The sequence below is a fragment of the Phaethon aethereus genome, assembly GCF_964289735.1.
Source record: "Phaethon aethereus genome assembly, chromosome: 17".
Taxonomy (NCBI): domain Eukaryota; kingdom Metazoa; phylum Chordata; class Aves; order Phaethontiformes; family Phaethontidae; genus Phaethon; species Phaethon aethereus.
The window spans coordinates 81,388-225,566 of record NC_138593.1 but is presented as its reverse complement, the minus strand read 5'-3'; the positions used below and the strand labels follow the sequence as shown (position 1 = coordinate 225,566).

At 41.3% G+C, this 144,179-nt stretch overlaps 3 protein-coding genes across 3 annotated transcripts; 1 reads left to right on the top strand and 2 right to left on the bottom strand.

Annotated features, from left to right (window-relative positions):
- Positions 1–34,048: 34,048 nt before the first annotated feature.
- Positions 34,049–73,144, top strand: ZNRF3 (zinc and ring finger 3; the record flags this gene model as incomplete). The annotated part of the gene is made up of 8 exons (XM_082007649.1): positions 34,049–34,239; positions 61,247–61,321; positions 64,772–64,903; positions 65,852–65,962; positions 67,180–67,347; positions 69,386–69,488; positions 70,301–72,046; positions 73,101–73,144. Exons 1-8 carry the CDS (start codon positions 34,114–34,116, stop codon positions 73,142–73,144), a joined length of 2,505 nt encoding a protein of 834 aa, XP_081863775.1. The 5' UTR covers positions 34,049–34,113.
- Positions 73,145–84,124: 10,980 nt separating this feature from the next.
- On the bottom strand, positions 84,125–114,168 carry KREMEN1 (kringle containing transmembrane protein 1; the record flags this gene model as incomplete). Its single annotated transcript, XM_082007673.1, has 9 exons — positions 113,429–114,168; positions 103,222–103,384; positions 99,204–99,295; positions 92,541–92,665; positions 91,912–92,065; positions 88,126–88,458; positions 87,358–87,519; positions 85,272–85,356; positions 84,125–84,287 (listed from the first exon to the last, which is right to left on the bottom strand). The coding sequence occupies exons 1-9, from the start codon at positions 113,505–113,507 to the stop codon at positions 84,125–84,127; spliced, it is 1,356 nt and encodes a 451-aa protein (XP_081863799.1). The 5' UTR covers positions 113,508–114,168.
- A 3,684-nt stretch (positions 114,169–117,852) lies between these two features.
- On the bottom strand, positions 117,853–142,321 carry SUSD2 (sushi domain containing 2; the record flags this gene model as incomplete). Its single annotated transcript, XM_082007672.1, is given in 16 exon segments — positions 117,853–117,934; positions 120,527–120,617; positions 126,250–126,432; positions 126,873–127,145; positions 128,239–128,487; positions 130,161–130,316; positions 131,871–131,901; positions 131,905–132,014; positions 132,234–132,502; positions 133,440–133,525; positions 134,771–134,972; positions 136,458–136,632; positions 136,873–137,040; positions 138,214–138,365; positions 139,729–139,933; positions 142,255–142,321. Coding segments are annotated over 16 exon segments (2,499 nt in total).
- Between the last annotated feature and the right edge of the window lie 1,858 nt (positions 142,322–144,179).

Sequence of the window (144,179 nt, the reverse complement as noted above, 5' to 3'; positions counted from 1 at the left end):
ACCACCAAGCTGAGAGCATATCTCTGAAGCACAATCTCAAAGAGATGTTGATTTTTTTTTTCCATAGAGTAAGCCATGCTAGGAGTGCTCACAGAAGGAAACAAAACTGGTATATAGTGCTTCAGTTCTCAAGGAAGTTCTTCTCTGAGGTGTTCAGTATGTTGACAACATGGTGACAAATATTCAGGTAAGCACCACAACTCCATGTTTGATCATCGCTTTCTGTGGGATAGGTGGAGGTTAGCTTGTTGTGTGTGCACACACCAACTCCTTACTCCCTTGCTCTGCTCTTAGGGATATAAAACTCTGAATAAATGTCCAGTATGTAGGGTTTTCAGCATGTCATAGAATCTTTGGGTTGAAAGGGACCTTTTAAGGTCATCTAGTCCAACCCCTCTGCAATGAGCAGGGACATCTTCAACTAGACCAGGTTGCTTAGAGAACCGCCCAACCTGACCTGGAATGTCCTTGGTTTCAGTCTCTTAAAACCCTCTGGTGGTGGTGCAGACACTTATGTACTGAATTTAAGTCTGCTGACAACAGGCTTTCTTTTTTAAATCAACTTTAGCACATCACTTTGAAAGACACAAAATCACTATTCTGTTTTAGGCTGTCTTGTCTGCCTTGCTGTAGTGGAGAGCATCAGTATTTTTGTCATATTCAAAAACTTTCGAGAGCATCTTCCGAGGCACAGGCTGAAGGAACTTCTGTTAGCCAGAGATTGTATGGTTTATAGAATCTTGAAAGAGTCTTTATGTAAATACTCAAAGATTAGTTCACATGCTGACCTAAGAACTAGGGTACATCTTTAGGGTATGAACTATTATGTTTCAGCCTTGAAAAACTTTTTTCATGCTGATTAACAGGAATGCAGGTGTAATACCATATCACAGATGTGTCTTTAGCTTCCTTGGTGGTGCTTCCAGACTGACTTTCAGTCAAAGTGGTAATCAAGAACGTTCTAAATATTAAAATCTTCCTTCCTGTTGACCTTTGTATTGCAACACAGAGGGTCTGATCAGACCATGTATCTGTGCTATTTGAATCTTCACTCAAGCTACCATTGTCTGCTGATGTCAACTGAAACTTCATACTCCAAAATACCTCCTAAAGAAGTGTGTCTGTTTGTCCTTAGCAAGTGCCAGCTGCTTCCCTTCATTGTGTGCTTTGTGGAAGAATCTAGGCGTGAGGTAAATATAATGAAATTATTTCTATCCTACCATTACTCAATAATTCAACAACTGTATTTTGAAGTTCTGTCAGTTGATTAAGCCACTTATCAGGGGAGGTTGACAATAATTTTTCTAAAACAGAGTAGCCCCTATCTTCTGTGAACTACAAAAGTCAGATTTTTAATTTTTTGTTCATAATAGAGCAATTTTGCTTCCTCTTTGCTTTCTGATTTTACTTAGATTTCACTGCTTGTATTTGCAATCTTTTCCTGTATTTGAGGACTAGGATTTTGACATGTGATCATCTTGTGTTCCTTTAATACAAAGAGCTGAAGTTCTGAGATTTCTGAGAAGGAGAATCTGTGTTTTTTCATATGTTGGCTTCTAATTTTTTTATACAAATGTTGCAGGTAGCTAGGAGTTGGTGTTGTTATCTCACACTTTCTCCAAGAAAAGTGATACATGCTTTGTTAGGTAATATTTGCAGTCAGTTTTTATTGTGGGACAGTCTCCCAGGCTCCAACTGTGAAGATGTACTTGTATTTTCAGTGAGAAGTAATGAAACTACAGCTGACTGTGCATTATCTGCTGTACCTTTTCCATCTCTGTTCAGAGTGTAGTCATTGAGCCAAAGTTTTAATTTTGAACTGAGCAGAAAGTTGATCCTTGGTGCTGCCTTCTGCCTACTGCTGCAGTGATTCTACAGGATGTATCTTGATGAGTTTAAACAGTAGTTCAAGTATCTGAAGTGCAAAAATGGGTGAAGTATTAAAATATCACGACGCTTCTCTCTTGTGCTTTCCTTGTTGCAAAGTGCAAAGCTATGCATTTTGTATTGCCGGCTAGAGCAACTCCAGCACTATCCTCCATCTCTGAATTTCATTGCAGCCCCAGGGGAAGCTGCACCTCTGTGGCTCTCTCACAGCTGCTGGACTTTGATGGGGACATGCCTGCGCTCTTTCCACTGGCCTCCCTTGGCAACCAGTCCTTTGAAGATGACCTCTTGCTGTTTGCCTGTTGTCTCTTGTGTTGGATTATAGATGAGAGGTTGGCATGAGAGGAGGGGGATGGGATGGTGTGTTGTGCGTTTTAAGCCTCATTTCTTTCTGCGTTCTCAACTTTTTTTTTCTCTGTGGCTTTTACCTCTCTATATGGATAAAATGTTGTCTTGCATATGGAAAGTGGTTTCTGGCAGAAATGCAGTTTCTGCTTGGCATTTGTATATAGGACAAAGGAAGTTTGATTAGTTTTGTGGTGAGGACATTGCATTCTTCCTGTAACAAACTACTTGCATGATTTCCCTTCCCCCATCCTTCTTTTTGAGGACAATATTGTTCTTACTTATAGGGCAGCCTTTCCCTGTGTGCATGTTCTGTGTTCCTCTTCCCTCCCTCTGGCCCAAGTGAATGCCACCCTCTTGGAGACAGCACAAAATATATCACCTTGTTAATGAAGGCTATGGTGTCAAATGGAAATGGCACTAGAGCCCTGCGGCTGGCTTGCGTTTTGCGCGGACACTGCCTACTTTTGGAAATCCAAACAACCAAGCTTTGCTAAATACTGACAAAATCCTTTATGAGAGTCTTATAGGGAAACGGTAGCTGTAGGGTAAGAAGTAAGGTATTACCAAGGATCAAATGTAGCATAGGAATGAATGTCCAATTTTCACTACTGTCTAAGGTGAACAGGTGAGGTGTTTTAGTACAGAGCATTGTAACTGTGTTTACACGCTTTTACAGATTTTACCATCTCCTTTCTCACTTTTTTCCTCAATGGTGAAATCACTTTAATCTGCCTGTGTCAGCACTCAATCTACCTGAGGTTTCACTTTAATAAAGTCCAGGCATGGAGAGGAGAATGGCATTTGACATTACTGTTGAATATTGATGAATGAAGTCAGGAGTTACACATATTACAGGGTATTTTACAGCAAACATGAAGAAAATAACTTGAATGTGCCTGAGTATGCAGTTGGAATGCCTCAGTGCAGTATACCAACCAAATTAGAAGAATAGGATGTGGGAGGTATCTCTGATCTCTGCACGTGACTAGTTCATCCTTATCTGGAATACTGGTATTTAATCGGATCTCCTAGTATTCTCTTCGGAAAAGAAAGCAAACCCAGCCTCTCTTCTTTCACCCCAGCTAGAAACAGTAAATAAAGATGTAAGCTAGTAAAAGTAATAGATTATTCTCTTGGAAATAGGAGACTTCATGAGACAAGGACAGGGATAAGTTTGTGTTGCCTCTGCTACTTCTCTAAAGGAAATCCAACATTGATGTGTCTTTTCTCAGTACCTACCTTCTTCATGTAATTTGTTTATTCTTATACAACCTGGGCAGAAGTAGGCCATGCAGGCCATAACTCTGTGCTTTGTATTCCAGGAGCTATTAATGTGTTTTTTCTAACGTGTAGTCTAATCCATTTTGGCAATTGCTGTATACCTGCTTTCCTCTGAAACAAAAGTATGATATTTACTGGATTTCATTTTGTAGTCTTCCTTCAGCCTCTGCGAGAACATTTCCCTACCCCTCCTTGTATGGGCAAGCTTACACTAGCTACATCTGTTGCATCAGGACTGACAATTACATTTGTCTTTCTGTCAGGACAGATGTGCTTGGACCTTGGGTAGCAGATAGTATAACTGGTCTTGGGTGTGAAGTGTCTAGTATGGGAGATTGCGATACTTGCAAAGCCTTCCAAGTGTTTTGACCAGAATATAGGCTGATATGCAGAAGGATTTTGCTTCTGGGCAGGCAGGTAGAATGTGCGGATGAATAACTAAATAATGTTGGAGTTTAACTAATTTTTTTTTGACTGAAGCAAGATGAAACCAACCAGCAGGCTTGCTGTAGAAAAGCCAAGACATCCTGAACAAGCATGTCTAGCTTTAGCCTCCCTTGACACATGGACAGACTGAGAAAGGAGAGAGAAGGAAAGGAGGGATTGTGCAGACCAAAATATTTATCGAGGTGCTTTGCGGCATAAGCAATCCCCTACATTGTGCTTAGAGGAAGATTGTGGCTATGTTCTGGCTTTGTAGATAAACTCCATTTTGATCATGGTACTATGTAACAACCTTGCTCTAGTGCGTTTTCAGGTGTACATGGAGTATTCCTCTGGAACAGTCTCTTCATCGCTACAATGCAGGCTTTGAAGCAGCTCTCCTTGTATGAGTGACACTTAAACTGCTGCTGTAAATATAATGAACTATATTAACAACTAGTGAAACGGCAAATCCTTTTTTTCCAGTTACCTCTCTAGTCCATAGATGAGCTGAAAGCCTCTCCCAAATCAAAACAACCATAGCCTCTAAAGAAATTCTTAGCATCTTTAGATCAAATCACCACGTATATATTTCAGGAGTTCTTTGCCATTGTGGCAATTAACCTGCCTTATTCCACACGTCTGGAGAAGATGTAATTCTTGGAGCTGACTTCAGTGTTTACCTCTGTTGGCACATACCACCAGAAACATACATCGTGGGTGATAGGATTGCTGGGTAATGCCAGATGGCACCACCAAAATGTGCAGATCACAAATGGATAATAAAATACAAAACGTTTTTCCTTTTAGGTTTTACCCCCACCAAACTCCCTATTTCATCTTTCCCTGTTCCCCAGAAGTCTGGCTGGCAAAAGCTACAGTAGACTGAAATTTCACACAAATGGTTTTCCTTCATTTCATAGTGTAACTTGTCTATTTTAAGTGAGTTAATTTTTGTCTATGCATAGGATCATGGAATGGTTTGGGCTGGAAGAGACCTTAAAGATGATCTAGTTCCAGCACCCTTGCTGTGGGCAGGGACACCTTCCACTAGATAAGGTTGCTCAAAGCCCCATCTGACCTGGCCTTGAACACTTCCAGGGAGGGGGCATCCACAGCTGTTCCAGTGTCTCATCACCGTCACAGTCAAGAATTTCTAATCTATGTCTACGGTCTTTCAGTTTAAAACCGTTACCCCTCGTCCTGTCACTACACTCCCTGATAAAAAGTGTCTCCCCATCTTTCCTGTAGGGACACTTGAAGTACTGGAAGGCCTTAAAGGTATAAGGCCTATAAGGTCTCCCTGGAGCCTTCTCTTCTCCAGGCTAAACAACCCCAACTCTCTCATACGAGCCTGTCCTCGTATGGGAGGGGCTCCAGCCCCCTGATCATCTTCGTGGCCCTCCTCTGGACCTGCTCACTCAGGTCCATGTCTGTCTTACGCTGGGGGCCCCAGAGCTGAACACCGTACTCCAGGTGCGGTCTCACGAGAGCAGAGTAGACGGGGAGAATCACCTCCCTCGACCTGCTGGCCATGCTTCTTTCGATGCAGCCCAGGGTGCGATTGGCTTTCTGGGCTGCGAACGCACACTGGGGCTCATATTCAGTTTTTCATCCACCAATACCCCCAAGTCCTTCTCCGCAGGGCTGCTCTCAATCCACTCATCACGCAGCCTGTATCCATGTCTGGGACTGGTCCAGCCCCAGTGCAGGACCTTAGCACTTGGCTGTGTTGAACTTCAGGAGGTTCGCACGGGCCCACCTCTTTAGCCTGTCAAGGTCCCTCTGGGCGGCATCCCTTCCCTCTAGAGTATCAGCCACCCCACTCAGCTTGGTGTCATCCGGAAACTTGCTGAGGGTGCACTCAATCCCACTGTCCATGTCCCCGACAAAGATGTTAAATAATACTGGTCCCAGCACGGACCCCTGAGGGGCACCACTTGTCACTGGTCTCCACCTGGACATGGAGCTGTTGACCGCAACTCTTTGAGCGCGACCATCCAGCCAATTCCTTATCCACTCAGTGGTCCACCCGTCACATCCATGTGTCTCCATTTCAGAGACAAGGATGTTGTGCGGGACAGTATCAAATGCTTTGCACAAGTCCAGGTAGATGATGTCAGTTGCATGTAATAGTTGTTCAAGTCCTGTTGTATGCATGTTGTTTTGATGCGTTGCATCTCTCGAGGTTACTTTGTTTCTCTGTTTAAAATTTAATGGATGCCTTGGAAAACGTATTTGTGCTATTTTTAGCTCATCTTTCTGTTCTTCTTCCCTACCCTTCTCCATTCATCTAAGACGCTTGCCCACAACTCTGAATGCAAGCAAAACAGCTATGCTTGTTAGCAGCTTACTGCAAAATACACCAAATAATACCTTCTCTTGCCAGGGGTCCTAGAGGACCCTGGAGAAGCAAGTCAGCTCTTAAACACCATGTAGCATCAAGAACTTCCTGGAAATCCTGGGTCTAGACCAGATTACGTCAGAAAAATGAACAGTACTGTCCTGGTTTCAGCCAGGATAGAGCTGGTTTTCCTCACAGAAGCTAGTGTGAGACTGTGTTTTGGATTTGGGATGAGGAACTGTTGATAATGTGCTGATGTTTTGGGTTGTTGCTGAGCCGTCAAGGACAGTCCAGCTTCTTGTGCTGGCCTGCCAGCGAGCAGGCTGGGGGTGCACGGGGAGCTGGGAGGGGACACAGCCGGGACAGCTGACCCAGACTGGCCAAAGAGATATTCCCTACCATACGACGTCATGCCCAGTACATAAACTGGAGTTGGCCGGGGGGGCGGAAATCGCTGCTCGGGGACGGGCTGTCGATCACGGGGTGGTGAGCAATTTCTGTATTGGGCATCACTTGTTCTTATACATTCCTTTGTTGGTATTATCATTATTGTTCCCTTCTTTCTTTCTGTCCTATTAAACCGTGTTTATCTCAACCCACGAGGTTTTTCCTAATTCTCTCCCCCGTCCCGCTGTGGGAGGGAGAGTGAGCGAGCGGCTGCGTGGTGCTTAGTTGCCGGCTGGGGCTAAACCACGACAGTCCTTTTTGGCGCCCAACGTGGGGCTCGAGGCTTGAGATAATAACGGTTGCAGGTCACAATATCAGTTTGAGTTGCATCATGCTCTCGTCTTTGCTGTACATGTTAAGGATCGGTGTTGGTTTCTGCGGGCTGCTGTACTCTGCAATGATTAGTAATGTCTCGCCTGTGAATTTTGTTTTTAGAGCACTGACCTTGAGCTTAATGTGGTATCATCTGAGCTCTGTACTAAAGCCGTTACTGTATTTTGGCTACAGTCTTGTGGAGACGATTAGCAATTATACTTCTGCCTCTGAAAGGTTTTTTATGGAGGAAATGCAGAATGGTACCTTTGATACCCTCTATCATAACATTTCCTCCTTCATCACAATAATTTTTCAGTATTTTGAACACCCTTGGCTGGTTAAAATACCTCTATTGCTACTTCTGGGGAACATGGTTTCAGTTTTGTCTAAGGTTGGCAAGCAATTTAAGAATATCACCCGGAGATCTGCCCCAAGGCTGGATAGTTATGAATGGCAGGGTGTGTGGAACAGCATGGGCAAATGCCTGGGGCGGTGGGCACCTCCGGTGTTTTGGAGCTTCACTCCCGAACAAGTGCAGAATCCTGATAAACTAGCAGAATATCTGGAAGAAGTATGCTGTCAGCCTGGCAGCTCCAAGGAGACACAAATCATTGCCATGTGCTGGGGCCTGGCCCATGCCTACCGAACCCTATTTAACACTGTGCAAAGGGGAGAGGGGCTCTCTGGGTCTGATGGCAATGTGGCAGGCACTGTGACTACTCCAACGTCTGTAGCAGGCACTGTCACTACTCCAACTGAAAAGGAGATATTGGCGGCATATGAAGGAGTTCGAGCTGCCTCAGAAGTGATTGGTACTGAAGCACAGCTCCTCCTGGCACCCCGACTGCCGGTGCTGGGCTGGATGTTCAAAGGGAGGGTCCCCTCTACGCATCATGCGACTGATGCTACGTGGAGTAAGTGGGTCGCACTTATTACACAGCGGGCTCGAATAGGAAATCTTAATCGCCCGGGAATCTTGGAAGTGATCATGGACTGGCCAGAAGGCAAAGATTTTGGAATATCACCGGAAGAGGAGGTGGCGCGTGCTGAAGAGGCTCCACCATATAATGAACTGCCAGAGAACGAAAGGCAATATGCCCTGTTTACTGATGGGTCCTGTCGTATTGTAGGCAAACATCGAAGGTGGAAAGCTGCTGTATGGAGCCCTATACGACGAGTTGCAGAAGTGGCTGAAGGACAAGGTGAATCAAGTCAGTTTGCGGAGGTGAAAGCCATCCAGCTGGCTTTAGATATTGCTGAACGAGAAAAATGGCCAGTACTCTATCTTTATACTGACTCATGGATGGTAACAAATGCTCTATGGGGGTGGCTGCAGCAATGGAAGCAGAGCAACTGGCAACGCAGAGGCAAGCCCATCTGGGCTGCTGAATTGTGGCAAGATATTGCTGCCCGACTAGAGAATCTCGTCATAAAAGTACGTCACGTAGATGCTCACGTACCCAAGAGTCGGGCCACCGAAGAACATCAAAACAACCATCAGGTGGATCAGGCTGCTAAGATTGAAGTGGCTCAGGTGGATCTGGACTGGCAACATAAGGGTGAATTATTTATAGCTCGGTGGGCCCATGACACCTCAGGCCATCAGGGAAGAGATGCAACATATAGATGGGCTCGGGATCGAGGGGTGGACCTGACCATGGATGCTATTGCCCAGGTTATCCATGAATGTGAAACGTGTGCTGCGATCAAACAAGCCAAGCGGTTAAAGCCTCTCTGGTATGAAGGACGATGGTTGAAATATAAATATGGGGAGGCCTGGCAGATTGACTATATCACACTTCCACAAACTCGCCAAGGCAAGCGCTATGTGCTTACCATGGTGGAAGCAACCACCGGATGGCTGGAAACATACCCTGTGCCCCATGCCACCGCCCGGAACACTATCCTGGGCCTTGAAAAGCAAGTCTTATGGCGACATGGCACCCCCGAAAGAATTGAGTCAGACAATGGGACTCATTTCCGAAACAACCTCATAGACACCTGGGCCAAAGAGCACGGCATTGAGTGGGTGTATCATATCCCCTATCATGCACCAGCTTCCGGAAAAATTGAACGATACAACGGACTGTTAAAGACTACACTGAGAGCAATGGGTGATGGGACATTCAAAAATTGGGATAAACATTTAGCCAAAGCCACCTGGTTAGTCAACACTAGGGGATCTACTAATAGAGCCGGCCCTGCCCAATCAAAACTTCTACGTACTGTAGAAGGGGATAAAGTCCCTGTGGTGCATGTGAGAAACATGCTGGGGAAGACAGTCTGGGTTACTCCTGCATTAGGAAAAGGCAAACCCATTCGTGGGATTGCCTTTGCCCAGGGACCTGGGTGCACTTGGTGGGTAATGCGGAAGGATGGGGAAGTCCGATGTGTACCTCAAGGAGACTTGATTTTGGGTGAAAACAGTCAATGATTTGAATTGTATTATGTTAATTGTTCAGAATGACATTACTACTATGGCTGCTATCTACCATATCAATGGTATTATAGTAAGAATCACCCAGACTGATGAAGAATGAGCTTCACTGAAACCAAGCAACGTGCAGCAGTGATGAAACCAGAACTGGCTTCAGCAGCTTGCGCCCAACAAATCCCTCGAGATCGACATCTTCGACCTGCAGATCATGGACATGGACCGTGCCAGATGACAATCCAACACCACATACCATCTCCCCTGCCCTGAGAGACTGCTATGATGGATGAAGCCCAGAGTCATGGACTGACTGAACTCCATAGACATTTTAAGTGATGGCCCATGGACTAAGAGAGTGATATCTGTGTGTATATATTAAAGGACAGGAAGAGTAATAATGAATAATTGGAATGTATTGAAAAGTATAGGACCTGAGCATGACGTAAATGGTATGGAATAAGGGGTGGATACTGTCCTGGTTTCAGCCAGGATAGAGCTGGTTTTCCTCACAGAAGCTAGTGTGAGACTGTGTTTTGGATTTGGGATGAGGAACTGTTGATAATGTGCTGATGTTTTGGGTTGTTGCTGAGCCGTCAAGGACAGTCCAGCTTCTTGTGCTGGCCTGCCAGCGAGCAGGCTGGGGGTGCACGGGGAGCTGGGAGGGGACACAGCCGGGACAGCTGACCCAGACTGGCCAAAGAGATATTCCCTACCATACGACGTCATGCCCAGTACATAAACTGGAGTTGGCCGGGGGGGCGGAAATCGCTGCTCGGGGACGGGCTGTCGATCACGGGGTGGTGAGCAATTTCTGTATTGGGCATCACTTGTTCTTATACATTCCTTTGTTGGTATTATCATTATTGTTCCCTTCTTTCTTTCTGTCCTATTAAACCGTGTTTATCTCAACCCACGAGGTTTTTCCTAATTCTCTCCCCCGTCCCGCTGTGGGAGGGAGAGTGAGCGAGCGGCTGCGTGGTGCTTAGTTGCCGGCTGGGGCTAAACCACGACAAGTACTGAGTTTGGAAATCAGTCACAAATCAGTCTACACTTATAAAGAACATTTACTATTGGTCTGGAGACTTACAATACTGTGAAATTTTAGGTCAGCATGTGATCTGTCAATCTGGTTGCTAAACTTTTTTGCTAACGTACAATCTGCAAATGAGTAGCTCAGAGATTTTTCAGAGAGCTGTGTGCTTTTGTAAAAGAAAATAATACCTTCTCTGGTGGGCGCACATGTGTGTGTTTTCTTTTAATTCCCTCCTAATACTCTTGGAATTTTCATCCCAGCCAAATTCATTCCTTTTCTAAGTGTGCATCGTGTGCGCTTTTGGCAAGGGAATGCAAATGGAAATTTCTTTTAGGGTTCCTAATGTGAACAGTTTCAATCAACTGGGGGTTTTTTGGCTGTTGAATACTTGCATTCATTCTTTGTGGGCCCCAAACACTCCCTAGGGTCGAACAAACAGACCCCATTATGTTGTACAACATTTGTCAGGGTCTCTTCATACTTCCTACTCCGTTTTCTGATAGAAAATTTACTTGCAAAGTATTTGTAACTCCGTATGAGGCCTTTAACTTAAGCCGAGGAGATTATATGGCACTGACCTGATACTTGCAGTTTTAAGTCCCCACTTGAGTGCTATGCAGTTGTTCATAAGATTTAAGGTAATCCTATTTTTCCTAACAAGTTATGATTATGTCTACAGTTCTGGCCATTAGTGCATTTTTGGGGTCTATCTTGTTCTATATAGGGCCAGAACTCTTTTGTTTTACTATATAGCTACTGGCAGCCTTCATCTGCCAAAGTAATCTATGAAGGTATCATTTTACTCCTAATTTTCCCTGCAGTTTGCCCTGTCCTTGGTGGCATTGTGCCTGCATCTTTTGCCGGCATCTTTCCACCCATTTAAAGAGAAAAAACCCACAACTATAAACACGACTTTGTTCCTCTTTGCTCTGTCAATACTGTGGTAGGAGAATTCAGTGTAATCTAAGCACTTAAATTCTTGAGAGAAGAAATCTGCCCTCAAATTATCTCGGTATGCACATCTTTTAATGGAGTTTTGCTTTTGAGACCCTTTGAAGGAAGGAGCGGCCAGCTTTCTCTTTGAATGGGCTGGGAGCTTCCCTTGCAAAGTGTTTGGAATAATTAGGGTTCATCTGCTTTGTTGCAGTAGATTGCTCAGCTGCATAGTGTGGGCAGTACACTTGATCTCTGCCTGTGCAGTGAATCTGATGCAGATGTGCTGAATTTACAGTTTTGTACACATCTGTTACTGTGCATATGCTGTGGGTATCTGTAGTCTCTCTCTAGCTTGGGGCAATTGTAGCAGGAGGATGTCTGAGAGCACACTGCTACCGCCAGGTATGTCTTTCAGCTGGCAGTTTTCTTCCCCTCCTGAGGGATTTGAAGCTGGGCCATGGCACAGGTGAATTGCTCACAAGCACTTCTCATACCCTGTGAGTCACAGGTTGGGTATCCCTGTGTCAAAGATGTACGGGAATGGTGGTAGTTCTTGCTTCAGGTCATGAGTGTGCTGATCAACTAGATCAGTGCCAAGGTCTGGCTCCCTAGTTAACAAAACCCACTCTGGCTGCTCTTCAAAGTTTACTGCTTCTTTTCACGGGATCTGGTGGACTGCGTATAGTACTGGCCTGTCTGCATCGTAGAATTTTACTGGCCTTTTCTGCGTGGTGGATGTGTTCAACTGCATATCTCTGTTTTTACATTTAATTACAGCTTAGACTGGATTTCTCATCATTCCTTTTGGCATACTTCCTGGAGTAAAGTGGACTGTGAGAGGATTTCAGGAATGCTTGATGCTCTTGCTATAGAGAAGTTCAGTGGAAGCCACTTGTGGGTTCAATACTAACCGCTGGGTCGAACCGCACAGTCACAACTGATAGCCAAGAAAAGCACACTGCTGAAATGCTCAGGTCCTATAATGTTACATTTTGTGGTGATTTGGTTTTTGGCAGGATGTTCTTCTTCAAAACAGAAAAAAAAAGTCCGAAAGTGAAAAAAAACCCTGTGTTTTATGGAGTTTTGTACTTGTGCCGGAGGCCGAACGTTCCTCTCTGCACAGCAATGCTGCGTGGTCTAGAGGAGCACAGGGTGATGAGGAAATGCTTCCGGCTTTCACCTTTTTTAAAAAGGCTGCTATGTTCCAGCTGCAGCTAGCATAAAAACCTCATGTTTTGTCAGGCTGCAGAGACAATAGCAGCTCCTAACTTTTTATAGAAAAAACTACTCTTTAGTTCTTGAAAGATTTTTTTTTTCACCATTTGTATGGTTTTGGATTGCTTGTCTGTAATGGCACGTTCTACTGATGCTTTTTTCCAAAAAGCACTGATACAGAAAAGCTACAGCCTGAGCCTTTTCTTTCTAGTGGGGTTTTAGTAATCCTGGGTTGGAATATTGTAGTCAAGAACCTTAAATCACTTTTTTGGCAACAGGTTGCTCTGCCAATACAGAAGAGTAAACGGAGATGGAAAAGTTGAGTTCTTCATTCCACTGTATTTCTAAGTAATAGGAACAAATACAGTCTTATGGTGATGCAGTTGTATTAGTAGCTGCATTATGTTGAAGATCAAAATCCCAGCAGTGGCAATAATCAGTGGGAAATCTCTGGCAGCTGAGATAAATCTGTCCTGGAGAAGGAGTGCAAAGTAAATTTGTAGTCTTTAAGAAGCAGTTTCTCTTTTAATATTTAAGAATGTAAAGTTTCAGAGGAAATGCAAAAAAATGAGTGTTGCTAACACTAACTTGACTGTTTTGCAGCCTTCTGGGTCTCATATTGATTATTTTAATATGTAAGCTCTACTGAAATACTTTATACAACTAGTCCAGTCAGTGCTCTCGCTAGAGAGTGTTAGCCAGGTTATCTTGCCTTTGCTCTAAAAAGGCTTGCTTTGTGCCCTGATGGAAACCTTTCTAGGTAACAACTTTTTTCCTCTCTGCCCATTTTTTGGCCCTGTTCCTTGTCACATGTGAATTTTTTCTCACATGAATAAAGTGGAGACTTTTTTTTTAAAGTAATGGCAGTACGTAGCAAAGGCTCAGTTAGGTTTGATCTTGTCACTGAAATAAACTGAAGACAGAAGCAGTTCTGCTAGTGAGCTCTAGATTTTCTTCCTTTAGGTGCTCATCTTAGGTGATTTGGGCTCCATCGGGTAAATTCCAAATTCCCATATTTTCTGTTGCCAGAAGAAAGTAGGCTTGAGAGACAACAGACAGGTTAGGTGTTTTTCAGTGAAGTTAATGAACGCATGGGTAATTGTTCCATGTCATAGAGCTGTCAAATCTGTAGTTCCTGCTGGGACAAAGCACAGACTTTATTGCACAGGACTGGGCCAGTTTCTAGGCTGTCTTGGTGCAAAGCAGTGTATGTAATGAGCTGAGCTCTCATCATTGCTCGAAGAAAAAATTTCCACTTTTTCTCTCTGAATATGAGCTAGCACTGTGGGTTTTTTTGTTTTGTTTTGTTTTTTCCTTTTGTTAGTTGTCACTTATGAGTGGAAGAGTGAATAGCTTTGTTCTGACTTGTACTGCTATAGTGGAAATACATCTCACTTAACATCCTTCACTTGTTTTCTAATGTTTTTTGAGTGGGAAGCTGGTAACTTGCCACAAGTTCTTACTTCATTTCTACTTCAAGGATCACTACATGCATGATATTCCATAGATTCTTCATCTGAGGGCACTGAAAGATTCAGATTAGAGCCAAATACTAAACAAAGTGATGTTATGTAAAACCAAGTAATTTGGGGCAACCTGATTTGGAAGAAAGGTCTTCTTCAGAGGGCTTTAGTTCTGTAGGAATAGGAACAAGGACAGAGTGAATGCATTGTCCTAACTATGTTTGCTCAGGCAATAGTTTTTCATACACCTTCATAAAGTCTGTCTTTTTGGCAAGCCAGTATTCCAGAGTGTGTATATATTTGCTTTTGTTGATGTGTCTGATTCTGTTAGGGTTTCCCTTGCTTTTGGGCTGTCGGAAACATTTTTGATGCTGATGAATAATTGTTGGCAATCTTAAACACACATCTTGTACATCCAAGACTATAGATGAGGAAAATTAGAGCAGAGATTAGCTGTTCTGTTAGGTGCAGAAAGAAGCTGTCTTATATACCCAATACAGTAATTTGCTGTTGATGCTAAGAAAAGATTATCAGTCCAGCGAAAGGTAAAATCTAGAGCAGAATCCTCCAAGGAAACTTGAAGTCCATCACTTTTATTCCAGAGTTCTTGTATGTGTCCTGTGGAAGTAAGCTTTGCAGATAACATACACTCAGATTTGGAAAGTTATTTCAGTTCATTGTGACAGCCGTATCAATGGTGTGAATGAACCAAGCCTATTGTTCTCCCACCCCCCATCCTGCAATACATGTGAAGAGCTGTACAGAATGGGACAGTTGGTTTGCAGTCCAGTATGTGGTCTGAAATTGGCTAGCACCAGCCAGCTTGGAGGAAGGTGCAGACACCAGATAGTGGCAATTCTGTTCTCTGAGATTTTCTTTTCCCTACCTTTACAATTTGGTTGTTGTTGAAGCTGATTTTAATATTTAAAACTTTCTTACTCAGTCTCACTCCTGCCCCTGTCACTTTTATGATTTTTTTATTTACTCCTTCCTGTTGACAGTGAATGGGGGTTGAAGCCCTGCAAAAAATTGGAAATTTTTGCCCAACTGAGTATTACTTCTATATGCTGTTTAGTCTGGTAGTCCAACACGTACAACTTTAATACAAAAAAAAATATATTTAATGGGATGCTTATTCATAAAACAGTTGCATGTATAGTTGGCTGTGTATATTGAACAATTTTAGGTACCTGACAACAGCTTGCTGAAGTTGCAGCATGGCAAGTCTGTAACTTTTGCAAATTCTTTTTACCTTGATTTGGAGGATGGAACTTAGAATCAAAGAATTATAGAAAAGTCTAGGCTGAAAGGGATTTCTGGAGATCATCTGATCCAGATTTCCATAGAAAGCACATCCTTAGCATCCTTGTTATCTAGGGTCTTGTCAAGCCGAATCTTGAGTATTTCCAGTGGGGGATGTTCCACCACTTCTCCAGCCAACCTCTTCTATTGTTTAATTGTTCTTACAGTGAAGAATTTTTTCCATATAGCCAAACAGAATTTTCCGTGAAGTATCCTTGTGCCTGTTGCCTCTTGTCTGGTCATCATGCACCCTCATGAAAAGACTACCTCTGTTTTCTCTATAGCTGCATTTAGCAGAGCCTGTTGCAATAGGACAAGGGGTAATGCTTTTAAACTGAAAGAGGGGAGATTTAGACTAGAAATAAGGAAGAAATTTTTCACAATGAAGGTGGTGAAACACTGGCACAGGTTGCCCAGAGAGGTGGTAGATGCCCCATCCCTGGAAACATTCCAGGTCAGGCTGGACGGGGCTCTGAGCAACTTGGTCTATTTGAAGATGTCCCTGCTCATTATAGGGGGGGTTGGACTAGATGACCTTTAAAGGTCCCTTCCAACCCAAACTATTCTATGATGCTATGGTTGTATGTGTAAGACTGATTAGATGTCCCTGAGCCTTCACTTCTCCAGGCTGAATGAATGTAATTCTTTTCAGCCTTTTTCATATGTCAAGTTCTCCAGCCCTTTTATCATCTTGGTGGCCTGGCTGGACCTTTCCCAATCAAAACTGGACACATTATTCCAGGTGTGGTCTAACAAATGCCAAGTACAGTGGAGTAATCGCATTCCTTGATCTGCTGGCTATACAGGTGCTCCAGGTGCAGCCTCAGCTGTTGACTCACGTTCAGTTTGCTGTCCATCAGAATCCCCATGACTTTTTCAGCAGAGCTGCACTGCAGCCAGTCAGACCATATGCAGCCTATACTGCTGCTCAGTATTACTCTATCCCGCATGTAGGAATTAAAATTTACCTTGATTAAACCTAATGCAATTTTTGGTGGCCCAGTCTTCCAGCCTGCCACAGTGACTGTGTCTTGTGGCCCTTCCTCCTGTCATATCTACTATTTCTCCCAGTTTGTTGTCATCTGCAAACTTCACTAAGAGTGCATTCGATCCTCTAATCTGGGTTGTTTATAATGCTATTGAGTAGTATCAGACCTAGTATTGACTCTGGAGGAGCTCCACTTATAACCAGCTGACACTTCAACTTTCAGCTTAACATTAAGCACCACTCATTGAGTTAACTGCAGATTTTGAGCCAGTTTAGCCATTTTTCCACCATCTTGTGGTCCAGCTGTCTAGTCTGTATCTTAGCAGCTTGTCAGCAAGGTTGTTGAAGGAGACTAATGTCAAATGCTTCACTAAAGTCAAGGCAGATGACATCCACAGCTCTCCTCTCATCCACAAAGGAAGTTGCTTCATCAGAAAAGGTATTGAGATTGGTCAAGCATGATTTATCCTTGGTAAATCCAAACTGGCTTTTTCAGTCACCATTTTGTCCTTCATGTACCTGGAAATACCTTCCATAAGGACCTGTTCCATAATTTTCTCAGGCACTGAAGTGAGGCTGACTGCTCTGGGGTTTCCCAGATCTGTCTTTTTGCATTTTTGCAGATAAGTGTAGTATTTGCCCTTTTTCCAGTCATCAGGGGCCTTCCCCTGATCTCCGTGACCTTTGAAAGATAATAGAGAATGGCTCTGCAGTTACGACAGCCAACTCTCATAGGACACTTGGATGCATCCTCTCAGATCCCATAGACACCTGCATGTGTGGTTTGCATTGATGATCCCTAACTCGACCCTCCTTTACTATGAACTGTTTGTTGCTTGCTTTGTTACTGCTTTGTGACAACCCCAGTCAGTAGCAGACGTGTATTGCTTGTAAGTCTTCTTGCTGTCAATGTACTTACTAGTCTTGAAATCTGTTGCCAGTTTGAGCTCCAGCTTAATGCTTTCCTAACTAAATCTCTGCATTTCTAAGCAATATTTCTATATTCATCTTTGGGACTATGCCCCTTTTCCCATCCTTCCTTTCCACCCAATTTCTGGAGTTTCTAGTAACAAAATACTGCGTTGTCTCTGAATCAGACGCGCTCTGTCCTCCAGTACTTTAATGGTGAATGAAGAAGTTGTTGTTTGTTTGAAATCTGTATGATTACTTATTTTTATTGCATTTTGGAGAAAAAAGAATCACAGAATCACAGAATCATTAAGGTTGGAAAAGACCTTTAAGAACATCAAGTCCAACCACCACTCAACACCGCCATGCCCACTAAACCATATCCTGAAGTGCCACATCTATGCGTTTTTTGAATACTACCAGTGATGGTGACTCCACCACCTCCCTGGGCAGCCTGTTCCAATGCTTGACCACTCTCTCAGTAAAGAAATTTTTCCCAGTATCCGATCTAAACCACCCCTGGCGCAACTTGAAGCTTTTTCCCCTTGTCCTATCACTAGTTACTTGGGAGAAGAGACCAACCCCCACCTCACCACAACCCCCTTTCAGGTAGTTGTAGAGAGCGATGAGGTCTCCCCTCAGCCTCCTCTTCTCCAGACTGAACAATCCCCGCTCCTTCAGCCGTTCCTCATCAGGCTTGTGCTCCAGACCCCTCACCAGCTCCATTGCCCTTCTCTGGACACGCTCCAGCACCTCAACATCCTTCTTGTAGTGAGGGGCCCAAAACTGAACACAGGATTCGAGGTGCGGCCTCACCAGTGCCGAATCCAGGGGCACGATCCCTGCCCTACTCTTGCTGGCCACACTATTGCTGATACAGGCCAGGATGCTGTTGGCCTTCTTGGCCACCTTGGCACACTGCCAGCTCATGTTCAGCCGGCTGTCAACCAGCACCCGCAGGTCCTTTTCCGCCGGACAACTCTCCAGCCACTCCTCCCCAAGTCTGTAGCGTTGTGTGGAGTTGTTGTGACCCAAGTGCAGGACCCAGCACTTGGCCTTATTAAACCTCATACAGTTGGCCTCAGCCCATCGATCCAGCCTGTCCCGCTCCCTCTGCAGAGCCTTCCTACCCCCCAGAAGGTCAACACTCCCACCCAAGATATACACTCAGTCCATTTTTTGTGTTTAGGAAGACTGGTTTGACAGGGGAGTGATTTACTACAGAAGTCCCAGCAGAAGCGTACTAATATTTTTCCTCCTCCCCTGTAAAACACTTATATTGGTTGCCTTATTTCACTTGAGCCATGATATACTCCAGACTTTGGATCAGTGCCTTAGAAGAAGCTTCCATGGGGGATGGAGTTGGAGGAAGGAAATGGGACTTAGAGCTTGGAAGTGGTGGCTGAACACCAAGGGGCCGGGTAACTAAAAGTATCTGAAGTTACCTGGTTCTGCTTCTGTACACCTGGGGGATGCTAGGAAGGGAGCTCACATCCCTTCATTTACCAGATGCTGCTTCCACATATGCGTAGTTTGCGGGAAGGCTTTGGTAAGAAACTGCATTTCCCTGGTGATAGACTTCCCATTCAGGTTGGGTTTTGTTTGTTTGTTTGTTTTTTGTTTTGTTTGTTTGTTTGTTTTGGGTTTTTTTAACACTGCAAAACTTCATAAATTTTGCTTCAAAAGCCTGTCTGGTAAAGGAATGTGAATTTGTGTGGAGGTAGATGAATCCAAGCCAAATGCATTCCGGGTGGGAAAGCTGTACAGTGTATCTGTTTTTTCAGGCCTTAGAGTTATAAGGAATTCAAGTCTTCACAAAAAGACTCAATAGTTCTGCTCCATTTTAGAGGCTTGTGCAGTGTAGTGTTTTGAATTTGCTTATTACTGCAACTATTTGAAACTACTGATAATTTCCCCCGTCATAGAAAAGAATTAGTTTTATTGTTGCCTTTGTAGTTTGTCCACAATATCTTTTCTTTAGTGTGTCTAAAGTGAAACATACCTGTGATCCAGAAACCTCCTGGATCCTCCCTGGGCCTGAATTTTTGTCTAGATATTTTCATTCAGCTTTACACTTACGTGTCCTGTGATCTGTTTAGGCTTTAAAGTGGAAGGAGACCTTAACCTGTGTCACGTCCTGGCCCTCGTGCCCCAGACCCTTGGCTTTCTCTTCTAAGGGGTACAGAGGGCCCAATATGTCGACCAGACCCAACTCACAGGGAAGTCTGCTGCCTCCCTGGGGCCTGGGTGAGAGACTTCACCAGGAAACTCCCTGGTCTGGTTCGGCCCACTGATTACTACCCGCTGTTGGTCATGCAGGTTGGCAACGACGAGGTTGCGCTAAGAAGCCCAAAGGCAGTCAAAAAGGACTTGAGAGCACTGGGGCGACTGGTCAATGGAGCGGGAGCGCAGGTAGTGTTTTCGTCAATCCCTTCAGTGACGGGGAAGAACGCTGAAAGGAACAGGAAAGCACACCTGATCAACACGTGGCTCAGGGGCTGGTGCCGTCGTCAGAATTTTGGGTTTTTTGACCACGGGGCGGTTTACACGGCACCGGGCCTCCTCGCAGCTGATGGAGTGCAACTGACGCCAAGGGGCAAAAGGATTCTTGCTCATGAGCTGGCAGGCCTCATTGAGAGGGCTTTAAACTAGATTTGGAGGGGGGAGGGGCTAAAACCGGGCTCACTAGAGTTGAACCTAGGGGTAGGTTCAACGTGCCAGAGTTGAAATCGATAGCCCAGCTCAGGTGCATCTACACCAATGCACGCAGCATGGGCACCGAACAGGAGGAGCTGGAAGCCATTGTGCAGCGCGACAGCTATGACGTAGTTGCCATCACAGAAACATGGTGGGATGCTCCTCATGACTGGAGTGCTGCAATGGATGGCTATAAGCTCTTCCGAAGGGATAGGCAGGGAAGGAGAGGCGGTGGGGTGGCTCTGTATGTTAGGGAGTGTTTTGATTGCATAGAAATCGAAGATTGTGAAGAGTAGAGTGCTTGTGGGTAAGGATGAGGGGGAAGGCCAATGAGGCAGACATCCTGCTGGGAGTCTGTTACAGACCACCCAACCAGGATGAAGAGACGGATGAGACATTCTATAAGCGACTGGCGGAGGTCTCGCATTCGCTGGCCCTTGTTCTTGTGGGGGACTTCAACCTACCAGACATCTGCTGGAAGTATAACATGGCAGAGAGGAAACAGTCTAGGAGGTTCCTGGAGTGTGTGGAGGATAACTTCCTGACACAGCTGGTGAGTGAGCCCACCAGGGGAAGTGCCTTACTGGACCTGCTGTTTACAAACAGAGAAGGACTGGTGAGAGATGTGGTGGTCGGAGGCCGTCTTGGGCTTAGCGACCACGACATGATAGAATTCTCGGTTGTGAGGGAAGTAAGGAGAGGGGTCAGCAAAACTGCTACCATGGACTTCCGGAGGGCAGACTTTGGCCTGTTCAGGTCACTGGTTGAGAGAGTCCCTTGGGAGACAGTCCTGAAGGACAAAGGGGTCCAGGAAGGCTGGACAGTCTTCAAGAAGGAAATCTTAAAGGCGCAGGAGCAGGCAGTCCCCATGTGCCGTACGAAGAGCTGGCGGGGAAGGCGACCGGCCTGGCTGAACAGGGAGATTTTGCTGGGACTCAGGGAAAAGAGGAGAGTTTATCACCTCTGGAAGAAGGGCCAGGCAACTCACGAAGAGTACAAGGATCTCGTTAGGTCAAGCAGGGACAAAATTAGAAAGGCAAAAGCCCAGCTAGAGCTCAGTCTGGCCACAGTCGTAAAGGATAATAAAAAATGTTTTTACAAATATATTAACAACAAAAAGAGAGGCAAGGAGAATCTCCATCCCCTACTGGATATGGCGGGGAACATAGGACGAGGATAAGGCTGAGGTACTTAATGCCTTCTTCGCCTCAGTCTTTAAGAGCCAGTCCAGGTATCCACAGGGTATTCAGCTGGAAGATGGGGATGGAGAGCACAATGTACTCCTCATAATCCAGGAGGAAGCAGTCAAGGACATGCTAAACCACCTGGACACCCACAAGTCTATGGGGCCTGATGGGATCCACCCGAGAGTACTGAGAGAGCTGGCGGAGGAGCTTGCCAAGCCACTCTCCATCATTTATCAGCAGTTCTGGTTAACAGGGGAGGTCCCAGAAGACTGGAGGCTTACCAATGTGACGCCCGTCTACAAGAAAGGCCAGAAGGAGAATCCTGGGAACTACAGGCCTGTCAGCCTGACCTCTGTACCAGGGAAGATTATGGAGCGGTTGGTCTTGAGAGTGCTCACAGGGCACCTGCAGGACAACCAAGGGATCAGGCCCAGCCAGCATGGGTTCATGAAAGGCAGGTCCTGCTTGACCAACCTGATCTCCTTCTATGACCAAGTGACCCGCCTAGTGGATGAGGGAAAGACTGTGGACGTTGTCTACCTGGACTTTAGTAAAGCCTTTGACAGCGTCTCCCACAGCATTCTCCTGGAGAAACTGACGGCTCGTGGCTTAGACGGGTTTACTTTTCGCTGGGTGAGGAACTGGCTGGATGGCGGAGCCCAGAGAGTTGTGGTGAACGGCGTTAAATCCGGCTGGCGGCCAGTCACAAGCAGTGTTCCCCAGGGCTCGGTTCTGGGGCCGGTCTTACTCAATATCTTTATTGATGATCTGGATGAGGGAATTGAGTGCTCCCTCAGTAAGTTTGCAGATGACACCAAGTTGAGTGGGAGTGTTGATCTGCTGGAGGGTAGGAGGGCTCTGCAGAGGGATCTGGACAGGCTGGATCGATGGGCAGAGGCCAACTGTATGAGGTTTAATAAGGCCAAGTGCAGGGTCCTGCACTTTGGCCACAACAACCCCATGCAACGCTACAGGCTTGGGGAGGAGTGGCTGGAGAGCAGCCCGGCGGAAAGGGACCTGGGGGTGCTGGTTGACAGCCGGCTGAACATGAGCCGGCAGTGTGCCCAGGTGGCCAAGAAGGCCAACAGTGTCCTGGCCTGTATCAGGAATAGTGTGGCCAGCAGGAGTAGGGAAGTGATTGTGCCCCTGTACTCGGCCCTGGTGAGGCCGCACCTTGAATCCTGTGTTCAGTTTTGGGCCCCTCACTACAAGAAGGATGTTGAGGTGCTGGAGCGTGTCCAGAGAAGGGCAACGAAGCTGGTGAGGGGTCTGGAGCACAAGTCTTATGAGGAGCGACTGAGGGAACTGGGGTTGTTTAGTCTGGAGAAGAGGAGGCTGAGAGGAGACCTTATCGCTCTCTGCAACTACCTGAAAGGGGGTTGTGGCGACGAGGGTGTTGCTCTCTTCTCCCAAGTGACTAGTGATAGGACAAGAGGAAATGGCCTGAAGTTGCGCCAGGGGAGGTTTAGATTGGATATTAGGAAAAATTTCTTCACTGAGAGGGTGGTCAGGCATTGGAACAGGCTGCCCAGGGAGGTGGTGGAGTCGCCATCACTGGAAGTGTTCAAAAAACGTGTGGATGTGGCGCTTCAGGACATGGTTTAGGGGACATGGTGGTGCTGGATTAATGGTTGGACGTGATGATCTTAAAGGTCCTTTTCAACCTAGTGATTCTGTGATTCTGTGAGTCTATGTCATGGGGCTCGACATGAATGTAGGATGGAGAGGTGCTTATCCAGCTTGTTTGAAAAAGTCAGCGTACCTTCACTTTCTTTGTCTTCCAGAAGAGACAAAGAAGTCAGTGCCTTTTCTTTCAACTTTGTCTTGATTTGTAAAGTGGTGCCTCCAGCACGTATCTGCTGCAGTTCAGAGTTCAGAGAACGCGCTTGTCCCATTCCTCTGTAGCTGATTTATCCCTTGAGAAGCACGGAGGAGCATGTTACCTGTGTTTGCCATACTGTCCCTATCTGTCACACCATAGCCACCTACGGACCGTGCAGGGGAGGGGATTCTCTGGCCTCCTGTATGTGAGGGGACAGGGAAGTGTTTAAACTGGAAGGGAGGTATTTTTAATGATTTCTTACAGCAAGATTGACACTTGGAACTGGCACTGAAGTTGGAATTTGCAGAGCTTGACTTCCCAACTGGAGCTCAACTTTACTAGTGAGCTTGGCAGAACGTGACTTTTCAAGTGAAATAACCAAGGAAATAGGGTATTGGCAAGATAGGAGTCGGGGATCTTTATAACCTTTTTAAGTTTCCTGGGATATAGAAAGACCCCCTGGGAAATGACTCTCTTCTCTACTCAGTTCCTTCCTGATCTTTTATTAAAATAATATATTGATCTCCGTAGAATTTCTTTGGCTTTAAAACAGAATAAGCAAACAAATGGATTGTGTGTGTAGGTTGGTAAGTACGAAAGTGAGCTTTGATAGTCAAATGATGTTGGTAGAGGAGGGGGTCAGAGCTACTGTTTCTCTTTGAAAATTGTAACTTTTGACTTGTAACTTTGGTACATATTTAAGGGAGCATAGCCCATAGAGACCCTTCAGCAAGGTTTCAATTTCCTCTTTTCCTAGCACGCTAATGCACTGCATGTGTCTTCTGCCTACTGGAGAACCTGCTACAGAATTGTGTCCAATGTTTAAGGTGCAGTTAAGTGCTAGAGCTGCATTTTTTTTTTCATGTTAAACCAAACAAAACCACCACTTTCTATCCAGCTTGAAAAACTCCATCGAACATTGAAATTCCACACTATTATTCCAGTTCTATACGTTGCTTTCTGGAAGTTCATGCTGGAAAAAATCCTTTCTATTTCAGCATGGGTTTTATTTTTGATTTTATGTTGATTTCAGTGAGTCCTCATGCCACAGTACCATCTTCCTTTCTAACACTTTTCTAGCCACGCAGTGAAGTCCGGTCAGACAGCTGATCCTATTGGTGTTTATTGCACAAGCATCTACCCAAGATGGAGAGTAAGAAAACCACTGCTTTGTCTGTGAATGAGGGTTAATTCACTTGTAAACCAGAGATGAGAATGTGACAGGCACTTGCACTGTGTGAGTCCTGTTGTAAGCACCATCTGCCCCAGTGGATGGTGGTCTGCTGCATCTAGGCACCTAATCAGTAGAAGGAACACCAGTGTTTTAAGCTTGAATTCTTAAATTCATTAGCTCATGTTGCACTTTTAGTTGATATCCCTGTTTTGGAAAATTGCAATATATTCTGTCTTGTCATGATCTACTGAGACTACTACAATGTAAGCCTGTGGAATATGAGCAGAATCTACGAACAGCTTCTGGCTCTGGCTTCATGTAGTGGAGTGCTTTTGTGGACAGAAAGTTTTGTTTCAATGCAGCCTATGTCTTACTGGCTTTGCTGTTGACTCTCTGGATTTTTCTGTATCTTAAATACATGTTTTTCAGGATTGGGCTACCGCATTGACACTTCTGATATGCACCTTAAACATAGCATTGCTTTTTATTGAGAATGCAGACAAAAACCTGCCATGCCTGCCTTCTCATCCTCTCTTTTATGGTCTTGGGGGGTAGGTCCCCAGGGCCCTTCTGTGTTATTCTGTGGTCTTAGATGGTCTAGAATTTGTACTAGCTTTGCTACTACAAAAGCATGTTTCACTATTCTCTGCTCCTGGCATGGATCTGTGAGCCATTTTAAAATCTCTGTTTTGCTACTTTTGCCCTTTCGTCTCCTGCTTGGTAAATTTTCACTTCTGTGAGTAAATCGGTTCTGTATGCTTGGAGGGATGTTAGCTGTCCAGAGGATGGGATGTGGGTGCTCAAGGTAATGTCAGTCCCTCACCCAATCCCTGCCCCTACAGCAGTGTCACTTCTGGTTACTGTTGCAAAACCGTGAGATGTTGTTATACCTGGGTTATGCAAATCTTTCTGTCAAATACACAGCTAAACAAAGGGGAAAATACTTCAAATTTGTATTTCAAAATGTGCTGGTACATCAGAGGCAAGAAACCTTAAAAGAATAGAGATGCTTACCAGGGTCAGATGTAACTTTAGTTTGGACAGGCAATATCGACTCTGGTTCTGCTAGCATATACTTTAGAATTTTACAATACATACTCCTTCATGGCCATAAGGAAGTCATACTTCAGTTTTTTTTAAGAGGATGCCTTGGTACCGTGGCCTTTGTTTCATGAACTGGGAACTATAAGTAATGCTTCTCTGCATATTAACCTTCTGCCGCAGAAAATGCGAAAGCCCTTATAGCAGTGTTACCAACTGATGTTCCAGATCAATGCGGAGAGTTACTTAGGGCCCTCTGACATATATGAAAATCTTCACCTGTCTTCACAGAGGTACGTTTGTTCATCGTATGCTGAATTACCAATAAAAGTCAGCCACAGATACTGTTTGGTGCACATCGCGTGTGAGTAGATATGACTGCCTTTTGTGATACGCTCAGTGGAATAATGAGAATAAGCAAAAGGTGAATAGGTATCTCGGAGAGTTACAAAATCTGAGAGACACTTTGTTTTTAAAAAAAATAATAATCAGGTCAACCTCAAATATTGGGTGAAAACCCAAAAATTAACGAAAAATATCTATGCCTTGTATCTCGTCCCTTATTATTTGTCAGGAGATAAAACACCTGATTAATCATAGGGGATTAAGCACAGAGGGAAACATTGGCAGCTCAATTTGGAGAAAGACTAAAATTTAACTAAGAAAAGAATGGGAAGAGTAAGCAGGTAATTTTAGTGAAGAGGTTCTTGGTTTAATTTGATTATTACTGATCTTGTGTTGCTGTGACCAGACCACACATTCTAAACTTCTTATGTGCCATGCTATGTTTCTGTACTGCCATATTGCAGGAAGCCTTTCAAGAGGGGAGCAGAGGTCATGCCACTAAAGCTACAGAGCTGCTCAGTGAAGGCATGCATATAACAGGGGCAATCTTTTAGCTGTTTTTTGCCCAAAGGGTGGAGGAGAAAGAATGATGTTTTGTGGCTTGTGGGATTTAAAGATTTGAATTTATAATTAATTCAACCAGAAGAAGTTTTGGGAAGGTAATGCTGAGGCTCAAAGGAATGTTATTGAAGTTTTTAAGACTGCCCAGGTCTTGTTATCCAGACCTGGCTTGTATCTATTAGAAATGATGTCTTGACAGGAAAGGGGAAGAGTTGGGATCTCTTAGGGCTGTGTTGTTTTATTTTCAGTGGAACTGAAATGAGGGAATCTGTTTACATTGTTGACATGCTCCGTCCCTCAGCAAACTACTGGAACTATGTAAGACACAGAAATGCTATCCTGGTTTTATCCAGGCTAGCACAGGCCCCAAAGCAATATAATGGGATCACCCTGATGTGTGTGGGCATGACTGTCCTGCTTCCACAGCCAAGCCAAGAAATATTTGGTGGCATGATATACCATGTGGATTTAATTGGTTGAAGGTTGAATCTCACTTGTGATTTTCACACAATGTGAATGTGCCCTTTGTCTTTTTTCTTTTTTTTTTTTTTTTGTTTAGGCCCTTCGGGATCCTTAATTGTAGTGTGAATTGAAAAAAAAAAAAAACCCAACCCTATGAATGGACCACATGAAGCTATCTTTTCTGTCAGCCATTGGTGTGTCAATATGAAGTGTGAATGAAATACTGTTGGCTGGGTTATGAAGTCAGAGAGAAATCTATGCAGAGAAGAGATTCCTGGGCGGAAATCGCATGCACAGAGTGGCACACCACGAACATGATTCTAACAATGCTGGTCGGAAAGGTTACTATAGGGCTTAGTGTGTTCAGGGAGAAGGAAGTTGCAGTAGTTAAGATGGAAATTGATGAGTCAATGTATGAAGAAGAGATGTGCATTCTGTGTGGAAACAAACACGATAAGGGATTATTGGACGTGTTGTAAAAATGTTGTGCAAAAACTCAAATGTTTTTTTGAGGTGGGGGAAGCGAATGTCTTCTCTTGGCAGATGGAGTAGGGACAGAATTTTGAGGAAGGTGATCAGATTGCCATTGGTGATTTATCCATGAGGCATGAGATCAGGACAAGGTTGATGGAGAAGCTGGTTTGAGTGGAGGTTTAAATGATCTGCATTAAAAACCTGAAATCTGAACAATGTAAACAGATGAGAGCATTCAGAGAGAAGATGAGAAGAGTGTTGTCACAGAAATCCACGAGGAGCCCAGAGAAAGAGGTGCTGGAGGTGGAGACAGAGGTCATACTCCCAAGTTCTGGTCATGATAACATTAGTAAATTAGTAGATTGTACAACCTGCCATTGACTTTATAATGCCATTTTATTAATAGAGCTGACACTGGGTAGTTGAATATGAGTTCCCTCGATGTGTTAAAGGTTACAAAGAGCTGATGACCAATATGTCTGACTTATCCCTTAACTGAGTATTTGTGTTGGTCCTGTAGATCTTCAGATGCCCTGGAACAAATAGGCTAGGAACATAGCTTTGCAATGCACATGTTTTTAATTGAACAGTGCAATTCTTTTGTCAGTTGTCCCTTCCTGAAACATACAAACTTTGAGGGAGTATTGCTGGCATAATATAATTTGTTTCGTTAATTACTCTGGTGAGATTCCAGTGTGATGCAACAAAATCCTCGGGAGTTTGTAGCCTGCAGATGTACCTAGTAAGTTCTCTACATTTGCCAGTAGAGAGCCTGCGGCACCCTATTAGTTTTGCTTACTGTGTACACTGGGTTTTGCATTTGGGTTTGAGGTTTCTCATGCGCAAGATCATTTTGCCGCTGTGTGGTGGTTTGATAAATTTCAGTCTTCTCCCTGCTTCAGTCTTCTATGCACTGGTAGGAAATGTAAGGTAGATATTCTGTGCCTGGGTTGTTGGACTACAAAATGGAAGCCACTTGCTGTGGTCACGTTTGTCCCTGAACAGCAATGGTAGTAGCCAGCATGGCCATGCTGGAGGAGAATTCTTCTGTGACAGCTGTTTGGTTTTGTTTGCTAGCCTGAGCACAGCTTTCTTCTAGTACCTACTTCATAGTACAACCTTGTTATAGTTTGTGAGTAAAAGTGTGTGTTCTAAGTGGATTTAATTCATGGGTTTGGAGAAGAATTTGAAAATTTCTTTCCCTCAGGGTGAATACAACTCTGTGAATGGCATGAGTCCTGTACTAAGATGAGTTCCTGCTAATTTTTTTTACCTTTATTGACAAAGTTGCCAGGGGTTCCTTTTTTAGGTTCTTGCATCAGGATAGAGTCCAGAAACTTCCTAGGAAACACAGTTCTTTGGACTAGGTTCAGGAGACAGGGGATGTTGGTATTTGGAAAAGGAGTTTCAGAATGCTGTATAGTGGTCAGTGAATGCTGAGCAGAAGTCACCTCTTGCCAGAAAAATAATTACGGTTCTTCATTCTTACCTGTTCAGTAGTTCGGCTTCATATTCCACACTGAATTTGAAGTCTTATGCAGCTTTTCAAAGAGACAGCTCGTTTAGTTACACATATTGGTCTTGGTTTTAGTGTGTGTTCCAAAATTCAGTCTCTGGATTTCAAACGCAGTACCTGGTACCTACTGCATGATGCACCTGCCTCAGATGGTACTAGCTAATATTGTCATGCATATTTTGTCATTCTTAATGCATGCAGTTTCTCAGAGTCTTATTTCTAGGCTGATCTGGTAAAGTGAGATGAGAGGGTTTTCCTCTAAGGTTTTCCTCTAGTCTTTGGACAACATATACCTCTGCTGGAAGGGAGAACATACTAGATATGCTGTATATTTCTACCTTCTTCTGATTGGAAGGTAGGAGTTCTGCAAAGCCACACTACAGGAGTGGCCATCCTTTACGATATTGGAAGCTGCATATCAATTTTTTTGTACAACAGGAGGCAGAGTCATGCAGTTCTGTCATGAAGATCCATAGAGACAATGAATGTGATTAACGGTTTGTCAGAAAGAGATGAGTGCCTTTTCAGGTGTCTCATTATTCCATTTGGGTTGAAGCTAGAGTCAAAATGATCTGGTAATTTCAGCCTCAGCAGCTTCTGCTGGCTTCTGGTCTGCTGGAGGCAGGAGTCAAATGATGGGGCAGTCTCCATTTCAGCAAAACTCTGCTGTTGGCTTATGATATGAACCTGGAATGAGACTTACAGGAGCCATAGGCTGGTTGGTACTTTATTGTGTCCCTGATTGCTTTTTATTTTTGCTGCCATTCATACAATCATAGAATATTAGGATCAAACTCCCTATTTCATCTTTCCCTGTTCCCCAGAAGTCTGGCTGGCAAAAGCTACAGTAGACTGAAATTTCACACAAATGGTTTTCCTTCATTTCATAGTGTAACTTGTCTATTTTAAGTGAGTTAATTTTTGTCTATGCATAGGATCATGGAATGGTTTGGGCTGGAAGAGACCTTAAAGATGATCTAGTTCCAGCACCCTTGCTGTGGGCAGGGACACCTTCCACTAGATAAGGTTGCTCAAAGCCCCATCTGACCTGGCCTTGAACACTTCCAGGGAGGGGGCATCCACAGCTGTTCCAGTGTCTCATCACCGTCACAGTCAAGAATTTCTAATCTATGTCTACGGTCTTTCAGTTTAAAACCGTTACCCCTCGTCCTGTCACTACACTCCCTGATAAAAAGTGTCTCCCCATCTTTCCTGTAGGGACACTTGAAGTACTGGAAGGCCTTAAAGGTATAAGGCCTATAAGGTCTCCCTGGAGCCTTCTCTTCTCCAGGCTAAACAACCCCAACTCTCTCATACGAGCCTGTCCTCGTATGGGAGGGGCTCCAGCCCCCTGATCATCTTCGTGGCCCTCCTCTGGACCTGCTCACTCAGGTCCATGTCTGTCTTACGCTGGGGGCCCCAGAGCTGAACACCGTACTCCAGGTGCGGTCTCACGAGAGCAGAGTAGACGGGGAGAATCACCTCCCTCGACCTGCTGGCCATGCTTCTTTCGATGCAGCCCAGGGTGCGATTGGCTTTCTGGGCTGCGAACGCACACTGGGGCTCATATTCAGTTTTTCATCCACCAATACCCCCAAGTCCTTCTCCGCAGGGCTGCTCTCAATCCACTCATCACGCAGCCTGTATCCATGTCTGGGACTGGTCCAGCCCCAGTGCAGGACCTTAGCACTTGGCTGTGTTGAACTTCAGGAGGTTCGCACGGGCCCACCTCTTTAGCCTGTCAAGGTCCCTCTGGGCGGCATCCCTTCCCTCTAGAGTATCAGCCACCCCACTCAGCTTGGTGTCATCCGGAAACTTGCTGAGGGTGCACTCAATCCCACTGTCCATGTCCCCGACAAAGATGTTAAATAATACTGGTCCCAGCACGGACCCCTGAGGGGCACCACTTGTCACTGGTCTCCACCTGGACATGGAGCTGTTGACCGCAACTCTTTGAGCGCGACCATCCAGCCAATTCCTTATCCACTCAGTGGTCCACCCGTCACATCCATGTGTCTCCATTTCAGAGACAAGGATGTTGTGTGGGACAGTATCAAATGCTTTGCACAAGTCCAGGTAGATGATGTCAGTTGCTCTTCCCTTTTCCACCAATGCTGTAACCCTGACATAGAAGGCCACTAAATTTGTCAAGCAAGATTTGCCTTTAGTGAAGCCATGTTGGCTGTCACCAATCACCTCTCTGTTTTCCATATGCCTTATCATAATTTTGAGGAGGATTTGCTCCATGATCTTGCCAGGCACATACTGCGTGGCCTGCAGCTCCCCAGGACTTCCTTTTTTCCCCTTTTTAAAAAGAGAGTTATGTTTCCCCCATGTTATGTTTCCCCATCTTCTTCTCTGACTAGTTCTCATGTTTGTTTCTTCTGGGCATGCCTCTTATTACAGGAAAGGGAATTTATTCTGGGCGTTTGCACTCTTTCCATCAGGGTCTAACCATGAAGTTCACCTGAGTCCTATAAACAGTAGTTTGCTGATAGCTACTTTTGGAGTGCTAAATCCTGTGCCTTGCCCTTCTCTTCCCAAAATGCATCAAGTTAATATTCGTATCATGGTTGAAAACCCTTTTTTATTTTCCTGTTTAGTAAAGTCTAAAAGCATAAGGAATTGTTAGCTGTGGCATCCTAAAGGTCTAGTAAAGCTTTTTGTTTAAGCGATTTATAGGTTCTTGATAGAAGTATAGAGGTTATTTGAGTTTTGAGGGCTCTGCTGCTTCCAGGCCTATGATTTTTGTCTACTAAACTGTGCATAGGTCCTTTTCCAGGCCACCTAGCTTTTTGAAGAAGACAGGAGTGTTCAGAAACGCAGCTTTGATTTTGCTAATATGCTACATAGAATACATGTCCTGTGTATGAAGGTGAGATGCTTGAGCTAGGGTATGCCAAGTGCTTGACCGTTTAAAATTCCTGACTGTCTTGAAAACCATATTCAGAGCCCTTTAATATTCTAACTGCAAATGTTTAACTTTCTTTGGAATTGTTATTTATAGGTTTTTTTGCCTCTATATAGGAAGGATGTCTTCTCAGGTGTTTGGGGCATTGTTATCAGAGACAGGGTGTCGGCCAGTGTTGTCGTTGAGAAGGGGACAAAATCACCAATTTCTTTTTTAAGTAAGGAACCACAAGCTTTATAAAAGGAAGAGAAGAGGCTCTTTCAACTTTGCACTTACCCTGATTTCCAGGAAGGTAACTGCAGAATGTGCTTGGTGACTATGATCTAAAGGGCTATTCACACTTGGAAGCTGTTGTGGAATAACAGTATTCTGGAGGAAGGTGGCTGTGGAAAGAATTTGCTGTTCCTCTGTTCCTCTTGGCCTTCTTCCAAGACGTTTTCTGGACTAAAGTGGGTAGAGACAGTATTTTTTGTATGGTGGGGGAAAAAAAGATCAAGACTTTTCATCTTGTGACAGTATATAGAAAGATTCTAAGCTGTTCATATGGTGATTTGTAACACTATAATGTCTTATCCTGGCAGACAGAAAAAGGACAAAAGGGTGGAAGTTTTCTTTTAATCATCAGGACTTTTTTGAGGTGATAGAGTTACATAGTAAAATGGTCCTCCTCTCTTGGTTTACTGTTTGTCTGCTCTGTAACACTAACCCACTTAAAATTTGTGCGGATCTTTTTGAAGTTATTTTAAACTCTCAGCAATGTATACAGATTTTGTAACCTTGGATAAAAGCACCTGAGTTGTGGTTTCAGTTTTGCCCTTTCAGGCATGTGGGAAGTGCCACAGCACATTTCGAGGATTTTGAACTAGAAACTTCTTAGGTATGGGTTATGGTTTCAAAGCTCAATTGATACAGCGTGTGTCAGGGGAATTACATAAAGGGAATGGTTCTCTGGTTCTTTAGGTGTGTAATATAGATTAAAGCTTTGTGCTTACTTAAAGTATGCCATGGACTCCTTTTGGAGTTAATTACGTTGGAATATATGCCCTGGCAATTTTGGAGAGAGCACTCTCTGGCTGACTCCCTTCCCTGTTTTTATGTCTATGCTGAATACATGGATATAGATGCCAGCAATAGATATCCATCAGATGCTGAGTTTAAGGAGTGGTTCATCTTCCAGTGATAGTACCTGTCCCAGGCTTTTAAACAGAGTAAGTTGAACTGCTCATCCATGAGACTGTAGACAGCTCAGTAGTATGTAATAGTAACTCATAAAAAAAAAAAAGAAGGATGAATTAAGAGTTGGGCAGAGTTATTCAGAAAGTCAGGGCCCCACAAGAATAATAGAAACAGTATTGAATCACTTGCAAAATGAAAGTCAAGGTAGAAGACATAGAAGAAAAGGATAAAACAAGAAACTGGTGATGCAGAAGAGATGGCACGATTAGTGACCATTACATGGTGCTACTTTGCATGGAGTAGTGAGATATATATGTAAATTATTGAGCAGTAAATTATTGTAAACTAATCTCCTCCTATTATAATCAGCTACTAGAAAACAAAATTGTCATGATGTTAATACCAGTTTGTGGTTCTCTTAGCTAGTTTGGCAAAGGTGAGATTTAAGGAAAGGCATGAAGCTGGATAAAGTACAGACTTTTTTTGCAAAGAACTTTTTCTGCATGTATGTTAAAGCCTGGACAACTCTTAGGCAATGGTCTGTGAAAATCTGAGATTTTAGTTGAGGAAAAAAGAGAACAAGGAGAACACAGTAAATAGTGTAAGTTCACACCCCAGTTTAATACACAAAGATATTATCCTAATGACGGACAGCAAACTTGGAAAAGACAAAGAAAGTTAAAAAAATTGATGCATAGGAAGCTCGTTGCTATAATAAAACAAGAGTAACTATGTAGCATTGGAAGGAGGAGGAAGAGGTTCAATATCTGAAACTAAAGCAAATATGTATTGTTGCCTTGTGTAAGAAGCACAAATACCTAAAAGGAGACTGAAGTTTTTCACTTCATTGATACATCCCCCTCATTTGGGTTAAGAAAAAGCTAGAGACTGTTCCACAATAGTTAGGAGTTTCCTGTAGCTTACTTTGAACTACATGATAGGGATGTTGCAAAGGATGACAGACAGTTAATATTGTGCAAATACTAAAAAAGAAAGTGATAATGCTTCTCAAACATTGGTTCTGGATATTATGACTTATAAAGCTTTTACGAATGACTCTGCAAAACAGTTTGTATTATTTCTGTCAGTTTGCAAGGAAAGGTGGTTTGCAATACGAGGTGGAGCTTTGTATTTAATTATTTTATATCTAAGAAAAGGACTTATATCACATTTAATTATGAGCCTTAAATGATGTTGCATAAGCAAGATGACAGTGAGCTCACGGAACATTGCAGGATTTTGTACTCTTCATGCTTCAGAAACGTACTGAATTCTTCATATGTGCAGTCTTATGTTTCAGTTTTTCTGATGTACCTTAATAAATAAAAGTGTATTTGTTATAAACTAAGGTATTCAAAAGCAATCTGTAAGTTTTTGGATTTGTACTGATTGGCTAAATGTTTCTTTCTGATTCTATTTCAGATGCATCCACTCGGGCTGTGTAACAGCAATGATGAGGAAGACTTATATGAATATGGCTGGGTAGGAGTGGTGAAACTGGAACAGCCAGAGTTGGAGCCTAAGCCGTGTCTCACTGTCCTAGGAAAGGTAAGGGAGTAGTTTGGGTAAATGCTGCATGTAACTGTTTCTTGGAAGGGTTAGTTCCCTTCTGAGGAAAATCAGCAAGAAATAAAACAAGAGAAAACTCTCTTTACTCCATGAAATATCCCCATTTTGCCTTTTTTTCACACCAGATGCTTCAGGGAAAGATAACATCATAACTCAGTTGATAGAGATGGTGATGGGGAGCTGAATGCTCACATTCCCTTTTTTGACATCTGTAGGCACCTAACAAAGACTTCTGCAAAAATGGATGTTTAGCAGAAGCAGTATTGGAGTAGAAATAGGGTGAACTGCAAGTGTGATAGTAACTCGGATCAAAGGAAGCTTCTTATCAAAAGCAGTCAAAATGAAAGCATTTTATTGGTTTTCCTTATGTACAATTTTCTCAGAAGACATACATTAATTTCCTTTTTGGAAATTAATTTGGAAGAGGAGTCTTCAACACTAGAAGAGATTTCTGTGCTTTAATTGCAGGATAGATACCTCTAATAACAAGTGAATCTTATTGTATTGGTTGAAGAAAGAAAAAATTGCATCTTGCTGGAATCTCCCTGTGGAATACAGCCTCTGGAATCTAAATTCCATGCAAAACATTTCCCTTTTTTTAATGGGGTGAAGTCAGCTACCAGATATGTTAAAAAGGAATGCAGAAAGTTGTCCTTTTTTTTGTTCTCAGCCTAGAAGTTGTGAGGATTGAGGTTATTATATGTTGACATTTGAAGTCTAGAGTAGTTGGAAGCGTGTGAAAGAGCATAGGCCACAGGTTTTACCAATAACTGAGTAGCTGAAAGCACATAAACTCTCTGGGGTTCATCCTAAAATCCAGCTGGCTCAAGTTGCTGAGACTTTGGTAGGACAGTGTTGGTGACTCCAGGTGGGCAGTAAGTATGTAGTATATCAGGCAGAAAATAAAATCCCAGGTTGACGTTTTGTAGGTAAAACCTGTCTCTGTCTATTTATAAACAAAACTTATAAAACCCCCACATGTCAAAGGAAATGGGAAACCATCTGCTTGTCTAAAATTTGCTGCAGGTTTAGCTTGTGGTACATCGTGAGAAACATCTCTTTAAGAAGTGACTGCCCTTTCTATTGAATTTCAGCATAATGGAACTTTTTTTCCTAACTTGGAATACTGTTTTTGTTTCACAGAAATTCCAGCTGATGTTTCTTTGCTCTTAGGAGGATAAAATCTGAGGATAAGGTCTCATGAGGATGGGAATTAGAGCAGATTGGGTACTGAAAGATGCATAGTAATCTCTAAGTAAACTCCAGGACTAAGTTGAGCCTTGTGGAAAGCCATTTAGGGAAGGAACCTGTTCAGTCGCATCTGTCAGGCTCTTGAAAAGCATGTGAGGAAGTAGGTGTGTGAAATGGATGAAGGTGGAAACCATAGATATCCTACACAAACAATGTTATAAACATTTGCTGACATGGTGGCATTGCTTGCCTCACCCACTGCCACATAGCCAAATCCTGCGGTGTCCCCTATACTCCCCATGTGCGTGAACCCACATCGGTCTCAAGAATGAGTACAACGTCAGTATCTGCTGATCCTAGCCTCCTGTGTTTTGGCCTGCTGAACAGCAGAGCCTGGCTTTGCTTCAGGAGCTCTGTAGCTTCTACTTCCATGCATAATGGTGGTGATGTGACTCCTGCATACTGCTTTGGGTCTGCCCCAGAGAGCTGGAGAACAATGTTTCTTGTGTGTCAGTTTAGGTGCAGTAATTTTAACAGGTGAAAAAAGACTGGCCAAGGTTCTAGGCAATACTTGCTTGTCAGTAACCATAATGTCAGTAACTGTAATGCAGCTCCTAGTTCTGTGGTTTTTTGTTGCCATTTATCCTTCTTTTCCTGAAATACTTGTTCCCTATTTCATGCTTGCTGCTGTAGTTTCACCTCTCCGTCTTTTCTCTGCAACTCTTCTGTTCAGTCCTCCCTATGCTCAAGTTATGTCCTGATTTAGAAGGACTTCTCAGAATTCTTGAAACACTGTTGAGTGCAGATAGCAGCAGGAGCATCAGCCATGACCTTCTTGCAGGTCTGTCAATTAAGTCAGCCTGGTTATCTTAGCAGTGGGAACAAATTGCATTGCGATTGTCTGGGTCTCTGAGAAGTTCAGTTTCCATGGAATTTGGTGCAAATGGCTACATGAGTATTCAGTTTGGTCTGTAAACTGTTTTGCCTGGGTAAGTATCAAACCTTGCATGTGTATGTGTGTCCTCTTCTGGTTTTTAGGATTTGGCAGCTGTTTGACTTAAAACAAAACATGAAAGGCAGAGGTGGGGGGGAGGGAGAGGCGGGAGGAGAGGGGGAGGAGGAGAGGAGAGGAGAGGAGAAAGGACAAGGGAGGGAGAGAGAGGAGGGTAGAGGAAAAATGGAATGAAAAGGAAAAAGAAAAGGCAAGGCAAGGAAAGGAGGGGGAAAGGAAAAGAGAAGGGAAAGGAAAAGAGAAGGGAAAGGAAAAATGAAAGGGAAAGAAAATGGATAATAAAATAAAGCAGGGAAGGGTGGCCTTGAACAGGGAAAGGAAATGCAATTTATTCCATTTAGAAAAGGAGGAAGAAATCAAGGAGTGCAAACCTACTGTTTGTTCTGCATTTAGTTTGATTTATCCTGCCTCCAAGGTTGTTTGTCCTGCACTATTTGATCTTCCAGAAGAGCACTGTGTTTGCCTTTCTGTAGACTTGTGGCAAGCCCTTGCTTTTCCAAAATTCTATAAAGTTAGCCTGCCCAACTGCGACATCTATTGCGGAGATAATGTGGTTGTTACAAGATGCAGGGCTGATGGAACATTTCAGAAACGTACTGGCCTCTTGGATACATGAAGTGTTGAATTTCAGCTTTGTTGGTGTTGCTGATATCCAGATATTACAGAAGTGAGATAAATGGCAAAGCAACCCCCTTTTTACACGCACATCTGCATGAATGACTCGGGTGGGTAACAGTAAGACTTCACTGAACGCGAATATTCTTATCTCCTTAAAAGATGTAGTAGAGTGCATAAAATTGACTAAATATAGGGCATTTGAACTTCTAGACCGCAAGAATTCTGCTTTGTCTAGTGAAGTCTGACTGTGTGATCAATTATACCTCCTGCTGGAAGCATATATCATATAACCTTTTCAGTTCTCATTTATTTCCTGATGCTGGAATTGCCATTGGGATGTTGTAGTATTTATTCTTAGATCTTAATTCCATTAGAAGCCATTCTATGAAATGAAAGCCAAATCTTCTATGTTGGGAAAGTGATGTGGTTGGATCAATTTGATCTATTGATTTGATAGTAGGACTGAAGTTGGTGTCAGGAAGGTGAGAGAAGTTAAGGACTTGCTTTCTTTTAAAACTGTCATGGGCATAGTTGAAAGTCTGTCTCAACAATTTAGGACAAAATAAAGATGACTGCCAGGGCAGTTGTCTGTGTATGCATTTCCCTTTCCAGCTTATGGCACATGTGGGCAATTCTGTTTCATTTGGATGCTTTTCACTGAGAAAGCAAGTTTGGATGTCCTCATCTTTGGTATGAACTAAGAGGATACACATGGAGGGTTATTCTGGCTCAGCTGATAATTACCTATTCCATCTTTTCTACCTACATAAGTAATGGATAACCTTGTCACCTTAAGCCTATCATGAATGAATGTGTTTAAAACTCAGACTAACTCAAACCATAAAAGAATTTTTAAGTCCTATTTTAAGGTAGCCAATTTAAACTTGTTTCACTAAAACTGGTGAACATTTGTGTTAAGTAATATAGTAGCAGAAGCAAAAAGGTTATTGCCTGTGTCTCTATGGTGGAATGCATGCATATGCAAAGAAATAAATTATGAAATTTTGTTTATTTTAATGATAAAGAAAAAGAAAGAAAATAGAGATGATATTGTGTGAAGTTTGGAATATTGTGAAGTAGAATGCAGAGACTACTTAAAAGCTGTTTGTAGAACTAAATTCCATGACAACACAAATCTGGTACAAAGATGTATGGTTTTATTCTTCTTCTTGTTTTTGGTTGTTGTGGCCTTTTTTTGATTTGGGGTGTTTTGGTTTTTGGGGGTTTTTTGTTTTGTTTTGTTTTGGGGTTTTTTGGTTTGTTTTTTTTTGTTTGGGGTTTTTTTTTTTTTTTTTTTTCAGTAAAACCCTGGACTGTATTTTCAGAAGCTTCACTCCACTTGTTTATCCATGTGCTAAATGGGGTTGGTAACTGTGCAGAATTTGTATAGAAGAGTCTGGTTCCATATAGATTTTTAAAATTGCTCCTCCTTCTTAGTCAGATTTACATGGTGTAGTGGAAATGAAAGAGTTTTAAAAAAAATGTATCTTCTGTTAGAGTGCCCGTGAAAACTGGACCCTGATTAGGAAGGGGGTGTGTGTGGCAGCTGTGATTTAACATTGCCTTTGATCATAGTGCAGCCCTGTTTGAGGCAATGCTGCATGCAGGCAAAGCAAAGGCCTGGGTTTTACTGATCTCATGAGCTCCTGAATAGGGCTAGAAGGGGAATGACAGAGGAAGAAGAAAGCTTTGGAAATGAAAAGGAAACCCCGTGAACCCGGCCAGCATTATTGGCTGGATTTGCCTACCAGGGAGCCGCTCAGTTTCTGCCAGGCTAATTCTGCTCCAGCTTCTCTTCCCCACACCCCCGACCCCACCTCCCCCTCTCTCCTTCCTTCTTTCAGACTTTTTTTGTTTTTGAGGCATGGCTGTAGTCACTTGGTTCTCAGGCTGGGAACCCACTGAGCTGTTGCCATGGTCACTGGGAAGCTCTTCGTGCCATGTGCTTCAAAGGGAACCTTTCCCCTTGTGGAATTCCTGCCTTCTCTGCATACAGCACAATGAGGCTCCTTCTCTTTGCCTGCCAGCACACGTGCTGCAGCAGCGTAGCTTTGCTCTGGAGCAAGGGAGAAGCAGTGTTGCCTACAATACCTGTTTGTTGCCTAAGGTACCTGTTTCTTGCATGCCCGTATCCACTGTGCTGTGACGGCAGTAGCTGCATATGTCCTGCACGTTCCAATATGCAGCCCCCCTGTTCTTCCCCCACCCCAGTCATTTTTGAAGCAAATGACATCTGTCAAGACAGTGAAATACAACCCAGCAATGCCATTGTTTTTTTTATTTCAGTGCAGGACAGTGAGAAAATGATGAAGATTTGCTTAAAAGTAGCACTTCCCTTTCTGCAGGCTTGAGAAGGATTTTGTCCTTGTTTCTCTTCCAGCAGCTGCTGAAGGGACTCTTCTGTATTAGTAGGATGTGTGTATTTGAGGATGTGCATCTGAGTAGAACCTAACAAAGAGAGGATGTCTCTGCTACTACAGCTTCCTGTTTTCTTCAGATCAAAGGAGTCTGTAATATGAGGAAATTCCTAATAGTTATTCCAGTATCCATTCACTTATTTTCTCTCTTTTAAGAGTTTATTTACAAAAACATTTACACAAATATGAACTAGAAGAATCTCTTGTTTTGCCACATCATCATTATGATTATACTACTTAAGTTGAGACCAAAATCATCATAACTCGAGTCTTCATTAAACAGTCTCACGGTGATTCCTAACCTTTTGTCTAACAATTTAGTTTAAATGTGAAGATTCTTATAAGGTATTTGAATGAGAAAACATGGGGCTGTGTTGGTAGTTTAGTTCCTCAATGAAGACAGATCTGTTCTAAGACTTGAGGAGCAAGAGGGCCTGTGGGGAGTCAATTTTAATCCTCTTCTTTTGGAGTTACTGAAAGTAATAAAAAAAGAAAGGCAAATTAAACAAAATCAACTTACACCTTTATGTTAATAGCCTAAATTAAGCATACAGTTATATGTACAAATTAGAATTGCAGTGACTGTATAAGCATACCTTTTGTTTCTGTATAACATTAATAATTTTATACACAGTTTACAGAATCACAGAATCACTAGGTTGGAAAGAACCTTCAAGATCATCAAGTCCAACCATTAATCCAGCGCCACCGTGTCCCCTAAACCATGTCCTGAAGCACCACATCCACACATTTTTTGAACACTTCCAGAGATGGTGAATCCACCACCTCCCTGGGCAGCCTGTACCAATGCTTGACCACTCTCTCAGTAAAGAAATTTTTCCTAATATCCAATCTGAACCTCCCCTGGCACAACTTGAGGCCATTTCCTCTCGTCCTATCGCTAGTTACTTGGGAGAAGAGGCCAACACCCTCGTCGCCACAACCCCCTTTCAGGTAGCTGTAGAGAGCGATAAGGTCTCCCCTCAGCCGCCTCTTCTCCAGACTGAACACCCCCAGTTCCCTCAGCCGCTCCTCATCAGACTTGTGCTTCAGACCCCTCACCAGCTTCGTTGCCCTTCTTTGGACACGCTCCAGCACCTCAACATCCTTCTTGTAGTGAGAGGCCCAAAACTGAACTTAGTTTTTCAGTTGAACTGAAATTAGTTTAGGTAATTTCCTGTAGAAATTGATTCAGTTCAGTTGTAGAAATGCATATGGAATTTAGACAAATGGTCTTTTATGCTAAACTTATTTAGAAATTAGGACTGAGCTACGCAGTACATTAAGAGCTGAAGTTAGTGAGCGCCATGTCTAAAACCATTGATCAATGTTTCCAGAACTTTACTTGTTTGGATACTTTCAACTGGTAGTGACAGTTTCAGTAACGAACCCTGTGATGGGTCTTGTGTCACTTGCAGTAGAAGATACTGTCACTTTAGGAGAACTTCTTACATCCATTGAAGTAGCTGACATTCAAATTGTGGTACCTATTCCACAGTTTGGGTACCTTTGCTTCCTTCTGCTTGTCAGCCCATATTTCTTCTTTGTAAACAGCATCTAGAAAGCATTTGGAATTCATTTCGAGGCAGTAGTCTCAAAATTTATGGCAAAATTTAATTGGTCTGGCTGAAAACTAATGGTACGGGTGACTTATAAGCTGGTTAGTTTGTTGGTTGGTTTGTTTGTTTGTTTGACTGTGTGGCTACATGAAGGTTTGTGTTGGCAGCGTACTGAACAAGTAAGAGGAGGAGGGTAAAGGGACTGCTCTTTATGATGGCAATGCTGGCCTAAATGCATGTCAAACTACAGATTGAGAAAAGTTGTTCAGCAGTAGAAACTTAATATTGGTTGTTTTGAACTCTCAGACATTCTGTGTTAAGAAGGAGGTTGTTAGGAAGCAGAAGAGAAGTTTCTTGAATGAGACTAGACTTCTTTGGCTGTGGACTAGTTGATAGATCTACATTGCACATGCCAAACATGCCAAAACTCTGATCAAAACACAAAGTTGTTTATCAATCCCACTGTTTTGTAATGAAAAAAAGAGTATGCATTTTGAGGGGGAAAAACAGCAGCCTGGCTAGTCTTAAAGACGCTGACCTTCTGAATCAGTCATGTTCTTTAAGAGTCTCCATTAACTTTGCATTTAAATTTTTCATTTCGATGGTCTGTTGTCAGCACTGCCTGAAATTAGAGGTCACTGTGAAAAGAAGTAGTATATATAATTGTAAACCCTGCCATGCATGTGTTTTTCTTACTGTATTTGTTCTAAAAAATATACTGAGAGAGAGAATTAGCATTTGCCTGAAGCACGAAAGAACGTTAAGTGCTATAATACCGTACTGATTGTATATTGTTATAGAATCATAGAATAATAGTTTGTGTTGGAAGGGACCTTTCAAGGCCATCTAGTCCAACTACCTTGCAATGAGCAGGGACATCTTCGACTAGATCAGGTTGCTCAGAGCCTCGTCCAGCCTGACCTGGAATGTTTCCAGGGATGGGGCATCTACCACCTCTCTAGGCAACCCGTTCCAGTGTTTTACCACCCTCATTGTGAAGAAGTTCTTCCTTATATCTAGTCTAAATCTACCCTGTTTTAGTTTAAAGCCATTACCCCGTGTCCTATCAATACAGGCCCTGCTAAAAAGCCTGTCCCCATCTTATAAGCCCCCTTTAAGTACTGGAAGGCTGCAATAAGGTCTTCCCAGAGCCTCCTCTTCTCCAGCCTGAACAACCCCAACTCTCTCAGCCTTTCTTCATAGGAGAGTGTTCCATCCCTCTGATCATTTTCGTGGACCTCCTCTGGCCCTGCTCCAACAGGGGTTAACATCCTTTTTAAACAACCATAAAACTTCTTAAAAAAAATATATTTGAAGTGATACGGTTACTTGTGCAAATATTTTTGGTGTCATTTATCGTTTGACGTTCTTGTTTCTTACTTCTTACTTCCCCAGTGCTAGCAGTGTGATCAGACCTCTACAGCATACAAACATAACGATTTCTGGAGTTGTAACAAAATTGCGTAGATGATGGGATGATAAGTGTTTTTTCAGGAAGAAGCTGGATTTTCATAATGAAAGACAGAAATAGTCCGTCCTCATAATCTTCCTGATAGGGACAAGTGTATATTTTTGACAGTCCCGCCCCCATCCCCCAATCACATAAAGTAAAATGCTTTTTCCAAAAGCTCAGTGTATTTCTGCTTCCCATCTCCTTGCCTCTTCTTCCATACCCCACAGACCATACTTTAACAACAAGCCTATTTTAACAGATTAAAAAAGGGATTTGAATGGGAAAGAAAAAGGAAGTAATGTTGAATATGAGAGTGTTTGGCTGCAGAGAACATGGGGATGCAGAATGAAGCAGCAGCAGTCTCATCACTGTAGTTGAAGTCTTGAGTTCATATGTACCTTTCTCATGTCTTTCCTCTAAATCCTCTCATTCCATGACTACTTTCCACCTTAATTTCAGCGGTCTCTTTGAGGAGAGAAGGGAAAGGTTGAGCACAGGTAAGAGAACAGACAAGCAAGCCAATTAAATTCTGGAGACAGAGGAAAGGTTTGTGTTGTGTATGGATCATACAGTGAAAGGTGTAAAAGGAAAGAAAAGAGCTGGATCAAAGCCAAAGAAGAGATTGCTCAAAGGAATGGATGAACAAGGGCTGAATCAGGTTATGCAGTTCAGAAGAAGTAGATCTATCAGGTTTTAATTCATGGCTGGTGGTGGGCCCTTTCCATTGGCAACCAGTGCCAGCACTCTGTTATTGTATTATTTTACTAACTTCCTTTCTGTGTTCACTGCACAGTTATGAAAAGCAACAGCTATTCATGAAGAAAGGCCGTCTTTTATGTTTCTCCCTCTGGGCACTCCTTAGATTTGCTATTGTTGGATTGATTACTTTAAATAAATGTCTACTTTTAGAGTTGAGTCCTTAGCAGTCCCCACCAACATCTTCGCTCCTTTCCAACCAACTGTGGAACACAGCTGCTTCTCCCTTAAGCTAAAGAAGCAGCTGTTGTTGCACAACATGTGTTACTGGAGTCTTTGGTCAGTCAGAACTCCCAGAGAAATTAATGGAAGTCCAGGCTGAGTAAAGACTAAGGAACATTTTTTTAAGATATGCCCCACATACAAATAATAGTAATATATAAATGTTTTATGTCTCTTAAGTTTTTGGACCTTCATGATTCTATGTGCCTTGTGAGCCTCTCAAACATTGAGAGATATTTTTATTTTACATGCAGAATCTACTTCTCTAACAGGAGAAATGCACAATGGCAGACATGTTGGAAGAGCTAGAGAAATGGACTTTGAAGCAGAAAAGTGAGTGGGCAAGTAAGTGCAGCTATATTGGAGTATAGAAATGAGCACAAAAGAAGGCTGTCAAGCAGAATCAGATAAATGGTTCGGAACGTGAAGAAAATAAGGAGCAGATATGGAGGCAGGGAATGGAATTATTTAGGACTTCAGAGATGAGTGACACGCCTAATTTTGGTGCATGAAGAGACAGAAGGCTTTGAAAGAAATTGGAGAACTGGGGAATGTAACCCGAGCTGCATCGGAGGGACTCTGATATTCAGAGTAAAAGATGGGCAGATACAATCAGCAGTGGTAGAAAACAGTGGATCATAAGAAATTGCAGACATAAAGTGGGAACATTTTGCAATGTTTTTCACAGGATTGAAAGGGAGGAAAGAGAAAAACTTAGTATAATTCAAATTGTGCTTCATATCCTACTCCTTGGAGGTACTTTGCTAGAAGCTGGTTTTCTGCTCTAAACATTTTGTCTTCATGATGGCCAGGTGGATATTATCTAGAGGTGCCTGTTTGGATGACATGATGATTTAATGTTTGTACTAAATTCAGGGAACCAACTCCAAATGAGGCAAGTGATCATACTGTGAACTCAAAATGAGTATGAAGTGGGCTTTTTGGTCAATGTAGGGAGCACTGACCAAGCCATTTGCAATTCCGGCATGTTATTTCTTGAAGATTAGAGCTGCACATATTTGTGGTATGAATTCTCTAGACAAATTAGGTATATATTATCAACATTTGCATAGCTGTTGCCTTAGAATTGCTCAATAAGGATATGAAACTCTCACCAAAACTATTAAAAATATCAAGAGCATGTATGTATTCTAGTGCACTAATGTATCAGTTGCTGACACCATTGGTGTTTTGTTCAATTGGTAAGCCAAGAGAATACATCACAGCCATTTAATTTTTCAGAATGCTCAAACAACTTGGTCAGCTTTGGGTAGGAAAAAAAGATGGACCTTTGCCCCGAGGATACAAATTGTGAGCTTTTAAGAGGTGTGTGGAGAGGCATTTGCAAAGAGCACCGAATGCATAGACTCTTGAGTCCATGAACAGTGTTGAAACTCCCAGAGGGTCCCTTCAGCTGACTGTAAGGGACTAATGAGCCAGCCTGGCTGTTTATGGGCTGTGGTTAACCTCTTGCAAGTTAGGATTTCCTGTCGCCAGCAATGAGCTGTGACCGCCAGCACCACAGTGTTAATGATGAGGTAGGGGCTGATGAATGGCTGGACTCCAGACAGCAGCCTTCACTGGCAAAGAATCAAGTGGCTAGAGGGGGAAAAACATTGATGTCTACAAGAGAAATAATGCAAACTCCAGAACGTATAATTCCCATGTTTAAAAAAAGAAAGGGAGAAAGAAACTGGGGACAAATTCAAACCAAGTGAAGCTTTTATCTCTGCATTCTGAATAGAAGATTGTTCTTCAGCAAAACTGGCTGCAAAAGCCAGGCCAGTTAAAACAATATGCAGGCTGCTTGCCTCCAAGTAACCAGAAATTGTTGGCTCAGAGTAGCCTGCTCTGAGGAGCCAACCTGCTGGGAGACGTTATCCAAGCAACGGCCTGAATGTAATTCCTCCCGCTGTGGAATGGCTCTTTGGCAAGTGAAGACCCTAATTAGAGATGGAAGGGTTTCTATTTTGTTTTTCTTTAATCCTTACCCTGAGGCCTCTGCAATACAGCCATGTCTCTGCTTGTGTGGAGAGAAGTTTCCAGTTTCCCTTTGTAACAAAAATCCTCTACCTTTTTTATTCACTCCCCCCCCCCCCTTTTTTTTTTTAATAAGAAGAATCAACAAACTAAGAACAAGGGCCCACCACAGTTTGGGACCTTGAAACTAATCTAATCCAAAACCAAGGTTCACTGTTTGAGAGAAAGTCCATGTCATCTTACATTAGCCAGCCCATGGAAAGTTGCTAGATGAACTGGAATACTGGCCCACCATGCATCTTTTTACTACTGAACTTACTACCCAAGCTGATTCTTCTAGTAGAGAGGGAGAGGAAGACAGAGAGGGGGACGGGGAGGGGAAGGGAGAAGGAGAGGGAGTATCTCACTGGATCAATAGTATTCTGCTGGATACCAAGGCAATTTTACACACCTTTGTTCATTCAGAAAAATTAAGTCCATGACTGGGGGTTACATGCATATTCTGTAGCCTTGGATGCAGATGCTCATCCCTGACAGAGTGGCCAGAACCTCCAGGGGAATGTGCAACAGCATTTTAACTCTAATATGTGTAGAAGTGAAAATACATGTGCTGCTTTACAACTCACCTTGGTATATATGATGCCTGTCTGAACATACTCTGACAGACTGCATGCAGGCATGTAATAACCCTGCAAAGAGCACTGCACTTTCTGTCACTGTTGAGACTTGGATCTACTGTTTCATCACCTCAGATGACAACCGTGTTATCTCTAAAATGTCCTTGTTTACACTAGATACCAACCTATGGATGAAGGTCAGCTACTTGAGGATGAGGCTAAGCAAGAGAGATGATACTAAGCAGAAGACACTGTGAATTTTCATTCCTGTCGGTTTATTATATTTGAAAATAGGTATATACCCAAAATTGGCCCGAATCACTCACGATTGTTCCTGCTTAGTTACACTTCTCAGCACCTTTGGTGGGATGTGGTCATATTCATATCTTGCCTTACGTTCCAGGTAGAGAATAACAGTATGATATTAATGAGCACAAAGCTCTTCAGCCTCTCAAATAATTTTTGGTTAATTTAGATGTGTCAGTGTATCTTGGATAGACTACTGCAAATGCCTCAGACCTATTCTGTGCTCTTTACATTATTTCACACAGGCTGAATCTGTTTGAAATCTCTCCTAAAATATTTGAATATTTACCTAAAGCTGTGAGTTGGGAACCATGGCCCAAAACTGTTGTTTTGTTGAAAAGAACTTTCTGGTGAGGCTTGTCTTTCGGGAGGATTGAACTTCCTCATTGAATTGACAGATTGGATGGAATTCCTGCAGGACCTAAAAAGTTTTGCCATCTCCCGTTCTAAATGCAAAACATAATTCTTATAAATATTTGTTTTCCCTTTTGATATATATACATACCAATTTATAATTTTAAGGTAGTATTCTATTAGAGCACATGCCTTGTGTATCTGAGATAGGAGGAACTTTGGTACATTCTAACTATTTACACAGCTTGGGTCCTATAGGTATGGTTTCTTACAGTGGTCTAAGTCAATAGTTCCTTTAATTTACAACTCCTCCAACACGTTTCCATATCTCCATTTTTTAATGACTTCTCTCAGCACCACAAGCATGCTTGTAGGTATGTTTACATAATTATTTTAGGTCTAGTTTGCTGTTTCTAGTTCATCTACTTTCAGTACATCTTCAGTGCAAAGATAAAGTTAAGAATTATCTGGGTTGGCTGTAGTGGTATTTTATTCTATATGATTCTTTAGTACATAATTTCCAAAATATACTCATCTTGTGACCATTATATTTTGGAGATAACTGTATATAGGAATTCTGTTGCCCAGAAAAAGTTTGGAGGGTTACAAAATGTAGCAGCATTACTGTATAACACCATCAGCTTCTTGCTGGGTGTGCTAGGTTCTCTGTGAATATGTTACTTAGTTCAAGCCATCAGTCCTCTCCTGTGCTCTCTTTCAGTGGACACCCTTCTCTCTGTGACTGTGCCTTCTCGTAGCAACAAGTCTGCTGGCCCGCAGAATGGTCTGTGATAGAAGGTTTTGGGCCATGGAGTCCCATGACTCTCAAATGTATCACAAGAGATTTGCAACCAGCAGCCTTTGGTGTGTTCAGGAGTAAATAAATGTCTTTTTCATGTTGTTTTCACTTGGTCTAGTCTCAGAACTGATCGCAAATGTTTCTCCCTAACCCCAGAAAAGAGAGATACTTTTGTTTTTTTCTTCCTCGTCTTAAGTATCTGAGAGCCTCTCAGATAGTGGTATGGATCACATTGGTATATATTGTTGATGTGATTATGTACTGCATGAAGAGGTATTTTTCTTAAACTAGAAGTACATAGTTTTTTAAGTTTTTAATTTTTTTCACAGAGAAGTACATTTGGTTTTAATTGTGATTATATTTTTAAATTTAGAAATACTGCTTTGCATTTTCTATTTCTATACTTCTTAATTGATAAAGTAACTGTTGTAATGCCATAGAATGCAGTATCTATAGGGCACATGTATAAAACATAACCCAGTGCCAGAGGTGTTGAGCATTCCATTCAGGAAGGGGTTTTATGCTGGTGTGATACTCGAGGATTTGACTATCTTGTTTTGATATTCTACTTTTGCTTTCAGAGAGAAATCTGAAAGTTATTTTTTTGTTATCTCAGAAACGTTTTGAAATGGCATCCTGCTTATTCTTGGCTTAATTTACTTTCTGGAATTACTGGGGAATTGTACATTAACAGAGCTGAGGCATCAGTTGGTTAATTTGTAACTTCTGCTAACTTTGCAAAGTAGATGATGTCCTTTTCTCCTTCCTCCTCTGCCCTGCAGAATTGGTCTGTGACCTGGCTTTCTAGCTCCAGTGGTGGTTCAAGTCGCAAGGTATTTTTGGTGATTGACTATTAGCAGTGCAGGAGAGAGGCAGGGGATGCCTGTATTGTTCAGATGTTGTTGTCTGTATTCTCTGGAGCTCTGAGAGAAAAAGAGGTTTTGTAATTTGACATAATGCTGTGGAGTTGGTGCAACATTCTCAATGATAAGCAGAGTGCAGCAGACTGGTTCGCTGGAGTGTCTTTGCCTGTGGCTGATGTTCCATGCTTTTACAAGTACAATTGTGAGTCTGCACTAGAAACGGGTTTTATTCTGCTAATGAGATAACATAATATTTTCTTTTCCCCAACAGTAGCTGCTGCTAACTGAATATATTATGGATAGTCAAATGTCAATAGGAAACACACATCCTTGCTTACTTTAGGAGGTAGTATTCCAGATGTATTTTCAAAATAATCTGAATAGTAATATCCACTGTAGTTGATGTTTTAGCAGCCAATATAGTGGTGTTCTTAAACATACCGACAGATTTTGATGAGCTGTTTTTTGTTGGATGGTTTTTGGGTTTTTTTTCCCTTTCACTCCTCCTTCATGGGATGTCTCTTTTGTGCTCAGTTATGAGGAGGAGCATGTAAAGTATTCCAGTGAAGAGTAGTTTCCTTTTTGCAGTAGAAAGAATAGTGCTGCAAAGCCTGCTGTGTTGTGATATGGAACCAAGATGGAAAGAACTTTCTGAAATCCATGAGTGTCTTGGTCCTGATAGGAGATTACACTTGGCTTGAAGAGAGAACTTTTATCCCGAGCAGAAGTCACAATCATATAAAAAAACAGGTTTGGATTTTATCGCCTAGCTTCATGTGATGCCATTTCCGTCATGTTGAAAACGTAATGCTGCCATCCATAGAATGGGGATGCAGTTCATATCCACTGCTCAGTTTAATAGGGTTCTTTAAGGTATACCTCTCTTTTGAAGAAGTTAAGGTCTCTGAGAGCATCAGGGTCAGAACAGCATTCAGCTGACTGAAATGGCAAACTGGCAGTGGCAACATCTGCTTCTACAGACCTGCAGATTCATCGTGCATTTTACGTAAGAACCAGTGGTCTCTTTCTCATCTATAGATCTTCCTGGGTTTGTCCATACCTACCTGAAGACTCCTTAAAACTCAAGTCTCTGAAGAAATTAAATGCTGATAATGTAGGCTCCTTATGCCTATTTCAGGACAAAGTTGTCCTCTGCTAATAGAACAAAATAAATGAGGACAAGTCTGCAGAAGGCAACTAGAAAAGCCGCTATACTAGAACCTGGTACTGCATTTTCTGTATCATAGCTCTGGTAATATTGTCTACATCTTTGTGGTCTCATTTGATGTTGATATGGAGAAAACAGTTGGTTTGTGAGTGCTGTAAATTATGGCAACAGATTTTGCTACTTTGAGTCTGCTCAGGAGAACACCATGACCACTGAATTGCTATATTCATCATTTATTTTGGTTAAATATTACAGATGGAAACCTCATCCCCTCAGCTGTTGTTCCCTAGCAGTCAAGGTTGTTGAAATCCTTGACCTGCCTTTCCAGAGCAATAAAGCAAGACACTGGACCTTTTCACTGAAAATCATGTTCCTTGGATTCACAGAGTATGCAAGTTTGCTTGCTACTCGGTGTTGCTTACATGTTACCAATAGGCTATGTGAGAGGCTGACTGCTTATTTCAGAGGACCAAAGACAGCTGATGAAAGAAATAGCTGTTAAAAAGAATCTACTTCACGCCACATGCATAATCCCATTCTTTTGGCAGATTAATGACCACTAACTCCACAATGTGGAGAGTTCTGACATGGAATATTGTATCTGATGGGCTATGTTAAATAGAAAATATGCCTCAAGTTCAATGATTTTTAGTTCATAGAGAAATCAAGGGGGAAAACCTCAAAAACTGACAGAGGGAATGCAAGTTTGGTCAGGCTGGCTCAGTTCTCAGCTAAATAAGGATGTATTAACCAATTTTCTTGACTACTCTGTTCAACAATCTCTGCACAGAGTTCAAGCAACCCAATTATCATATATTCTGCCTCCAAAAGCAGGAGATGTGTTGAAAAAAAAAAAATCAGAAAAAGGCAAAGGAGAAGGAAAGTGAAGAGGAAAAAGCCATGGTTATACCTGTTGGAGCTGTGCTGTTTCAGTTCTGACTGAAAGCGGTGTTTTGCTTTTGGGATCCATAGGGCTATCTTCTGCATAATATATCCTTACACTTCTGCTTCCTGTCTTGTTCATTTTGGAGGATCACCTAATAGTAAATGCTGGCAACTGATGGAATAGACTTGGGATACTTTGGTAAAAGCAGTTTACTGTCATCTGTACTGGTTACCACCTAAACCATTGCCCACTCTCCCCCTCCCTGTCTTTATCATTTTCTTAACCCAGAGAATAAATCAACTCCCTCACGTACCCCATACCATAGTTATAATTAATATTTGTTATTTACAGTGCACTAAGTTTCAAGAAGAGAATTCCTGTAGTTGGATGAATGTTCCAACTAATCCAGGAGGCTAGTCCAGAAAGACAGACAAGTAGTTCTTAATGTGAACATAGTGTTAGAACAGCAGGATATATCTGTGGGCTTACACAGATATACAGCCAATACTTTTAAAACATCTTTTTCTCCCTTTAGTCCATCAGTTTTATCTAGGATGTTAACGTAAATAATAAATAAAAAAGTATATTTATAAATAGTAATATGGCTCTACCAATAGCCATTTTTAACAGAAGGTATTAAGTTACTTAATAAATGTGTAATGCATTTCTATGTTGATGTAAATAACAGAGCTAAAAGTGATTAATGGAACTTTGATTTCCCCAACTATGGTTCCAAGCCTCAGTCCTTCTCTCATCTTGAATTTATTAAGTCTCTGCAACCCATTAGATTAGAGTGTCGTGTCCCCATATGTGAATTGTATATTGTGAGGGAATTCTAACTGACAAAGAAGTAAATGTAATGAATAAAGGCTAATGTTGTTGGTATGATTTTTCTTTTAAACAGGGACCTGGTTAAGCAGTTTTTCTTCTTGTGGTGGTTTCTGCACTGTTGCATAGTAACTGACATATTAATTTGAGTGAGGCCATACTGAAAAAACAGAGGAAGAGATGCTTGCAATGTTCGTATCTGCAAGCATGTAAGGTCCTTCTAGATGTCAGCAAGTGGCTGACCTTCTTAATATTTTGATTGTTGCTGTCCTACCTGATTTGAATGAATGAAAGGAAGCAGTGCACCTGTTTAATAATCATCTGCTCCCTTGGGTTGAAAGTTTGTTTCATCAAGGAAGTTGTTGCTTCCTTGTTGTATTAATCTGGCCCACAAGAAGGGAGTTGCAGAACTCTTCAAATCTTTCTGGTGTTCTTTGAGGTAGTAACTAAAATTTCCTCAGGCCTGGAGATGTGAAGAGATACTTTCCTCACACTTCTCATATGCGTTTCCTCTCATCCTTTCTAGATTACAGGGATTACATTTTAATCTGAGACAGCATTTAATGTGCATCTTATTGGTAATGGTTATCAACAGTGGGTTCACAACAAGTAGGTGCCTAAAATACTACACTCTAAAATACCTTTTCCTCAGCCTTCTCCGTGAGCTATGCCAATCTCTGTGCAAATTAAAACACCACAGAAACATAGATGAAACCATTATTATGTATTTGCAGTAAAAATCCTTTTGAAATATGTAATAAACACACAGTATCCTTCTGTTTACATTTTTCTTTGAGTATAAAGTAGCCAAATGTATTCTTCAGCAGAGGGCTTCTGATAAAGTCCAAGGTTGGTAATGTATGAGGAATTGAGAAAGGGCAAATTCAAAGGTGGGTTTTGTATCCCTCATCATTTTAGTTACTTTAGAAGTGTCTACATCCAATATTCAACTAAAGAAGATAGTCAAATATCTACCAGGTGTTTGAATGAAGCCTAGCAAATGGCGGATCTCTTTTTAATGCTCATTTACAAAGAAAAACTTAAGGTGTCATTTGAAAAGATTCCTAAATTAGCCAAAACTCTTTTAACAATAGTTACAGTCAAAGTGCATATTCTGTATATTTTATGATATAGACAAGTACAAATGTTTGCTGGTTATTTCAACAGCATTCTTCATGAGTTTGCCTTCATCTGCTGTTGTCATCTTCTCCCCTACTGAACAGATGACTCAATCCAAGTGATAATCTTAAATAATAAAGTCTTCTGTAAAGGGGTAGCAAAATAAACAATCCAAAAGAAACAGACCCTTTTGCGTTTTCTCTACAGTCTCTTAGTTATGATGTCAGTGAGCACTACTAGACTCCCACCAGCCCCAACTTGCATGTACCTAGGAAGTTGGGGGTATGTTTCAGGCTACATATTCCTTTCTCTCTGCACCAGGGATACCTTTTGTCCATCCTTTGACAGTACTATTTCATCCTAAGAGATTCAGTTTCATTATATAGCTCTGGACTTGGTGCATTTAGGGCAGAGTCATTCATTGCTTTCTTGCATTTTGTTCTGGTCTACTTGTTTCGATAAATCTGTAGATTGAACAAGGACTGCAAGATTGACAAGGCAATAATACAAGGAGTATCAGGGAGCATGTGAGAGAGAGGGACTACTAGAATTGTATGCTACCTTCCCTCAGACAGACCCAACAAGCAGACAGGACGCATGATATGGAGGATACCCTATACTCGCTCCACCTGGGTGAACACAGTGACTTGAGGCATAGGGGGCAATGGCAACAAGTTCCTGCCTGGTGCAGCAGGCACATCTCCTCTGTGACTTCCCCACCTTCCCAGCTGCCCTCGCATAATAGGTATGAAGCTCTGCAAGTGGAACCGCACATTAACAAGGATGATGGTTCATCTAGCTTGGAGGTGTTGCCGAGGTTAAACCGGCCTACACCCTGCATCAAAACTGCTTCCATAAAGAAAAAAAAAAACGTCATTGTCACAGGAGACTCCCTTCTGAAGGGAACAGAAGGCCCAACATGCAGACTGGACCCACTTCTTAGGGAAGTGTGCTGCCTCCCTGGTGTCCAGGTTAAAGATGCAAAGAGAAAGCTTCCTACCCTGGTACAGCCCTCAGATTATTATCTATTATTGATTTTTCAGGTAGGCAGCAATGAAGTTGCAATAAGAAGTCTGACAGCAATCAAGGGAGACTTCACAGCCTTAGCATGACTGGTTAAGGGATCAGGAGCACAAGTAGTGTGTTCAGGAAGAAGTAGTGTGCACAAGAGAAGCCGGAAGCCATTGTGCAGCAGGAAAGATATGATATAGCTGTCATCACAGAAACATGGTGGGATGACTCGCACAAACGGAGTGCTGCAATGGATGGCTATAAACTCTTCAGAAAGGATAGGCAAGAAAGGAGAGGCAGTGGGGTAGCCCTGTATGTTAGGGAGAATTTTGATTGTCTAGAGCTTAAAGGTGGTGACAATATGGTTGAGTGTTTATGGGTAAGAATCAGGGGGAAGGCCAACAAGGCAGATATCATGGTGAGAGTCTGTTATAGACCACCCAACCAAGATGAAGAGGCAGACGAAATACTCTATAAGCAGCTGAGAGAAGTCTCACAATTGCTATCCCTTGTTCCCGTGGGGGACTTCAACTTACCAGATGTCTGCTGGAAATACGATACAGCAGAGAGAAAACAGTCTAGGAGGTTCCTGGAGTGTGTGGAAGATAACTTCCTGACACAGCTGGTGAGTGAGCCAACTAGGGAAGACACCGCACTGGACCTGTTGTTTGTGAACAGAGGAGGACTTGTGGGTGATGTGATGGTTGGAGGCTGTCTTGGGCATAGTGATCACAAAATGATAGCATTTTCAATTCTTGGGGAAGTAAGGAAGAGGGGGCAAGAAGAACTGCTACCTTGGAATTCCAGAGGGCAGACTTTGGCCTGTTTAGGAGACTGGTTGACAGAGTCCCTTGGGAAGCAGTCCTGAAAGGCAAAGGAGTCCAAGAAGGCTGGACATTCTTCAAGAAGGAAATCTTAAAGGTGCAGGACCAGGCTGTTGTCCATGTGCCAAAAGATGAGCTGGCAGGGAAGAAGACTGGCCTGGCTGAACAGAGAGCTTTGTCTGGAAGTCAGCGAAAAAAAGGAGAGTTTATGACTTTTGGGAGAAGGGGCAGGCCACTCAGGAGGACTACAAGGATGTTGTGAGGTCATGCAGGAAGAAAATTAGAAGGGCCAAAGTCCAACTAGAACTCAAGCTGGCTACTGCCCTAAAAGACAATAAAAAATGTTTATATAAATACATTAGCAACAAAAGGAGGGCTAAGGAGAATCTCCATCCTTTATTGGATGTGTGGGGAAACATGGTGACAAAGGATGAAGAAAAGGCTGAGGTACTTAATGCCACCTTTACCTCAGTCTTTAATAGTAAGACAAGTTGTTCTCCAGGTACCCCGCCCCCTGTACTGGAAGACAGGAATGGGGAGCCATGTGAAGCCCCCATAATCCAAGGGGAAATGGTTAGCGACCTGCTACACCGCTTAGATGCACGTAGGTCTATGGGGCCAGATGGGATCCACCCAAGGGTACTGAGGGAGCTGGCAGAAGTGCTCAGCAAGCCTCTTTCAATCATTTATCAGCAGTCCTGGCTAACTGGGGAGGTCCCAGTTGACTGGAAGTTAGCAAATGTGATGCCCATGTACAAGAAGGGCTAGAAGGAGGATCCGGGGAACTACAGGATTGTCAGTCTGACCTCAGTGCCAGGGAAGGTTATGGAGCAGATCATCTTGCGGCATCGTACTTGCCATCACACAGCATGTACAGGACAACCAGGTGATCAGGCCCAGTCAGCATGTGTTTTTGAAAGGCTTGACTCCTGCTTGACTAACCTGAGCTTCTTCTGTGACAAAGTGACCTGCTTAGTGGATGAGGGAGAAGCTGTGGATGTTGTCTACCTGGACTTCAGTAAAGCCTTCAACACTGTTTCCCACAGCATTCTGCTGGATAAACTGGCTGCTACAGGCTTGGGGAAGAATGTCTGCCAAGCTGCCTGGTGGAAAAGGACGTGGGGGTGTTGGTCAACAGATGGCTGAATATGAGCCAGGAGTATGCCCAGGTGGCCAAGAAGGCCAGTAGCATCCTGGCTGGTATCAGAAATAGTGTGGCCAGCAGGGCTAGGGAAGTGATCGTGCCCCTGTACTTGGCACTGGTGAGGCTGCATCCTGAATACTGTGTGCACTTTTGGGCCTCTCACTACAGGAAAGACACTGAGGTGCTGGAGTGTGTCCAAAGAAGGGCAGCGAAGCTGGTGAAGGGTCTAGAGCACAAGTCTTATGAGGAGCAGCTGAGGGAACTGGGGTTGTTTAGCCTAGAGAAAAGGAGGCTGAGGGGAGACCTTATCACTTCTCTACAACTCTCTGAAAGGAGGTTGTGGTGAGGTGGGTGTCAGTCTCTTCCCCTAAGTAACAGGCGATAAGACAAGAGGAAATGGCCTGAAGTTGCGCCAGGGCAGGTTTAGATTGAGTATTAGGAAAAATTTCTTCACCAAAGGAGTAGTCAAGCACTAGGACAGGCTGCTCAGGGAGGTCGTTGAGTCACCATCCCTGGAGGTATTTAAAAGACGTGTAGATGCTTAGGGACTTGGTTTAGTTGGTGGACTTGGCAGTGCTAGGTTAACGGTTGGACTTGATGATCTTAAAAGGTCTTTTTCAACCTAAATGATTCTATGATTCTTCTGGACATGCTGCAGTATGAGGTCTAGTAGGTTTAAAGAGAACCCCTAGGCACTTGTCTGTCTTGCTCTTCTTATTTTGAGCCTATTCACACTAGCTATTATGTTTAGTTTTGTAGTATCATTAATGCACAAGACTAGATTTTTGAAGCTTGGTTTTTTTGGCTTTCTAAAGGGAAACACTACTAACTTGCTTGATTGTTCCATGCCTGGCTTATGATCAACTGAAATGTCTTTGAACCGCTTTTAAGCTGTTGTATGCTACATCAGAGACAGAAGAAAAAACACAATAGAAACTGCTGTGAAGGCTTGAAAATGCTAATTTTAAATGGCACTAATATTAAAAAAAAAACAGCTGGCAGTTACTTTTAACTCTGTAACCAACAAGAATATGGATTTATATGTAGTTCTGAGCTAAGCTGATTTTGCATGTACTTTCAGGGGGTAAAAAATCACAAAACTTGAAACCAATACACAAAAACGTTAGCTCAAATGGAGTCTGAACCTGTATACAAGTAAAATCAGTATACAAGAAAAGGCTAGAATGGATACTGGAATACAGCTTCTAGCATTTGCTGCTATGGTAGTTGCAGTCCATTGCTGCAGAATGTTCAGTGCAATTATGGACTGAAATTCTCTGCACTTCATTTACTGCTTTTGTTACTCCAGATTGCTAGGATAAATTTTAAATACAAACATTTTTCCTCATCAGGTGGTTTGCTCTGCCTGTATCACCACTCCATGATGTTATCATGCTGTAAATGGGCCTCTTCCTTTTTCTTTGCCCTTTCAGCAACTCTAAAGATTTATTCTTCCCCTCTAATTGTGCAGTATGGGCTACTTCTGCATGGCCAGTCTGTTATCTACATCCAATGAAAATTCTTGTGTTGCTCTGTCTTCTCTTTGGCCCCTGTGCTTCTGGCAATATTGTAGCTGCATTTATTGGGGCACTCAGAAATTCGTCTGTGAAAGGAATTTGCAAAAGTTACGACTGCTCACAAGGTCTCAAAACAAAAACAAGATTTTTTTCCTCCTTCTGTAAGTGTCCAGACCCATGAGGGCCTTTCCACTGCATTGTAATCAGTATTGATGGGGCTGAAAGATGGGGTTAATACATGGAAAAGGAAACTTAACCTAATCAGAGCTATTTCAGTTCATACAATGAGCAATATGAGATTCAGGCTGTGATTATCTTACAGTTTCTTCATCTAGGGAACACACAGTCAGGGAGCTGGTTAGAACTCATAGGAAAAGAGGACTGCCATGTGAACAGCATGAACCTTCTTCATATTGCAGGGATTACCACATATGATCATGACAAGAGGTGCATACAGGAGGACTCCTTGGTTTTTTAACAAATTTACCCATTTGGAACTTCATTTCTTAAAAATGAAAGAAGAAACTGAGATTTCTTTTTTTCAGCTGTGTACTCCCAGAATTTTGTTAGGTCTCCCTTGCTGACCAGCTGTGTTCTACCAGAAATAGTTTGAGTTGGTTTTTTTTTTTTAAGTAAGGCAGTTCCCAGCCACAGCACTTAGCATAGCAGCATAGGTTGCAAGTGGAAACCATTGTTATTTTTACACTACCATTACATATAACACAAAGGGGAAATGCCAACAACAGTCAATTGCCCCCTGTAACAAAAAGTATCTCCCTTCCACAAAAATTACAATGATTTCAGACAGTGAGTTAAGGTTGTGTTTATCAAATAAGATGCCAGGTGACTTGTCTCTATTCTATAAATACCCATTTATATCTAACCTGTATTTTGTGTTTTATTATGTTTGTACTTAAGGACAAAAGAATTTCTGAATTGCCAATACAGGGCTTGCTGAAGATTGTTATTATTTTCAGTCCTGCTTCTAAGACCAAGGCAGGCTTAGTACTCTCTACATCATTGTTTTTGCACAATAGAGCCCTGTGTTCCTGCATGCCAGGCAGTTAGCTGCAGATCTACACGGAACATGTATAACTTCCCTGGAGCTCCACTCCAGATGTGGGAGCACGTTACACAAAAAGTAAAACTTACGATGGTGGTGCTTGCAAACAGTGGTCATGTAGAGTGAACAGGTCAGTCCATTGCTCTCTACTAGCGTAGTAGCAGAGTCTGAATGCAAAGACTGGGAGGTTGTCACAATGAACAGAGTGATCATTTAAATTACTAAAAGTGCAGTTATCAAGTTTTTGTCTTGTTTTTTATTACTCTTTACAAAAAAAGAATAATACTGCTATGTAGTGATAGTCATTTATTTTAAACCACACAAGACAAACACTGTCAGAAAGGGATATGCCTGGCACCTTTATTGCTTTCTGCCAATTGCATGGGAGTTGAATTGAGGAAATGCCTGTTTGTTTGCCATGGGCATTGTAAAGGTAAAGCATGTACCAGTACAACGTTATTTTCTTCCCCTCATCCAAAGTGTGTCTTTATTTTTGGTCTAGGTTTTGTCGACTTTGCTTAGAAACATGATTTAGGAGCAGTCTTTAAATGCTGAATATCCCAAAAGGAAAAAGTAACATGCCTATTATAGACTGGCATTAAGTGGGACTCAGGTTGCTGTGTTATTTTGAGCTGTCCTGATTACTGAGTAGTGGGCAGGATATTTTCAAAGACATTTTGGTTTTAATTATCCTACATTTTTGGGGGGGGTGAGGGTAGTGGCAGCCAGGCTTTACAGAGAGCCGACCGGTTTTCTGAGGCGGGCAGCGGGGCCGCCAGCCGCAGGTGCGCTCCGGGCCCTCGGCTGCCATCTTGGACTGAAGGGAAGAAGTTGAATACCAGACGAAAAAAAAGCGTCTGCGCCTAGGCCCCAGCCTGCTCGCCGTCGGCTGCTCCTCAACAAAGTGCAGTGGTTTTAAAAACGAGCTCGAGGACGGGAGGAGGAGGAAGGGGGGAGCGGCGAGGAGCGGCAGGCTCTGGTGTGTTTGCGGCTGCTCTCTGATCTCTTGCCAGCAAAACCTGGAAGGTCAGGCGGGCTGCCGCCAAGCCGCGGAGCCGGAGCTCCGGGAGCGCTGGAGCGGGCTCCGCGGAGCGCGCCTCCGCGGCACCCACCTCCCCTGCCGTCTGTCGTTCCCGCGCAGCGTGCTCGGGAGCTGGAGCGTCGCCTCATAACCGGCGTCCGCTACCGAGGTCCCGTTGTGCGAGCAAGTCTCTTTAGCACTTGGGATCTTGCACACGGCTAGGCTCCCTAGTGATTCCGGTGAGACACGGAGAGCGAACGCATCATCTCTTTCTTTGGGATCAGGATTTAAACCTGGCAGGGGAAAAAAATCCGTGTTTCCCAGTTCGCCCAGTGCCTGCCGAGTACCCCTCACCCCCTTAAGCAGGACGTCATTTCCGGGGATGGGGCGCTGATGGGGGGTGTTTTCGGGCGGGCCTGCGCGCCGCGGTGGGGTGGTTTGTGTTCGGCTGCGCCTCGGCTCGTGCTTCGAGGCAGGGCTGAGCTGAGCGCTTGTGAGCCCTGTGCTGGGGTGGCACAGGAAGGGGCATGGCGAGGGTGCAGAAGGGCCACGGGCGGCGTGAGAATTACCGGTGGAAGAGGGCTCAAGCCTTCCTTTGCTTGGGGTCTGGCACAAACTGCTGCTTGTAGTTGGCCGGAATTAAACTACTTCAGCAAGTTTGCAGAAGGGGGGGAGTACAATTTTTTAACTCAGTTGCTACTTTTCATCTCAATATCTGATTTGCAATACAAAGTAAGGACTACAGGTTACAGCTCGGTTGTGGAGACTTAATGAATTGCTGTGCTGTATACTGCTCATTCAGTGTGTTCACAAAATACAGGTTTTTTTTCTGAAACAACCTTCAAAATCTCTTTAAAAATACCTTCAGACATCAAAATGCCTTGCTTGTTGACTGACCATCCTGAAAGAACAATCTAAATGGCCTGAACAGTTCTACAAGCACTGCATGTCTGTAAAAGGTGCCTTCTAGGGAAACCTGGCTGAGCTTTCACCTCAGGCCACTGCAATAGAGAATGTGTAGTAGATTCCTTTTAACTTTTCCTCCCCAACAGCTATTAGTGATTAGCCAGGTGTGCTGACTTCAAAGGGGACAAATACCTGCTGGGCTGAGAACAAGACCCCGTTTGGGAGTTGGTTTCCCTCATGCATTGCCTGATGGACTTGGTTGATTTAAAATAAAACTAACATACAAGAATAGAGGAAAGAAAGTGACCTGTTGGTGTTCAAACTAACACCTCTGTACTGGCCAACATCCTTCTTGGAAAAGGAGGAGGGAAAAAAAAAAGGTACTTCATAATTTATCACTTTTGTATGTTTCTTTTATATGTCAATTTAAGTTCAGGTTCCACTTACAAAGAGCCAGTGTCCTGTTGTTTAGTACTGTGATGGTGATAGCTGTCATCTCTTGGAGAAATCGTTACTTGCATTCTGCATCCAACAAAGGCAGTAACAGTTTTGAAAAGTTTCTGGGAATGTTTGCTATACGGAGCCATTGAGCAACATTTGAACAGAACGTACAGAGGCACAGTGGCAGAAACTGGTAAAAATACCCTGTTTGAGCCTTGGCGGTTAAAATACTGTTTTCTCTATTCCAGAGGATATTAATACGTTCTAATATCTCCCCTGTGCTGTTGCTAACTCCAGGTTTGGACCCCATGTTTGATGAAAAGCCGTGCACTTAAATAGGTCTGTTCTTATCTGCATATGAAGCATTGAATGCAACAGTTCTGACATCTAATGGTCAGAAAGAGCAGTGTTCTCTGGGGCACATTTTGCAAGGATTGTGGTATACTAGTTTGTCATGACTATGAGAATGATGCTGAAAAGGTGCAAAGAACCTTTTCAGTGCACCTTTATTTTCTGCACTAGTGAGCTTGTCTCTCCACCCCAAATTACAGGGAAGGTTGTTTTTAATGGTGCTTCCAAGTAACATGGAGAAAAAGAACATGATGTAATTTTTAAAAATTCTTAGATTTAAAGTCCTTAGAGGGTCTAAATCACATTTCAATTCTTTTAAAAGTTGAAGGAGGTGTTTGAGAAGGAAGGGGTAGAGAGACTGTAGAAGCTATAGTGAAGTTTAACTACATTCCCTGCTGATTTGGGAACTCCTGTGTTTGTAATTACTCTGTCATTTGTTTTAACTACACAGAAACACAAAATGTTAAGTTTGCTATCTGGAGATGCGGAGAGGGAGTTATTTTTGAGGTAAGAAGTCATCTTTTGGGGTGGGACTGAGGATGCTGTCTTTCTTATTGCAGGCAAAACGAGCAGTACAGCGAGGAGCCACAGCGGTCATCTTTGATGTTTCTGAAAACCCAGATGCCATTGATCAGGTATGAAGAAGGGAGCCTAGTTTTATTACAGCCTCTGTTGGGTTCTTTTGGAGTTACTGAGGCAAGACTTGAGAGCATACAGGTCTCAGAGTACACCTGCCTTAAGACATGCAGCTACTGACTCTGAGTAACATGGTGCTTTGGTTTTCCTGGTCATCTTCTGTCAGGCAAGAAGTAATGGAGGTGTTGAGAGTCTGGTAGAAAGAGAAAAGTATTGGGAGTTACATTTTTCTTTTAGCTTTTGCTACAATACAGAATCCAGCTCTGGGACTGAGGTTTTGCGAAAGGATGGAGGCAAATGTTTTGTGGCCTATTATCTAGTCAAGAAAGTTTTATTTGCCCAGCTCTGTGTACGAAACACAGGGTGTTTGGCCCTATCCAGCTTGTGATCAATAGTATTGTTGAGCAGCAGCTATTTTTGAGATTGCAAAATGGCTTTCAAACCTGGTTGTAAACAAGATTCTTAAAGAAGTTATAAACATTTCTTTCTTGCTTGCAGCTGATGATTTCTGGCCTACATATTTTGTTGACAAGCACGGTTCTTCTTTTTTTGGGGTCTCAGTACAACTTACATCTTTTCGTTTCAAGTGTGTGAGATAATAGCTGTGGGAAATGCTTTGACAAGATCCTTCCAGCCAATTCTGAGTTATTTGAGTAGAGAGAAGAAACATAACAAGCACAAAATAGTGTGCGTTTGGTTTAGTTTTGTCTTGAAACAAAACTGCTGTTTCTGCTACAGCAGAAATAAGTGAAGCTGAATGTTTTTAAGTGCAGCCTGAATTTCTTGGGGAAAAGAGAGACCATCAATGTTTACATTTAAAAAACTGACTTTAATTCTGAAATGAACATCTATTAGACGAAGGAATGTAGACCCTATGCAATGGATGCTTTGAGAACTGTGTTCTGCGTGTGCATCAAGGCTACAGCCTTGACCTTGCAAACATTCTCAGGGATTTTTTTTTCCCTTTTATACACAGAAAAAATATCTGCACGAAGATGTAATCTGTCTTTTTCCAATTTTTTCTCTGTATTACAGCTTCCAGTTACTTTCAGCCACCCTGCTCTGAACTTGTGAAGTTGAGTTACTGCCTCATGCTCTCTTCCCTCTACCAGAAGCAGCTGTCCTTCCTTGATTCTTGATAATAAACTGTGTGCAACTGTCCCCAATAGCTGGGAAACTAGTCTAGTGGATGATTGAATATTTTGGGTGTACCAATAAAATGGAAGGAGGTTAGTGGCTTAGTGCAGTACCTGACAAAGTAGGCTCTGTTAGAGCACAGAGCAGCAGCCTATACGAACACTCACAAACAGGAGAGGAATGACTAGACCTAGCTTTCATACCCTAAACATGAGTTACTTGATTGGCTCCCTTCTCATGCTGCTCTGGACACTTGTATTTCATGCATTTTGATTCTCAGCCAAAGTCTTCAGAACCCGTGGCATCAGGGGATACGAATTAATTTTTCTTTAAAATAAATACCATTTTGGCACTCATAATGGAATTGTGGAAAACAACGTCAGGTGCATAACAATGGAGGAAAAACCATGAGTTAATCTGGGGTATCTTTGATTCAAATGGAAGTATCCTAAGATACTAAGGGGAGCTGTTTAGGAAGCTTTCCCAGGTATGCTTGTTACCAAGCAACAGAACAACTAAGGGAGAGTGCTTCGAAAGGGAGGAGTTGAGTATTGCGAGAGGCGATCCTGCCTGCCAGTCAATGAACAGAAATAGGAAGCAGGCCTGACCCAGAGAAGAATTGTCTTCGGACAATTTGGTAGCAGAATTGTTAACAAATGAAAGGGCTTCACATACAGATTTTGTGGGTTTTATTCCCATTGATCTGCATGTCTTCTGCTGTAGACTAAGAATGAAACTTTTATTTTTAGAAAGGCTCTATGAAGTCTGATTTGTTTCTTAGTTTTACTTTTGCATAGTTTGAAGAGGAGTAACAGCACCCAGAGCATCCTGTTTAGCAAGAGTCTGGCAGTGTGCAAAAGTTGCTGAGGAAATCAGGTGAATTCTTTCTTAGACAAGAAAGCTTGAGAGAGAATATGTGTCTGGGAATGTACGGACAGTGATTGGATTTGGCCTTAGGCCAGCAAGTCTTGTAGACACATAGGATCCCTGGGTTGGATTCAAGTACTTCAGATAGTTTTTAGCTCTTCAGAAAACAGCTGTCTTAAAAATAGTTTGATCAGTGTTCTCAGAAGCCCAATCAAATACTTGGAAGAATCTTTTTTAAAAAGTCTCAGTGAAATCTGTCACCATCATCTGGAGAGATTGAGTACTTTGTAAGCAGGATGATAGACCAGTCAGTTGGTAATTTCTACATGTTTTAGCCAGAAACATCAGGTAGATATCAACAATGTAGATATGGTATCTCTGCCATATGCTGTTCTTGTTCAATTTTTTCACACTCCTGTCATCTCACTCCTTTCCCCTGTACTGTTTCCATCTGCTTGTCAGTGCCTTGCTTATTTTGTATCAACCAGCCTCTATAGTAGGATTTTTCTTGTGGGTTGGAGTAAGCTATATGAATTTATCATGTTGGTGCCATTTTGTAACAGAACAAGTCTCTTGTCTTGTTATTCCCCTCTCTGCTATATAGTTTAGCAGATTGTTTTTCTGGATTTAGTGGCCAGAAAATTTGTCTCCACATTGAAGGTTTTCATCATCTGACTGGATAAAGCCCTGGGCAGCCTGGTCTGATGTCATAGCTGACCCTGTCTTGACTAGGAGGTTGGACTTGTGGGGTGCCTTCCCACCTGCATTATTTTCTGATTCTGTGATTTGGCCTTTCAAAAAAATGTTGCTGGACCTGGAAGGAAGTTTCAGGGTGACTTAAGCTATCTATTCATAAGCTTTTCTCTTTGAGGCCCCCATCCTGCAATCGATAGCTCTAGTGGTTGCTAGGACCCAAATAACTGTTTGAACGAGTTTGCTGAGTTAAACAGCAGAAATTTCAGACTTTAGTAATTGGCTAGGTACAAAGAGCCTGAAAGACAGGACGCTGACATGAGATTGTTCAGAAAGATGAAGAAATTTGAATAATATAACTATAAAGTTGAAATAACAAAAGTTTCAGAAAATGTAACAAGGCCAATTTTTTTGGAGTGTGCAGATTTTTATTCTTCGTTATGAGGTTTAACTTATTACAGTATTAATATATGCACTGGCACATAATGCAGTTAAGTTAAAGCTGCTGTTCAAAAATGACATTTGCTTATCCTTAATCTTAGTTTTGGTAAGGAGAAAAAAAGCAGCTTAAGTCAAAAGTTTAATTCAGGTTTAACTCTGTGGAATACTTAAGTGAAGGTCTATGCTAGAAGAGAACAATTGGTGCTTGAATCAGTTCCACATTCATATTCCTTTACTCTTATCTCCATTGTCCAAAAGAGAGGTAGTTTTCCTGAAATGTGACTTTTGAGTAGCTTTCTTTTTTGTTCTAGCTGAACCAGGGTTCAGAAGACCCTCTGAAGAGACCAGTGGTGTATGTGAAGGGTGCTGATGCTGTCAAGCTAATGAACATAGTTAACAAGCAGAAAGTGGCACGAGCAAGGATTCAGCATCGCCCCCCACGGGTGAGATTTTAAGAAACTTTATGTAGGTATTACAGTGCTGTTACTTCATGCAGTGCTTGCTAACTGCACTGAGTGTGAAGAGGTTTTGATGCTCCCCATGAGCATTAATACATGCAAAATTCTGTTGACCTAAATCAATTGAGCAGCTGCACTGTGGACGAGCAGCTACACTAGATGTAAGTATAGAATCCACAATGTGGCATCTGCTGTCTTTCATAAGGATTCTTTTGAATATATAAATGGCTAAAAAGTTGATGTAATAGAAGTTTTCATTTTTCTTAGTTAAATAACTTACTTATTACATATTTCTGGTAGTTCAGATTTGTAAGGTAGTTTGCCCTGTGTTAATTAATAATTCTGTGTGGTATTTTAAGCATGGGTTAATTATTTGATATCTGATACTTTTAATTGTAATATAAAACAGTTTTTCTAGAGGTTTTTTTAAACACTCTCTACATGTAGCTTACAGAAGAACAACAAAGCTAACAGTCATCCATGTCCCAGTTACCACTTAGCTTTTGTTGTATTTTTATGGAATTCTTCTGCTAAGAAATGTATTTGAGAAACGGGCCATTTGCTGAAAAATCAAATGCTGATTTTCACTTATTTAAGTATACAAGCAAACCAATAAATCATGAAAATTTGTGTTAGTGTGATTCACTCAGCTAAAAAAAAAATGGGTTTTGTGGGATAGGTTCAGAGATGCCTAAATCCAACATCTCATGACTGGCATTCTGTGTATTTCCTTCACTTGCTGTGCCATCTGAAAGTGAGGTTTTGTCTCATAGAATCCTAGCTAATGAACAGAACAGTGTGTACTTTGACTTTTGCCGTTGTGACTGTGTGCATTTGACAATGACCTCTGAGAAAGTAGGGAAGAGAAAAGAACAATAGACATGAGTACGATTTAAAGAAAGGAAAAATAATATTTTTGCTTTAATTTTTAAGCAACCTACCGAGTACTTTGATATGGGAATTTTCCTGGCCTTCTTTGTGGTTGTGTCTCTTGTTTGCCTCATTCTTCTTGTCAAGATCAAACTGAAGCAGCGACGTAGTCAGGTAAGAGCAATAATGGGATATTAACTGAATGCTGAAAGTTAGTTTCTTTTACTTTGTCCTAGAACTTGCTCACTACGTTTGGAAATGCCGGACACTGACTTGTAATAGCTATCTTTGTGGAAGGGGTTTTATGCATGGGTGTAGGCCTTTGGAAGAAATTGGAGATGTCTTTAAAGGAGACCTACATTGACCTGTGATGTTCGCTCAGTTAAATCCTGAAATGAAACAAGTATGGAAGCAGTCCATTTAGCCATTGGGAAGGAAGAACCTTTCTGCTTGTTCAGAGGTTGATACTTAGTAGCACTGGTATACTTCTAAAGAAGTCCAAGCTCTTGTTGCTGCATTGTGGAGAGAATATCAGGATTGAAAATAAATTGAAACTCTTCAATAGAATAACATCTATTGATTCTGAATGGGAGAGATTTGCAATGTAAAAAGTCTGGTTAGGAGAAATTCTAGGTGAGGTACTTAGAGTTTGTCCTGTCAGACATGAAAGGGAAAGCAAATGGAAGCTAACAGACTCTGAAGTTTGTAGTTCTAAACTGTCCCGTACATACACGTAAAAGCAATGCAGAGCACTGTAGATGCTTAGGACTCTTGCTTTGGACATACTGAATAGGAATCCAAAGATGTTATAGGCCAACAGCAGTGTTAAAAAACAGTGTTAAAAGGGTATGATAAATTCTACAGTAAAATGAAAACAACCCACCCACTGCCTTCCTAAACTTCTACTATTGATTAAGTTCTGGGGGAGGGGGAAGTGATACAGCTAATTTAATAACATTTCATTTTAACCCCTCTCTCAAATATTGCTCCTGGTAGTATGGTGGTAACAACATAATGGGGCATTACAGTCAATATTGACAGTTCGAAAGAAGTTCCTGACCACGTTCTATGTGTTGCTTTGAATAGTTGCTGCCTATCAATTGAGCAATTCCAGTGTATCCCATTGTCAGCACCTTCACTCTGTTTCAGTTCAAAGTAGCTTATCATCCTCACTCCTGCATGTGGCATATATTCTTTCATGAGGCTTCTGATCTGAATTCTAATTAGCCTTCTCTCGGCTTAATTTATGAAATGGTACATTAGTCTGGGCCTGATGTGATTTGGTAAGATCCGTTAATTTGATATGGTGGTATTTCTCGGCTACCACATTATAGTCCCTTATGTTGCAACATTGCCTCTTTCTTTTTTTTTTTTTTTTTCCCCTGTTGTAGAATTCCATGAACAGGCTTGCAGTACAAGCACTGGAAAAAATGGAGACCAGGAAGTTTAAGTCCAAAAGTAAGGGACACCGGGAAGGTAGCTGTGGAGCACTGGACACTCTCAGCAGCAGCTCCACCTCTGACTGTGCCATTTGCTTGGAGAAGTACATTGATGGGGAGGTAAAGAATAAATGGTTTCTTCAACATGGGCTGAGAATGTAGCTGGTTTATTTTAGAACTGTGGTACGCGGCTGGATATTGGGTACGTTGTGTACTGAGGTTGTGCTGCTTGCCAGGCTGATTGCACTTGAGTAGCCAACTCAGCCTCAACTGCATTCTGCAGCTTCCAGAGAAATTTCAAGGGCTTTTCCCCATACTACAAAGTAAGAGGTGGGGGATCTCATTCTGCAAGTTGCTACCTCCATCAAGTTGCTTTTCTGAGGAAGAACTCGTAAAGAAATCAGGGTTACCTCAGCATTTAGTTCTCTGCGTATTTTTAACAAATTCTGAGCTAAGGTGATGGTGCCTGCAAGCTGTGTTGGACATAACGGATACATTCCGTATTTTGCTTCTCAAGCTTTGATGGCACCTTGCCTTTAAAATATGAAGTACACAGCACTGCTGGGAAACCAGAGGAGGAGAGGGAGGAGATGCCAAAAGGTTCAGGAACCATTTTTTGACTCCTCAGTTACCACCGCTGCATTGATGTCAGTGCTTGCCTTCTGTGGCATAGTTCTACCCAGAGGAAGCAATGAAAGGAAGCAATAAAAATAAGCTCCTAGAGGCAGTCAATAATCACAGCTTTAAACTTCCATATAAAAAATTATTTGAGGACATTTCATTTTGAAATGATTCATAAAGGTTTAATTTTTTTTTAAGGCAATGGAAAATACCAGCTGCAGTACTTGAGTGCTACAAGCTACAAACAGAAACATAATGAAGTTAGCTGATGGGAAATTATTCAGAGTAGCAAGGATGAATGAAGGCAGACAAGAACTTCAGAAGGGCTGTACAAAACTGACAGGAAATTCATGCATGAACTTTAGCATGAAGAGATACACATAGGGAAGAGCTTCACAAGTATTAGTGATGGGTTGTGAGGGGAGCATTACTTCAGGAGCAAGGTCTTGAAGCTTTTTTAGATAGCTTTGTGAAAGCAGATCAATGCTTTGTGGCAGTCAAAAAGGCAAATCAGATACTAGAAATGAGATGGTGAAGCCTAGAGAACTGAACAGAAAACATAATTACACCACTGTGTAAGTTCAGTCATGTTGTCACATTGAGTACTGTGTGCACTTCTGATCTCGTTTCACAAAGGATATGCTGGAAATGAAGGTGCTTCAGAAAACGGCAGTTGCAAAGTGATCAAAGATTTGGAGTGGTGTCTGTACAAAAAAAAGACTGACTAAGTGGGCTAGGACTGTTTAGTCCTAGATTACCTGGGGGCAGAGGGAGTACAAAATTGTGAATGGGGAGTATGAGCAGGCATCAGATGTTCATTTTTTTCCAATACAAGATTGGGTGCAATTAAATGAAACTGCTAGGACCCAATCTAAACCAAAATGTGTTTCTCCACCAGCAGGTAGTAGCCCTGTGGAACTTCTTGCCAAAGTATGTTACAAATTCAAAACCTGAGCTCATGGGGAGACTTGAGCAGTACTTTGAAGAAATATCTGTTGCGGATTTCTGAACTGGTAGCTATCCAGCAGGCTCAGGAAATCCTGTAAGCAGATAATAGCTGAAGGATAAGAGTGCTGGGCAAGGGAAAAAGTATCATATACGTGGTGGTGTTTTTGCTTTTCCCTGCGTGTTTTCTATTGCTAATAATTGTAGGCAAGATGCATCATTAAATGGACTTTATTGATTTTTTTTTTTTAAAGTTCATTTAATATATTAAGGAAAGCTTTAATGATGGGCTCCTTCAAGGTGTTAGGTCATAGGGACACACAGCAAAAAAGTGTCCAAGTGTCCTAAAGAAATGTAATGTATCTGCATGGAGTCCTGACATGCCTGCAGACTATTCTTTTAGTAACAGCTGATCGCTAGCTGTTGTACTTTTGGCTGTGTTGGAACAGATGGCATTTTTTGCCTTCTTACCGCTTCGAGGCTAGGAATTGATCCGTTTAGTAAGCTGGGTTGAAAAAACTAGGAATACGCTGTGAAGAATTCACTCATTAGGAAGGAGTACTTTTTCATGTTCCTTCATCTGCTCCTGTAGGAACTGCGTGTCATTCCCTGCACTCACCGATTTCACAAAAAATGTGTGGATCCTTGGTTACTGCAGCATCATACCTGCCCTCATTGCCGCCATAACATCATAGGTAAGTGCTGCAGTACAGATGCTCTGTTGTGTTGTCCGTTTCAGACCTAACAGCTTACAAGATGACACAGAAATTGTGCCTGTTTGTAAATCTCCATAGAGCCCATAGTCTTTATTGCAACGCAAACCTAGAACTACAGTTAGGACTAAGTTCTTTGAAAGTGACTGCATAACCTGGAGTAGCAGGTCCGTTTCTGGTTTTCCCTCATCCTGGGTGCGATGCCCAGCAGAGGGCAGCGTTGGTCAGCTTCTGAATGCAAGGAGGACAAATAGGTCTAATAGAGGGGTATGTTTTCTCTTGGTATGATAAAGAAAAGACAATATATTGGGTTTTATTTTCCTGTGGTGTTCTAACTTGGAATGTGGTTTTCCTAACTTGCCCTCTCCCCCTTCCATTTCCTCTTGTCTTGAAAAAGTTTTTTATTAACACATATTTATGTAAAATAATATTTAAAGTGAAAACTTGAGCAATGACTAGCAGCCTTGCTCTTAACCTGCAAGTTCAGGAATGCTGTGTAAGCGGAAGGTTTTGTATATATGAGAACAGTATCTGAAATCACTTCACTTCTTTTCCTTTTTAAGCAAATACAGTTGAGTGTTTCAAAGGCTTCCAGGCAAGATGCTCTTGACTGATTTTGCTTGGTTTTTTATTTTTCCTTCTGTGTAAAAAGATGGTGCTTCTTTTAAAAAAAAACTTTGGTGTGTGCATAATGTAATGAAAATCAGAACAAAATATCCTTCTTCCTTGCATAAAGTACATTCCTTTTTATTCCCTCCTACTTCTACTTCTCCACTCTTATTTCTCTCATTCAGACCAGAAGAAGGGAAATGCAGGTCCAGTCTGTCTGGAATCCATCAACCCAGCACGCAGCCGGCAGCAGAGGGTGATTCTGCCAGTCCATTACCCAGGCCGAGTGCACAGAGCAAACCAGATAACAGCATATCCCACTCGGACAAGCATGGACCCTCATGGAAATCCTATCACAGTACTTACAGTTGAGCGACATGGTGAACAGAGCCTCTACCAAGCCCAGTCCTCAGCCTATATCCGAAGTTACCAGCCTCTTCATTTGGACCATGCTTTAAACACGCATCACTGTAGCTTGGAACATAGGGCTTACTCTCCAGCTCACAACTTCCGAAGATCCAAGTTTGGTGGACGCAACTTTTCCAAAGCCGCATGCTTTTCCCAATACGAGACCATGTATCAGCACTACTACTTCCAAGGCCTTAGTTACCCTGAGCAAGATGGACAGCTTCCAGCTGGCATTTCCTCAAAGGGTCCTTCCCGTGCCTTTCAGCCTGGTAGCAGCATGCTTTTCCCTCCTGTGGTACATGTAGTGCCCTCATCCCGCTTGGAGAGTGGCAGTACCTCCAGCTTTAGCTGCTATCATGGTCATCGTTCAGTATGCAGTGGATATTTGGCTGACTGCCCTGGAAGTGACAGCAGCAGCAGCAGTTCTGGTCAGTGCCACTGCTCTTCTAGTGATTCCATGGTTGACTGCACTGAGGTCAGCAACCAAGGGGTTTATGGGAGCTGCTCCACCTTTCGCAGCTCTTTGAGCAGTGACTATGACCCATACGTTTACCGCAGTAAGAGCCCTTGCCGAGTGGGTGAGGTTGGTGGTGCAAACAGGGGTGCAATTGTTCTCTTGGAGGGACCCCACCAGGACGAGCTTCCAGCTCATGGTCACAGTCTGATGGGTGCTGACTGCCGGCCTGTGCCAGCTTCTTCCTCAGGGGACCAACTGTCTAATTGCAGCATGGATATGAACTATAGCAGTAATTCCTCACTAGAGCACAGGGATCCAAATGGCACTACCTCAGAGGGAGGACATGAGGCCACTCTTGGTGCTGCCTTGGATGTTAAAAGGAACTGGAAGAATCCAGAGATAGCAGGGCCGCTTATGGAGCAAGCATGTGCATGCTGCTTTGAACTCCAGCACTCTGCCCTGGAGCCTAGCAATGGGACAACTGACTGTAGTGCACTCTTCCTTAGCTCTCCGCTGTGGGGGACGTGCGGCCCAGGAATAGAACCACAGTCAGGGAGCACCTCGGGCTTGTACAGTATTAACTCAGACCACTTGCATAGGACAGATGGGGTAAAATATGAGGGGTTGCCCTGCTGCTTCTATGAAGAGAAGCAGGTAGCCTGTAGTAGCAACAGTGGCAGTGGAGGTGGTGGCTGCTATACAGAAGACTATGCAGTGAATGTGCAGTACACACTTCCTGATGACGCCTTGCCAAGCTGTTGTAAGGGTGTATGTGATCTGGGTCAACGCATTCCCATAATTCCTGAAGACAGAGACTGTGAGCTGATCCTACCTACAGAGTGCCAAGGGACCCACACAGGAGGCTGTAGTTCCTGGGGTGGAACACCTGAGCTAGATACTTATCTGCACTGCCAAGGTATAGGAGAGGTACAGGACGAGAGGGAGGTGTGCTACGAGGCAACATCATTCCTGCGACAGAACTGCTCTCAGGAGGAGGAAGCCGGAATGCTCTTTCCCAGTCCCACTCTGAACTCCCAGAAGCTGATGACAACCACAAAGGCCACAGGTAATATGTGTGCCTTTTTTGATTACTCGCTACCTTTCTTTCCTAGTGTGTGAAATGCTGCCACCTTCCTAGGTACCTGCAGCCGTAAAGGTTACTGTCGTCCTTTGCATAAGAACAGGTTATTGACTAATCCTTCACCCAAAAGTATTATTCTCTTGTTACCTGTGCTCCTTTGGTCATATCTAGAGGAATAGAAGATGTAGTTTACTATCTAACCTTGTAAGAACTTTCACACTCGTCCTTTGTGGGGAGGGGAGAAAGTGACTGCTAGTACCAGGGCCTCATTAGAGCTCCCACAGCCAGGAACACTGTGCCAGTCATGGCAGCTGTGGTGAGCTGCCTAAGCAGGCAAGGCCACAGTGCTGGGAGGGGACAGACAAGCTAAAGGATTAAAAAAAGAATATGTGGGAAAGTCTTTGCTGTGGACATACACAAGGGGAAAAAGAACCACTCACAGAGTGAAGGGGATATTCCTTACTTGCCTTGCCAGGGCTGTTTTTAAGAATACTAACGGAATCACAGGATACTGTAGTTTGGAAGGGACCTCAGGCTGTCATCTAGTCCAACCTCCAGCTCAAAGCAGGGCCAGCTCTGAGATCACACCAACTTATTCAGTTTGTCAGATTAGACCAAGGCCACGACAACCTCCAGGGATGTAGAGTGCACTCCATCTCTGGGCCCTTGTTCCCATGCTTAACTGCCAGCATGGTGAAAAGGTTTTCCTTATATTCAGTCTGAACATCTCATGTTTTAATGTAAGCTCCTTACGTCTTGTCCAAAATGCATTACTGTGAAGACCTGGACTTCATCATTATCACAACCTCCATGTAGGTATTTTGCAAAGCTGCTAGGGGATACCCCCGAAGCCTTCTCTTCTGCAGGCTGAGCAGGCCCCAGTCCCTCAGCCTTTTCTCACAGGACAAGTGCTCCAGCCCTCTGAGCATCCTAGCTCTCTGCTGAACTTGCTCCAGTCAGTCAATGTCTTGTTCTGGGGGCCCCAAAACTGGATGCAATATTCTAGATGCAATGTTCCTTAGTTTTTTTTATCCTTCAGGTGCTGGAACTCATCCCTTGGAGACAAGCCAAACTGGTGACTAGACCTGTGCAGATGATCCCAGATGGAGAAGCAGAGCTTATCAGAGACTCCAAATTCTCATGGACTTAATTTTTTTTTAAGCTTTGACAAACACACAAAAGTGGTAATGTGGAGAAGTCCCTCCCCCACTTCCTCTTCCTCTGTGTCCACATCAGTTTGATTGTCTTCTTTCTCCCTCTTTCCTGAAGCCTTCAGGCCTCCATTTGTGTGCAAAGCCCATGTAGGACATGGTGTGGAGCATTTCTGAGCTCTAGTGCCATTTCTATATTAACGACAAAGTGTTATTTATATTTTCTTCTTAGAAGTGACCGTGTCAGCTCTTGCTGAGAGGTAACACGGTGTGTTAAAATAAGCCAGGCTATGTGTAGATGCTGTTATCTCCTACTTAAAGGAGTCCAGCCTTTGATAAGCTCAGGGCTACACCTGCCTTAGAAATCAGATAGCACCTTGAAATATAGTAATCCAGAGGGATACAGCTGCTGAATGGATGCTCAGATACTGACTAATCCTAGTAGCCAGCAAGTTATATGAGCGATTTTGAGGGAGGTGAAGCATTGGACTGTCTCTCCTCTCTCTTCCTCCCCTTTTCATGCTGCTCTTATGGTTTGGCTAGGAATGGTCTCCTGCCATTATGATTAGTTTTAACAGAGTGGGGGTAGGGAAACTGTTAGCTCAGAATGTCCTCATCCTCACTTCCTGCTAAACCATGGACCTCGTTGTAGCTTCTGACTGGTGATGAATGCTGGGGACCCCTCCCTCAAACAGATGCTAGAAGAAAGTACTTAGAAAGGGTAACACCTTTGTAGGTAATGAACCTTGCCTTCCATAGGAAGTTTTTCAGGCACCTGTAGCCCCTCTTATGGCTGTGAGGAATGCTGGCATATGCAGGAAAACAGAGCTTGCAGGGTGCTTGGAGCTTGGCTGGTTCATTTTGGAAACAGGTCAGAAGGTGTCTAGTTTCCTTATAGACTGCAGGCATGCCTAAGGGAAGCAGTGCTTGTCACCTTTTGTGCATGTGGGAAAGTGAGTGACTTGGTTTAATCATTGTTTTCTTCTTTGCTGTGGTTGATGTAGCTTCCATAGATCGATCTGTTTTAAAGGTTTCTTGGGCCCAGCCAGTTGTGCTTCATTTTTGTCTTGTGTACGGAGTGCTCTCTGTACCCCATTAGCCTGGGCATATACTTTTGTTCTTGTTCTTGTACTAGTGGGGATGTTTGTTATCATGAGATAATATATGTCGTCACTTCTGATAGCAATTGTTTCCTGTGGAAACAGCGGCTTCTGAGTAAGAGCCTACCATAGCATGGTTTAAATTGCCTGTCATGCTGCATGTGCCTGAGGACACAGTGTCATCCTGTCTGGTGTATTCACAGCAGGAATTCTCCTAAAGGGAAACTAATTATTTAATGTCCACAGTGCCAGTCTTCTGAAAAGATTTGTCCAAAGTTCAGTACACTTTGGAGATACTTAAAAGTCATGAAAAAGAGATGTACACTTCATGTTACATTTTCTGCCAAAGTAATGTCCTTGACAGCACTGGGCTAATTGTAAGAACCAGCAAAGTTAACTTGTTTGCTTTATAGTCCCAAATTAAATTTTTTAAAAGAAGCAAACATCTAAGAAAATAAATACATTACTCTGTTTACTTTTACTTTCTGTACTCAGTAAGCTAGGAAAAAATAATTCTATTTAAAGGAATTCACATTAAATCTTTTTAAATGAACAAACACCAAAATCCAGCTGTTCAGAGAATTAATACAAGGCAGTATCTGGGTGTAAGATGAAAAGAAAAATTCCAATAAATTTTTCTGCGAATAAAACGTATTGAAAACTTATACCACTTACTTCAGTCATTCAGAGAATGAATATGTTGGGAGAATAAACTCTAAAGGTTTGGGTTTTTTGTTTGTTTGTTTTTTTAACTCTTACCTTTCTCTTTCCTCCACTCAAAAAAAAAATGCTTGTCGAAGCTATGGTATACTACCTTGGTTATTCTGCTTGGTGTTTCGTGAGGCACTGTCTAGGGCCACCTAAGATGCATTGTACTCTATAACTACACAGCATGTTGTGGTAAAATATGTTTATAAAAAAGAAATTTGTATATTCCGGCTCATGGTGTTCCTGGATGTACTGGTCTCATTCACATGCTGTGGAAATCTCTGCCAGTACAACAGTCTCTGCAGGCCTTAGCACAAGAGGTGCTCTATACCTGGTTTCTGTGTTTGGTTTTATATTCAACATTTAGCTAATTCCATGCTACCTGTATGTCCATACAGACAGCTGGCTGTGATAGATGTTTTTTATAACAAAACGCCTTTCTATTACTTACATGAACAGTTGTCATTGTGTTTGGCTCATGAGGCACTATTTAAAATGTTTTTAATTAAAGTTATCTTATAGCACTTAAAATTGTTTTGTATAAAATTTGCTGTAAACATTTGTAATATGGGCAAAGGGCTCTTTCTCCTTCATTACCATTTTTAAAAATGTTTTAAAAGCTATAAAACATCTTGTGTATATTCTGTATATGTATAGCAGCACATTTCATTTATGGAAATATGTTCTCAGAATATTTATTTACTAATATATTTATCTTAAGCCATGTCTTATGTTGAGAGTGTGTGACATTATTGTAATAATCATTGAAAATCACTAACATGAGGCCCTGTAAATACATGATAATTGCACACAAAGATTTTACAGTACTTGCCGACCAAAAATGATTTAAGAAAAGTTGTAGTTACCTGCAGTTTTGTAAGAAAGTGTACAAATGTCTGTATTAAAAAAAAAAAAAAGGCAAAACCACACAAAAATACAATTTTATTGCATATACATATGAAGTTGTCCTTCTTGTTTTGGGGGAAAGGACATGGATAGCTGTGCTCCTCGAAGTATAGTCCTAGAAATACTGAGATGAACTGTAATAAACACTATTTTTTTCCTTTTTAAAAATAATGAGAGGTGAATATGTATATACATACACACACACACACACATACTAACAAAAATTATCATGATAAAAAGTTCAGAAGTGTGTTTTTCTGGAGGCAACCCATAGTGTTCTCTCTCAGGACCATTCAACTTTCAGCAAGTGCCACAGTTGAACGTCCACCAGAAATCAGCTTTTTTTAACCTGGTATTGCACACAGTAGGTCCAGTGCTTGACAGTTTTAGCCGCCTTCCTAATGCTGGCCCCAGGTAGTCTCACCCAGTATCTGTGTTAACATGAGGGCTGACTGTTGCTTCAGTGTCCTGGTCACATCTGCTGTTGAGGAGGAGGGAAGCTAGATTCATTGCAGGAAAACAAAAGATCATGTAGGAAGGCAGGCAAAGATGATGTAGAGCACAGCAGGAAGAGTGAAGGGTGAGGAAAGTAGTGCACCAGACTATGCTGTGGAGGTGATGGGGTGAAGAGCTCTGCCAGGGGAAACAAGGAAGGCAGTGTAGTGAAGCTGAGCTAACTGGACAGCACTTGGGCCTCTACATAGTATGCAGTTCAGTACAGAGAGGGAGGCTGGTTTTTCAAGACCCTGTGGCCTCCAGGCACATGAGGAATGACACATCTGCTGTAAGGCATCCTCTTTTATGTTTGGAACCTGCCTATTCCTTGAAGCAGGTGAACTTAATTCTGATTTAATTTCAGGTAAAAATAATTTATTGTCCTGAAATAAAGCTGTTTCAGAGACCTGAGCCAGCATGATGCAGGTGGATGCAACAGGATAAATCATAGCTTGAATAGTCAAGCTAGATACAAGTCCTTACACTGGTTCCACTGATGTGAAAATCAGTGCTGTGCTTTTTGTCGGCAGAGGGCACAACTTGACCAGATGTTTATGCCGACAGCAACAGAGAGGGGCTTGGAAGTATGTGGATAGCAACCTGCATGTATGAGTGTGTACACATATGTATTTATGTAATATATGTTATTGTATAAACAGTTCCCCTCCATACATTATTTATTTCCCATCCAGTGATACACACACATACAGAAAAAATCCTTTCCAGTCTCCTCCTCCAGTTTCTTCCTTCTCCCAAAGGTTTTCACCTAGTAATCACCTGGACTTTACCCTCCTTTCATCCATGTTCAAGTACACTGTGATTCAGTCACCTCAGAATTCAGCCAAGAAGTGAGCCTTACTTCTTTCCAACCCCCTGTTTCATACATGAAAACTCCACATTTTGTATGGCAGGCTATTGAACTGAAAAGTATCATTTTGCATGGGACTTTTTCTAGCATGAGTAGTTAGTTATCATCCTTGTCTTCAGTACTATGGGAAAGCCTGGTCTGTATGAGAAGATGGGCTCAGTAATGGAAGAAAACAGGCAGGAAGGAGTTAAGCAGCACCACCAAGTGCTTCCCAATCAAAGTACGTGCCCTTTTTTTGCCTGGTGAACAGAATCTTGGCAATTGCAAATGATTACAGATAGGCATTTTACTTGCAAATTTGTTCATTAAACAATCGTTCTTAAAAATAGCATAAAACTTGCCATAATGTTTGGATGATAACTCTATGCTGACAGGTCACATTTGAGTCTCCTTCCTCTTGCCTCCCTCCGCCCCCACAGTTTGCTGTTGCTGGCTAACATTCTGTTTTCTCATTTCTTATTCTGAAGAAAACTATGAGGTGATTATGCTTTTAAGAACAGGACATACCTTTATCCTTGCTGTCCCACAAAATAATCAGTGAGCCCATACTCCGTCTCTGAGAAAGTTGTGGGCTGTTGACTGAACTTGAATGTGGTGCTTAGTTTTGTGTGTGCGTCTATGTATACGCATGTGTGTATGGAATTCTGTCTCTTCTTTGTTGTGGCTTTTTTTAGTGACTAAACGTAAACATTTTCTATCAAAACTGAATTTTCTGATATTTGGCGGGAGAAGGTTCTTTTCACTGTTGAAGTTCAATATTTAAGGAACAAATTTATGGCAAAATGAGAGTCCTGTTGCCACCATAACCCTGCATGGAACCTTCATATGGTAAAACAAGCAAAGCAGGAGCAGACTATTCTTAATGAGATTGTACGTTACGGTAACACTTGGTATTTCGGTAACACTATCTTATTGTTGCTGTAGCAATATTGGGTGCATCTGTCAAAACCTATGACAGCTATTAGGTAACATTGGTCGTTACTTGTGTATTGTGAAAAGTGTCCTTAAAAAGATGGCTTTGTTCATACTGTGTGGAGCCAGCCTGGCCCATCTTTGGCCAGGGAGAAAACAGCATACCTGAAACCAGGTATTTTATCTTCCAATTTAAGCGCCGTGCTCCTGTGACTTAAATGCTTCATAGAAAAGTGTTTCTTTCAGAATAAAGAATATATTTCCCTCATGGGGGACGAAATTGTTGCTTAGGAAACAACAACAAAGGCAACCGTTCCCAGAATAAACAAGTGTAAGAAAGAGGACTCTCATAACCTGAATGGCAAGAAAGGTGAGCAGAGTAACCTCCCCTGTGTAAGGGGAGTCCAATCCCCTGTAACAGTAGTGTTTCTAAAAGAAAATGAGAGTTTGAGTCCTGACATGAAAAGCTGGAGACAGTTTTGCTATCTGATACTGATGTTCAGACATTTACATAAAATGTAGCTGATTTCTTTGAGAGAGCGTAGCATTATTTTGGTCAGGAGGAGTTCATGAAAGAAAAGATGAATCTCGCAAAAACATTAAAACAGCATTACATGTTACTGCAATTTGTAGAGAAAACGCTGAGAGACTTCTTATAGTTACTTCTAACAGTTTGAAAACATGTAAACTGAAAACTTCAATTTGCTGTTACCTCAGAAATTGGTTCTCAGAGCTATAACATATTTTCCATATGTAATCATTCTTAGTATTTCAGCTCAAATATTCTCTTCTAACCTCCACAGTGGACAATCCTGCTGTAATCTGCTGGTGAACTGCAGCTGTTTCTGCTTTCGTTATTCAATGCTTGTCCACACTTCAGCAATACTGACTGAACTCCTCCTGCAGAAATTCACTGTATTTATTTTTTAATAATTATTACTTACAGCCATTTGCTGAGTGCAGGATGACCACATATAAACACAGCACATATTTCAGTGGTGAGTCATTTCAAGTTTGATTTATTCTGGATAGCCTTTGGATTTACAGTAAGTTGTCTTGAGACTGAAATTCAGAATGCCAAATTTCATCCCAAAGCACAGGTGCTAAATAAAGTTGAGAAAGTATGAGTTGCATGAAATGTATGTGTGCCAGGTGGTGCGTTGTTATAGAAAAAACGGTACAGTCTGAAGACAACTGTATTTTTTACTCTCAAGATCTCCAAGTAGCAGAATGGTAAGGTTGTTTGTAAATGTCTAGAATAATATTCAGGTGAAACTATCACTAGACTGTATTTCATTGGAATATTGTGAAATATTGCTGTAAGGTATTAAGAACTAGCTGGACAAGTATTTGTCAGGAGTTGTTTTTGTAGTTCACCCTCCCTTTAGGCAAAATGGTGCACTAGAAAAATCTGTTGGCAGTCCTTCCCACTGCCTGAGAAGCCTTACTAAACAGAAGATGAAACTGGAATAGCTAGTCACGCTCATTCAGTGGCAGCCAAGTGTCTGCTGATATGTTTGGCCTTGTAGTCACACAGGCTGCAGATTCAGTACAGTTTCTAGGGCCATGAGTAAAAATCTCCCATTTATACTATGGCCAAGGGAGCTTGGAATAGAGAGTCTATAATTCTGCAATACCACTGGGTTGTCTGCATAAGCAATGTGATAAACCTCCTCAACATTGTACTGTCTGTAGAAAATCTGGCAGAAACAAACCCTAAAAAAGATGATGGTAATGCTTGATTGAAAAAGCATGTGACATATTTGATGTTAAAATGGTCCTGAGAGTATATGCACATGAATTTGCAGAATCTGATGAACAGCCTAATACAATTACAAGCTAGAAATGATATTCAAAGTAGGAAAGTGCATCTTAAAGCAATGGTTCCATCAGCCTCTATTCTGCCACAAAACTGAGTCTGAGTTACCCACTTAGTGTTCTTCTATCACATATAGCAATGAATTATCTTTGGTTTTTTTCTATGGTTACAGTGTATAGAAAATTTATTTTTCCCAGAGTGTAAACTAACATCTTTTCTTCCTATAAAATGTTAGCAAGATACAAGCATAATATGCTGTATTAAATAATGCATTTCCTATACAAATATAAATATATATATTACTATGATAACATCACACATATTTTTAAATAACACAGTCTCTATTTCTCCCCAACATAACAACATTAAGACAAAAGTACATATAAAATCATTTAGTCAACAAACTAAACTAGTTTTAAACGTAGATTTTAAATTAGGGAGACCACTTGTCCAGCTGGCCCCCTTCCACCTGAGGTCCACATATACTGCTATTGTAACTAACATGCTGCATAAGGGAGGCAGTCTTACAAATTGCTATGGTGGCAGTGCCAGCGTAAGTACTTACTGCCCCTGCTTCTGGGGCAGACAACAGTCTTTTTCCTATGGCTTATTGTCCAGTTAGCTGTGTTAGCTCACCTCTCTGTGCAACCACCCAATAAACAAGATCAGAGAACTCATCTCTGTTAAAAGTAACCCAGGGAAGAAAAAGCGATGGTAATTTTTAACCTGATCAGTTTATTGCACTACCACACAGCCGGTCATACCAACACAACAGAGCGAGGAAGGGGCCAGAGCAGGGGCTGGAATGCCTGTATATGAGTAGGCAACTCCTCGTGATGGTTTTGTTGTCAGAACAGTTGCTTTTGAAATTGTGGCCAATGTCACATTCACAGCCTGTCCAGCCTGTTGAGGGAACTGCTAGGTAGGAGGTCAGAAGGCCATTCAGATACAATTCCAAACAAATTATTCTTCTGCAGTTATTTTCAATTTGTTGAAAAAAATGCTGTAAACACTCACATCCTGAGGTGTCCATGTCCTCCAGCTGTCAGCAGTCAGCTGCTAGTGGTGTAGGGGCGTTTCTGTATGCTGAATCATGTGGGATTACAACAGTTGTGCATGTCAGACTTTTGTTCTTTCTCTCCCCAAACTCTTACAGCAAAGATCATAAAGTGCTATGTTAATGGATACCATATATGTTGGCCATATACCACTATACCACTGGAGTGTTTGTACTAGGAGTGTGAGTGACCATACCACATTTTGAAAAAATACACAGCAGAGATCTACCCGCTCTTTATGGTCTCAGGCCTGTATAGTAGGAAGTGTTATTTAAGGCATCCTGTCCATGCATTTCTATCTATTGCTCTGTTTCCTATTATTAGACCTGAAAGATTTGGGGGGGATGTTACAATTTCCTCTACACTTTTATCAATGTGTTTACATGTGCACTGTCCAATACTTTGCGCTTAGTCATGTTCATTGTTGCCATGGCTAGATAATCTGCTTTAACTGCTGTTTTTATGGGTCTTTCATACAGAAACTGGATAAACATTCCCTAAGAAAGGCTCATGAAATGCAAGTTTATTATTTAAAAAATAGCTGAGGAGCTAAGGGACCAATGCAAAATCTCAGTTTATAATTCGCTAGATTTTGCATTAGTAGCATCAATCTTTTTTGTTGTTTGTAATGGGCTTTCTCTAATTTTATAGTGAAATTAAATTATTTACAGAAGAAGAGAAGCTTAACAGTTTTGTATTTCTTCTGTCTGCAGTAGGTAGAAATCAGTCATGGGGTTCTCCTGATATAGTTTTTCAGTTTATCACCATTAGCTAACTGCTTTATGAATGTCCCTTTGAGGGTATATGTTTAACTGCTCAAAAACATTTGATAAGGCAGGCAAACAAAGCTTCATCACAATGTGCTCATAACTTAACTCTTAAGGATCTAGCTTTACACTCTGACTCTCTCCTCCTGGTTTTCCATTAGAGAACCATATTAAGCATGCTTAGGAAAAGCAAACTAACTTGTTTTGCTACAAATCTGTGAGGTGGACTCTCTCCCTACACAGCATGATGCAAAACCTAACTGTTAAAAAGGCAACTTAAAATTTTTTGTTGGGTCTGAAACAGATAATGTTTTTTGGTCCAACCTGATGACACATAAGGATAACCAGTGTATTTTACAACTCGTCCTGTCTTGATTTTAGGCGATACTGTAATTATCTTTCCCTGTATTCTTTCCAGACGCTCATGCAAGAAAGTACTAGATGTTCCCATGATATTCCATTTTGGAGAGAAACAATTCCATAATTGCTGGCTTAGTAAAGTCTTGTTTCTATTAAGCATTTATTGTGGTATTGTTCAGCTGTCTCTGGCACTCATCTGTGGTACATAAATGGAGCTGGAATGAATTCAATTCAGGTAAAAGACTAGATGTACAATCGCAAGTAAGGCACAATATTTCATTGTTTAATTCTTAGATGCCCTGTTTTTTCAAGGAAATCTATAGACCTCATGAAGGGAAGTGAGTTGAAGGGCAGATACTATAATGAATTTAAACTCTGAACGTTTTCTTACTTTTTTTAGTTATCTTTTGCAGATGCATTTAATAGTTGTTCTCTGACTGCAGGTCTGGTATATACAGACCATTGGTATACATTTAAACTGCTATATATTCCTTTTGTCTTAAGCAGAATTACTGTACTTTAATGGCTTTCAGTGAATTTCCTCTAACTTAGCTTAAGGAGCTGCTCACTCAGTAAACTTTTCCAATCAATTTGTCTGACTTCGGTATTGTCAGTTTTTCCTAAATATCTTGCTGGTCTGGGCTTGCTGAGGCTGAAAGACTCACTGTTGATCCCTGGTGGCGGGATGAAAAGCCTGAGCATTGTGGGTGGACACATATTCTGCCAAAGAGAAAAAATAGTTAATGCTGTCTGCTGCAAAGAGAAATTATTTCACAGATCAGATCCCCACTGATGTTTTAGTTCTTTGACAGTTAAGGGCATTAATCTTAAAAATGCAGTTCAGTTTTAATTTTGCAGGCAAGGAGACACTTTCTTCTCACAGGTAAGTATCAAGGCAACTGTTACAGATGTGTTCAGATGCACAGCTTGGCATAGGTGAGTTGTTGACAACAGGCTACAACTTTCTAAATAGTTTAGGCTGCTGAGATCAGTATCATTAACCTCAGAGTAAGAATTTGTGTTAGTCAGCCTCCCTGTTTAAAAATTCAGTGGATTTACAATTTCTTTGGACAATCCTTTAGGAAGCCCTAAGCTTACATCCAGAATGAATGCAGGACTTCAGTCTGGAGTACAATAGTTTTTTAAAGGATCACTGTGAATATGACCAAAAATATCATAATCATCAGTGAATGATGGGTCAGACAGTCATTTAAAAGTCTTCATTGCTCGTGCAGACCTTGACCTGGTGAGCACTACTCCATTGAAACTCACATTTGCAGCTGAAACTCCATAGAGCGTTTGCCTCCTGAATTTGATTTGATTTTTATTTGTACATCTCTGCTTATAGAAACAGAAAATGTGGAAAGAGCAGGGCACTGGGCAACCAGGCTGATTGTTTCTCAAAGTCTTTGACTCCTACTGTATAGTACCATTTAGACATGTTTACATTAAGGCCAATAAGCTCTGATTGCTGTGGCAGTTGAACAGGTTATCAGTATCTACCTCTGTCTTCAACCTTGAGAATAAAGGGACAAAAGTAGCCTGATACAATACAGTGCTACAGGAAAGCAGGACACAAGAAGTCCTCGATCTGCACATACTAATTCAGTTACTTTTGGCAAGGGTACAGGACATTTTGAATTTTACAAGTTTTTACATGTATTTTAAGTGCATTGGTTTAAAGGCAGTAATTAACAGCACCACAGATTTTATGAGCACCAGATATTTCAAAACTATTGCCGCAATTAAATCTATTGTCACTAGTATATCCAAGAGAACAGCAGATAGGCAAAGTCACTCAAAGGCCTTTGGAAATTGACTTTTTGGAAAACAAATATGAGATTGGGAATAAAAAAAAAGGATTATTCCCAAGTCACCTGGATTTTAAGAAGACTGATTCTTGTAAAATAAAAGGCACTTCAGTTTCCCACTAGTGGGTTGCAATCTTCTTGTTGACTTCGAAGCTTTTTCTTGAAGATGGATATTGATGTGGATGGCTGGTAAAATATACTCCAGATCTCACCAGCAGTAGTAACCTCACTGGAATCTTCTGTTTCAGTTGCAGATGGTATCTGATGCGATCTAGGAAACAAGTGTTAATTCACTCTAAGTGTTAAGCAGTTTGGGAAGCTGCTGTTACTAGTATGTCTGCATTACTGCTACGCTGGTAATGCTAGCAGCTTCCACTACATCTGTGACACCTTTTCTTTCTACCTGCTGCACAGTTATGTAGGTTTTTGGAGTGTTTGTTGCTTGTTTCTTGACAAATGGAAAGTTAGGCATTCTGTTGCTAGAATAGTTGCTAAACAAATGAAAGCAGAGACATTAAGCTAAGAAGTCTGTACATATTCTATTAGTAATTACTATTAATATAAATTAATTTCCTTGTATATTTAAGCCTGTTTGTGGTATGTAAATACAATATTGAACATTTATGATTTGTTCCTAACTCACCCATCATTCAATTCAATGAGCGTCCATCTAGAGGACACAAAAACTACTTTGTGTAAGTGTAGAGAAATATAGTAAAAAAATTGTTGTTTTTAATAGGCAAAAAAAATTATACTGGTTAAGTGTCACACCGTAATACAGACTTTCATTTTTGTGATTCTTTTTTGAACCATTTTCAGTATTTCATTAAAGAAAATACGTATTAGCTAACCTATATCTATCTTTTCTTCCCCAGCTCCCCAGTCTGGGATGAGTTTTTAATTTTTTTCCCGCAAAGTATTATCATAATTTGACCTCTTCCAACCAATGCTAGCTGTCTGATTACATTTTCTTCTTTGCTATATAACATCACTCAGTATGAGAAACCTTTTTATTTCTTAAAATACAAATCTTGTCAAAAGAAGACCAAAAGAGAGATTCTAGCAAATGCTATCCTAACAGAGCGGAAACTTAAAAAATGTGCTTATTTAGTATCTTTTCTGAGGATACAAATATATAATATGTAACTTGGTTTTGAATATGACCAATCTGACAGTATCAGAGAAAGGAAGTGTACCAGATTTGGTACAAAGCTGAGATGTCAGTTCTCCAGGGACAGTTTTGCTCCATACTCACCTCATGGTAATGTGGAGAAATATCTTTGCTATTATGGCTGTAACACTTAGGATGAGCAGTGCTGTGAGACTATATATTGTCCACTCTGTGAAAGAGAAGAGGAGAGTGAGAGGGAGAGGGAAGGAGGAGAGGGAAGAAGGGAGAGGGAAGAGGGAAGAGGGAAGGGGGAAGAGGGAAGGGGAAGAGGGGAAGGGAGGGAGAGGATAGGGGAGGTGAGGGAGAGGAGAGTGGAAGAGGAAGAGGAAAGAGGAGAAGAAAGGGGAGCGGAGGGGAGGAGGGGAGGAGCTCTCAGTACATTCATTTACTTACTGTTTTTAAAGCAAGAATATTTCACAAAAGAAACACATAGCCTTCTGATGTTTTACTCAAAACTGTAAGTTGAAGATGCCTTAAACCTTTTAAGTATTTTCTACAAAGACTGGCAGAAACTGTGTAACTCTCAGTCAGAACTGTTTTTTCCCATGCAGGACTGCTCCCTATAAAATGAAAGTTCGGAAAATCCAAAGCATATACCAGTAAAATTATCTAACTAGTAACTAGGAAAGGAATCAAAACTCAGAGGAAAATTTAAAAGCAGATTAAACAACATACTAGAATACATGCTACCAGTAGTAACTCTATGTTTGCAAGGAGATGGCCTAGTTTTATATCAGTAATCATGTAAGTAATCACTAGGTATGTTTTTGGGTTTTTTTGTAGAGTCTATTGAGACAGGTGATCAGTATTTGTGGTCTGCTATTTTATTACCTTAAACTGAAGGCTCTTGGTCATTGTATTTTACATTTGAATTTAGTTCTGGTTGTACCAGCAAGTCAAGCAGGACTTAAAGAGCAGCTTGACACATTGCAACACTTGAACTATTTAAGAGATTGGGGCTTGAATAAAGCTGATTTCTAAATTATTAGATGACCTTCCCACTTGGACTTCCATAATCTTGCAGTGGGAGGCTACAGCATGTCGAGATGGGAAGAAGGATGGCACTAGAATGTAACTCTGACATATTTAACACACTGAACAGTTTTGCAAGGACCTTGAATCATTAGAACAACTGAACAAAGGCCATCAGTTTCAGAAGTCCCGAAACTCAAAGGACCAAAAAAAGGAATTGTAAGTTCCCTCCCACCCAATGCCCCTTCCTCAAAGCATTGACTGTTTGTGATGATTTTAATAGTATTTTCATAACTGCATAAAATCCAAGGGTAGAGTTTCATCTTAGGTCGGTATGCCCAAGCTAGTTTAACACTAGGCAGCTTAAATATAGTGGTGGTAACTCAGGCACTAGCCTGGGCCTAGTGCCCAAGTATCTGCCCAGAATCCTAGGCACGTTCTGCAACCTGGCTAGTTTGGGTTTATGCAGCTCATGTCCTTATGCTTCAGGTTTGGCATGCAAACAGCTTCTGGACTACAGAACTATGAGAGTGTCCATAGTGTGATCGAGGCCCAGTTTCAATGATACATAAAAGCAGATGCCCAAGGTAGTTTAAAGATAGGAGAGACCAATAGTGATATTCACCAAGAGCACATTTCCAGTCTTCAATTATTTACGACTCAACAATTTCCTGAATTAAGTGATGTCTTGAAGGTGAGTTCTAGACACATGACAGTTCTCAGTGGCATCTCCCCTCCACCCATTAACTTGCTTCGTCCTTGTCTAGCCCTCTTTGTATTATTTCTGTAGCTTTTGTGAATGGGGATAACCGGGATGCATCCAGCATTCAGGCTCTTCCAGACTCTACCCAAGTTTGCTTTTTTCTCACTAGCCCTTTTGCCACCTCTATATGGTATGCACTGGTCACTAAAGCCGATTCTAGTAAGGAGGCTGCTCTGACTCACATCTTATTCTGATGTACTTTCATTCTCAAGGTCTCACCAGCTTCACACTATTTCTAACTGATTTATGCTGAGAAATTAGTTTTGAAAACTCATGTGAGCAGCACAGTTAGTGGTAATTAGCCTAAAAGAAAATTCATCTATTAGTAAGTACAGTGAATCAGATAATGTGGAGGAGGTGGCAAAGGAAATAGTGACTCTAGATTATGCCCTGGCAAAATGTTTGTCCTGTTCCCACATTCGCTTGCAATATTACCAGGCATGGAGCTACTAGGATGACTTGGGCTGGTTGTGATGACGTAAAGTATCTTTGATGACCGGGCTGCATTGATGCTGAGATTTGCTTGTTCTTCTTTTATCTTCTCTGAAAGGGTCTGATTCATTGGGATCTTGTTTTGATGCACATTATCCTTCACAGCTGGAAACACAAGAGTATTATTACAATAACAATCTCTTAACAGGTGCAATTGGACTTTATTTTGTGCTTGTAAACCGACCTGTGCTGCTCTCGGGTTTTCTTAGAGAACTCCAGTAATCAAATTATGTCTGGTGCCCGAAAAAGCCTGTACTTCACCAAGTTGGGGTTCTCAGAATTTTTCTGGAAGCTAATTGTTCGTTATAACAGTAGGTACAACTCAAGGACTAAAATGTTTTCTCTCAATGACATTTGGAATAGACAGTTGGAAAGAGCCAAGATGAACCAAGATGCAGATGGACTACTGTTTTTTTGTTTTGTTTCAGCTTTGTCTTTTTCCAACCTGTTTTGACAGGCAGCTATGTATAGTGTAGAATATTTTAAAATGTAAATGTTGCTATTTATGACATAACGGACTGGAGTATTCCAAATTGAGAGAAATTTTAGCAAAGCTTTTACCCACTGACCAGTGCCAACAAGATAGATGAAACAGCTGTAGACATGAGAGTTAAAATATTTGCTCTTTTTTGCCACTTGAGAAATCTCCTGTGTGAATTAAAAGCTTTAACGGCTCATTGAAAGGTAGAAACAGCAAAGTTAGCCTCTTACCTCTATATCTGATAGCAAATCCCTGGGCCTGATTGATTTCATCTGAGAAAAAGTACAAAATGACAAAATCCAGAGAGATGTTAAAGGTGTGGGGAGGCCGGTTTTTGCCATTAAAACGAGCTAGAACATGATAGGTATAGCCATCCAGCAATTCCACCATATCTGTAGCATCTTTGATTTCAAAAAGGGCAAAGCTGAAGTGGATTCGAGATGCTCCTGGAACTTGTATGGTCCAGTAACAGACTTTGCCTGTGCCATATGTGTCGGGAAAATCTGGGGAATAGATCACAGCTGTAGCAGAAGTGTAATTCCCTCCACAGGCACCAATAAGGGCTGTGAAAAGGAGAGGGAGAAAAATGAAAAAAAGAGGTTATACATTCATTATGCACAGCTTTAGCACTCTGTAGATTCTAATAGTCAAATGTGACTTGAAGGTACAGACTTGCTACCCCAGCAGGATGCACCGTCTCTCAGACTGCTATTCTCCACCTTCCACAGCACTGGGAGCATAGCTGTTATGTTGCATTTGCTTGGGATACACTCATTGTCTCACTACTCTGAGACCTATGTATCAGCCTCCAAAACTGCAAATATCCTTTGTCCTTGTATGTAACCACGTACTCTTTCCCGCAGCCCTGCAGAAACAGGATGAAAGCTAAATCACTCATTCAGGGACTTCTACGCCATCCCTATCGGGCAGACAAGTGGATTAGTGACTATAACTCTCACTGTTGAATGACTGAAATTCCTTCACAGCCTTATCAAATTGAAAAAACTAATCTTCACAGCACAGTTGAGGTTGGAAGGGACCTCTGCAGATTGTCTAGTCCAATCCCCCTGCTCAAAGCAGGAGACATTGCCTAGTTGTGTCTTGAGTCTCCAAGGATGGAGACTCCACAACTTCTCTGGGCAACCTGTTCCAGTGTCACCCTCACCATAAAAACATTTTTCCTCATGTTTAAATAGATTTTTCTGTATTTCAATTTGTGCCTGTTGCCTCTTGTCTATTCACTAGGTAACACTGAGAAGTCTGGTTAAACCTTTGCACCCTCCCATCAGTTATTTATGCAAATTGAAAAGATCCCCCCGAGCCTTCTTTTCTCAAGGCAAAACAATGCAAGATCTCTCAGCCTCTCCTTGTATGAATGATGCTGTAATCTCTTAATCAGCTTTGTGGCCATTTATATGGGCTTTTTAAGCATCCCATCTTTTGATCTTGTCCAATTAATGTTTGATCTTACCTTCACCAAGTAACTTGAAAAAGATCCCGTTATGAAGTCTAAAGAAAATATCTTAGATTTGTTGCTACCTTTTATACTCAAACCAAGTACACACCCAGTAAGTCTTTATACTCCCTGACAGCTATCCAGTTTCTCAGTGCAAACTTATTTACGAAGGAATCCAGAGAGAAACTTAAATGCCAGACAATTGACTTAATGCATATCTATATATACTTATATATAATTTTTAAAATGTATATAGGTGTATATGCATATATACGTATATACCCCCTAAACACACAATACTATATATAATATAGTATTAGTATATGATACAGTATTATATACTATAATGATAGCTATATTATATAATATAATAGTATATGATATAGTATTAGTATAGTATAATATATTATATATTGTATATTATGTATTATGTATTATATAATAATGTATTTCATGACAAAACTGTTTGAATCAGAGTTATCACTCCCCCCATATCATAGGCTGAAGGACTGAAGAATCAAAGTAGAATTATTTTCTCTGAAAGCTTAAAGCCCTGTAATAGAGGCCTGTGAGAATGGAAATAAAGGAAGTGTTTTGAAGTGTCTCAATTTTCACAGGCCTCTGAGAAAAAGCTTTAATAAATACAAATTAAAAGGGAGCTGGGGGAATGAGAACAAGAAGTAGCAAAGATCTGCCAGAAAACTCATGTGAAAACATTTCTCTCTTTTTCTGGAGCAAGGACTTATCATAGCCTGAGCAAACCTCACACTTCAGCGCCGCACTGTGAAAGACTTTACAGAGGAACGGAAAGAATATGAAAGAAGAATAATAGAAAGAATGTGAAAGACCCCACAGAGGTACTAAGGCCCATAAAGGAATTTGTGTTTGGCGCTTACTCCATGCTAACAAACAGAGCTGGTGATTTAATCAAATAGATGGAATTGTTTGAATAGATAGCATAGATTGAATTGATAGAATTTAAATTTGTCATTGAGATATCAAATTTCCCCTTTGCAAATGGCTTTATAGGTATTGTTACATTTGGCTGTGCTGTTTGTAATTAATTCCTGAATCACAAGATATTCTTCAAACCAGTAATATTAACTAAGAATGCCGATGACTAGTGCTCCACAGATGCCTAACAAAGTACAGCATTGCCCCATATGGAATGGAAATGCTTTCCCTCTCTCATTTTCTTCTAGAGCTGGCAGAATTCTGTGTTGTGGGTCTGAATGTTACAGCTTTAGGCCATGACAGTAGCACATAAACACATAAGGTAAATGGCTTGTGGGGGGTGTGTCTGTACGGGGAGTGGGGTGAAGGTTCTGGGGATATGACATAATCTGGAAAAGAGGAATGAAGTGAGCAGGTGTTGCTCTTCACCAAAAGAAAAGAGGTAGCAGTTACTAGGATGACCTCTCCTACCTGGCCATAGCGCTCTCCCTTGGTGTTTACCAGAAAAGACAGTGCAGGTCCTCAGGATAACATCTTGCTGAGCCCTCAGCCATTCCAGAACAGGAAAGCTATACAGGAAGCCTTTACCCATCAAGGATTTGGGAGGCCAAGAGCAGAAGGAAACAGGAGGATGCTGCAGTGTGAAGATATATGCTATCTCAACACTGAAAGCAACATGCAACTCCGGTGCTTCTTTTCATATCTTGGGGAGAATGTGGAAGTGAGCAGAGTGACTAATTCCTGTCTTAACTGAAATGTCTTTCTGTCTCACTAGCTGGGAACCAGTTTTAGAGTAAGAAGATGGGAAGTTTGGTTGTGTGTTCAGAAGGTGGCTTTTAGTTCCAGAAAGTTTATAACTTGACTTAAAAGGTGGCTGCTACATCAGAGGCAGTTGACGTCTGAGAAGCAACGATATATCGGTGTATACTGTGAACTTTTCCAGTACTCCCAGTTATACTGTGAGCCTGTACTGCAGCCAGACAACTAGGTACTCACACTGTCAACCTGTGCAGTTACACAGCTCGCACTGGTATGTATACTGAAAAGAAGAGTAGAAAGGAGGCTTTCTATGTATAAGAAATTATGAAATCAGCAATGGTCATACTAGCAACCTAACTCATTCGTACTTTTGCAGTACACTCCTTCTCTGTCTCAATTCTACTACACTGCTTTGTGTTGTGTTAACTGTGTTATAGCAAGTCTTGTCTGGTTTAATAAAAAACCCACAAGTTTGGTGTAGATTGAAATTTTATATGAGGTGCCTCAATCATTTATCTACTCTCTGGTAAGACCGGTTCTGAAGGAGTCTTTCTGTGACATGCTGTTTGTGATAGCTGAGTTAGTATCATTTGTGGGGAAGTAAAAGACAATCTCTGGAGCATGAGTCAGTTGCCTGAGCAGGCATCATTTCTTGGAAGAATTATTTCACATTACTAATGGATGTGAATTTTATGCAGAAATGGAAAGCAGCTTTATTTTATACTGAATTTAAGTGTTTTGCTGTTTTGTGTGCAATAGTTTTCATTGCATTTAAACACCTTTCCCTAATTTGCTGAACATTTGAGGCCTCTCCTTTGGGAAAAACTGAGCCTGTTTCAATACTTACTGTCAAAAAGAATGACTCTGCCATCCCCACCGCAAGGCTGAGTATGGTCTCCAAAGCAAACACTGTTGCATTCTGTACTGGCTGCCTCCCCATATCTCCAGTAGTCAGGATTATTTCCACAGAAACAAGCATAACCTGATTCCATGCCTGCAAACTTTGATGACAAAGATGCATAAGGAAGGGAGGGATAATATTTGAAGGAGTGACAGCAGGAGGTTGTAGGAGCAAGAAAGCTGGCAGCAGAATATGTGTGTTTTGGAAAAGTATGATTAGTCAACAGTCAGAGGTCCCAACACAAACCATTTTTGTTTGAGCTGTCAGGAAGCTACTTAAGACTAGCGAGAAAGATGGACTGGAGGGCAATTAAGGTACCTTATCACTCATAACTACAATAAGCAAGCATACTTTCTCCTGGCATCCTGGCATTATTAACTGGTCATTTGCCCAGAATGGTCTGGATGCAGAGAGAGGCCTAGGTCCCCTGGAGCGGGAGTGAGACCTTAGACCTCCTAAAGGTAAAAAAAAAAAAAAAAAAAAAAAGGTGGGGGAGACATATGATAGAGACTTTTAAGCATATTGCCCTCTTTTGTCTTTGAAAAGATTTTGTAAATGTATGTCAAAGAAATCACCTTAAATTGTTGACTTCGGCAGGAACTGATGCATGTTTGGATAGTAAGTTTATTGGAGGTCTCACTGGTGCCAGTCAAAGGTGGTGGCTCTCCATGGTCCTTGTAACACCCGAGATTTCCTGGCACTGGCAAGAATAACAGACAACAGTCATTCTAAAGGTGTGCCTGGAAACACCCAAGACACAGGCTGCTTTATGCACTACCTGTTTACTAATCAGTTCGCTATCTGTTCTTGTCTTGATTTCACAGTATGGGAAATGTTACTATATGATAGATCCTTGTCATATTTTCCAAACATATCCAGGGATAAATGACAGGTGGTAAAACAGCACTATATCTTCCTAGCAATATACCTGCAATACTCTGTAGTTGGCTTCTGTAAGCTGCAGTATTATAGACAAGAAAAATACCTGGTTCATTTCTCCTGATAGATACAATTAGAAAAAAAAAAAGGCATTAAGTAGGTTCAGAGGTTTTGTGCATTTTTTTTACTATGATCATGCATATTCTAACAATGTAAATTAAACAACGCAATTTCTGTCTGATCTTCAAAACAATGAAGTTCTGGAAGTTTTTTAGAGAGGATATTTGAGGAAGGGAACCTAAACTGTTTTAGGATAGAGTTTGGCAAGTTTTATGGGAGGTAGTATATACGTACATAGGGGAATTTCCTAATATTTAAAACTCGAATTCTGATATGAATTCAAAGTATCACATTTTACAGTATGTACAAAGAGATTCAAAATGAGCAATATTACTTTTTTAAAGAAACATCTATTTATACTGTATTAATACAATGTTTCAAGGCTCCTTGGTCACTATGGGAGGTCAAAAAGAGTCTTCTCCCTTCATTGCATAAGTTGTCCTCTTTTTTTTGTTTTGTTTCATTTTTGCACTTTTCATCAAAGGACTGGAATTTGTCCATAACTATTAGAGAGAGGAGGTACAATATAGTGCCGTGCTAATGGCATAAAATTATCCGTTGCCTACTTGTCATATCTGCTCACATACTTGGAATTAAATCTATACCAGCTCTGTGGGCAGATAATTTTTATCCCTGTGCAAGTTTGACAAGGATTATTTTTTGTCTACCTAGCCTCCATGTCTCTGTATAACATGTGATGCGGTCAGAGAACTGTATACGAGTTTTACTTATTCAGTCATTTGTTATTTTGGTACCCAGTAAACTCCAAAGTCTCTCTTGCTAACATCACGTTGCACAGCACTGTTTCAGGTTTTTGACTTACTGATAGTTTCTTTTGCTGGGGAAATGCTGGGTTTGGGGTTTTGCAGCCTCTGATGCCTGACAGCATGTGAATTAGCTGTTTTGGGGCTCCTTTTGAACTAGCCATCTCTTGCACAGGTGACCTTTTTCTCCATCAGATAATCCGTGTTAGTAAACTGGTTCTGTATTATTGTACTTTCACATAAATGCCATAGAAATGCAATGATGCTTTTTGTACTGAGCAGTCTTGTACAGTAGTCCTGAAACTATCTCTTTATTGTATTCTGGAAGGCCAATTTCTGGGATTTCTTCTACCTGTCCATGTGCAGCAGCCATTGAAATAATGCCTTGAATCCAGAACTTCTATGTGTCTAAATCTAACAAAGATGGTCTCATCCCTGTTCTTCTAGAATATTACTGAGCTTGTAAACTGATGCCAGCTTACTGTTAAAATTTGAATCATCCTGACATCTGGTATAGGTCTGTCTGAGAGCTTGCTCCCAGACTTAGGCTATGTTGCCTACGGCAGCTTCCTTATTTTAAGAGGGTTAGCATATCTATTAGTGACCAGCCAATATACTGGCATGTAGATGACTGTACTCTTAATGAGGATGATTATAGCATTATAAAGAAGAAATAATGAACTTTGAAAGAAAATTCAAGTATGTATATTTTTTGAATAATTAGATAATGTTGCTTTAAATACTGTTCATAAAATAATTTTGTTTTCTAAGAATGATACAATTTCAATTATAAATGCTTGCACGGAGTTATGGCTTTGATACGCCCTGCAGCAACATGCATATAAGTACTGAGACTTCAAGTTACAGCCTGATTTAACATACCTTTCTTTGGAAATCCCCATTTGCAGCCCCACCCCAGCTGAGTACAGCTGGGCAGATAATTCTGAGGGCTCAGGTTTTTGTACAGTGCATGACTTCACTGCCCTGAAAAAGTTTCCTAGTTAACCAAGATAGCTCATTTTCCTGTAAGACCTGGGATTTCCTAAAACCACATATTATATATATAAATGCATATATATATACATACTATATAAATATATATATTTAAGTAGCTTTATTGGTGAGGCTCTTCAACCTTGTCTCCAGAGAATTCGTACTTCAATATGTTCCATCCTAAGAAACCTGAGTAATTTGAAAACTTCTTACATTTCGTAACTAAATCAAGTGTACCATTTGTGTACATCCTAAAGCTAATTAGTCTCTTTGGTGTCCCAGCAGTTTTTTAACTTTCTTGTATCTAGCAAATAAAATTAGTGTCATGTGATTGGGAATAAAGAGGAGAAGCATCAGTTTAGCCCAATAGAGAACAGTAATTTCCATGCCAGTGCCCAGCTCTTCAAATTGCTTTGATATCAAATCAACAAACTACATGACCCCAAGCGTATATGCTCAGCTAAAAGAACTTTAGTAGTCCCACATCAAATATATGATTAAATGCTCTTCTGAACTGGGACAACACACAAAAAAATTACTCCTGACACGCATATATGATTTTGATACACCAGTTCTTCCTATGGCTGCTGATGGGCGCGTCCTAAACCTGAGACACCACTGAGCTGCTACTGAAGGGTAATAAGAGTACATAGTATAAGCATAATAGTAGAGGGGAAATAATTTGTAATCTGAGTTGGAGAAGATCTAATTGGCAAACACTGCTTTTATATCATATCCACAGTAATAAAAAATTACTGCTTTTTCAACAATATTTTTTGTGTATTAGAATAATATGCTCCTCATTAATACTATGTTAAACTGAATCAGGATGTATGCATAGGGAGCCACTTCATATAAATCTAAAACAAGACAGTGTACATTTAGGTATGTGGAGCAGCTCTGCAGAGAAGTCCTGGACATCCTGATAGACGGGAAGCTGAACACGAGCCAGGAGTGTGCCAGGGAGCAAAGGCAGCCAACAGGCCTGTACTAAGAGGAGCACAGACAGAGATCAAGGGAAGTGATTGTTCCTCTACACAGCACTTGTTACGACCACATCAAGACTACTATGTCCAGTTTTGGGCCCACCAGTGCAAGAAAGACATTAGTTTTCTGAAGCAAGTTGAGCAGCAAGCCAAGACGCTCACAGGGCTGGCGCACTCACCCTGTGAGAAGAGGTGAGTACCCTCTATACAGCCTATACGTGTGTACCCTATGTACATAGATACGTATAAAGCAATGAAGAATCAAAAGCATTTCTAGATAGGTAGTGCCTGTTTAATTACTCTGACCTTTAAAAATTTCCAACATAACCTTTTGCCCTAATTTGCTTTTAATGTTTAGCCTCCTAAAGAAGTTTGGACAAAATGAGGTAGTCAGTATTCTGTGATTACTGTTCATGCTGATCAGTGATGTCTTACTGTTACACTGCGTTCACCCACTTGTATCTATTTGTTCTCTCATGCTTAAAAGGTCATCTCTTTTGTGCAAGCATGCTATTTTTCTTTTAAGCAGCATTTGACATAATGAGGTCCTGGCAAACACCAGAGCTTCTGCATATTACATGTTAAGGCACATTAAAACATGGAATTCATCCTTTTGAGCTCAAAACCATGTTCCAGCTATGCTCATCTAGCTGTCTTTCAAGAGCCTTGTAGCTTTTTGCAATGGTAGTATGCACCGGTATACTGTCTAAAATTGTGCGAGCTACTCTGTTCTTGTGTCAAAATGTATGCAGGTCAATCTTACAGAGTGTTCAATACAGCTCTGTATAACTTACCTGGCTCTGCCATTTAACACCTCATCAATATTTCAGTCAAATTTATTACATGACATACATGCACACAGGAAATACGATTCCAGTAATAAAACCTGTTTATGGTAAGAGACTTACGCGGCCCGTAAACATGGAGATGCAATTAACTGCGACAGCAAGCCTTTCTTTCTTTTACCTTTTGGGAGCGTAAGTTGTTATTTCCTTTGAATTTCAACCTAACCTCATTAACAAAGAGACCAAAAAAGTCAGGAATAGCTGCAACATTGCAAACAAACCATCTAAAGCATTCAGCTCTGAATTCTCCATGTGAGATGCACATTTTCTCTCAGGACTCAGTGCTGCCTTCTTGCCTTTTGTTTTGTTTATGTCCATTCCCGTCTGCTTAACAGGCAAGCCATTAAGAAGAAGAGAGGAAGAAAAGGAAAGTCTAAGTTCCTACTGGGGTAACTACCGCTGTCTTCTGTGATTATGCGCATCCGTCCTCATCTAATGTTGTGAAATGCCATATAGCACATTTACACATGCAGAATGCCAGAACACATTTCTGGATGAAACATTTAGTGTTGCGTATAAATATTAGTGAATGAGACTTAGTGAATGAGACTTAGTGAATGAGAATTTCACATAATAATGTGAAAGCACCATCATAATGAAAAATTCTTAACTGTAGACTCTTAATTACTGTTACAGTGAATCACTGCATGCAAATCTCTCTAGGCAATCAAGACGCTTCATGTTGTTGGCATTGTAGTGGTATTATGTGGGTATAGTTTATAGGTAAATTATGCTCTGGATACTTGTCTTTTCTAGTAGTAAATATAATTATGGAAAAGAGTCTTATGTAAGACAATTTTTTTACTTCTCTAAAAATTTACACAATTGCTTTCTTGCTCCATCACAAAACTCAGTTTTGTATTATGCACTTCACAAGTTGGTTTTGATGGTCCTATGATTTAGCATCATGCTTACTGAAAACAGAAAATCTGGTAAAGAATAAAAGGGTTTTTTACTTACACAGCTTCATAAACCATGAGGTTTGTATTAAGACTTGGACGGGCTTGCAATGTACAGTTTGTTCTAAATTGCTGCAATTCCTTTTTCTAGTATCCAGTTTCAGTGCAACGCTTGAAGCAGCTGCTACTGGTCAAAAGGACATTTTGTAAATGTAAGTCTGGATTATCTGTGCAAGTAAGTGTCCAAGTTTAAATCCTCTGCTCCCCACCACAGAGAAAATGAGTGAGGCTGGTTTTAAAAGGATCCTTTGTGTAGAACAAATGGAGTGGAGAGAATTTGCCTTTCAGCTTTTTTACTGGTGCCATATCCAGAGAATTTGTTAACATCTGTGGTCTTTAAAGAAAATGCAAATTCTTTGATTTAGACCAAGATAAATTTCTTAATTATGAGGGTCATGTTTCCTAAATAGGACCTGGTATATTAGAAAAGTAAGAGTAAGATGTCCTCTGAACAATGACTATCGGAGTGTTGAATGATTTTGTGTTATTTAAATCAGACTCCTTAAGCTGTATTTAAGTGTAGGTAAAAAAGTCACACGAGTTAAGGTCACACTTACGTACTTGTTTGCCTAACTTGAAGATGTGAATCCCTTGCTCACATTCATATAAAAAGAAAACTGTGGACAAAGTAAAAAAATCACTTTAGATCCATTTTAGCTTGTTTGGTTTTATTTTCTTAACTTCAGGTAAGAGATGTACTTCTTCCAATTGAAAGTATGCCTATATAAGGACAATTGCTCTGATGCTTAACAGTATACACATAAGTTATCCCTTAGAAATAGAGAGTACTTGCACAGAAGAAGTTAGGAAAGCAAGCAAAGGCATTAGTGATTAGCCTTAATCAAATATGTAGTTATAGTTGCTTGTTAACATGCAAAACTCAAATCTATTTAGGCATATTTTAAAGAATGTGATTCTTAGGAGTTTATCCTGAAGCATTCAGGAATGAAAATTTTGGAACTTATTGACACGAATCATGACAAACCTCCACATTTTAGACAAGATAAATAATATAATAAATTAAAAATATTAAATATTGGAAGGAAGCTTCAGGTGAATAGCTTATTAATTATGTGTTAAAAAAAAATTGAACAAAGTCCAGTTTGCGGTTTCACAGCAATGATAAGTATATGCACCTGCAATGAACAGAATTCTAGCCCAGAGCTCCCATATACCTAACAAATAGCCACCTTTTCCCTGTGTCCTCTCATACTGTCTTTATTTGTTCCAAGCAATTCTGTGTATGATGTGTTATACACATTAAATTAATGCCATCCATTTTACAAGCTAATTGCAAATGATGGACACATACTTACCTTGTAGAAAAATTAATTAATAATCTCCTATTAATTTTTGTCCTCTAGATTTTAATAAATGAATGACGTAATTCTATGGATTAAAAAAACTAGCAGTACTTCATAAGTTTTGAGTGATTTTCTGTCTGGTATTATTTGTAAATAATATAAGCCAGTAATTCTGAGATAAGATGAAAAGGATAGCAATGGAAGAACGATTCAGTAAGCTTGTCATTAACTCTAGAGACCCATTTAAAATATTGCTTAGTCTGCAAAGGAAAATAAGCTGATTGGCCTTATACTAGTTTCTGTTTGAAAATAACTACCCACTGTTGTATAACTGCCAATCTCTGTTCAACAGAGATGCACGCCTAAAAAAATTGCATGGTGCTCTTACTTCGGCAGGTTGGAATCTCACAGTATTTCCAGTATATTCCATCCTCATGGTCTGCAATGTAGCACCATGGGCTGACATCTCCATCGGGGTTCCTGAAAGAGAAAAATAGAGTGAGTGAAAAGTCATAAAATATTTTCAAAAAAACACATAAAAATAAATCTTATTAAGCTTCAGCGTCATCACTATTTTTGCTCTAATACCTATTGAATATTTAATCCGTTGGACTTACATACCAAGAAAAATGCAAAAGGCATCAGGAAGCTCAGATAATTTTGGTTATTACAGTACACAGCAAGCATAAAATGCTAGTAATGTCTAAAACATAGCTTCTTTTTTCTTTAAGTCTAAATGATGCAGAGCTATTTCTGGACAGTACCGAGAGAGAGGAAGATTTTCAGCCCCACATCCTGCATACAGATTGCTTAGACTCCTACTTGATTTTTGCCTTGGTACGAAATAGTCCAAACTCCAACTTTCTGTATATATGATGACACAGACATTTATCTGATAAAGTCTTCTGCGAAAGACTGAGGTCTTTTCTTCCCCTTCAGTAAGGCTGAATAAATCTGTTCCAGTGATCTGATATATATGAGATAATTCCTTATGTGTCCATGATTATTCTTTGCTGTTGTGTAGCATCATTTACAAATGCACACCTAATTAGTCATTACGTTACTTAAAGTTTTTTCTATGTACACTTTGAAAAAATATTCACATTGAAACGATCAATTTAAGAAAATAAACTGTTATTTTGGACAGTCAGTTGACCTTTTCTTGTAACTAGGGCCAACTGCAATCTTTTTATCATGTACTTTGGCATGAATTCTATTAATGAGACCTCCCACATACTGCAGTGTCAGTTCAGCTGCACACTGTCATTTGGGCATATTAACAACTCTTTGTGGGAGATCCAATTTCAGAATTGCCGGGGATGTATTTTTGTCAAATAAGAGAATGAAGACTATTGGTGAGCCGAGTTCAATTTAGCTGACTAAAATGCTGGTAGTTAGGCTTTCAAACAGACTAGTAAAAGTAGTGGATGAGGAAAGCCTAAGACTTGTGAGATAGGAATTTAGGTGTAATGGCAGAGCTTCCAGTGGCTAAAGAAAGTAGAAGACTAAAATCAAGGAAAGCTTGTACTTGAAATAACGCAATTTTTCTTGTTTTCACAGTCACAGGAAATTCTGGGTTTACACCTGCATGACAGAAATCAGACGTCTGCAGCTGAATCATGGTAATGGCACTCCACATATAAATGCCTTAAAATGCAAGGAAATTGCAGAGAAAGGTGATGAATGTCTCTAGAAATTTTTGCCTTGAACCTCAAAAGTGTATACAGTTAGAAAAAACCATTGAGTGTCTTTCAAAATCTCCAAAGACTCCAGTCTGCATAATTTTGTTATGGCTGAAATAAGGTTTAGTGGAACGTAATGAGGCATTTCCATCTTAACAGGGTGCCTTGCAGTAAACAAAGTATTCCAAGTAAGGACCACCCACGGAGAGATAGCATGCTTCTGATTAATACTTTAAGTGTAAAATTAGATTATTCAAATGTTGTCCCTAAAATTGAGCCTCAAAGCAATGTATTAAAAAAGCCTTGTGAGAGATGTGTTGCCTCAGAGAAGGGAAGACCAACTTGTCCGTTGTCACCAAGCAAATGAATGGCAGAGAAAGAGCTGAAACAGTGGTACCTTCACTCACAAGGCCTTGACAAGATTTGCATGCTAAAGATATGCTCTGACACTCTTGAAACAGTGAGGTTCCAAGCTTTTCTCAACAAAATGCGAAGTTTTTTAACTTCTGTTAGTTAGGATCATCATTCCATACACCTATGAGAATATTCCTGGGCCAAGTGATATAGCATACGGAAGGAAAGTCCATCTCAAAGACGATAATCTAACAACCTAGCAGATTGGGGTTAAAAAGCTGTATTTTGTAATCAAGTCATTTTTCAAGCTTACAGACCAGATTATAGGCTTCTTGCTCCTTGTAACACCTACTAAATTCTCATTTGCTAAGTAAAGTGAGACTCTAGTAAGGATTACTTGAATACCTGGATAAACACTCAATTTATTATGCACATTTTTGCATAGCTTGTACATGTTTTCCTTTATACTAACCTAAGTATTAGCCAGAAATGAGTGCCAAAAGTAAGACCCTGTAGATACAATCTATCAACAATCAAAATTACATTCCTGACTCTGCTATTTGTATCAGAGATGATTCAGTGGCCACTAGCCTTTTTATAGCTTCATATTAGTATGCATACTGAGAGACACAGCTCTCTACATGTCATGAGAATTGTTATGCATTTGTTGTTGGGCTGAGGGAGTCTGTGAAATTGGTGTGAAATGTTTTTGATGGGAAGACAGTCCTTCCAGAGCCCACATGCTCTGATTCTAGACAGCTTGATGGGTTTACTTGGCTTCTAGACCAAGAGAATGCCCAACTACTATGGAGTTTCTCTTGTAGGTGGTGTATTTTTCTTTGCTCCTGTAAGATGCTGAACTGATTCAAAAGAGAGTCAGTTCAGAACTTGGCAATAATGCTTTCTTCTTCTAGGTGAAAACAAGAGTCCACTGGTGCAACACATTGACCGGTGCTACTTTGAAGCACTCTTGCAGACACGGGAAAAGATCCCGAGCAAGTCTTTTTCTTCCCTGTCCTTCATCAATGTTCTTCAGTGAGAAATATCCTCCTGAGTCATCAAATACTCTGGAAATGCCACTGACTCCTTTCATCAATGTGGTCATTGTCGCAAGACCTCTTTTTTTGTGCTTTCTTACTTACTCTCCATCAACTGGCTGTCTCTGCCTCTGTCATATTTTCTTGAAAGTCTATTTCTGATTAAATACAGAGAAGATCCTGGATCAAGAACAGGACCCTACGTTCGTGACATCAGCAATTGTGCTGAACTCCTGCATATTAATTTTGCCTCATTTATCATGATTTATATTGCTTACAGTGAAATGATTTCAACATGAAGGTGGCAAGTGTATAGGTTCTACCCTAGAAAGTCTATAACCTGCTAAGTAAAATCATCTTCCGGGAGAACTGAGATGTGGTTTGAACCTTCTCACAAAGGATACATTAAAGTTTTTCTTGCTATGCCCCAGGTAACTCAATCTCTTGGTTTAAACATCTCTGTCACCATTACCGACTGAGTAAGAGACACCACTCAACTTTATATGCATCCTAGATGAGCTGATGATTATCACTGTTTAAGGAATGTATCTATCAGATTATTCCCCACCTGTTTCCATAGGAAGTATAAATGGGCATAAAAACTTAGCTGGTCAGTCCTGCACAACATCAGGAAATTAAATGTTGCAGGCTGAAAAGAGCCTGCAGAGCATAAACATCTCTGAACTGAGGTTCTTATTTGGCTCCTAAATTATGAAGTTCTAATTTAAGTTTTGTTCTGAGTTCTATCCATAGTTATGGAGGCCTTCTCTAGAAGGCAACAAAATGAAAGTGGATCTGCCATGGTTTAGGCTGGTATTGTAACAACTGACAGTTGAGCTTCTGAATTCAAATAATTCTATGTCACTGAACAGCTTGCACTCACTGATAATTTTTAGTAACTATGGAACTTTCATTAGTACAACACTCAGAAACATAGTGTATAACAGAACCAGACTTGTTGGGTGAGGATAAAAACCACAATGTTCCAGAGACTCCTACAGACATTCACTAGTGCTTCTGTACTTTTGACTTGGAGCAATTTTTTTATTAACGCCTCCTTTTCATTTAAGCAATCCCTAGTCTTTCTCTGTCATGCCAAATTACAGATTGGATAGATGATATGGACTTTGGGTGAGAGCTGGGTTGAAAAAGTTATTCTACTAGTGGTGCTTGTAGATCCAAGGTACTGATTACAGGATAAAACGAAACCTGTTCGATACCCATGGTTCTGACATTCTTCACTGTATGACAGGAAGTTTCCCAACTTTGTCTTAACTGTTTAAAGTAACACTGAGTATATAGGCAATGTTAGCAGCAATGGGATATGTCTTACCTGCAGTAGTTATGCTCTCCAAGCCCTCCCTCCCCATTGGGATATTTCAAAGTATTATAAGGATGCTCAAAGGTCTCATTCCAAAAAAGACAAGGTTTCCCTGCATATTGGGAGGTCTGGTTCTGAGTGCCACGATAGTCAGCCCCATTTGCTGTATAACATTCTGGGAAGAAATGGAAATGGAAAAAGAGAAAGAATGTATATAGGTTTAGCGTTTGGTTGTTCTTCCCTCGCCCTCCACCCCATCCCCAAGAGACCATGTTTCCTTTCACTAACATGTTTCCTGCATTGTTTAGGCAACTAAAGATGCTGTCTGGGATTTAAGTTTTCTCTCAGAGTCAAACATCTATTGAAGAGATTATGATTTCATTACTTTACCAAACAATGTATAAGACAGATCTGAAGAGTGATTAATACAATTAACATATATTTTCAGAATAAGCATACTACATTTTTTACTGTTTTCCCCATGCTTTACTTATTGGAATAAATCTGTAACTTGTTCATTTTCAAAAAATGAAATTAGATTACGTTATCAGCATACTACCCAAAATCTCATGCCCGTTTAATTAAAGTTCTGAATATCTGTACTTTATGAAGTGAAAGATTTTGTAGGCATGGATGTTGCAAACATTTACATCCTAATTTGGAAAAATTCTTAGGCATTTTTTTTCTGGCCTGAATTGCCTTACCAACGATCTCCTTCGGTAGAGTATAATCATGATACTGTGATTTGCTACTAAAGCATTTATGCTTTCAGATTAAAACTTACAGGTCAGCATTATTCTGCCTCGCTCATCTTTTCTCCCATTTTTGTTTGTTTTCCTAGCTTCCTAATACTCAGCAAGTTAGAAATCAAAGCAGAGAATGATTTCTCTAGTCTTTAAATACACTATCTCTGTCTCAGCTGAATTACAAATCTCATGCTGCCTGGCTTTGCTGTCTTACTAATGACATCTTCTGATCAAGTAAATATTCATATGCATGAACAATTTTACCTTTACTAAAAATGCAAAACATTTTTGATTAAATTATGTGCTGTGAGGGTGACAGAGCATGGAACAGCTTGCCCAGAGAGGCTGTAGAATCTCCATCCTTGGAGATATTCAAAAGCCATCTGGACATGGTCCGGGACAACCTGCTTTAGGTAACCATGCTTGATTAGAGGGGTTGAACAAGATGACCTCCAGAGGTCATTTCCAACCTCAACCATTCCATGATTCTGTGATCATCTTCCAGAAATACTCCTTATAATTAGCGTACCATAAGTAAGTCCATCCTGTTTATAATAAATACTTGGTAACATTTATCATCCATGCATTTATTTAAAAATAGCATCAAAATACAACAGACCATGACAGAATTAAAACTGCTGCATTACACTGCTGTAAAAATTTCTTTGTACTGAGTATCACTATTGGGGAAAGCCACAAATGCTTCCTACTAACTGCAGGCTGCACAACCTTCTGTTTCATCTGATAGTATTCTCTGTAGAAACCATCTAACAGCTGCAGAGATGTGCTACTGCCCTGAGGGTAAAGGAGAGTGCTCTGAAGTGCCGTATGATGATCTCAGGTGTCCCTCATGAGATGTACCTTACAAAACAAGGCTAGAAAGACCTGTGTGGCTGCAGTTGGAAGAGGAAAAAAAAACACCACCCCCAGCTTAATCGTGATATTAACAGCACACCTTTTTTGTATTTAGAAATACTGTGGGAGAAGTGAAAATGTATTAGTAAAACAATGCCTTTGAAATGAGTTTAGTCTGTGCCCACAAGTATCAGAATGGTGCAATTATAATTATTTTTTCATAGTTTTATTACACAGCAGATGAAAGCTGATGTTTTTGTGCCTTCACTGTGCATTTTCATGTCTAGGCAAGTTCAGTTTTCTATTAAATGGAATTTTGTTGCTGAAGGCACACAGAAAAAGTGTCTGCACAGCCATTAATGTATACTGCTATCATCTGTGGACAGAAAGCTACCTAATTTAATAAAAACAAGATTCAAGTCAATACTCGTCCTTACTGTAATTTACCTGACTGCCTTAGCCATGCAGGTGAGCTACATACATCTACTTGAAAATGCAAATCTGAGTTTCCAGTGTTCAGGCCACCACGGATATTTGCATAAACATATGAAAAAAACATACTTTAAGGTCACTTGCAACACTTGCATAGTGTTGCAACTTTCTTCAATACCTCTCTTGCTTTGCAGTTAATGTAAAAATTTTTCTATGTCATAGCTGAAAAATACAAGCTGATGAATTTGGTAGAAAAGAGAGGAAAACACACTCAAACTGGGTAAACAAAATAACATTCCGTATAAAGAAGCGGTTGTGAGAAGTGATAAAAGCACACAGAAAAGATGTCTACTTCAGCTTAGTGCTACTACTTTTTTTGCTTCTCACTTCTATATTAGAAGCAATATGTACCAACATATACTCAGAAATGCAAGGAATGCTACAATACCTGAATGTAATCTGGCACACAGACTACACTGAAGTTAACATCAGCCCATTTTAGGATCTGCTAAGACTGGCCCATGCTTTAACTTGCAGTAGCTATTGCCTTTCATGTTCTTCTCAGTTTGTTTAATAGATTTTCTTCAAACTTCATTGCACTAGTACTTTAAGGACATTGCACAAAAGAAAGAGTCAGAGCTCTCTTCATTCCTCATAGCTGTATTTTTTTGTTCCCAATAGGTAGCTGTAACAGTGCCTCCTGTGTTCTTTTGTGCTACCAAAAGATTTGGGAAAAATGTGCCAGCTGAGTTGTAGTGAAGCTCCCCTGGCTTTGTTAGCCTCTAGGTGTGGAAGGGGGAAGGCAGTGAGATACCATGTAAAATCATTGATTATCCCCCAAAAAATTAAATGAATACTTTAAGTTATGGAATTTAGCAGCTGCTACCACATGAAACACATAACTTTTTGTGCTACAGGGAATTTGCTAGGAAATTTTCATTTTGTTAATGATTAATAATAATTTTACCATAGCATTGGAGTGCAATATTTTAAAGTAAATATTGGCTTTTAAAAATCAGGTCCTCAGTCCTGCATTCTTTCATCTTGGACAATCAGCTTTGAGATCTGCTGAGATATATTTTGTACAGTTTTGTATAAAATTCCTAGTAACACAGATACAGATCTCAGCATATTCAATATTTTGGCAGTAAACAGCTCAATTCTTCTATTCATCACACATGGTGATTTCGCTGTGTTTTGCTGCATGACAGCCAAGACACTACCTTAGTGATTTCACTACAAAATTAATATTCCCAATGTGTTGAAGGTGCAAAGCGAATGTTTCATCTGCAGACAGACCACTGTCCTCTCCATTTCAAATCCGTAGGGTGCCCTTTAAAGACAAAAATCCTAAGAAATTCTGGAGAAGAGGAGGCTAGAACCTCTGTCCTTCTTTTCATCTTGCACCACTGGTGCAATAACTCTGTGAAAAGATGAGCTTAAAAAAGGCTAGCCAGAATTGCCTGCACACAACTAGTTCAGAAGAGGTCATCTAAATAAAACAGTCAGAAAAGAGTGGACTGAACACTACTGGTAAAACTCTTGGGCTTACTCAAATTACCTGATTTCTCTTTGTTAGTTTACTATCACGTAGAAGGGAGAGGGGGAAAAAAAAGCCAACAACCACCAACAACTACCTCTCCTTTACTGTTCTGGCACCCACTGGATCTAACTGCCTCGTGTTGGTTGATACTTCCATATTACTTTAGGCTATGAAGCCCTTCGCCTGGAATCTAACTAACATCAGAGCAGTGGTTCAAGGAAATTAATGCCAGTTCTATGAACTTCAGCAACCTTATTCCTTAAAGTTTTGTTAGACTATGGTATCCTATGACAGAACTTGCACTGCATCCAAGTCCTCTCCAGGTGGCAAAGACAGCAAGGGAAGAATAGGCACTTTGTGGAGGCTAAAGCTGACAGCTTCCTAGAAGGCATCAGAGTGCCACTGTGCTTTATTGATTTGTCACATGGTTTCTGTTCATGCACCCAAGGCTCAGTTTAAACTATCCTGTCAACCATAAACCTATATTAAATCACTAGGGTTTTAGACAGTACATGGAGAAAACTCTGACCACTCAAATCTTGAAGTCACCGACCTCATATTTCTAAGACCTTAGTCAGTCAGGTTTCAAGCGTAGTGTGAAGACTTGCGTCAAATACATGATTAAAATCAATGCCTGTGATGATTTCACTCTATTAAATGCCTAATGATCCCGCTGATTCTACTGTTTTGTGGGGATGTCTGCAAACAGAATTAATCAGAAATAGAACCACTGCGATGGTTCTAGTCATGAAAAGCTGGAAGGTTCCAATAGGTCTTGTTCAGGATAATGCTGAACATGGACAGCAGTATGTTGTCAAGGCTGTTTTGGTTTCAACACATCAGGTGCCATGGTTGACAGAAAAATAACTCTTTTTTTTAAATGAATACTGAGACTTGATAAGTACATACTGAGTGGCAACTGCTAGGAAGAAAAGCAGAAAATAAGTCTGGGGATGGTTGTCCACTATGAGTGAATGCTCAGTGTGTGACACAGGTTCACAATTAGTTTTATTAGAGCCAGATCAACATTTGGAAGATCAAACAGCAGCTGTAGTAGAAATTTTTTCCATCTGTCTCGGTTTCTTCTTCGATGTAGGGACCTTACAATGATCATTTATGCCTTTGTTACTTTGGAACTGTATGGCTGCCTGCACTCCACATGGACGCCACTTTAGGATCATTTGAAAAATTAAGGTAGTGCAGAATATAACAGCCTGACTTTTTTACTGAATGAAACACTAATGATAAAACACTGACGTTTCAGAGTCTGCATTGAATTCCAATGATTTTCTAAGATGGACTTCCAAATATTGGTTTTCACCTCTTAAGTCCTTAATGGCAAGAGGCCCAGTTACCTGAGAAACCTCTCATTTTGTGCCACATTACCACAGAGAGAAATAATACAAACATTTTAATCTAATCAGCAGTCCTTTCTCTACAAATGAGATAAAAGCAAAGAAAACAGCCATCTACTTCTCACACACGCTTCCTTTTCTGGCTCACAAATGGGAAATCTTATAAACCTTCTGAGCATTCTTCAAAGTCCGTATTTTCTCAGAGACATATATTTAGTGACATTACAAACTGCAGACTGAAGAGATAGAGGTTTCAGGGTGGTTTAAATGACTTCTTAGAGTACTCTTCTAAGTTTGGGGCATGTACATAGCTTTTGAGACTGAAAATTCAGAATGACAAACTTGTTACTATTTCACTGAAAAAAATAAACTTAGTTACATTATTTATTTGCTTTAAGTTCTGGGAGCTACTCTGAGTGCTGACTAGAGGCCAGAGAGATTAAAGGTTGACAACAATTATCAACCAGAAACCAGCCTACCTAGGCCAGAAATTATCCTACCAGCTAGTGCGCAACAAGAAGCAAGGTTTTCTTTTAAAAATCTGCAGAATAATGAAAGGTAAATGAACATGGCTGCTCTTTAAATCTTGGGTTTCATTACAGTGGTGTGATAGCCTGAACATTAAATGTTCTGTCAGGCTGGAGCAAGAAATAAAGGTTCCTTGAATTTACATGCTATAACTGCCTTCTCAGTTCTCACTTATTTTTCTTACGGCCTTTCAGAAGAGTCAGAAAAAACGTTTAAGCAGGATACAAGGATATGGAACCAAAGGTGCCAGGTCCGATAATGACTAGGTGTCAGTTGCTTGATGCATGTGCTTGCATAGTGTTCTGATACAAGTTTTAAGTCATTTCCATTCTACCTAAGCTGTTCTCCTAGTTCTTGCTAGAGATTGCAATTTAAGCACTCCTCCTTAAATGAAAGCACTGTATCTAGGTGCAGATGGCAACAGTTACAGGCACTAACCAGATGCTGCAGTCTCTAATTTGATTGAAAGGGTATAATTAGACAGCAGAAACACTTCAATGAGAGAGTAATGCACAGAGGAAAGGACAGAAACCACTTAACTGATGCCAAGATACCCCAGCAGTAACAGAGGCAGGGGCCCACGGATGGAAGGGGCAGAACACCAAATTACCTTCTTCAGATGAGAACATTTTTGTTTCCCTATGGATGCAAATAGGGATTCTATTATCATAGGTTGCCACAGTTCTTCATGTGGGAACACTGATTAAAACCAGAAGAAGCTTCAGGAGATCAAAGAGACAAATATGGCTTCTGTGGTCATTATTAAAAATATTTTTAGCAGTGCAATGGTTTTCTTTGAAGATGCAGTTTTATCGATTGAACAAAAAGTTAGTTTGCATACTGTCATATGATTGGGCAGAAAAAAAAATCTCATTCCATATTATGTTATGATGCAAAATAAATGCTTTTGGGAAGTATAAGGCTGTTTTAGACCTACCCAAGTGAAAAATTAGTGTAGTATTTTTACATTTCAATACTTTACTATTCCAATTAATAGTAATGTAACAAAAGCCCTTCTCAAAACTATCAGGCTTGGGTGCCTATACTGTAACAGTAAAAAAACCCACAACACAAACTAAAGAAAAAACCTCAGGAAAGAATGATCTTTGTTTAAAATTACAATTTTCAAAATTGCTAGAAAATAACTCCCCATTTGGTAAATCAGACAGTTAAATTCTGACGTGGTACTCTGAGGGCACTTGGTTAGCTGATCATTTCTCCTTCGCAGTGTAGGGGCACTCTGCATTTAGTTTAAAAACCATCTCTCTCTCTTGTTCTACATATCCACAGAGACACACACACACAGACATATGTATATAATTTTTTAAAGTCCTCAAATGCAATAATTTTTGCTGGTCAGAACTAGAATCTTATTTAGTGTTGGTCCAAACCAAAGAGCAGTCACAATGAATACTCACCTGACATTTGCTCAAACCTTGATTTAAGCATCTGTCTGTCCTGTAAGAATGTACACTCCTGGGAATGTACAGATGTGAAGTTCCATGCTTGTGCTCCCTGGCAGTGTGTGAGTTGTTATATATGTGAACTTGCTATTCTTGTGAAACTTTGATTACTAACCTTCAATCTAGTAACTTTTTTATCACTTTTCCTTTTTTTTTTTTTTTTCCTAATAAAAAGGTAAATGCTATCTGACTGGCAAGACCCTTTCTGGAATATGTTGGAAGCAGGCAAATTAGGATATAAGCATGAGAGGCAGTTACCATTATTTCTAATGCTTAAATGTATGTATTTTGTACCTTTTTTCTTTTTATTCATACAATACAAACATGCTATATTAGCCACAGCTTTGCAGCTGCTGGCTAGTCCTCAGCCACAAGATGCAAACACACTTGCTTGTCGTGTGATTCTTTATCACTGGAAGTAAGAACGCATGATGTGGCCCCATAAGAATTTCTGTTCCTTAATACTCCCATTTGTTTTCTTTCTTTGTGAAGTTTTAAAACTGTTGTTCCATTGTCAAGCGTGACAGACTGAATCCCTTTGGAAATTTTATCAGGATGGGCTGTAGCCACTGTGTGGATGGAGGGAGTGGTCAATTGCACAACCATTATGGTGTGATACGACAAAGAATGCAAATTTTGCAGCTGGCAGCATGTAATCCCTGCCTCCCTCCCACTTCTTTGGCTCCATCCTGCCTAAATCCATTCACATAACTCTGGATTTTGAGTTATGCTCTACGCATGTACAAGCATGATCTGCTGAAGCATCTGACTGACTACTTCATTTTCTATCTGCCTGGTTAGAAATGCTTTTTTGAGTATTTCCATGACGATTGCTTGAGGCATATCAAGTAGAACCGCTTCTCTGAATCAGCGCGACATAGACAGAAAAAGATGACAAGAGATAGAAAGTTTGTCAGACAAGGCTGAAATAGCAGCTCAAAGACTCAGCTGGGAAGAAAACCAAGAACATGGTGTCCCAGTATTGTTAAATGGAAAGGAAAGAGACAGGAAAAAGAGACTGATAGTCATACACATTTCTGATGGGGAAATTAAATGAACACTCTAAGTACAGAAATTAGAAGTGAGAACTTACTGCATGGAGTATGTAAAATAACATTTGTTCACTGAAACTAACATTTGCCGAAGGCATTTCCATCTCTTTGGCCTTATAATACAAAACTCACCAAATTTAGACAGTCTTTTAATGTTAGGCAATCTATTCAACCATCACTTATTCCTGAAAATGTGGTATGACTGAAGTTTGAAGGCTGCAAATGTCAGTGTTTGGATTAATAGAAACTTAGACATCACACAGCGAAGCAGAAACATTCTGTGAAAAGTAGCACAGTACTACGTGCAAAACCAATTGTTAACTCACGCTAATTTCTGACAATTCGAGACATTGTTCCATAAGGCAACTCCAGAAGTTAAAGCTCCTCTCCTATCTTAGCAAATAATGGTGCAATGCAGTCTGTATTTTGACTGCATTTTATGATAAACTTAATAAGACATGAATTTAATAAAAAAGGAGTAAGCATTAAAAACAGACCATATGACAAACTGCCTTACAAAAGAAATATTAATGTTTGTAATTTCAGAATTCTGCTACCTTCAAGTGCAATCTGACCCAGCTGATCCCATTTAGGTCCCGTGGGGTTAAGGGTCAAGAAGAAGATCCTGAGGTATGGTTTGGGCAGATTAGCAACTCTGCAGATTTTGCACAGGCCATGCAAGTTACAGGTCCTTGCTGGAGTGCAGATTTGCACTGTTTCCAGGTTCTTTAGCAGAAGACACCTAAGTGGCAGTGCCTTCTAGATCCATTCTCCTTTGCTACCCCTTCACTCTGATGCATTATCTATTATTCCCCCCTCCCGCCACCTCAGCTTCTTGTGCTCAGGCATGTCTGTCCCCTTTAGTGGCTGCCAGTGCATGCAGTTAGAAGTTGGCTAGAGGATGGAAGTGCAGGTGTGTAAACAGCTAGAATTCTCTCAATAGCCTACGAACCAAACATTCTCACTAGGTTACATCCTCCACTTGCTGTTATGCAGCCTGCTATGAGGGACATGATAACATATGGAGTGTTCTGTTCACAGTTCTGCTCAGAAACCTTACAAGATATTTTTCAACTGAAGCAAAGGAAGGAGTACCTACTGTGTGCATCAAACATGTCCTAATGCTACTGGGAACAGACTGTAAGATGTAGTCTAGATATGTCCCTGTCTCGGCAGCTCTCTACATGCTTATCTGAAAATACTCTCACGTTTTACTCACTTCAGGTAATTTCTGAGAAGCTGTAAAGTTTACGTTCTGAGTTCTCTTTCTGGTAAGAGGCGCTTTTTTTTCCCCTGTGAAAGTTTATATAAGTATTTTCCAAATCTAATTAAGTGCATCTACAAAAACTTGATGAGCAAATATCTGTTCACGGCTAAAGGAAGTAGAGCAAATTCTATGTTCTAAAGAATAACAATGATTAGAATACGCAAAACGTATCCAGGAGGACCACGCATCTGATGGCTGTGACACCGTGATCATCTGGAAGAGCCACTTCAAATCTTGCAAAGCAGGGCAAACATTTATCAGAGAACCATGGTACTTGAATAATCAGTGACAACGGAGATGAGGACAAAAGGGTGCAGAGAAATTTTAAGTAAAAATCACAGTAACAGGTAGCAAAGCTTCAGGCTTCCCAGACTCCTTGGCTGAATAAGAACCTGAATGGTCAATGGAGTCCAAACTTGACAGAGAGCTGGGGCAGCACGCCGCAGACAGGTGAGATGGCCACCCTCCAAGCTCTGGCTCTGCAGCCCTGACTCTGCCCTGCTGCCACTGGTCATTTCATTTCCCACTAAGTAAGTATACCCACGCCCCACACTACCCTCTCCCTGCAGATGCCTCTGTTCTGCAAGAGGTAGCTACCAAACCAGTTAGAGAAATGTGCTGCTCTTCTTCCCCTTACCTCATGCTTTCATACAGTTTTCCGAGCTCCCTGCTCAAGTGAGCACAGGGAGATCCTCAAATACCCGCACGCTTCCAACTGCGCACGAAAATACCCCCTGCACGTTTGCACGAGCAGCTTCGAGCCGTGCACCGGCCTGGCGAGCAGGAAGGGACGTCGTCGCGACCTCGAAGAGGTACTGCCGGCCGGCAGAGCCCTTCGGCGGCAGGCTGCGCGCCAGCTGCGAGTCCGCGGAGTTCGGAGGGAGACTGCCCAGCTCCCTCGCCGCTCAGTCCTGTGAGGAGATCGGGGAGCAGCCCCAAACGCGCCCCCCTCACGGCTCCCCGCGACGCGTCACTCACCGGAGAGAACGGGCTCGCGGCAGCAGCTCAGCGCCAGCCCTGAGAAGGCCAGGACGGCGGCGAGGGCGGGGGGCTCCATGGGCAAGCGGCCGCCGGGCCGCACCGCTCTCGCAGGCGGCAGCCCCAGCGCTCGGGGGGCAGAGGTGGTCGCGGAGGGCCGGGAGGAGCGCAAAGTGCGGGAAGCGGAGGCCCTACAGCATGTGTCCTGTAACTGCGCCCCGGCGAGGTGCCGAGTGGCAGATGAGGGATCCTATTACCAGCCATGTGACAGGAAAGGATAGAGACCAAGATCCCAACCTGCTGCAGCGCGGGACCGCAGAACTGCTGCTTTTACGTTTGACACCGGCAGGTTTGGGCTGCCGGTGCTCGCTCTGCGGCCAGCACAGGGGCTCCGCGGAGCCCTCCTCGCAGGCAGGGCCGCCCTGCCGTCAGCGAGGCAGCGGCCCGGCGACACCCCCTCTCCCCCTCCGCCCCAGCAGCGACCCATGTCTCGCTCTCGTCACTCCCCTCTGCCCTCTCGCACCCAGTCCCCCGCTGCGAGCGCGGAAAAGGCCAGGCAGGAGCCCGTCAGCCCCGCGGCCTAGCCGCGGGCTCTGCCTGCGGCCAGCCGCTGCCCCCGCGCCATGCTCGCGCTTCGCCAGGCTGAGGTCCCACGGGGGTTGTCGGCCAGCAGATGGGAGCGCGCAGGTGCAGCACGTCTCTCATTCCTTGAAGCGGGGGGGACGACGGGGGAGGCGGGGGACGACGGGACAGGAAAAGAACGCTACAAACTTCGTTCTAGTCCCGTGCAGCTCCCGCCCACGCACAGCCACTCTGCGCGGGCGCGGTGGGGTCGCGGGTTCGCGCCAGAGCGCTGCTCCCGAGCAGCGCCCTTCTGAGGAACACGGCCGTGAGTGAATCCGCGGGCGGCGAGGTGGCAGCGCCGCACGCTGCGATTTAGGGCGTCCTTCTAAAACTGAAAAGGCACCGCCCGCCCAACAGAAACGACTGCACGGTGGAGCCGTGTCGGTGCGGCCCGCGTAGACACAGCGCCGGGAGAAAGCACAGCGGGCACAGACGCCTGGCGGCCGCGCGGCCCGGCTGCAGAGACCTCCGCCTCGCCCCCAGCAGCGCGGGCTGCGTCCCCAGACGGGGCGGAGCTGGCGGGCGGGCGCGCCTCGCGCGGTCACGAAGGCACGGGCACTCTCACCGGCACGGAGTTTCCCAATGATGCGCACGGACACAGAGACAGACGCATGGGCGCCCACGCACACACAGAGACACGACATTCGCGGACGGACACGGACACAAGGACACGCGCGCGCACAGTTATCCACACATTTGGACACACAACGCGGACGCAAGGAGACACACATACCCACAGTGATACAAACATGCAAAGAGACAAACACGTAAACACACAGCAGCTAACAGACCGAAAGGGAAAGAGCAGTGATGCTTTCTGAGAACGGTGAATGCACATGCAGAAAGATAGCTTTTTAATTTTTTTTTCCCATCTACAGGCAGACTGCAAAGGAAAAAACAAAGGTCGGGGTGGTACATTATAGTCTAAACTTCTGCAAAGGCTTATTAGCTGACCTGTGAGACATTTTAGCAATGGCAGTGGTTCTTTCCTAAAAAACAACCAACAGAAAAAAAAAACCCAACAGCAAAAAACACATACAGAAAGTTACACATGCTTTGTAAGGAACAGAAGGAGGGCAAACGTTCTTGTCCTTGTAGCACCTTTACACCATTGCTATGTAATGGGGTGGCACCTTCAAACATCGAAAAGGGAGAGAGCAATTTTGCTACTCTGAAAGAGGCGGCAACAAAATACGGTTTGTAGGCTTTGACTATTGTATCAATACTCACTATGGCACATCCCTTTCAGCATGCAGAAACCTCCCATCATATAAAGCTGTAAGGTTGTTTCTGAGGAGAAAAACGTGCTTAAATTTCTTTTGGCCTTTGCAATATATGTAAAGAGCAGGAAAAGGATTACATACTAGCATGACTTTATATGTATATTTTAGTATCACAGCGTAACAATGTGCCACATTCTTATTTCTTTGAGCTGAATTCTTAGTGAATGTAGAATTTTTAAGCTGATGAAATATTGAAAAACAATAGCAGTGTTCTGTTAGCTTGGTGTTATGCTTTTTAAAAAAAAAATGGTAAATGTGGACATATTTAGTTCTTCATCATGCATACAAGTATGTTCAGTTATTTGGCTCACAAATTCTGCTAAAGTTCCTGATCCTGAACTTTGGTTGCACAAGAGCGCTGTGAGCAGACGTGATTTTGTTGCCACTGAATATATCTGTGCGTGTACAGTACACGCGTGTGTGTATAAACTAGGGAATTAGAGATTGCTGTGATGAGAGAGTTACCAAGACCGACCAGAAGGAACAGCTTGTGGTGGTGGTGGGTGTTTGTTTTTACCACTGCTTTGTTTATGATGGACTAAGCCGAATAATTCTGATTCATCGAAATCAACTGTGTTCTCAGTCACAGATTTTTAAGGAGGTCTGGAATTCTAATTCGTTCCATGTATTCCCTTCCCAGTCTGAGCTACTGACATCAAGTGCTGCTATCAGTCCTTTACAAGCCATTGTGTGTGCCAGCAGCACTTCCTTGTGGTACATGCTGTCTAACAGCATATGAGACATTACTACTTTGCTATTCAGTGACCCATAAAATTCTCCTCTCCAGGGACTTGGGACCCAACTGTGTTACCCATTCACTCAATTTCGATTCCATTTTCTCTGTCATTCTGTTCCTTAAGGACACTGGAACAGAGAAGGCTTACAAATTTTTAACACTGTATTGATGAAAAAGTTCACAAAATCAACCTTATATACCTCCAAAAGGCCAGTTCAGTCTTCCAGCATTCCTAAGCAAAATCACCTTTGTTCATTCTGCTGCCCACTTTCTCCACTAATCAGCTGCACGCACAGTTGCACTTTTTTTTTTAATTTTAAAAGACCTGTAGCACACTGGTGATGGACAGGCAGTTTGTTGTCAATGATCATCCTTTCTTTCAAAGTTCTTTTTTTTTACAAGATTTTTTCTTGCTGTTGTACAGTATTGTTTGTATTTCAGCTTACTGTATTCAAGATCACTTGTTCTCATTTTGTAATTTTCTGCTTGTGGTTTGTGGTCTCTGTTTACAAACAACAACAATGGCAACAGCAATGGCAGCTAATAAGTAATGAATAATTTTATGCTTCAGAATACATGGTCTGAGGCATTTCTTTCAATTTGTCTTGTTCCCATTATAATGTAAAATCTGTACTGTTTCACTCAGTTTTCCTGTACACTTGGTACATAGTTTGTCCTTGCTTTATGAAATTACCATGATTTACCAGTAGTTTATGAATTAAAGACCTTGGAAGACCAGACCAAACAACATGCAAAAGTTAGTAATTCTTTCACTATCAAAGAGTTGCACAACACAGAACCGCCTTTACAAACCCTTTGCGAAAGCTAATGGTAACTTTTTTTGGGTAAAAGGATTCTGTACAAGGTAGTAGTTCAGAAATCACTTTTTAATGAAGATAATGAAACACACTGTCATACAGCTATACATTAAAAAAGAAACAGTATGTGTGTTGCAGTGATTCAAGGAGAACATTGCAAGTTTTGCAAAACATTTCCAGTGCACGTAACAGATTTTTTTGTTTTGAAGGTGGACTCTAACTGGACAGTTGAATAAAGGTTGATTTAAAAAAAATCATTGTAAGTTAACGTGGAAGGAAAGGTTTCATCTTCTGAGTACTTCCCCTCTCCCCGCAATTGTATCTTTTCAAAATTAGGTCAGAATTGAAACAAAAAATGCCACTTTGAGTCTGTATTCAGAGAATTGCCAAAATGTAAGAATGCAATGTTTAAATATCTTCAGTATCTCCCCTTCCCTACTAAAAAAACTTCAACAATCTGCAAATTCAACCTGACTTGCCAGTAGTCCATCTGACTGTGCATCCACTTTCATTAAATGTGAAATATCTAAATCAGCCTTAGATAGCCGCAGAGAAGGCAAATGTTTCTCTGATAATGGCTAGCATAGTAGTCTAGGATTCTTTTCATTTTACCATCTTTCAATTAAAAGAAGAAAAGTGCAGAGAAATCATGAGCTCTCTTGATTTTGTCAGAATTCTGGTTCTGCTTGCAGAGATGTGACTGTTAGGAGAAACTAATGCCCATACCTTTGAGATGGATGCTTTCAGAAGCATTATAATTTGCTCGTGACAGACAGAAGGCTGAGCCTGCCATGCTATAATCCCAGGAAGTTGATTAGCATTTCCCATACAATTCAACACTGATTATATTGAAAGCAGAAATCAAATGATAACATACTATATAAATCCATTGTTTATGTTTCGAAAGTCTATCTTTGTTGCTGTGGATGATTTAATCCTCTGCTATGCTTTTTCTCTATTTCATTAAAAACTCCTCTGGAATTTCATTGTTTGTTGTTCAGATACAGCTGGAACCTCTGAAACAAGTTTCTGGTTGCCTTTGTGTCTTTGGAAGAAAAGACAAAGTTAAAAAAAAAGAAGCTAGAGATGATCGTTAAAATAGTTACCATAATGTCATTGCTTAAATCAAGGTGAGAAGAATATTGGGTTAGGTGGAATAGTAACGTTGCACTGATTTTTAAAGTACTAGTTCTGTGTAATTCCAGTGCATAACTCTCCCAAGGACTAACATCCCTCCCCAGTTATACACTATGGAAGATTCAAAATATTTACATTACCAGAAGTAGTGACTGAAGGATATGTAGCACTCCTTCTATTTGAGCAACATTTGATGAAATTAGAGAATACTGAAGGTTTGTTGTTATCCCTGTGCAACAACCAATTTCTGTTTTCTAGTATGATGGTCTAAACCATAGAGCATAGGAGCAAAAGGAGAAACTGGGCAAATGTCACTGGTTTGAAAACATTGATAATGAAGGGTCTGGAAAGAAGGTTGGGGTTTGAGTACAAAAAAGACAGAGGAAAAAAGTCTGCATGAGCAGGGAACTTGGGATTCAGTTGTAAATTCTGGACCTTACATTGGCTTTTTTTTTTTCCCTAAGAGAAACATATCACCAAAATATTAATAGATACATTTGTGACTACCTAGCAACACTCACAACTAACTGAGAGGGAAAAGCATAAATGAATTTACTGAGCACCTTGGTATTTTGATTTCCTGCAATTTTAATTCTAAATACTGTGATTCTGCCCCGCCTCCCCCCACAATCTTTGCTCATAGATTCATGTGATTGTCTGAGAAACTTATCTTTCACTTCTAGGGTAGAAAGGTGTCTGTGGAAAGCTTGAAAATATAGCCCCTGTTTGTTTGTTAAAACAGAAACAAATAAAAAAGCACATAGCATTCAATTATTAGGATTTTTGTATATTTCTATTAGCCTTGCTGCTTTTTAACATATTTCACTCTATCTTACTATTTAAGTATGGTCCTAGCTGTGAACACAAGCTCCTCTTCAGGATGATTGTCAGAGTTGCGTGCAGAGGCAGAAGTTTTCAAAGACCTACACTATGTAGGACTACTTCTTTCCCTCCTTATATAAAACATATGGCTAGTCAAAGAAAGAGCTATATTTACCCTGAGATCCAGAAGAGTATACAGTAGATGACAGACTTTCATGATTCAATAATTGTCTAATAAGCTAACCCTAGTTAAAATTGATCTGTTCAAAAATTGTTACAGCTACACAAAGGACTGCATCCTCTATTGCTATCCAAAAATACAGCCCCAATGAGTGCTATGGACTTTAATAAAGTCCCTCAAATTTTTTTTTTAAATTGATAAGATTTTGGTAGCATATGAAAATTACCTACAGATTTGCAAAATATACAAGAGTTTAGAAGGGTTGATTGCTTAATTATATTTTTTAAATTAGTTTTTGATGTATAATGATGAGTTCAGGGTAGCAGTTCTGCTAGCTGCTCCCAAATGTGAGTTTTTGCAGCTGTAATAGTAGTGTTTTAAACCAGTTGGTTTTATATGTGGGAATCTTGTGTGTGTAAAATTTGGCAAATATAGGAGGCGTCCTTTGTCTATGTGGTTTTATGCATGCAAAAAACATTAATTGCTGCAGTTATCTACCCTTTGTTGAGTATCCATATATTTTTATACGGGGGAGGAAGAAAAAGTGTTTTGGGTATGAGTTTTCTCTGTGAAGTGTAGAAAACAATGTGTATGTGGTTTAAAGGGAAGGGGCAAAATTTAGCAGTGTCTCTGGCCCTCTGACAGACACGGTTAATTGATGATTGACCTCAGAATCAATGGGCTGTATTTTCAGTGATTTTCAGTGATGGTCATGGCTACCATGGATTCTGTTTCAAGAGTGTCTGCAGTGATGAACTTGTTAGAAAGGCATGGAGCCAAAAATATTTTTTTAAGTGTCTGGTTAGCACTGGCTAACAGAATGAATTATATACAGAACGTATGAAATCATAACAACCTTTTAAAACAAAGGACTAAAACCTCAAAGAAGTAATTTACTAGCCACATAACACTTTGTAGAGATTTCTTTTAAAAATGTCATAGTTTTTATCGTGACTTTATTTCTGTGTGGTAAAAAGGTTCCAAGAATAGGCAGCAAACTGATATATCTTTAAAGTTCTATTCACCTCTTTGGCACAAGAGACATATAAGCATTCCCTAGGCAAATTCATGCATGCCTAAAAGTGGGAATATGTTCAAAGATATGTGGAAAGTTACAGTATCATGCAATACATTCCCTAGGTGATAACATCAATTCTACCTATTGGTATCATGAGTACACCTGAAACAGAACGCTTTTAATCACGTAGCTTTATCACTCAACAAATAGACTATTTTGACCAAAAAGTCCTGTTCATTCTCAATCAATCAATCAATCAATCACATGTTTGCGTGTCCTGATAATACAATTCCAACTTTGCTTCATAGTCTTCCGGCAGGACGCAAGGACTATCCAGACTTGATATTTTTTATAAAAGATAGTAGCAGGAAAATATCATGTTTGATTTCTTTGTCATTGAGAAAAATTATTTAAAAGGTCATAACACTTGCTATTTCTTTAGCAGATTCATTTGTGTTTTCAGTTCAATTGAATCTTACCTCTCCCTTCTGCATAAGAAAGTCAGACGTGCCAGGACTGCAAGACCGACTATTCCAAATACACAGCCAAGAAGAATTACTTGCTTGATATCTGAAAAACATAGACCAACCACAACAAAACAGGAAGACATTGATACATTTCTTCACATCTGTTTGAATGTAGTGAAATGTGACAATTTTTAAAATTGTACATATAGGGTTAATTTTACTGTTCTTTTTATTTGTGGAACAAATTGGTAAAGAGTAGGAACTCACATAATTCCTACATTTGACAGTTAGGGCAGGTGGCTGCAAAAGCTGTTCTAACACAAAGAAGGGATGGCTAATGGTTAATATGTAGTCAACATCATGAATGTACAATGTTTATGTAGAACTGCCAATCCCAACAACTGACAGGTTTTCAGTCCTTTTTCCTTTTTTGATTGCTTTAAAAATTGCCCCTATTTTGGCATTAATATTTTGAAACTGCCTCTGCTGCTTAATACTCTGTGTAAAAGAAAGCAAAAGTGACTGTTCTGACGTGGGTACAGTGAACTGCATCAGACAGTATGAACATGCTAAAAGTGTCAATTTCATTCTATGACTGCATAATAAATTTTTCATGACATGTAAGAGGTTTGGTAAAAGTTTGGGAGATGCAGCATCTGGAGTGAACTGTCTGGGAGAAACAATGCTTCCTGAATTTTGTATCCAGGAAAATACCTGCTGGAGTACCACCACTGAAGAACTGCGAGTTCCAGTGTGAGCAATCTTTGTCCCAGGCTCAGCATCAGAGAGTCAAACAGAAGTATAGTTCCTCGGCTCTGAGACACTGTGGTGTCCTAAGGTCAAAGTAGATTCAGTGCTCTGCCCTTTTTCTGCACCTAGTGATAGCACTATATGCATGCGTCAGGGAGCACATAGCCTATTTAGAGAGAGGTGAGCAGTGGCGCATCTGAGCTTTAATGCATCTGGGCTGCATTTTTGCCAGCCTTTCCTTCCATCACTTAGTCATGCCTGCAGGAAGAACTACCCAAAATACGGCCTAGCACACAGTGATGGCAGAGTGATGTAACAGACACTTCTGTGATACTAGAATAGATAATTTGGTTTCTAATTATCTTATACTGAAGTTTAAGGAAAGAAGTGGGATATGTAAACTGTTTCACAGGCATTGGTCCTTCATCCAGTAACTTCTGTACAAGCCTCAAAAACTTCTGTTTAGCTTACACACACCTTACAGGCAGCTACCCTGTCTCTGCCAAGTGATGAGAACACACCATTGGCCTTGGTAGTTTGGTCCAGTGGTGATTTGCCTCTGTTGTGAAATCTTTTATTTAATTTATAATCTCAAGTTATATTTCTTGATTTTAATATGTTTTGCAGCCAGGCTCCTGGTAACGAGAGACAGACAACAATTCCATAATAAGAAGACCTAAAGTTTTTTGGCATCCTCACCTGAAAAAAAGCGCAGAAGACAAATGAGATTTCTGACAACTTTCCAAAAAGAACTATATTTACACAGAGCCTAAGCCTGGAAAATGAAACCCAAAAGTGAGAAGACGAGGGAGGAGAAAAGAAACCAACAACCCAAAAGACAGACAAAACCAGATTGCATGTAACACCAAATTACTGTCTGTCACATACAGATTATATGTATGTATATTGCTAAGATTTTATAATTTTTAGCTGCATTTTACTTCTGATTTTACTAGATTTTTCTTTTTGCTTTTGCTGGATGGTTTCATTTTCTTCCTCCGTGTGATATTCTGTGAAGGGAGGTTGCTGTGGTACTGGCAAGACTTGCAGTGGGATTGTAATTAGAAGCATGGCAAAATAATTATTAGCAGAGGATTTCCATGGAAACTTTAATTCAAGGAAGCAAAACTCAAAAGCAACAATATGCAGGCCCAACAGCATAATTTGTATTTGAAATTTCAAATACAGAAATGGATTTTGCAAAATAACAGGCGTTCCATTTTCTTGTTTCCATCTCTTCTCCTATCCAGTTTTCATAGTACTCATGCCTTTATTTTAACTGTTCTAGCTTTTGAAAATCAGAAGCATATAGCAACTAAAAAAACCTGGGTGATTTTCAATACAGAGCTTGAATGTGATGTGCCACAAAACTGCAGCAAGTGTAATGGGCACAGCACTGTAAAGAAGTACCCCTGGAAGCTGAGAATAATAGAGGGCTGGGCCTTGTGTTCTTTACCAGCATGAAAGAAATAATTTGAAAAAGTGTGTTTTAATAGTTCATGCTGGAAGTAAAAACGTGACCACTAATCACAGTGGCTAGGTCAGTGGTCACCCATTCAGGCACCCAGAAATTTGGAAGTGCTGTCCATTAATTTTGTCAGCATTTTCCTGTCATCAGGAAGGCCCTGTGTCGCAGGGCTACATAAAATGAATGTTGGTGAAACGTCAGCATGCTGCTGTGTCAAGAGGAAAACAGTGAAGAAAACTGACCTCAGTAACAACAGATTTTGCCAACACGAAGACCTTTTCTGTACTTACGCTGAATTCAGAATCAGCACAAGGAAAACTGGCACTGGATTTCAACTGTCTCTTACACTGGCAGCAGAAATGTATTTAGTAGAAAGCAAGTACTAGTTGTGCATGCTATAAAAATACTACAGGTCTAGACATATGTGAGAGGAACTTTGGACTGTTTTGCCTATCTTTTCTGGAGAGACTTGGACTTGTCAATAAAATAACCTTCTCAGAGACTGAGCAACATATCTTATGATGAAAAAGGAAGAACAAGGCTAGATATGAATGCTATTATTAGGGCACAGCAGCAAAAAATATTGATGAGGAACTGTGTATGCAATTTGTATTTTATATTGTCTTGATCAGTTGTCAGTATTGTCAGTATCCTGCTGCTATGGGCAGCATTGCCATACTCCAACTTCCTGAGGCTGATAAAAATAATCACTTTTGGCTCACATTACAAATGAACTACAACCGCAAATATCACATAGTAAGGAAGGTCTTTGTCACAATCAGATCAATAAAATTCTTTCACATCTTGTTGTTCTTTGTCATCTTTCAGGAAACCATGTGCTGGAAAACATTGCGGGTTTTGTTTGCTTATCCATAAGGCTGCAGCACGTTTCCATCATTCTGAATGCAGTTAATCTCTGCGTATCTTCCAACTCCTTCCCTCCCATCTCTTAGGGCTGGCTTTTTGCCCCCCTTTCTCAGTGTAAATGTCAGCATCCGGTTTGCTTATTGAGACTGACTGGCTCCTATCCAGTACGTATGCGGTTGATGGCAGCAATGGAAAAATGTTCTTAGCTTTCAGCTTGGCAAAATGTTTTGCCACTGACTTTTTAAGATCTGGCCTTACTCTGTAAAGATTTCATTCTTCTCAGACTTTCGACAGACGATCTATTCTTACTGTGAACTATGAAGCATGCTAAATTATCTGCTAAACTTCTGAATCTCTCATATTTTCAACAGTTAACTAAAGCATTCAATATGCTCTGGTCTACCATATGAAACAGAAATGTTTTTATATACCTCTAAGTTTCACTCCTTCCCAAATAGCATCACTACTGAGATTGGCCCTTATGAAGAAAATCAGTGCATTTGATGGCTAGCAATGGTTCACTCGTCTATTTAAAGTTAAGCAACATTCCCTGTTTTGTATGTGCAAATGTTCAATAATTATTTTTCATGCTAAAGTCCACAGTCTGCTGCCTAAACTCACTGCAGTTCATCTCACAAATATCACTAAATGTGCAGAACTGCATTGGAAATGAACAAGCAATTGGTGCAAGCCTGCAGAGGCTGATGAAATGCATCAGCTGGGCAAGAATTCATTGCTGATGTGTTGTGCACTTTCCACATTTCTTTGGAAGGTGCTCAGAATGGAGAAACAGTTGATATGAATTATCTGATGAGTACTTTCAGAACAATTAACTCAGCATTAAAATGCTTCAACATGCCACGTGGCCTTGTATCAACCTAGTGCTTTCAAACATTGCCATCTTGAGGACATTTGGAGTGTACGTGGCATATGAATAAAACAAAGTTGAAACCGTTAGAAAATATTGGGCAGTTTCCTGTAAATCGTAGACACAGCTCAACTGCTGCTAAATCCAGCAATCCCTGTTTAATTGATAATCTAATAGTAGTGACAGGACATGTAATGAAAGTATGTTATTTATACTAAATACTATTAGATCATCAGCAATTATTTTACTGATATCAAATAATATATAGTATTTTGAGACAACATAATCCTTTAGAAGAAAGAGTGGAAGCCTTCACCAAGTGTGGGCTGTGTCTGCTGTTGAAGCACAGAATCACAGAACAGTTGAGGTGGGAAGGGACCCCCGGAGGTCTTCTTGTCCAGCTCCCCTGTTCAAGCAGGTCCACCCAGAGTCAGTTGCCCACAATCATATCCTGATGGCTTTTGAATATCCCCAGGGAGGGAGACTTTACAACCTCTCTGGGCAACCTGTGCCGGTGCTTGATCACACTCACAGTAAAAAAGTGTTTCCCGATGTTCAGAGGGAACTTCCTGTGCTTCAGTTTGTGTCCATTGCCTCTGGTCCTGTCCCTGGGTACCACTGAAAAGAGCCTGGCTCTGTCCTCTTTGCACCATCCTTTCATGTATTTGTACACATTGATAAGATCCACCCCTACCCATCCCGAGCCTTCCCTTCTCCAGGTTGAAGAGCTCCCAGCTCTCTCAGGCTTTCCTCATAGGAGAGATGCACCACTCTCCTAATTATTTTTGTGGCCCTTCATTGGACTCTCTCCAGCATGTCCACGTCTCTCTTGTGCTGAGGAATGCACTACTGGGCACAGTACTGCAGGTGTGGTCTCACCAGTGCTGAGCAGCGGGGAAGGATCACCTCCCTCCATCTGCTGGCAATACTTTGCCTGATGCAGCCTGGGAGACCATGAACCTTCTTTGCCACGAGAGCACACTGCTGGCTTGTGTTCAAGTAGATGTCCACAGTGCCCCAGGTCCTTTTCGGCAAAGTTTCTCTTAAGGCACTCATTTGATAATGTGTGACTTCATAACCCACCCTCCAGACACCTCAGACTGGATATACGTTAGCCCCAGTTAATTGCAAAGAAAGTTAAAACTGTATTAGTGATGACAGAACAAAGGATGACAATAAATGGTTGGGTGTTGTGCCATCATTTGTACTTGAAAAATACTCAAATTATGTGGATACTGAAGGATCTCAATAATGTCTAGTTCTCTCTGAGTATGCATGTATGCACAGATTACATATTTATAAAGCTGCTAAAAGAACATTACATTTACATAAGAAAATTACATGAAAATAATGATGTAAATAAGGATTCTTTTTGTAGGCTTTGTATTTTTGTGTTACGGAATCATTTTTAGCTAAGTATGATGCTTTCCTGTTTTTCTAAGACTGAGTTGGAAATTTACTTTAGGTTGCCCACTCCACAAGCACGCCTACCAGTTCCTTTCAGCCAAACCTACAGAAAGGAAAACATGTAATCCTAAACCCTTAGAAAGAGTAGATACATGAAAAAAACCCCACCGAATCCCAAACAAAAAAACCACCATAAGCCATCTGGTATTTAGATTTGAATGTTAGTCTTTCTAGAAACCCAGGGATCTCATGTCCAATGCCTTCCCAAGTAAGAGAGGTTTCTTTTGTCAAAGGCCATCATCGTATACTGAGATTGCCTTGTTCGTGGTAATGATTTTTTTAATGTCCATTTGTAACATTTAAAAGGAAACAGACCTGTTCTCAAGATGCAACTGGGTGTGTCTCCAGACCAGGCCCCTGTCACTTGGCAAATTCTTTCCTTTGACCCAGTGAGTTCATAGCCCTGATTGCAGACGAAACTGATGGTTGAGCCCAGCAAATAGTTAGTTCCATTCTTTCTTCCATTGGTTGGATGATCCAGCCAGCCACAAGAGATCACTAGTAAAAGAGACGTATCTAGTTAAAGCATTTTGGATTTGGACTGGCAAATCTCCATCACAATGATTCAAATGGCATTTTAAGTGACAACTCATGGAAAGACAAAAATTATTAGGCTAACTGAAAGAAAATACTTTCTGATTTATTTAAAAAATGTTTACTTCTAAGTCCGAGGAAGACAGGTGAAGGCATAGAAAATTAAGATAAGGATTCTACACAGTGGTATAGTAGTGGGAAAAAAGGAAAGAAATTTATTTTGTGTTTGTCTAAGTATCCTACCAGCGGAGAGTTTTCCTGGTACAAGGACCATTCCTCTGAATAAGACTGTTGACAGGTGTGTGAACCTATAGTTGAGCAAATTCTCCTCGAACAGTGTTAACTACTTAGATGCCCTGCAGAAAGAACTGTAGTGATGGATGCATTGTGGAATGTTGTATCACCTGGCTCTAGATGTTCTACCAGCAACTTGTGATTCTGATGAGATAGTCTTGTGGAACTTCCCACTTGAAGGCTTCTTGTTGTCAGGACATCGAATCTGCAAAATGGGTCAGAGTCACAGACCGAGATCATCTCTTTCACCAAGGGATCAGCAGGGTCTTCATAAGGAAAGAACACGGGCAGAAAGGAAGCATTGTGCTTTTCCCCATAAAAGAAATTGTTCAGTAAGAACTCTGTGTCATAAGTAAAGAGAGAAGTTCCATTTTCAACAGCCCCTTGGGAGATGGAGAAAGAGAGAGAGATTCATATGTAACATTGCCTGCATACCTATACCACCTTCTGCTACTAATCCAAGTATTTATTTATGTAAACGTAACTAGAGCTGGAAGAGACCTACGAAGCCCTGGAAGCTTCCTTTCAGCTCAAGATTATTTTCCTTTTCATATGCAACATCTTAACTTAGCACTGAAGTTAGTGTTTGGTTAATCTGGTGTTTGATCAATTACTTAAGATTAGATCCAAATAATTGTGTAGCTATGGTTTTACATAAAGATCATTTTAGATGCCTGCTGGCAAAATGGTGATAAAGAAGTACTTCAGAGAGAGCTAGTTAAACCAAACATTACAGGCAACACAAATTCTGATCCTGCGTGTCCCTACATTTATCATGTGTGCCATGGCCCTGCTTTTTATTTTCACTCTGTTAAATCAGAAACTTCCTGAAGTGGGAACAGTGAGACTTTTCAGTATGATCTGAATCCTGGAGTATGGCTACACTGTGCTTGATACAGAGATTTTTGCACCATGTTTCTGGCCCATTTCCTAACCTGATGTCAGGAGGAATGCTGACCAGTCTAATGCTTCAGGCTATATATAGCCGCCTAATCACTTTCATTAAATGAAAGTAGCCATTCTTTTACATACACACCCCCACCCCTTTTTTAAAGGGACAATTAGTAAAGCGCAATCTAATAAATGATTTTTTAAATTGTCAGCATGGTACTTAATGGAAACATTGCTAATATTCTGGAAAAAGACAGCTGGCCCTGGCTATTGCTATACCTCTGTAACACTTTAGTCTGGTGATGCTGACAATAGTAGATGGAATTCTGAAAGTGTAAGCTGTGAAATATGAGCTCTACCTCTTGATGGAACAAGGTGCAGGATGCTCCATCATGGTTCTGTCTTCAGTTATTCGGCTAGGTATGTTACCTACTTGGGTAAGGGAGAGGAGGGCATACTTCTCTTACTTCCTTCTCTTCCCCTAGTGTAAGCTGCTTAGCACAGACTTCATATGCTAGTCTGTAAATCAGAAGCTATTTTGAATTTGTAAAGAAAATGTAATAATAGACCAGAGAAATTACTTACAGTTAGCTCCAAACTCAAACAACTGCTGGGGACTTGCATGAACTGACATGGTGGTTTTATTCCTGAAGGTATACTCATCCTCTATATTGCCATTCATTATCCCAAAGAGACCCTGTGTGTGATTCATAAACTTCTCTGGGAGCAGAACTGTCAGGGTCAGAAATCCTCCGCTCCCCCTTATTTCCACTCCACACCCAGAAGAGAACATCACTGTGATGTCCTGATCAGTTGTAGAATGGAGAAAGAGACCTATAACAATGAGAGGACAAAACAGCTAATCATCCATAGTGAACAGACTGTTGTGTCATCAGTTTTAACCATTTTTCATAAAGCTTTTCCTCCCTTCCACTGTGGGCTACATTCTGAGAAGCATTTAAAGGGAGGCTACTACAGAGTAGTAGCTAAAAAAGGCCCACAGTTGATAAAAGCTGCACTTCCTTCTGCCAGTGTCCCAGAGCGGAAACTTTTAAGATCTGGCATGATTACATCAGAGAGGGGCTGTGAGCTGGAAGCACTGCTCTCAGTGGTCACAGGTTTCCTCTGCTTCTTATTGTCTTGTCAAGACCTCCCTAATATGGCTTCTTCTCCAAGCCCCTTCACTGTTCTTTCCATTTTTTTTCCTTCCTGCATCTCTCTGCTTCTGCAGCTACTTGTCAATGTAGCCTTCCCTCTGCTCTTCATTATATTTTCCAGCCATTTGAGGAATACAAATTACCAGCCACATAAAACTTCCTCTGCTGAATAGGAAGCTTACTGTTAAAACTCTAGTAACATTTAGAGTATCTGTCCAATTATTATAAAGACTAATCAAATGATCACACCCCGGAGGAAAAAAAAGTCAACTTATAGTCTTCATCAGAAAAATAAAGGAATAATATCTGACTGATCGAGAGAGCTCCTGATAGGCGAATGTGAAATTCAGTTATATTTGAGTATGTATTTTGGTTATATTTTACTATATTTAATTTTGCTTCGTAGATTTCATTGCATTAGATGCAGTAAGCTCAAAGCAGGATGTTGACTAAGAAGTTTTTAATTCCATTCACCCTCCACAGGATGAGAAGGAAAACCATTGCTCTACAAGCCACTGAATGAGGACATAGAAGATGTGGGCATTGAAGGCATCCGTTAAAACACTTCACTGTCATTGCCAGGATTGCATGCCATCCCTTCATACTCCTCTTACATCCCAGAAAGTTCAGGCAAGCACCAGGTGTTGGTAAAGGTTGTCATTTATGTTATTTGGACATTCAGGGAGAGGAGAACGTGCCACAGTCCGGCCTACTGGCAAATCAGATGACTCTGCCTCTTCCTGGACACACCATAGGTGCTTCCAGTTACAGCTGGGCTAACTGCCAGTAGTGCTGACGAGAAGCAGGAAGGTTGCAGGTTCTCATGCACTTACCTGAACCATGACTCCCTGCTACACCTCTCCATGGGAACGCAGATAACCATGGTGTGCTTCTCTGTAGCACATCTGATCCATGGCTATTTGGAAGGAGATGTGTAGCCCATAATTCTCATGGCTATATTCCTGCCCATATTGTAGCTGTCATCAGTCTCAAAGGCCAGAGGAATCCATGCACAGAAACACAAGGCCAGGTAGGCAAAAAGAAATTTTATTTCTTTCAGCAAGGCCCATGCCAACTGTGCACTACCACTGATTCTGCCCCAATCTGGCAGTAACTGAACTGAAAGTCTAATGAGCTGGGACACTGCCTGTCCTTTGTTTCACTCCTTACATAATTTTTGGAGTGACCTGCAGCCTGTTTCGCAAAAGGACACTAAAGAGAGAGAGAAGAGAGTGTCTTCTGAAGAGACACTGAAGAGAGAGTCACAAAGCATGCATCTAGAGATATTTTCAACTATACTCAGGCTCCATCAGAATACAATAGCTTACAAGGCTGATATTTGTAACTAACCTTTCAGGTCCATCCAACTTTGCTCAGAGAAGCTGATGACCTTCTGGTTCAACAGGACCTCCAGATTCAAATGATCCGAGTAGCGTACTTCAATTATATCAGAGTTGTTCTCCTGCATGGCCACTGCAGACAAGCCTGTCACCTGAGCCCCAGTTCCTTTCAAATAAAAAAACAACCCCCCAAAATACCCAACATGATATAAAGTAAATATGGAAGGTTATAATAATTCAAGAAAAAAACCCACCAGATATTTCCTAAAAACAATTAAATATGATTATTTATATTTGAGGGAATTGCTAAGCATATAAATCACATAAAAACCCACAGTAAAAGTCTCCTACCAGTATAGTATATTGAAAGCAGAATGTTTAATGCTAAAAAAGTCTGGAAATTCTAAATTCTTCATCCCAATGGCAGTGGCTGAGCTATACAAGAAGACTGATTGATCTCCTTCGTGCATATTCAGTCCTGTGAATAAGGTCTGGGAAAATCAAAGATAATTTCAGGGAGGGCATGACAGAAAAAGAAAACAGGGTGAACAAAAGTTTAACAAACTGATCTTCAGAATGAGCTGCTCAGTGACTCATACCACTCCTACTACAAACACAGTAAAATCTATCAAGGGCAACATATTTCCCTGATGATCTCCATCCTAGCCTATGTGATATTCCGTATAAGCATTCATGTCTATGTGAGTGCTAAAATGCACAGACAATTTTTAGTCCATCCTTATAATTCTACCAGAAGTACCAAATCCTTAAAGTGCACCCCTGAGGCCGTCTGGAATATTCCTTCAGGAAGGCAAGCCTTCTATTTTGCGCACTGTAAAATAGCACTAGATACAGGGAAAGCATAAACAAAAGTATCCGACATGAGGCTTTTCAGGTTGTCATAAGAAACACAATGCCATTCTGCTGTTTCGTACTCTGTTTTTCCTTCATTTTAAAATGCAGGTACATGACAATCGTCTCCTTCTTACAGGCTGGTTTGTAATCTGCCCATTCAAATGATGAAGGCCACAGGTACTTCCAGAAAGTTTCTTCTGCCCTAGGTTTCGTTTACAAGAACAAGCCAAATGACCAGGACAATCAGGCTCTCTGCATAAAAAACCCACCCCCTTTAACAAACTTCTCAACAGACATTCTGTACTTTTCTGCTAGCTTGAGGTGCCTAGAAAAAACTTTTCCCCCATCCAAAGTATGTTCTCTCAGCTTCTTGTGGGACATTTTTGCTCTGTCAACAAATGCATGCATATACACCTAACACAGAAAGAAAATAAAGCAGGGCATACACTTACCTGCTTTCTATTAATTTTCAGCTACAATACTACCAAGATTCATCAGCTGGTAGCTATGCCTAGAACTAGATTCTAGTTCCAGAATTCTGCCGATTCCTAGAACTGACCTTATGTTTGGGTATAGATGGGAATGGACATGGAGAGAAATGAGAATTGTTTTCTTGAGCTCTTAAACACAACAGAAAACCCCACACTTCCATTACTCATAATAATTAGCAAATAATCTTCGATTAGGAAGTTATTTTTTTCCCAAACATTTTGTCTTCCTTCTGATTAGCTTGAAAAGGTTAACCTCTCACAAGTTGGCAAAAAAGGAGAAGACTGCAGAAGACAGGAGGAATGCTGTAAAGTGCAAATCAAGCAAACTCAGAAGCTATTATTTGTCATCACTGCTTCCTCTCTTACCAACTTACCATTGGGAAAGTGTGCCTGCTGTGTCCTTCCTTATACTCTTAGGGATGTGAGATCAGATTCTACCAACATGTATTCTCCTTGGCCTTTGAAGGTGAAGTTCAGACCATCAAATGTGAGGAAGTGAGGATCCCCGAAAGCAGATGCTGTTTTTAAAAGCAAAAAGAGCACAAAAACTCACAGGACAATCAAAAAACATACAGAGATTTTGCCACTCATAGATCAATAGAAATCTTTCATGGAAATTTTCCGCAGGACACTGTACCCTCGCCATTGTCAACCGACATACATACACACACAAGTATTCTAAAAGCCAACACTGTATCAAAAAGCTACACTCCATAATGGAATTCTGAAGCCCTTACCAGCTCGAGGCGGGCGATACATCCTGCAGTCGCTGGAGGGTCGCTTTTTCATATAGAAGTGACAATTATCAGACCACAGGCAGCAGTAATAGAAGCTGATGACATCATAAAGCCAATGGGAAAAGCCAGGTATCCGGGGAGGCTTCATGAAAGGTGGTGAACCCCAGTCATGGCCTCGATCAGGTGTGCTGCCTCCTGTGGAGTCATGTGTGAGGATTTGGGTCCCTGTGGAGTCATAGCAACACTGCTGTCCTGCTGCATACTGGGGACTGGTTGAGAAAAGCAGTGGGAAGAAAGTCATCATTCAGCTCTGTGAAGACCATTTGTATTTAGAGGTTACCTATTGTGTTTTTATGGATATAGCTGAATGTTTTGGGCCAAGCTTTGTAAGACGTCCAGAGATACCTCCCAGTTAGACTTCTCCCCCCGGCCCTGTTCTTATAAATTAGACCAGTTTAGGGATAGGGACGGAGGGGTTTTTAACCAAGGCAGTAAGAAAGTTCTGTAGGCCTTAAAGCTACACGAACATAGCACTCTTTAAAGTTGCTCTGAAAGAAAGAGTGCCAAGAATAACTTGTTGAACTTGCAGTCTTTCAGTACTTAAAGGGGGCTTATAAGAAAGACAGGGACAGACTTTTTAGCAGGGCCTGCTGTGATAGGACAAGGGGTAATGGTTTCAAACTAAAAGAGGGTACTTTTAGCCTAGATGTAAGGAAGAAATTTTTCACATTGAGGATAGTAAAACACTGGAACAGGTTGTCCAGAGTGGTGATAGATGCCCCATCCCTGGAAACATTCCAGGTCAGGTTGGACGGGACTGAGCAACCCGGTCTAGTTGAAGATGTGCCTGCTCATTGCAGGGGGGGTCAGACTAGATGACCTTAAAAGGTCCCTTCCAACCCAAACTGTTCTATGATTCTATGATTATAAATTAAGTAGACAAGAAAGGCTTAATCAGGCCTAATCAAACCTCTTTGAGACAAAACGCTTGTTTAGGTATCCTAAGGTTTAGCACAGTGCAATTAATTATTAAATCTAAGGCCTTAACTTCATCTCAGCAATGAGGGCCAATATGTGAATAAGAGGGAAATGGTTGCTATGCACCTGAGAGTTGAGAGTCCAGAGACCTTTATGACTTCTGTGACGCTGCTATCTCTGAGGCGGAACAAGTCTTGAAAAAAAAGCAGTTTTAAAAAACTTCTTTACCTGGCTTGAATGGCTCTTACACAATGCACAGCGCCAGGGTGATAAGTACACACACTCCCCTTTTCAATGTCACAGCCATAATCTGTCTGAAAAAGATCAATGCTCATGCTTAATGGGGTTCTTTCCCCCTTGTCCTATCTGTTTCTGTGTCCTCTCCCAATCCTTTGTCTCTATGTGTAAAGTCTAAATGAACTGGTTGCGGCTGTGTGTTGGGTAGCACGGAATGATAGGAAAAACAGTGAATTTAATACTGAAGTGATTGGAGCAATATGTTAGTTTAACCTGAGCATTTTGCAGTCTGTTACAACAGACCTTGAAGAACAGATGCAGCTAGATGGGGAATCCAACCATAAGTGCATAACAAACACTGATCACGCCAGACTAAACTTAACTTCTGTCCTATGTTCTTAGACAGAAGCAGTGCACTAGATCTAATTTTTTTCTTCATGTGCTTTTAACTGTATCATTTAAAATACACATCATGTTTGAAGCTTCATAACCGGGAAAGGATAGTAACAAAAATTACCTAATTTTTTTTTTTAATAGGCATAAACACACTGTCACCTTTTGGAGATATATAGGAGAGGAGATATTGATAAGAGAGGATATATTGGAGATATATAGGAGATATTGGAGCTATAAGGAGAGGATATATATAGGATATATATAGGAGATACATATATGTAGGATATATTGGAGATATAAGGAGAGGATATATTTGAGATATATAGGAGAGGAAGTTACCCTAGCTGGTCCTCAGATCAGCGTAGACTAAATGGCAAATGATTTCTTAGCTTTTGCCAGTTCTTTGTTAAAAGTGAAGCTGAGAAGAAGGAAGGAAGCAGGAGACAGGAAATAATGGATTATGGCTGTGGACTTGAGCTCTGAAGTACAAAGCGGAAGAATTTGCAGCAAATTATGGTATACTAGGCAGAAATGTGGCCTGCTTCTTCCAGCATAGGAAGAACATAGTTTGCCTACAAACACAGACTGCCATCTTGTAGGATCTCGAAGAAGTCATCCCTGCTCCCAGCTCCACAGAGCTTGCTTCCCTCCCTCAGTGTTTTTTATCTACCACTGGAACTATTGTCTTAATTCCCTGTTTGAAGGTGATTGCCATCTGCTGTCCTGCAGGCACTTTTTAAATTCATATTGCCTGGATAAGCTGTATCTGCCTCTGTAGTTTGACGTGCTACTTGTGCAAATTTAAATATAATTTCATTTCCTTGTGATGACTTTTAGACAGGGAATAGGGATGTGTGGGGAGTATGGCATTCCCTAAGCTTCTACTTGGAATCATAATAAGCCAGAGGGATCAATTAATAACTTACATGGAACCTGCCAGTGTCAGCTCTTGCCTGTGCCAAGGTGCAAGGGCAATCTGTAATTTCTTCCATGAAGTTTGGAAGCTCCTCCTCCTTCCTGTCCCATTCTATACATTTCGCAGTTGCCCATGCATTTGGGTCATTTCTGAAGTCTTTCCCAAGGTGCCAAGCCAATGCATGCTCTCTGCTCCATATTGATGGAATGTTGCTGGAAAAAAAAAGAGCCACAAAATAGATCTGATAGGTGAACAAGCACTGTTATGACAGTAACACTGTGTCTTAATCACTAACTATAATTATGAAGAATCTCTCAACTTGTGAGCTGTTGTTTCATTACAAAGGCCACCGCTTTCTTTTTCCTGCAAAAAGTTACAGCAAATCAAAATTTTCCTAATTTAGAAGGTGACATGACAGCATGCATCAAGTATGCAATAATCAGAATACATTTTAGCATTTGTGATTCTGGCTCACATGGATCTTTTTAGAGACAGGTTTTCTATTCGTGCCTTTTCACATCGTAGTTCCATTTAGGGCAGAATGAAGAACATCTGGATTCTTTAACAAAACCTAACCATGTGCCCCAGTAGTATCAGGTCCGATGACAATACAGAAACCATTCAGAATTCTTGAAGATTGGAAGTAGCTTTCCCAGTCTATTCTGCTCTCCACCCATGAAAAAAAATCATACATGAAGTGTAATAAACACCTCCTCTAGAAAGAGTAAAAGGCTACCCTTCTGTGGGTAGCGACTTCTAAATGCAAAAAAAGTTCTGATGTATTAGTAATATGTTCTAACACTGAAGAGGTGGCATTTATATATTCAGAGGGGCTACACCACCTACATCAAAAACTGCAGACCTATGGAAGAATTATGAACAAACATCTATGCAAGCTCAGAATATGTATGGAGCACTTTACAGAGGCAAATCACCAAAGATCATGAAATAAACGGAAGTGGGCATAAAATTTGTAGGAATGCAAAGGCCTGCATACAAAATAGAAAAAAATTAAATGCAGAGGAAGGCCTGTGGCTGCAGTGACAAAAGTTCCACAGCTAGGGCCTCCTCCATAGTTGTGACAAAAGAAATCAGCAGGTCCTCATTTGCCAAGGGTACTGGGTTTGGCTGGGGTGGAGTAATTTTCTTTATAGCAGCCCGTACGGTGCCATGTTTTAGATTTGTGACCAAAACAGTGCTGATAACACACCAATGTTTTACCTATCGCTGAACAGTGCTTGCACAGTGTCAAGGCCTTCTCTGTTTCTCACGCAGGCCTCCAGGGAGGAGGATAGGGGTTGGCAAGAGGCTAGGAGGGAACACAGCTGTGACAGCCGACACAAATTGACCGAAGGTATATTCCATGCCATAGGCCATCATGCTCAGCACTAAAACCGCAGGGGAGTTTTTCCAAAGCAGCCCTTACTGGGTGACTGACTGAGCATCGGTCTGCTTGTGGCAGGTGGTGAACAATTGCCTTTGCATTACTGCCTCTGCATAGACGCCCCTCTTTACTCAGTAAACTGTCTTTATCTCAACCCATGAGTTTTTCTCACCTTTGCCCTTCCAATTCTCACCGCATTTTTTCTGTGAAATGGAGCCTGAGTCCCAGTTTTAAACATCAAAGGAGACAGCAGCTTTAATATAGGAAGCAATAATAAGGTACCTATGATAAATGAATGTTGTCATGTACTTGCCTCTGCCCATCAGAATAGCTGCTGGGTATCATTCTCAAGATTCCAAAGTCCCACGTACTGTAATTTCTTTCAGCAGGTACAGGAAGGAAAGAAAACGTCCCAGTATTGGAGATTTCTCTTGCCAAAGTATAAAGATATTTCCATTCAGCCAACCAGTTTTCCGAGTAACTGTCGCCTGTCACAGAGAAGAAGAAAATCGTTTCGGACGCTGGAAAAGAACAGTTACTACAAGATTGAAATTAAATGTCTCCATCCATATATAAATGAAGAGGCAAAGCTGACATTACTGTCATGAGTTATACTTGCAGATCTCTTCTTGAGGCCTCAGTGAAAGCGATCGCATGCTGTGCAGAGCTCTGCACGTAAGTTACACGTGATGACTGCTTGTGCGCATGTAGGAAAAGTGTCATTTTACCTGTTTCCTGGTATCCCCAGACTTCTATGTTGATGTGGGTTGCTGCAAGTGCCTGGTGTGTCCACGTAAGAGTTAAGTTTCCATCAGTGTTGGGGGTGCCATAGTATTGCCATTTTGTGTCATTTACCAATGTGCATTTCTCTCCATCCGAAACTTTGCTGTGATGTACTGCATTACAGAACAGAAAAAAAGGATTAATGACACATCTGCTTTGCATAGCTCTGAAAAGGTGCCACTATATTATTTAAAATTTAGCAGTATTTCTCCTGTGTATGTTTTCTAACAGGATGTGTGATATAAAAAGAGGAAGCTGAAGCTGAGAGAACGCAGCCCTTACTAATGTCTGTAGTCCTTAAATTACACCACCACGATGCAGTTACTTTCCGACAGAAATAGCTACAAAAAGGGAACTGTTTTGGTCAACCTAATTTATTTTTAAGCAGGACTTTTTACAAGTTAATGCTGCTGCTACTGTATAGCAGCAGAACTCAACTGCTGTGAAAGTTCATCTCTCAAAATATGAACTAACACGAGGGCAGCAAGCACGACTTTTCTGAGGTCAAGCAGCCTGTTAAGGAAGAAGAAAAGTGATCAAAAAGGAAAGCCTTACATAATCATAGAATCTTTGGGTTGGAAGGGACGTTTTAGTCTGAACCCCCTGCAATGAGCAGGCACATCTTCAACTAGACCGGGTTGCTCAGAGTCCCGTCCAACCTGACCTGGAATGTTTCCAGGGATGGAGCACCTACCACCTCTCTGGGCGACATGTTCCAGTGTTTTACCATCCTCAGTGTGAAAAATTTCTCCCTTACATCAGCCTAAATGTACCCTCTTTTAGTTTGAAACCATTACCCCTTGTTCTATCACAGCAGGCCCTGCTAAAAAGTCTGTCCCTGTCTTTCTTATAAGCCCCCTTTAAGTACTGGAAGGCTGCAACAAGGTCTCCCTGAGGCCTTCTCTTCTCCAGGCTGAACAATGCCAACTCTCTCAGCCTTTCCTTGTAAGAGAGGTGCTCCATTCCTCTGCTCATTTTTGTGGCCTCCTCTGGCCCTGCTACAACAGGTCCATGTCTTTCCTGTGCTGAGGACTCCAGAGCTGGACACAGCACTGCTGGTGGGGTCTCACCAGAGCAGAGCAGAGGGGCAGCATCACCTCCCTCGACCTGCTGGCCACGCTTCTTGTGATGCAGACCAAGATATGGTTGGCCTTCTGGGCTACGAGTGAACATTGCCAGCTCATGTCCAGCTTTTTATCCACCAGTACGGCACCATTTGCCTTATCTTGCATCCATGGAGCAAGAATATAGGAAGAAGAGGGATACTGTAGATTTAGTTAAGTAACCTGATAACCAAGTTCCAGAGTATGGGAATGTCAAGCCATCATCTGCAGAAACTTCAAAAGGGATGAAACCAGTCTCATACAGCAATGGGGAGATGCAATGGGCTTTTCCATCCTTAGCAACATAGCCACTGGTTTTGATTTTCTTCTTGAACCTGTTGATGTTGAAAACACTTTTCAGTGTCACTGTTGAGAGAAGAAAAACCCTGAATATCTCAGTTGTGTTTCATTAAACAACCTTGTATCATGGGTAGATCATTCCAAGTCCCATGACTGTTTTGCTCGCAGCAGTGAATATAAACTGGAAAAAATTGTGTGTACTTTGTGCTTATTACACCAGTGTGGATTCTGCTGTGCACTGCACAAATACACAGCAATACCCAAGCCTTAGATTTACTATTTAATTACGGGGGGGGGGGGGCATGATAAATTAGCAGCAAATAAGAAAGGGACCACAGGAAGACAAAGGTGATGTTATAGGATTAATAGGTTTACAGGGTGGCTAACATTGACCATGATATGCAGGCATTGTAAATTTCTGGTTTTCTGATTTTTTTTTTTTCTGGTAAACCCCATGAATGCAACAAAAGTAATTTCATGCTGTTCTAGAATTTCTGTTGCAAAGATTAACTCAGAACTCATTGCTCGTTATCTAACCATCTGCTTCCCATTAGGGATTTTACCCGGTGTGCTAAAGTATAATCCCACCTGTGACTCTTCAGGATTGATGTATAGTGACTACATAGCTACTCCTAGTACCCATAGGAACTTGGGGCCTGCCAGGAAGTAGTATCTGTGCTTGTCTGCACTGAAGTTTGTATTGGCTATGATAATGCAACTGTGCAGGTAGTTCAAAGTACGCAGTTGGCTTGTATATGGAATGAATGCTTGGGTCAAAAGTTTTCCCGATGAAGAACTAAAAATCTTTTCAGGTTTTCTGCTATCCAGATGGGAAGGATGCCAAAATCTCACTCGGAACCTTCTGTGGAAAGAACGTCAGGACATTGGGGTCAGTAAAATTCAGTGTACTGTATGTATTGCATGTGTGACACATGTACCTAAGTGTGAAACAGGCTGACATGCTTAGGATCGACAGCTTTGTCTTACAGGAGAAAGATAAGGTGTCCTACCTACATTTCCTTCTCATTCTTTTCTCATTCAGATTAAGAAATGAATACTTCTTTTTCACAAAATAGCAATACTAAAAAAAATTGACAGCAAAGAGCCCTGAAAGGAAGCTCTTTTAGAAAAGTCACTGTTTTGATATGTTAAGGGAAGAATTAGCAGAGTAATGATTGTATTGCACAAGAACTCAACCTAAGTGAAATGATCTTGTGTAGAAATGCAGACAACATGTATCCTTGAGGGTGAGGGTCAGCAGAACCTTTGCATGTTTCAGGATTCTGACAACATTACAAAGTAAATTTTCACTCCTGCATAGATAAGTGGTAATCACCTATTGTCGGAATTAGAAAGGTTCACCTCCCTCTGGCAGAGGAATATAAAATCATGGCCTACCTGCATGTTAGCACAGAAGAGGCATTAAGAGCTGAGTTTTCAATCAAAAAGTCTTTGCCTCCCATCAGAGATCCTGAGTATGGAGAAATTTGAAGACAAAATTCTTTATAATCAGGACAGCAAACCCCCAATGACTGGCATGTCACCTGGCAAGAACAGGTACCAAGCAGATCCCCACATCGGTGTGAGCAAGAGTCTTGAGCTCCTTGTTAAAGGAAGAAAAAAACATAGTCAGGAATGTTACTGAACGCTTCTACATGTTTTCTGAAACAGAAGTACATAATTTAAAGGACTACTGTAAATAAATGAAGTAGGCTGGTTGCGTTAGTTTAGGAATGCATTTAGGTGAAGGCTGTAATTGCCTGCGTATTAAGGTTGCTCCATTTTGAATAGAAAAATACAGTTATTTACTTCCCAGCCAGTACATACTTTCACCAACTCCATGGGTATTTTTACATCTGTTAGAAAGATAAATCTCCAGAGAAGCCCCTCGGTGAGTGTCACTAACTGTATGTATTTCTGAGAGAGTAGGTCTTACGCAAAACAGAATGGGGTCCCATCACTGTCAACCCTACGTGGGAATCAATGAGAACAGAAGGTTAGTGCTCTTGGATGAATGGAAAGCTAACATTAGCAACAAATAGTGCTCCAACATGAGATTATGAAAAGCTAATGAAATTTATTTCTTTTGTGCATTTTATTTGAGTCTGACCTTAATAAGGTAGCTGTTAAGATGACCAGGTACACAGACAGATGACTAGGCCCATGGTTTAGGTCTGACTGAGGTCTAGCTGAACAGACCATGAGTAATTACTGAACATGACATGAAAAATTGCTCAACACAAATAAAACAGTGCGAGGTTGACAGATGTTACAGTAACACTGTGAGGAACAGCTGGATTTAACAAACAGTTACAGGGGAGTTAAGTGAGATGGACAAGCTGCACAGACAACTGGGAGCCGTGAGAATCTTTTGGGGAGTAGAATCCTGCAAGGGCAACGCAGCTTGGGTAACTATATCAGTAATACCATGCAATGCTGAGATTACCTAGGTAAGTATCAGAAATTCTAAATTTGGGCATGGATATAGCAAAATTTGGACCAATGATGAAAAAGTAATTAGGGGAGCGTTGCTTATTTGGGAAGACACAAGCAAAAAGAAGGGGTGGTGTGAAGGTGGATGCAGAAGAACAAGCATGGGAAAATGGAGAGAAGGGAACATAAAAGGAGTCAGCCACACCTAAACAAGCTGCTGGTCAGTACGTTTCTGAGAGTGAGCCCTGCACTTGATCACCATAGACATTTTATTAAATCCTGTTGCTATTTTCTGTGTCACCTTGCTTTCTTGTGTGCACATGCGCACGCACATGTGGTAATCGTAAGTGAACTTCAGGATGAACTAGCCAGTCAGTAGAAGCAGACCCACACTTGGAAAGACCCAAGGTCTGAGGTGTTGACCATGTAAGGTACTTGGGATTCAGGCTTAGCTAATAGGCAAATTTAAAGCATATGCTAGCATGCAAGGTATCTGTGAATGTGGTGGGTCTGTGAACCTGGAGAAAAAGGGTGTGTTTGTGTTTTTGCTAGTGACGGTCCACTGTGATCAGCTGGAGAGGAGGAACGGAACTGGGTGGTGTGCAGGTTTATGGGAGTGCTGTCTGTGTTTATTTGGATGCCAGTAAAAGCACTGCTCTGTGTTAGCCTGTGTGGCTGGCTGTGTTAATGTGGTGGGTGTAGTATGTGTATCTGCCTCTTTGCAGTAGTGGCTCAGCCTCCATACTGGCTGTACCTACAAACGGGAACAGCAGTATCCACATATGTGGGACTGAGACAGGAGGAATTTCCTTAATCTGAGAGCACAGCAGATCCGACTCTAGTGGATTGTGAAGGAGAAATCTAATGTGTCCCAAAAGCTGCTGGATTCACCTACTCCTCAAAGGTCATTAACAATGTTTGAACAAGACTAGGAGAGGAAGAAAGAATTTACAGTCATCCTCCATGGGGCTGAAGAGCAATTGCTTGTAGTTCCAGGTACGTCAGCTTCTATCAAAATGTTGCTGAGTGGTTTTTTTGTGTATGCATGGGGGGACAGGGAAGGCTGTTTGTTTTTTTGGTAGGATGGACAGATCAAGCAAAGGCTTCTCGCTCTGGTGGCAGGACAGAACAGAACGGTAGCCAGTCAGAAATAAAAGTCAACCTTCAATCTATACCAGAAAGCCTGCCTGTGACAGAGGTAGAAATGCTTGTTCAATATACGGTGCTAGCCAAAGTTGTTCTGTGTCTTTAAAAAGATTTACTGCATTCTCCAGATTGTCTCTTTACTTACAAAAAAGATCCACTGTCCTACTGTAAATTACAGAGGAAGGGGCTGAAAATGACAGCATGCCAGTAAAAGCCAGCTTGTGTGCCTTTGCTTTAGCTTTTACAAATGGTATCAGTAATTTCTTACCAAGGTGTGTATTCTGAAGTTCAGAAGTCAAAAAAAGTTTTTAGTTAAAAGCAGCAAAATTTTTGAAAGTCACTCACCTGCATTCCAATGAGCAGTGAGGGTGAAGAGAATGAAGAAAGAAGCATCCGTGCCAATGAATTTCATATTTTATCCAGATTGATTCAGGATTGCTGATTGTGATAGCCTTTGTGCCTGTCTGGGAAAAGCCTTTTATAGAAACACGTGTCCAGAAATAAACAAGATTCTCACTGTTCAAAGGTTTGTTGTAAATTACTGAAGCAAAACAAACTGAAGGAAATGCTCCTTTTCAGACGTCATCTCCAATTCAGGAAAAGATGGAAGGGGTGGGGGAGGTAGTCAGCAGAACTCCTACACATTATTTTAATAGTCATGTTTTCCTGAAATGGAAGGAGATGTGTTGTTTATACAAGCATTTCTGCTCCAAAGTTCAAGACCATGGGGTCATTGGCACAAGGTGTATGTTTTAATTTTACCGGAGGAACTAAAACCAGTTATCAGTAAGAAGAACGATAAAGAATAAATGCTGACGGTACAGTTTTGTTCAGAGATACTGAGAGATTGAGGAAGCATGTTTACTGCACATTATGTGCTGGCATGAGGGTTGTAAATGAGAGAGGTAAAAAAAGATTGAGGAAGGTATGACTGAAAATGGAGGCATGATGTTAAAGCAATGAAACGGACTACAGAAGCCTTCCGACAGAAGCACAAGGATACTCTGGCAGGGAAGTAGGGCAGCTACAGTGTAATGATTTATGGCAATAGCAGTACCAGAACTTTATGATGGAGGGTTTTTAGGGGATACTGAAAGAATGCAAGACATAATACACTCATCTGGTATATAAAATTTCAGTGCATAAGACAAGAACCTCCTTGCACTTGATTATAGCTGGGTAGAAGAATCAAGGACAGAGTCCAGAATGACAGGGGAGTTTTGGGAGGCAAGGCTATTCAGATCTAGATAAATGTATCAGTAGTATCATGTAAATCTGCAATTGCCTGTAATTTTGGTATAGATGTGGCAAAACTGGGACCAGCGGTCAAAAAACAATTAGGGGCATATTGTTTATTTGAAAGGCATTCAGATAAAGAAAAGGATGTGCAAGGGCAGCAGTGGGCCCAACTTCAGAAACAATGGGGTATAAGGTATAGGATCACAGAATAATTCAGGTCAGAAGGGACTTCAGGAGGTTGTTCTTGTCCAACCTCCTGCTCAAAGCAGGTTTGGGTACGAGGTCAGACCAGGTATCTCAGGGTTTTATGCACTCTGGCCTTGAAAACTTCCAAGGGTGAAGATGAAGACTGCATGACTTCTCTGGTTCCTCTGTTCCAGTGCTCAGCTCCCCTTATCATGCAGAAGTTTCTTCTTACATCAGATCTGAACCTCTCTTGTTCCACCTTACACCTATTGCTCCTTGTCCTCCCACCATGCACCACTGTGCCTGATTCTGTCTTCTCAGTAATCACCATGCAGATACCTGAACGCTGCTGTTAGCTTCCCCCCAGCCCTGCAACCTGCCACCTTTTTTCCAGGCTGGGAAGGCCATGTTCCCCTTCCCTCAGCCTCTCCTCACACTGTGAATCTTCCAGCCCACTCAGCATCTTGGTGGCTCTCTGTTGAATTGATGATAGTTGGTCAAGGTCGTGTATTTGCAGAGACCCAGAACTGGCTGTAGTAGTCTAGATGTGGTCTGATGAGTCCTGCATAAAGATGATAATCACTTCCCTCAACATCTGGCTGTGCTCCTCGTAATACAGCCGAGGATGCTGTTGGCCATTTTTGCTGCCACGGCACAACGATGGCTCATGTTTGGCCTGCTGTCTGACAGATCCTCTTCTGCAGAGCTGCTCCCCAGTCAGTTCCCAGTCTGTATTGTCATGAGGGTTTTTTCCTTCCTGGGCGCATTTTTCCTTGTTGAATTTCTTAAGGTTCCTGCTGGCCCATTCCCACAGCCTGTCTAGGTCTAGCAAAAGAACAAGAGGA